This window comes from Antechinus flavipes, chromosome 2 (genome assembly GCF_016432865.1).
Source record: "Antechinus flavipes isolate AdamAnt ecotype Samford, QLD, Australia chromosome 2, AdamAnt_v2, whole genome shotgun sequence".
Lineage (NCBI taxonomy): Eukaryota > Metazoa > Chordata > Mammalia > Dasyuromorphia > Dasyuridae > Antechinus > Antechinus flavipes.
In genome coordinates this window covers 494441303-494585481 of record NC_067399.1, presented here as the reverse complement: position 1 = coordinate 494585481, position 144179 = coordinate 494441303, and the positions used below count along the sequence as shown (strand labels likewise).

The 144179-nt window shown below is 38.4% G+C and overlaps 2 protein-coding genes and 3 non-coding genes across 8 annotated transcripts; 2 read left to right on the top strand and 3 right to left on the bottom strand.

Moving 5' to 3' along the window:
- Nucleotides 1–48934: 48934 nt before the first annotated feature.
- TRNAL-CAG (transfer RNA leucine (anticodon CAG)) lies at nucleotides 48935–49017 on the top strand. Its single transcript has one exon. It is a non-coding gene; the product is annotated as a tRNA-Leu (tRNA).
- A 224-nt stretch (nucleotides 49018–49241) lies between these two features.
- TRNAL-CAG (transfer RNA leucine (anticodon CAG)) lies at nucleotides 49242–49324 on the bottom strand. Its single transcript has one exon. It is a non-coding gene; the product is annotated as a tRNA-Leu (tRNA).
- Nucleotides 49325–80021: 30697 nt separating this feature from the next.
- PLLP (plasmolipin) lies at nucleotides 80022–115994 on the top strand. The gene is made up of 4 exons (XM_051979899.1): nucleotides 80022–80340; nucleotides 110234–110407; nucleotides 113750–113872; nucleotides 114823–115994. The coding sequence occupies exons 1-4, from the start codon at nucleotides 80194–80196 to the stop codon at nucleotides 114937–114939; spliced, it is 561 nt and encodes a 186-aa protein (XP_051835859.1). The 5' UTR covers nucleotides 80022–80193; the 3' UTR covers nucleotides 114940–115994.
- A 1142-nt stretch (nucleotides 115995–117136) lies between these two features.
- Nucleotides 117137–131864, bottom strand: ARL2BP (ADP ribosylation factor like GTPase 2 binding protein). 4 transcript variants are annotated; one of them, XR_007950940.1, is made up of 8 exons: nucleotides 131756–131864; nucleotides 131231–131322; nucleotides 129167–129228; nucleotides 124140–124246; nucleotides 122882–122967; nucleotides 122539–122635; nucleotides 119913–120069; nucleotides 117137–117233 (listed from the first exon to the last, which is right to left on the bottom strand). XR_007950940.1 is itself a non-coding variant. In XM_051979900.1 (7 exons), the coding sequence occupies exons 1-7, from the start codon at nucleotides 131756–131758 to the stop codon at nucleotides 119968–119970; spliced, it is 549 nt and encodes a 182-aa protein (XP_051835860.1). In that variant the 5' UTR covers nucleotides 131759–131864; the 3' UTR covers nucleotides 118261–119967. The 4 variants fall into 4 exon arrangements, 3 of the variants coding, with proteins under 3 accessions (XP_051835860.1, XP_051835862.1, XP_051835861.1); XM_051979900.1 differs by lacking the exon at nucleotides 117137–117233 and having other exon boundaries at nucleotides 118261–120069; XM_051979902.1 differs by lacking the exons at nucleotides 117137–117233; nucleotides 131756–131864 and having other exon boundaries at nucleotides 118261–120069; nucleotides 131231–131494.
- Nucleotides 131865–139969: 8105 nt separating this feature from the next.
- TRNAM-CAU (transfer RNA methionine (anticodon CAU)) lies at nucleotides 139970–140042 on the bottom strand. Its single transcript has one exon. It is a non-coding gene; the product is annotated as a tRNA-Met (tRNA).
- Between the last annotated feature and the right edge of the window lie 4137 nt (nucleotides 140043–144179).

Here is a 144179-nt window from a genome sequence, read left to right as displayed (position 1 = left end):
GGTCAAGGGACCAAGGAATTACTCAGAATTGACCATGTCATCCCCAAAGACAAAATTCTTTCACCAGTGGCCAGAAACCATTCCTAAAATCTAGAACCAGGAATGCTCCATGGAATGGTTCCCAAAGAACTGTCACTTATCCTTTGCCCTCATTTTCCCAGGGTTGTAAAGATCAAATGAGATAACAACATGTAAAGTTTTTAGTGCAGTGTCTGGCACATAGTTAATGCTATATAAATGCTTATTCCCTTGCCTTCCCCATCACATGATTGATCATCCCTCCCCTCCCCTCTCCTGTGAAGTTTCAGTTTACTAATAAATCCCGACTTTTTTTCAGATGAATTGCTATTTAACCATATTTCCTCCATCTGCCTCCAACTTAAGATGTTGATTTTTTGAACCAAAGTAAAATGCCTATTTTAATATCTAACTATAGATAATTTATCTATATGCTTATTATATCTTTGCCTATTAAATTGTTGCCTTAATTAGATTGCGTCTAGCCCCCTAACCTGTCAAAATTTTTCTGCACCCTGACACTATCATCAGTAATTGATACAGTTTGGTTTAGTACTGGAAAGGGAGACAGGAAAGTTGGGATAGATCACTGGTTTGTCTACGAGCTTGTTATGTGACCTAGGGAAATCACTTGGCCTCAATTTTTTCATCTATTAAATAGGGAGATTAAACCATGATCTTGCCTTTTTCTTTATGAAAATCAAAGAAATGTGATGAATGAAAAAAATGTTTTTAAAATTTTTTTAAATGTTTTTTTAAAAAAAAGCACTGTTCACCTGAGAAAAACAGATATTAATATTACTTTGAATCACTAATTAACTTTAATTTTACTTAGCACTATACTTTTTTCTCCAGTGGCCAGTACATGGTGAGTTCCTGTTACTTATTAATTGATTGACTGATGATATTTAAATTTCTTGGCTATTCCAATAGTTTATGAGAATCTAGGGTCAAATGTCGTTTGCTATAATCCAGGGCAATGAATGTGAGAGTTCAGTATGAATGGAGGTACTGAAATTGTCTCAGATCTAGAAATATAAACCATTCAGATCTGTTCTTCATTTAGTAAATGTCTGTTAATATATTTAGAGGGATTGAACACATTTAACCTATCTCAAAGTCCTTTCTGTCTTGGGGGAAGAAGAGAAGGGAGGAAAAAAAATTGGAACACAAAATCTTATAGAAATGAATGTTAAAAACTCTTTTTGCATATATTTGGGAAAAATAAAATATTATTGAGAAACAAATTTTAAAATAGTAAATATTATGATGACTAGGGAGGGGCTTTCCAGCTGGGGCCCAGGTGACTCCAAAGATCCCAGCATAGTTTCCACCTTGTCAAAGTCCAGAATCTAATTATTCTCTTGGCTAAATTGAACTTCTGGCTTAGATGGGGAAAGAAGTAGGAGTTTAAAAGGTAGGACATAGAGAGCTTACTTAGACATGAAAGGCATTTCCTTTGTGGACCAGCCATCCCTCTAGACACAGTTTCTTCCTATCATGGACATCCCTGGAGAAAAGGCCCTGCTCTTAGAACATAGACACTTTTGAGGCAAAAGCTCCCAAAGGGCAATTCTAGGAACCATCTGACCCAGCACCTACACCCAGAGCAGGTTCAGATAAGGGCCAATCTCTTATTTACAGCTCTGGGTGTGGTCTCCATTCTAGGAACCCTGGCGGTCTCCTGCTCTCCTCTGCCAGATGGCAAAGTCCTCCAGAGGTGAAGATGGCCAAGCCCTCTTAGGCTGGTATGCTCCGGGGGGTGGGGCAGGGCGGGGCACTCAGACCGAGAGGATATCTGCAGGCAACCACTTCTCCTTTGTGGTCTTGCCTGCCTTTCCATAGACTCCGGAGATCTCTTGGGTCAGACCCTCCCCCTCCCACCTTTGCCCAGAAAGTCTGAGGCCCACGGGGGATTCCAGAGACTCCCTGAGTCCGCAGCTCCTCGTGGTTCTGCTTTTGTCCTTTGCCACCCACTGCCAGAACTCCTGCCGCCGCCTGGCCCACACAGCTGGGTCATTATAAGATAGCTCCTTTGAGGGAAAGAACTCACAAGAAGATCTCACAAAAGCCATCTGTGTCTGAGGATGCCAGCAAAGACAAGACAGCTCCTACCCTCATGGAGCTTATGAGCTTCAGAGTCATGACTGGGCAAACTATGGCAGCCAAGTTTTTGTATAGCCAGCCAGTGCAAAGTATTTGAAAATATGGAAGTTAGCTTGCCAACTATACAAAAATAGGGGCCGGGCCTGGATTTGGTTGGATAGGAGTTTGCTGACCCCCGCTATAGAAGGAGACAACATGTGCACAATAAGTTTAAAGTGTATATTTGTATAAATGTGTGTACAACAAATTTATATTTATATTCTTTGATGGGACAGCTGAGTAGTGCAGTGGATAGAGCCCTGATGTCTCTGGAGGACCTGAGTCAAAATCTGGCCTCAGACCTTGACACTTACTGTGTTACTCTGGGCAAATCACTTAACCTCAATTGCCTGACTTCCCCTCCCCGAAAAAAGAGTATACTTTGTCGTTATCATTCAGCTGGGCCCAACTTTTGTGATCATATATGAGGTTTTCTTTTTTTAATTAAAGCTTTTTATTTTCAAAACATATGCATGAGAGACTGGAAACTGAGGATGCCCATCAGTTGGAGACTGTCTGAATAAGTTATGGTATATGAATGTTATGGAATATTATTGTTCTGTAAGAAACTATCAGCAGAATGATTTTAGAAAGGCCTGGAGAGACTACATGAACTGATGCTGAGTGAAATGAGCAGGGCCAGGAGATCATTATACACTTCAACAGCAACACTATACAATGATCAATTCTGATGGAGGTGGCCCTTCAACAATGAGATGAACCAAATCAGTTCTAAATGTTCAGTGATGAAGAGACATCTACTCCCAGAGAGAGGACTGTGGGAACTGAGTGTGGACCACAACATAGCATTCTCACTCTCGCTGTTGTTCTTTGCTTGCATTTTGTTTTGCTTCTCTTTTGTGTGTGTGTGTATGTGTGTGTGTGTGTGTGTGTGTGACAATAGTTGTATAAATTTGTGTGCATATGTTGGATTTAACATATATTTCTACCATGTTTAACATACATTGGACTACTTGCCTTCTAGGGGAGGGCATAGAGGAAGGGGAAATTGGAACACAAGATTTTGCAAGGGCTAATGTTGAAGAATTGTCCACCCGTATGTTTTGAAAAATAAAAAGCTGTAATAAAAACAAAAACAAAAAAAGTATCTACATGTGCTCAGAGAGATTATGACATAAAGAGAAATTAAATAAATTGTTAATACACACAAAAAACCCAAAACATATGCATGGATAATTTTTCAACATTAACCCTTGCAAAGCCTTGTGTTCCAATTTTCCATTCCCTCCTCTAACCTCCTCCTCTAGGTGGCAAGGAATCCAATACCATATGAGGTTTTCTTGGCAAAGATACTAGAGTAGCTTGCTATTTCTTTTTACAAATGAGCAAACTGAGGCACGCAAGGCTGGCTTTGACTCCAACACTCTGTCCACTGCCCCTGAGATGCCCTGAGATGCATATCACTTTGGCAGCCCTGAGGGGAGAGAGGCCTGTTGGAAATGAGTTAGGAAGCTATTGCAATAATCTAAGCAGGGTGTAATGAGGGCCTGAGCTAGGATGGTGCTTATGAGATTGGGGTGAAGATGAGAGATGCTCTGAAGGTCGGGGATGATACCTAAGTGATTGGGAGGGTGTGTGAAGGTCATTAATGGAAGGTCACATTAACAGGGCTAATCCAATCTCTTCATTTTACAGAAGGGAAAATGGACTCAGAGAAAGCAGCCAAGTTACATGTGAGTGAGTGACAGAGATAAAACCAGAATCTAGTCTTCTGACTCGGAGACCAATTTTAGTGCTCTTCCCACTCCAACCACAAATGCTTCTTCATTCATGGAACTTAGCCCACATCGCTGGTACTTAGCCCAGAGTTCACTAAACTGGGCATGAATGCTATTTGTAAGTGCTTTCACTGAAGCATGTGAGAGTTCATAAGAAATTATGCCCCTACTTTTAAAATTCCCAAATGAGTTCATGGCACCAGCTCTATAGGCCATCTCTCAACACTACATTGGCTGAATTTCAGGTTCCATATGCTCCCATGCATAGGAAGGAAGAGGAAGGGGCCATCTCCCCCATGAATGACAGCAAAGAGATCCACTCCAGGCTGGGAAAACAATGTAGACCAAAGAGGAAGCCCCACTTCTAGCCTCTATCCAGTTAAGACTGCCATAAGCAGTCCTCTGGCATTTGGGAAGCTGGCAATATTCCCCCTTGCTCCTATTCCAGCTACTCTTATAGGCAAGGTTCTGTCTCTATCCAGAGTTTAGTGCTGAAAGGAATGAAATGAAGAAAAAAGAAAAGGAAGAGAAGGTAGAAAGAAAATAAAGAGCAACTCTCAGCCTTCTCATCCCTCCTCAATCTTCTCATGGCTCCTTTTCACTCCATCTTTTAAGCTAAGAATTTTATTTCATATTTAATTTTTAAAATTGAAGTCATTCAAGAGAACATTGTACACAGCAACAACAAGATTATGTGATGACCAACTGTGATGGATGTGGCTCTTTTCAACAATGAGGTGATTCAATCCAATTCCAATAGACTTGTGCTGGAGAGAGCCATCTGCGTCCAGAGAGAGGGCTGTGGGAACTGAATGTGGATCACAACTAGTATTTTCACCTTTTTGTTATTGTTGTTGTTTGCTTGATTGTCTTTTTTTCTTTCTCATTTTTGATCTGATTTTTCTTGAGCAGCATAATAAATGTGAAAATATGTTTAGAAGAAGTGCACATTTTTAACTTATTGAATTACTTGCTGTCTAGGGAGGGGAAGAGATAAGAGAGGAGGAGGGAGAAAAATTTGGAACACAAGGTTTTGCAAGGGTGAATACTTAAAACTATCTTTGCATGTATTTTGAAAAATAAAAAGCTATTATTATTTTTTTAAAATTGAGGTCATTCACAAAGAGCTCCCTCTTCTTTTCTTGTCATATCACTTGACTGTCTTCTACCACTCTCCTCCTTTACTCCTCTCTTAGATGATAAGAACCTTCTCCTTCTCAAGGAAAACTTCCCTATATGCACATGAGATCTCACATTATTCCATCATCTCTGATAGATTATCCCTTTTATTCTCCCTTCTCTTTCACTTACTTTCAATCTCTCTGTCTACTGGCTCTTCCCTACCAGCTACAAACATGCTTACTTCTCATTCTCAAGAGCCCTTTATTTTACTAATCCATTTTCTAGCTATTACCACATATTTCTCCTCTTTTTTTTTTAAATTAACATGCTGGAAAAGGACATTATATATGGAGAAGGTACCTCCATTTCCTTTCCTCTCACTCTCTTCTTAAGTCTCTTCAGAACACTTTGTCCTCATAATTCGATTCCAACTGCCCTTTCCAAAAGTAGGAATGATCTCCTAATTGACAGATCTAATGGTCTTGTCTGATTCCTCATCCTTGATCACTGTTAATCTTCCTTAATCCTCTCTTAACAGTAGGTTTTGTGACACTACTCTTTCTTCCTATCTGTCTGAGTATTCCTTCTCATTATCCTTTGCTGGATCTTCATCCAGGCTGTGCTTGCTAATCATGAGTATTCCGTAAGTTTCTGTCCTGGGCTTTCTTCTATATTATTTCACTTAGTGCCTCACTCAGCTTCTGTGGATTCTATTATCATCTCTATGTAGATGATTCCGAGATCTACTTGTCCAATCTTTCTTCCGACCTCCAGTCCTGAGCTTTGTTTTGGACAATTTGATCTGCACATTTTTAGATGTCTCAAACTCCATATATCCAAAATTGAAATCATTTTCTATCCCAAACTCTCTCCTGTTCTGAGCTTCCCTATTACTGTTAGATGTACTACCATCCACCCTCCAGGCTCACAACCCACGTTCCAAAGATGGAGGAAATAAAGCTTTTAGAAAAGACCCAGTTCATTGCTGACTTTCTACGTCTGCCTTGGAAACTGACAAATTCCTCTAGTGTCTTAGGTTGGCTAAAAAGTAGGTGACCTCATTCTTCAGCTAAAAGTTCCTTGAGGAAAAGGTTGGGAGACAAAGTGGGCAAGGAGCCAGTGGGTGGGGAGCAGCAGTCAGGAAACAGAGGAGGGCTAACTTGACTTGTTCTGACCTTCAGTTACTACGCTCTTTCTGTAGTTCCTGAGCCTAACTCCTTCTCAAGGGACCAGCACTTCCTCCCTATTTACTTGCTTAGCACCTTATCTACAATTCAGCAGAAGGGTAACTCCTTAATGGGTCAAGATACAGAGATCACCAGCTTAGCACAATCAGGGAAATGGGGCAATTAATCTAAAAGAGAAAGGCAGATGGGCCAGTGACCCTGGCAACCAGCCCTTCTTTCTTGTTGAGAAGAAACCAACTTCAGAAGGTGAAGCTAGCCCAGGTCAGTGTCTCTCTGGTAATGGATACCCCTTCAATCACTGGTGTTTATAAACAACCCAGCATCAATTAGTTCATATCAGAGGAAAAAAAAAACTTCCAGAGGATAAATCGGCATTCAATGTTAATGACAGAAACGGAACTTCCCATTCAAAACAACTAGGAAATGTATAAAATATTTTGATTTGGGTTACCAAAGCATAGAATATCTGTATAATTACTCTCACAAAAAAGGTCGAGTCAACAAGCATTTATTAAGTCTTAATATGGGCCAGGAACTGTGCTATAAAGGAAGGCAAAACAGTCCCTTACCTTCCAGGGATGTGGTACATTCAAATGGGGGGAAGGGGAGAACAACATACACACACATCCATGTTCATACAGAGGAGGTGGAAAATAATCATTTGCATAGTATGGAGGATGGAGTCCCAGGGTTGGGAAAGGCCTCTTGTAGAAGGTTAGTGTTGAATGAATCCCAAGGGAAGTTAGGGAAGCTAAGAATCAAAGGTAAGGCATGGGGGGCAGCCAGTGAAAAGGCACAAAGTGGGGTCAAGTACTAGCAAAATGGATAAATTGGTAAGTCATAGAGTGTGTGGAAAGGCATAACGTAGAAAGAAAACTGGAAAGGTAAAAAGGACCAAGTTACAAAAGAATCTCAATGACAGAGTAGTTTATATTTGATCCTGAAGAAATATATAGGGTAGAATTGGATACAAGTGTAGGGGGAAATCTACTGGAGAAGATGGAAAGGAAGAGTACACATGCAAGAGGGTAGCCATGATAAAGAGAGGATCCACTTTTTCAGACCAAAATGAAGAAGGAAATGGTGGGAAATATTTCCGAATGATATAAGCTGGGGAGAAGGGAAGAAGGGTGAGCTTAAGTTAAATTTCCTTAGTTTGAAGGAAAAAAGGTACTGTGGGAGCTTGAGGAGAGACAAGAAGATAGGGAACAGTTTCTGTGGAGAGTGGGATACCAATTATTAAGAAGGAGTAGAATGATCATCTTGCTTCAATGAAAAACCAACTAAATAACATAAATCTGTGGTGGAGGGGCAGATAGGTAGTGCAGTAGATAGAGCACTGGCCCTGAAGTCAGGAAGATCTGAGTTCAAATCTGGTCTCAGACACTTAAAACTTCCTGGCTGTGTGATCCTGGGCAAATCACAACCCCAATTGCCTCAAGGGGAAAATATCTGTGATGGACTGTAATAACACTGTATTATAATTTCCTCCAACTCCATTTGCATCACATTAATAGTAGTGAAAGAGACAGATTATGGGAGTGATCCAGGCAAGGGGTTTGGGAAGGTATAATTAAGGGGCAAAAGATTCTAATACAGAGAATAATGTAGAGTGGTTTACCAAGGAGTTGAGATACAGAAGGAAGAAGAACATAACCAGTGAAAAAGTGCAGACATCAGAAAAAAATAAGAGATGGAGGGAATGGAGATTCCAGTGAGAAAGAATAATAAGGTTAGAGGCCATAAGCCATAGGGAAAGATGGAATGATAAAAAAAAAAAAATTGTGATCAAATAAGAAGTTTCAGAGTTCATGAGCATGAAAGTAGAATGTTTGTGGGTGATAGCAAGATGAAGCATATGATCTTTCTGGGTATAGTTGAGGAGGAGTGGAGGAGTAGGTCAGGGGAACTGAGGAGACTGAGGAACTGAAAAGTTGAAATATTTGAGATAGCATCACTATGCATTAAGTCCTTAATATTAAGGCAAGATTTGGGGAGGAGAGACTATGAGTCAGACAATGAACTCAGAAATGATTAAGAAAGATGGGATTGATAGATTATAGCCATGAACATCCAGATTGGATGATAAATTTAGATAATGCGAATCTTAAATTCATGGCTGGGCCATAACAACATAATACTACAGAAGTTAATTTTAGTAGTGTACTAATCAAACTATCAAAAGCATACTTCATAGAACTAGACAAAATTATAACATAAAAAGGAATAATTCTGCCAGGCCTCAAACTATATTATAAAGTCATAGTCATAAAAACCATTTCGTATTCGTTTTTAAATAGAAAAGTAGGTCAATAGATTCCTACTAGTCAAGGAGGAATCAGAAATAATTGACTTTAATAGTCTAGAATTTGAAAAATCCCAAAATATAAATTATTCAAGAAAGAATTCCCTTTTTGTAAGAACTTCTGGGAAAATTAAAAAGAAATCTGGCAGAAATTAGTTTTAGACCAAAAATCTTACAACATATACCACAATAAATTTAAATTGGATACATGTGCTAAATAGTAAAGACTTTTAAAAAACCAGAATTGAAACATTATTTATGTCTATCATTTAGATTAGTTATGCCTTTCAAAGGAGTGAAATCTCATTAAAAAGCTTTTGCATAAACAAAAATAACATAACTAAGATAATAAAGGAAATATTTGACTAGAAAATCACCTTTGTTTATGACATCTCAGGAAAGGATTTAATATCCAAGATATATAGACAACTAACAGAAATATATAAGATTAAAAGCCATTCACCATTAGATAAGTGGCAAAGGATATGGATAGTTTTCAAAAGAAGAATTTCAAACTATTAACAACCATATGAAAGAATGCTCCGAGTCATTAATAATAATAGAAATGCATATTCAAAATAACCCTTAATTTATTTTACCTCATATCCAAGAAATTGGTAAAGATGACAAAAAATGAAAATAGTTAATGTTAGAGAGGCTGTAAAGAGATGGGCAACTTTTGCAGTATTAGTGGAGTTGTGAGTTGTTTTTGTAGCTTGTTGGTTCTGGTTCTCTTTTCTAGAGCCAGGCTAACTACGTGTCCACCCATCAGAGCTCCAGGAACTGATCCTGAGGGGTTAGAATGAATTTTCTCTAGTGTCATTGGCTTATTTCCACTATTACTGGGGGCTAATTACAGTGTTCTAGTTTGAAGGAAGGAAGGATGCTGTGGGAATTTGAGGAGAGACAAGAAAATGGGAACAGTTTCTATGGAGAGTGGGATACCAATTATTAGGAAGGAGTAGAATGATTGTCTTACTTCAGTGAAAAAACAACTGAGATTAAATAACATAAATCTGTGGTGGACTGTGATAACACTGTATTATTTAATCATTTAACATTAATTAGATTTTACAAAGGATTATTTATTTCAAAGATAGCAAGAACAAATATAAAAGCATTTCCCCCATACATCTGAGGTATATACTCCCCTACACCACCATGGGTCTCTGAAGGAATCGAGTCAAATTTAGCTCTGTTCCTACATAATATTGATCCCACCAAGTTTATATGCATATGGGGCGTGCCTTCCAGGTAAGCTTTTCCACTAGGCCAGAGTGCTCGAAGTCACTGCCAAAGACCATCCCTTGTTCTGCAGAGCATTAGCGTGGCACTGGTTCTAGAACCCAGACTCTGGAGTGCAAGGATCTTAGATTAACTTTTAGATTCACTATATCTTGTGATATATAAGCAAAGCAAAATAGCCAAACAAGCAAAAAGGCCAAAGACCAAGGCCTGTTTTTTGGAATCAGAAGGAAGAAAACTCTTAAGATCTTTCTCCTTCCACATGGTCTCTCATCCGATACTTGAGCAAGTCACCAAGCTCCCCTAGACTTGAATGAGCAAAGAAAGAGTCACAGGCTCTGATTTGAGCTTTTGTGCAGGTGCTGACAGTTCTGCTTATGCAGCCTTATGTGACTGGCCAACTGGTATAGCCAACAAAGGATGTCGATGTGGACTGCCCAGTCTCTCCAAGGCACTGCTCTCACACATTTATTATGATAATGGTAATAATAATAACAGCTAGCCTTTATTTAGTGTTTTAGAGTTTAGAGCTTTATCAATATTATCTCATTTGAGCCTCACAGCAACCTTGGAGGCAGATGCTACCATTATCCCTATTTTATAGATGAGGAAACGAAAACAAGCAGAAGTTATGTGATTTTGTTCATTGCTATCAAGTATCTATGGCCAGATTTGAATTTAAGTCTTCTTGGCTCCAGATGCTGAGCTCTGTCTAATGTGCAACTTGTAGCATCATTACCATGATTCTCCCATCAGTCACTTCCTGCATTCGTCCATATGGCGCATCAGCTGATCGCACCTATGCATGTATCAGATTCCTTCTATAGATTCTTAATCAGTTGGGAAAGCAATTTGGAATTTTGCAAATCAAGTCAGATTCCATTGCTAAGTGTATGTGCCCAAGGAGATCAATGACAAAATGAAAAGCCCCCTATATTTAAAATATTTATAGTTGGTGTTTATTAACTGGGCTATGACTAAATTGTTTTACAGGAATGCAACTGATTACTGTCAATCACAATGCAATGATGAGTACAGAGAAGTATGCAAAGACTTGGGTAATGGGGAGATGCCATCTTCTCCCTGGCATCCTCCATGTGAGATATCTCACTCATATGTCCTCGAGTATTTGTGGCATCTCTCTTTGTGGTGGTAAAGAACTGGAAATTACAGGGATGTCACGCAATTGGGGAATGGCTGATCAAATTGTGGTATGTGACTGGGATGGAATACCACTGTGCTATGAGAAATGATGAGCTCAGTGATTTTAGAAAAACATGGCAAGACTTGTACCAATTAATAAAGAGTGAAATGAGTAGAACCAAGAGAACATAGTATATTCTAATAGTAATATTGATCTTTTAAAAATTTACTTATTTGTTTTTGACATTTACTTTTATAAGATTTTTATTTCCATTTTTTCTCCCTCCCTCTGCTTGAAGAGCAGTTTTTTCCCCAAGACAGCAATGAATTTGATATAGATTATACATGTAGGAATATTGTTCTAAGAACAACATTACATGAATAAGTCATTTTGACTTTTTATAAATATACAAATTAACTATAAAGGATATATGAAAAAAGATGCTATTTTCCTACAGAGAAAGAACTGAATAGAAATTTGAATAAAAAATTACATATATATATATATATACACACACATATACATATTTGTGTCTAATAATAGCCCTCTCTAGAATGGAGGGAAGAAAGGGAAAAAAAAAAGAAATTTATATGATAACTTTATAAGAAATGCTAAAAAGTTGGGTTTCCACGGTGTTGCAAGCTTTGAGGTAATAAGGAATAGTGGGTATCACTGACCAAGAGATTTTCAGAATGTGAGAGGTTAAGGAAGGTTAAGATTCCACAAAACAATTAAGTGATCAATAGAAGCCTTGAGCAAACAAGGAACTGGCAGATTCAGCCAATCAGAAAACCATAAACTTAGATAATAGCTGATCCAGTTCAAACCAGTGACTTGAACAAATCACTATTGTGTCTGCTTAATAGGCTAATTGAAGATTAAACAACACATTCCATAAGAGGAGTTTTCCACCATTTTTGAACATGGAATATATGAGAAGGAAGGGGGAACATGATTATACATATTTAGGGGAAACATATAAAGGGCATATCAAAAAAATTGTAATCCAAAAGGAAATGGACAAATCTGTTCTCAAAGGGGAGGGGCTGACAAGTTAACAGTTATAAAGCTTCTCTCATTCCTGTGCTCAGTGCTCCCTCATCCAGAAGAGGAGCACAGCCAAAGAGGATTTCTTAAGCTTCTTCTTTAATAAAATTTCCTTGATATCTGATTTTCAGTGTCAAGAGTGTATTTCTAACAACTTTATTTTATGTTTTTTTTTTTTTAATTAGCAAGTTATACATAATAGTTTGTCAGTTTCATGTACAATCATATCTTTTATTATGCTATATCATGGAAATGTTTATTTTATTCTATAAGTTAAACATAAAATAAATAAATGTGAAAAAATATTTTAGGTGTAGATAGGCATCTAAAAAAGAAAAGAAAAAGTGTCCACAAATTTTTGTTTGACAGAATTCCTTCCTCAAGCAGTTATTTACTAAAGTGAGCATCACCAACAAAGCTCCAAACTTTATTCATTTGCATTCAATTGCTTGAGTGCTTTGGAAAGACAACATCTTTCATTTTCCTCTTATTCAATTTTATTTTGTCATTTTCTCTTGAACATTCTGGTTAATTGAAACCCATTTTTTGTAATATTAACCTCACCTAACTAAAGACAAAACAAAACATAACCCAGACTCTTGGGATAATGGTATTAAAATAAATCTTTTTACATTCCTGACAGAAGAAATCAAATGAAAGGAAGAGGGGAATATGGAATCTTTAAAAGCTTTCCAAAACTTTTATTTGTGGAAAAACCTTAGACAGAGCCAAGATAGCAGATTAGAGGCAGCCACTCCAGCATTCTCCTTCAAATAATTTTTAAATAATACTGATGGGGGTGAAACCTGAGACTGTCCAAACTCTCCTCTGAAAGAGGCCTCACCTTTCAGAGCAGTTAAGTGGTCTCATTCAGTGGTGGTGGAACCCTCTATTGAGTTGAAAATTAGTCAGAAACCACTCTCAGTAGCTCCAACTCTCAAGATAATAGATCTCTTTTCAATTGGAGATCTAGGCCCCAGGCACTGTTAACCATTGAGGGAATCTCATTCAATTTTGAATGGAAGTTCAAGCCTCAGAAGACTAATATAAGACAACTCTGAACCCTGAATCTTTGCAGAAGTCCTAAACAGGGTTATGCTTGCCAAGGAAGCTGCCCTGCCCGGACTTTTGCCCCCTGTGAAGATATTCTCTTCTCAATGTGTTAACCTTTGCTGTCTTCCTAATAGGATCTTGACACTAAGAAGTCTGTCTTTCTAACAAAGCTGGCTTCTCAGTGCCAATAAATCCCTTTTTGCCTCACAGATTTTGGGTTTGCGAATTCTTTTGCATAGAACCTGTTCTGAGCAGAGGTGATTTCCCACCCCAATCCTCGCACCTTATCACAACTACCACTAACCTCATCATTTGCACCTCATCAATACTTCAAATCAAACTTTAGAGGAGCAGAGCCAACAAAAAGTCAGGGTAACATATTTTTCCAGCCTAAAAAATTGTAAGAGGTTGGTAGAAGAAGGCTGTAATGCTAAAGTGGAGGTTTGGTGGAAATCTATCTAAAACTGACATGAGCAGAACCCAACTTTATTATAAAGTTCAAAGTCAAAAAATGGATTAGAAAAATGAATAAATAACAAATAATTTGACCATAAAAATCTACTTTGGTGTCAGTGAAGACCATAAACTCAGAAGAAGACAACAATGTGAAAACAGCCACCAAAAAGTCATAAAGAAAAATACTAACTGGATCTCACTTCTCCATTCCCTCCCCCAACTTCCCACCAAATACTTGGAAGAGTTAAAGAAAGAAGAAAAAAATGCTTTCTCTATTTGTTTTTTTAAAAACAAAATAGAAAAAAGACAGAAAAGGAAAACAAAACAAGACAGAACATTGTCGTGTGCTCAGCAGAACATCAGGGAGGATTCAAAATAAATAACAATAAATTTCCAGTTCAAGAAAGGGTATATATCATATTGGATTTAACATATATTTTAACATGTTTAACATATATTGAATTGCTTGCCATCTAGGGGAGGCAGTGGAGGGAAGGAGGAGAAAATGTGAAACACAAGGCTATGCATTGTCAAATTATCCGTGCTTATGTTTTGAAAATAAAAGCTTTATTTAAAAAGAAAAAAGAAAAGGTATATAATACTAGAAGAAATTATATTCATGAGTGTCCATCTTTTCTTTGCTTCCTAGTAAATTGTTCTCTGTTGTGCACTTTTTTGCTTTATTCTTTTTTCCCCCTTTCATCCTCCCCACCTCCCCTCAGCAGAATATAGTTAAGCAGAGATATATTTAATAGATACGATGTGGTTAGAGACCAAAATAATGTAGGTAATGTAGACACTAGATGATGGCAGGCACCAAAGCTGGGGTTCGGTCATGTGAAGAATCACAATGGCCATTCTCTTTGGCTAAAGGCGGACTTATTTAAGGAACAGGTTATAGACAAAATGAGGTCACTGGGAATGGTAGATATGAAACAGAGTGGGAGACCATATGAAAGACAAGCTTCCCAGTGAAACTCGCAATTACTCGGTAGAAAAGGAGCACTCCATAAGGCTGGGAGATGTCCATAGCTGGCAGGAAAAGAATTGGTTAGCTAGAAGGAGAAGTGGGGCTGAGAAGCATGGTGGAGTTAGGGGAGACCTCGGGCATGGGGAGAGACTCTACAGGGCAGAGTACTGTGGCAGACTGACCCAAGGCGAGCAGCAGCCATGGGATGGTCCACAGCTAGATTTTACAGGGAAAATTTAACCTCAGGGACATGACTGAGATGTCTACAGAGTGTGGAGAGGTGAGACTGCCTGAGAGCTCTATAGAGAGTGGGTGGGTCTCAAGGTTTGACATAACTTGGATTTCAGACTGGAGGACCTCCCCAGAGGTGGGACCCCGAAACTAACCTGAGCTCTGTCAGTGTCCTCTTCCTGCTTGCCTCAGGGATCAGTTCTTTAGTTTCTCTTGGCCCAAAACATCGTTCCGGCCCTCATCACACACATCTCACACCCATCCACAGATCCACACAGTACCCACTTACTTATATTCACTCCTGCTCCTTGTAGAGAATATGTATTGCTTCTTTCTTATCCCTGCTAACTCCTTTACTTTAATTCTGCTACTTAACTTGCCTTGCTATTACTTAACCTCCCCCCATCCATGGATCCCTTCCTTGTCTTCTTCCCCCATCCTCGGCTTCCCCCTCCAACTCCCTTCTTCTCTTTTATTTCTTTATAGATTTTGGAGGGAACTATACCCTTCCTGGATTATATGTAGTATTGCCTATTTAACTCATTCCTGATGTGGGTAGGTTTTCAGAACTATGAGCTCTCTTCTTCCTTCTAATGCCTCTATGTCTATTCTTCCTCTGCTTTTCATTTGTACAACATAATTACTATTTTTACTTTAACTATCCTCCAATCTTTTTTTTTTTGAGCTACTCAATTACTAATGTCAATATTAAACATATGGTATACATTCCTATGTTAAAAAATATAAACAATTTTTCTTATTAAGTTCTTGAAATTAATCTTGGATATTGGCTCTTATGTGTTAAATTTTCTATTGAGTTCAGGTTTGATTGAAAAAAGTCCTAAAAATCTGCAAGTCTTTGAATGTCCATTTAAAAAATTCAATCTTATGGATAATTTTGCTGGAAATTATATTTTTGTTCAAAGGTCTAGTTCTTCTGATTGTGGTATATATGATTCCAGGATTTGTGGATTTTTTTATTGTGACTGCTGATAAATACTGCCCAATTCTAATTGTAGCTCCAGCATATTTGATTTTTTTTTTTTCTTGTTTCTTGCAAAATTTTCTCTCTAACCTGGGGTTTTTGAAATTTGGCAATAATATTTTAATGTGTTTTTCACAAAGGATCTTCTTAAAATGGTGATCAGTGTATTTTTTTCTATTTCTATTTTCCCTTCATGCTCTATCACTCCAGAATGGTTTTCTTGGATTGTTTCTTCCGTTATTGGGTCAAGGTTCTTTTTTTGGTCACAGCTTTTAAGTAATCTAATTCTTATATTTTTTTTCTTTTCTTGATCTGTTCTCCATATCTATTGTTTTTCTTCTAAGGTGTTTCACATTCTGTTCTGTTTTTTCATTCTTTACATCCTTTTTTGTTATTTCTTGGTCTCTTATAACTTCACTGGGTTCCCCTTGCCCAATTCTAATTTTCAAAAAGTTATTTCATCTCTAAGATTCTGCTTCTTTTTTCTAGTTGGAAAACTTTTTTTTCCTATAACCTTATTTTTCTTGGATGGTTTTTATCTTCTTTTTTAGTTTTTCCTCAATGTCTCTCCTGTGATTTTTACATTCTTTTTTTGAGTTCTTCTATAAATTCTCTCTGGGCAAGGAGCCATTTAATGTTACTCTTTGGGGAAGAAGAAGCAGCTTTTTTTACATCAGTATCCTCCTCTGAAAATGAATCCTGCTCTTCCCTATTCCCCTAGCAAGTTTCTATGATTGGGTTCTTTCATCTTTGCTGATTCATTTTTTTTTTTAAATGAGAAATATTTGTGTAAGCTCCTCTAATCATGGGGTGAGGGAATGGTATCTCTAGCTTCACTTTAGTTCTCCCCTCTGACCTGGAACCCCAATCCAAAAGCTGCACCCTCCTGCAAGTGCCCGCAGCCAGCAGTGTCTTTGCCCCACTACCTCTGCATCCACCTTGATGCGCTCCAGGCTGTATCTTTGCCGCACAACTGGGTTTGGCATTCCTGATCAGTGGAAGGTCCCTCAGTCTTTCCAGATGCAGTTTGTATGAAATCCAGGAGGTAAAAGTTCCTGCTGAGGCTCCAGTTCAACCCCACTTAGCTCCAGGGGTCCCCATTAGTTGTTTGTGCAGAGGTAACCTGAAGGTGTTTGCATTTCACATGGGTTAATCTACAATCTAGGATCTTTCTTCAGATCTTCTTGGGAAGAACCCCTGTTCTGCCCCATGTTTTCTTCATTTTTCACCAGTCTGTGTTTGACCTAAGACGAAAATCTATTCTATTTTGTATAGGAAATCTGGAGAACTTGAAATTTACTGACCTGCCTTGTCATTTTTCCAGAATTCTCCCATAGTAGAGGGAAAAATGAGAGTGATGCAAAAAAAATTATGAAAAGAAAATTAATAGCTTGGTTAATAGAGGCATAGACAAAACGAATTAGACATTAATAGAGGCATAGACAAATACTAAAGAAAATGGCCTGATGGCAAAAGAGGCACATAATTAACTGAAGAAAAGAACTCCTTAAAAAACAGAATTGGCCAAATGAAAAAAGAATTGCAAAATCTCATTGAAGGAAATCCTTAAAAATCAGAATTGGGCAAATAGAAATTAATTACTTCATGAGACATCAAGAGACAATAAAGTTAAAAGAATAGAAAAAAAAAACAGAAGAAAATGTGAAATATCTTATCAGAAAAACAACTGAACTAGAAAATATATTGAAGAGAGATAACTTAAGAATTACTGAACTACCTGAAAACTAGAATCAAAGAAAGAGCCTACACATCACATTTTTTAAAAATTCACTTAATAGGATTTTATTTTTTCCTTTTACATGTAAAGATAGTTTTCAACAATCATTTTTGTAAGATTTTGAATTTCAGGTTTTTTTCTCCTTCCCTAATTTACCTCTTCCCACTCCCAAGAAAGCAAACAATTTGATGTAGGTTATGCAGATACAAACATTTTAAACATATTTTCATATTAGTCATACTACGAAATAAAAATCAGAACAAAAGGGAAAAATCATGAGAAAAAAAAGTGAAACTAGTATGCTTCAATTTGCATTCAGTCTCCATAGTTCTTTTTCTGGATACTGATAGCATTTCCTATTCCAAATCTATTGGGGTTATCTTGGATCACTATATTACTATATTACTGAGAAGAGCTAAGTCTATCATAGTTGATCATCACTGTCTTGCTGTTACTGTATGCAATGTTCTCCTGATTCTGTTTACTTCACTCAGGATCAGTTCATGTAAATCTTTCCAGGCTCTTCTTAAATCAGCCTACTCTTCACTTCTTAAAGAATAACAGTATTCCATTCATTCATAAACCACAATTTATTCAGACATTTCCCAATCAATGAACTTCTTCTCAATTTCTAATTCTTTGCCACCACAAAAAGAGCTGCTATAAATATTTTTGCACATGTGGGTCCTTATCCTTTTTTTATGATCTCTTAGTGTAGAATTGAGTCAAATTTATAAAAATAAGAACCATTCTCCAATTGATGAATGATATAAATAGGCAGTTTTCAGAAAAAAAAATAAAGTTATCTATAGCCATATATATATATATGTATACACATATATACATATATATATGTTACCTATAGTCATATTTCAAAAGCATTAAAGTGCTATTAATTAGAGAAATGCAAATTAAAACAACTCTGGAATACTGCCTCACATCTATCAGAAATGACAAATTCTGGGATGAGGGAAAAATAGATACACTAATTAATTGCTGGTAGATTTGAGAACTGGTCCAAACATTCTGGAAAATAATTTGAAACTATATCTAGAAAGTATAAGACTGCAACAGTGCCAATAAATTCCCAGAATAGAGAATAAACATACTACAAAGAAAAATCCAAGGAAAATAAAGAAACCTGAATCCTTGAAGGTCTAAAAGAGCATAAAGATGTCAGACCCTGAGTTTAGGTATCAAAAACAGATTAGTGAGAAATAGCAACACATACACAATAGATGAAAACCAGTAATGGGCAAGAGTTTGATGGGGAGGAAATAAGAGGGAAATACTAGAAATGGAGGAGTGAATTTACCATTTTTTATCATGAGTCCTTTGGAATTGTCTCAGATTGTTGTATTATTCACAATAGCCAAGTTGATCATCATTACAACATTGCTGTTACTTTGCACAATGGTATCCTGGTTCTTCTCACTTCATTTTGCATTAGTTCATATAGCTCTTGCTGTGTTTTTTTTTTTAAATCAACCCCCTACCACTTGTAATTTCTTATTGTACTCCAACACAATCACATGCCACAACTTGTTTAGCCAATTGTTGGGCATCCCCTCGATTTCCAATTTTTGCCACCACAAAAAAAGCTACCCTAACTCAAATTTTTTCCCTTATATCTCTTTGAGATACAGACTTAGTGATGGTATTGCTACATCCAAAAGTATAAATTTGGCTATAATATTCCTGGGAGTTTTCATTTGGGGATTTCTTCCAGGAGGTGATCAATATATTCTTTCAATTTCTATTTTATCCTCTGATTCTAGTATATCAGGGCAGTTTTCCTTGATAATTTCTTGAAAGATGATGTCTGGAATTTGTGACCAAAGTAGAACTAGAGATCATTATTGATCACAAAATAGATAATTTTGATTATATTGTTTAAAAGTTTTTGTATAAACAAAACTAATGCAGACAAGATTAGAAAGGAAGCAATATATTGGGGAAACATCTTTACAGATAAAGATTCTGATAAAGGCCTTATTCTAAAATATATAGAGAATTAACTCCAATTTATAAGAATTCAAGCCATTCTCCAATTGATAAATGGTCAAAGGATATGAACAGACAATTCTCAGACAAAGAAATTGAAATTATTTCTAGCCATATGAAAAGATGCTCCAAGTCATTATTAATCAGAGAAATGCAAAATTAAGATAACTCTGAGATATCACTACATACCTGTCAGATTGACTAGAATGACAGAGAAAGATAATGATGAATGTTGGAGGGGATGTGGGGAAACTGGGACACTGATACATTGTTGGTGGAGTTGTGAATACATCTAGCCATTCTGGAGAGCAGTTTGGAATTATGCCCAAAAAGTTATCAAACTGTGCATACCCTTTGATCCAATAGTGTCTCTACTGGGCTTATATCCCAAAGAGATATTAAAGGAGGGAAAGGGACCCATGTGTGCAAAAATGTTTGTGGCAGCTCTTTTTGTAGTGATTAGAAACTGGAAACTGAGTGGATGCCCATCAATTGGAGAATGGCTGAATAAATTATGGTATGTGAATGTTAAGGAATATTATTGTTCTGTAAGAAATGACCAGCAGGATGATTTCAGAAAGGCTTGGAGAGACTTACATTAACTGATGCTTAATGAATTAAGCAGAACCATGAGATCATTATATATTTCAACAATAATACTATATGATGATCAATTCTTATGGATGTGGCTCTCTTCAACAATGAGAGGATTCAAACCAGTTCCAATTGTTTAGTAATGAAGAGAGTCATCTATACCCAGAGAGAGGACTATGGAAACTGAGTGTAGACCACAACATAGTATTTTCGTGCTTTTTGTTGTTTGCTTCTATTTTATTTTCTTTTTCATTTTTCCCTTTTTGATTTGATTTTTTTGTGCAACAAGATAACTGTATAAATATGTACACATACATTAGATTTAACAAATATTTCTACCATGTTTAGCATATGTTGGACTACTTGCCATCTAAGAGAGGACATGAAGGAAGGGAGAGAAAATTAGAACACAAACTTTTGCAAGAGCTAATGTTGAAGAATTCTCCATGCATATGTTTTGAAAAATAAAAAAGTTTTAATTAAAAAAAGAATAAAGAATAATAAAAACAAAACAAAACAACAAAACAAAAGATGATGCCTGGACTTTTTTTTAAATCATATCTTTCAAGAACTCCAATAATTTAAAAATTCTCATCTCTCTCCTGTATCTTCTTCTTTCATGTGTGTGTGAGGAGAAGAGAGGAAATGAGAAGAGAAGAGAGGAAAAGAAAGGAGAGGAGTGGAGAGGAGATGAGAGAAGAGGAAAGGAGAGAAGAGGAGAGGAGAGGAGAGGAGAGGAGAGGAGAGGAGAGGAGAGGAGAGACAGACAGAGTTAAGACAGAGACAGAGAACATAAAAGCTGGTAAGATGAAGACTATCTATAATCCCATTAAAGTTATTGAGGTTTTATATTACCTTTCTTAACTCATACCTCTCCTTAACACATAAAATCTCTGGAATAGAATCAAAGATGTCAGGATCTTAGAGATCACCAAGTCCAATTCAGTTAGTTAACAAGTATTAATTAAGTACTTACTGCATGGTAGACACTTTGCTAAATCCTGGAAATACAAATAAAAGGGGGAAAATAGTCAGTCCCTGCCCTCAAGGAGCAAAGATCCTAACGAGGAAGACAAGACATAAAAAGAAAGCTAAAAGGAAGAGTGGAGGAAAGAAACTGCCTGGCCCAGGAGCATAACAAGATGTGCAGAGGAGTGCAGCTTGTTGGGAAATGAAAAGATGGCGGGTCCCGAGACCCTCCTAAAATGGAAGTTTGGGAAGAGCCTTCCTTCTTATTAAAGATTTCGGATAGCGTGGTAATGTTCACATCTTTCCTATATTTCATCCATTTCAAGAAACAACGCGGTTTTCAAGATTAACTACCCTTTGGTTTCCAAACCTAGTGGTTTCCAAACTGGGAGCCACTGCCTCCCAAGGGCCATGTGACCACACAGTCGGAGGGTCAGAAGACCATTCTTCTCAGGACAGCCGGTCACGAAGCTTGTCTGCAGTTTCCCTGCCTTTCACCGTGTTCAGCCCGCCCAAGCCAGTTCCGAGCTGTGGGCGGTGACCCGGGCATCTTCCCTCCTCACTGTGCCTTCCTCCCCACTGTAGTCTGGGGAAGAACAGGGGTACTTACACAGGACGGGGAGACACAGACGGGATGCTGTTTCCATGGTAGATCTCATCCTGGCACCTTTCCCCGCCACCCCGCCTCTAGCTAAACTTGCCCATCCCCGACGAGAGGGCATCATTATTCTCCCACTCACCTAGATTCGTAATCTCCGTGTTACCCTTATCTCCTCATTTTCACTTAACAAGACATCCAAGCGTGTATCCTCAACAAGGTTCTCCAATCACCCATCGTCCCCTCATGTGCCCCCTTTCCCCCACTGAATCACCCACTAACTACGCTGCTCACCTCTTGCCCGGACTATTTCAATAACCTGATTTCTTCCCTCAAATCTGTGTTGCAGCCAGGCTTCTTGACTAGGTGACACAACTACCCCTCCTCCCTCAATTCAATAAATTTTGATGATTTATCACTGGTTTATTAAAAGATAAATTTTTGGCATTTAAAACCCTTCACAATCTCATTCTAAGCTTCTTAAATGTGGGTGATAACCCTATATGGCATCATGTTCCTGAATGTGGGGGTTGTGAAAATTTGGGCAACAGTAAAAGGTATCAGATATGCTGCCAAGATTTAATTCTTTATATAAAAATAAACAAGCACATCCATTTCATTAGTATGCAAATTTGCTTTCTTTTTTAATAAATGTTAAAATTATATAGATATATCAAAGAATTGTTTTAATATAAATGTCTTTATGATTTATAATCAGTAAATATTTGGTTTGTATACTTTTTATATACCTATGTACCTGGGTGGTATAAAAATTTCTCAGGCAAAGAGGGGTTACAAATGGAAAAAGTTTAAGAAAGCCTGATCTAATCTAACTTTCAGCTTTATGGTACATTATATCCCTTCCAATGATCCAGTCAAATTGGCATCCTTACTCTTCCTCCCACTCAGACAGAAACACAGTTAAAAGAACCAGATAGGAATAGAAAATTAAGATATGATACCATCCCTTAGTCACACCAAGAGATAGGGATTCATACTCAAAACTTTGACAGAGTCAAAATCAGAAACATTTCAACTTTTCATGTTGTTTATGTATTGTGTCTGGAGAATAACTTCACAGGAAGAAACATGACTCCAGATGAAAAGCTGTTATATGCTATTATGTTTTATTTTTGCACTATATATCTTTACTTTAAAATGGTTTGCTATTTTTATTTTTTCAATTAACATTTATTTTCTTAATCTGTCCAACTACTGTACTCATCCATTAAGTAAATAAAACTCAATAAATAAAACTGCAATAACTTTATTTAATTATACTTTATTTTGAATAAATACATAGTTACATATTATAGCAAAACAAATTCCCATGTTAGCCATGTCCAAAAACTATGTTCCTGCATTAAAGTTCATTATCATGGTATATGAAGGTAATGGAATATTATTGTTCTATAAGATGATAAGCAGGCTGATTTTAGAAAAACCTGGAAAGACTTACATGAACTAATGCTGAATGAAGTGAACAGAATCAAGAGAATAACTTGTTCAAAATAACAAGATTACATGATGATCAACTATGATGGACTTGACTCTTCACAATGAGGTGATTGAAGGCAATTCCAATAGTCTTTTAATGGAAAATGCCATCCACATCCAGAAAGAAGACTATAGAGACTGAATATGGATGGAAACATAGTATTTTCACCTTTTTGTTTGATCTTCCTCATGTTTTTTTCCCCTTTTGGTCTGATTTTTCTTGTACAATATGACAGATATAGAAAATGTTTAAAAGGATAGAAGAGGGAATGGCTGAATAAGTTATGGTATGTAAGAGTAATGGAACATTATTGTTCTACAAAAACTGATGAACAAGCTGATTTTAGAAAGGCCTGGAAAGATTTATACGAACTAATGCTGAGTAAGACAAGCAGAAACAGTAATACACATTGAGCAAAATAATTTCTCAGTGATTCAGTGATCCAAGGCAACTCCAGTAAACTTTTGATAGAAAATGCCATCTGCATCTAGAGAGAGAACTATGGAGAAAATTAACACATGCCATGTTTACTTTTTTTTCTTTTTCTTCTGTTTTTTTTTCCTTTTTTCCTTTTTTCCCCTTTGTTCTGATTTTTCTATCCCAACATGATTCATAAAAAAATAAAAATAATTAATGTACGTGTATAAACCAGAAAAACAAAAATAAAAATAATTAAAAGGATAGCATATATTTAACCTCTATCAGATTGCTTGCTGTCTTGGGGAAGGAGAGGTGTGAGAGAGAGGGAGAAAAATTTGGAACACAAAATTTTACAAAAATGAATATTGAAAACTTTCTTTACATGTATTTGGAAAAATAAAATACTATTGAGAAAAATAAATAAATAAAGTTCATCTACCACAGTCCCTCAGGAGCTGAGTGACAAATTCCATCTTCATTCTTTTAGACTTATGGTTTTTCATTGAAATGATCAATATTCTAAAGTCTTTCAAAATTGATTTTTTTCTACAATATTTTATCATTATATTATTCTGTTTTTGTTCATTTTTTCTGCTTTATTTCACAAAGATCTTCCTAGTTTTCTCTGAAATTATCCATTCCATAGCTTTTTTTTTTTTAAGCAATTGGGAGTGATTTGCCTAGGGTCATAGAGCTAGTAAGTATTTGAGATTGGATTTGAATCTATGTTCTCTTGACTGAAGGACTATGCTCTATCCAACCTACCACCTAAATGCCACTCCATCACTTCTTATGACATAATAATATTACATTGCAAGGATACAGGTTTCAAAACATATTGGGATTACTGAATGGACTTCCCCTGCTTCCTGTGACAAGGAAAAAGGGAATATCCAGTGTAGTATTTCCTTCACTGAATAAAAATCCAAATACCCTTTTTAAAAATTTGTATTTATTTATTTTAAACATTCTTTTCTTTTTATCAAATGCTTTTTGAAGTCTAAGTCCCTAACCTTGACAAGAGAAAGAGAACAGAATGGATTTAGATCCTGAGAGAGGAGGAGAATTAATCTAGGCTATTAGAAAACCTACCAATCAGTAAATAGAAATAACAAATAATAATAAAGAACTTAATGTGAGTGTGATCTAATGTGAATGAAAGGAAGAGAAATAGAAAGGGAAAGGATGAATATTTTAAATAGAAATTTGAATCTCAGGTAACTTAGAAATCTAGTTTTATTGGGGCCTTTTGGAACCCAAATGTCCTGCCTCCAACTCTTAACTCCTTTCTTATGTAGAACTGAAAGTAACTCTTAGAAAACACTTTTCCCTTTTATGGATGTTCTCCCTGAGTTCTTAAATGCCTCAGTAACCTCTTCTTCCCCTATCGTATGCCTCAATTTGGGCTTCAGAGGATGCTAGGGAACTGAAGAATAAGGTCAGAGAGAAAAAGAAACTGGGAAACTTTTAATAATAAGAATCCTTGCGTAATACAAGTGCAAGTAAGTCCCATCCCCTTCATTCCTGGGGAACACATGACCAAGAACAGATCTGCTTCTTTATACAAGGAGTACCTCTCTCCAGGTTCACTTACTTAACTCACAATTACTAACATATTGGATCCCCAGAAGAGAAATTCCTTAGTCCCAGAGTTCTAGGAGTGTGTAATCCTGTGGGCCTGTCCCATAGTGGAGCACTTACTCCTATTAACAGGTAACTAGTAGACATCTATCTACTCACTTAAAAGTAATTTCCTTTGGTTAAAAAAAAAAAAAAAACTTGATTAAATCAAGCAATCAAAACCCAGTAAATATAGATATATTTCCTTGAATAAATCACATCCATTGTGTAAGAGACTTGGTCATACACCAAGAAATTAGTTTTTTAAAAAAAAGAATTTGTGTCTGATAAATTTAAAAGTAAAGAAAAAAACTGATAAATATAAGTATGTATAGAATAATTTTACATATGTATACCTATTTGTGTTGGATGGTAGCCATCTGTAGAGAGGGGGGAAGGGAAGAAAACAGGGGGAGAATTAACATGGTAACTTTATTATATATTTTAAAGGAATACCAAGTTGTACATAATAGATTTGCAGTTTCATGTGCAATTGTCTCTTTTTTTTTGTTATACTATATTTTGGAAATTCTTGTTTTATTCCATAAATTAAAAATAAAATAATATATTACTGTTATTATAACTTTTTATGGACAGAACATATGCATGAGTAATTATTTACAACATTATCCATTTCACTCACTTCTGTTCCGACTTTTCCCTTCCCTCCCTCCCTCCCCTCCCCTAATTGGCAGGTAGTCTTATACATGTTAAATATGCTCTAGTATAGCCTAGATACAATATATATGTGCAGAATCGTACAGTTCTCTTGTTGCACAGGAAGAATTGGGATTTGGAAGGTAAAAATAACCTGGGAAGAAAAACAAAAATGCAACAGTTCACACTCATTTCCCAGTGTTCCTTCTCTGTGATGATTCTGTCTATCATTGAAGAGATCTCTTTGTCGAAGATATCCACTTCCATCAGAATACATCCTCATACAGTTCGTTAAAGTATATAATGATCTCCTGGTTCTGCTCATTTCACTTAGCATCAGTTCATCTAAGTCTCTCCAAGCCTCTCTGTATTCATCCTGCTGGTCATTTCTTACAGAACAATAATATTCCATAACATTCATATACCACAATTTACCCAGCCATTCTTCAATTGATGGGCATCCATTCAGTTTCCAGTTTCTAGCCACTACAAAAAGAGCTGTCACAAACATTTTGGCACATACAGGTCCCTTTCCCTTCTTTAAAATCTCTTTGGGATATAAGCCCAGTAGTAATACTGCTGGATCAAAGGGTATGCACAGTTTGATAACTTTTTGAACCTCATTCCAGATTGCTCTCCAGAATGGTTAGATCACTTCACAACTCCACCAACAATGTATTGGTGTCCCAGTTTTCCCACATCCCCTCCAACATTCATCATTATCTTTTCCTGTCATCTTAGCCAATCTGACAAGTGTGTAGTGGTATTTCAGTTGTCTTAATTTGCATTTCTCTGATCAATAATGATTTGGAACACCCTTTCATCTGAGTAGAAATAGCTTCCATTTCATCATCTGAAAATTGTCTGTTCATATCCTTTGACCATAAAATAATTTTTAAAAAAAAGAATGTTTCAAAGACAGAGATTCTAAAGATCTATATTCAAGATATTGGAACTAGCATGACCTATCCTGTCTCTGAAGAGCAAAGCTAGAAAGCCTAAGATGGAGGAAAGAAAGGAGAGATTAAGGAGGATCATCTGCTCTACTGACATGATTAAAAGAATGATTTGAGGAGATTTTGTGAAAAGGCTGGCTCTTTCCCCAGCTTCCCCTTCTGGTGCTTATCTACAGACACTAATAGAGAGTCTGCTGCTTCATTACCCAAACATTTTTTGAAAACTTGAATTTTGATTCGATCAGAAAGAGATCAAAGTTTAATTAGAGATAAAAATAAAAATAAAGTTAGGCACAGAGCCCAACTCGGCCCAAATTTTACAAATTTTCCTAACATAGGGCAGTTGTGGCTGAACTCAGAATATTTTGTGTAAGATGATTTGATTATAGCTGAAGAGGAGGGAACCATATGAATCTCAGGGATCATTATAATATCCCCTAGGCTTGAAACAAATTAAATATTATTATAGGATATTATAAATTGAAGGCTCATCTAGGGTAACTTTTTTCATTCTCTCTGTTTGGGAGCTTAAATATTGTGCAATTTTAAAAAATATTCATTTTAGATTCCTTTTAAACAGGATTTCCTGCATTGTTATTCAAGTATTATTTTTAAGCATTTTTATTACAAAACTCTTAGTTTAGATCTACCAATACCAGCTGCCTTATAATTCTCTTATTAGTGAGTATTACTGTTTTTAATTTCTTGGAATTAATAAAATTACTTGGTGACTGTCCCTTATACCAATATATACATACATATATACACATCTATTTGTATAAGCAATTGTCTTTTATGAATATCGAAATCTATAAACTAATATTTTTCAATTGCCATTCTCAAATTTCATAGTTTTCCCACAATGCTAAGATTTACCCAGCCATCATCAAGTGATACCACAATTAATCAAATGATTTAATTTCATATGTGTGTATTGATAGGTTGGAGAGAGAGAAGAGAGACCCAGAGATAGAGACAGGGAGGGGGTAAGAGAAAGAAGGAGGGAGGGAGGGAAGTAGAGATAGAAAAAGAGATGTGGGAAAGGAGAAAGAAAGAAAAGAAAAAAAAAGAGAAGAGGCAGAGAGAGAGAGAGAGAATTTGTGTTTTATAAAGGAGATTCCAGGGACTTCATAATGATCAGAATCTGAGAAATGGGGGACTGTAGAAAAGAATATATGGGAACAAAGTATGGAACATCCAGAACCAAAAATATGCTCTGTAAATCGTTTGAATATACAAAAATAAAATAAAATTATTTTAAATAGATTACAGTATCTGGAAATGGTCCTCTATAAGGGGTTGGAGTCATGTAATATACTTTAAACACTAATGAATGGAAATGATGAATTAGCATAGCAATTGAGTTTTGGGTTTGAAAATAGGTCAGGGGTTTCATCCATACAAAATGTTACAGAATACTGAAGTGGTTACAAGTTAGTATGACCTGATTTCAAATTCAGCCTGAAATGCTTACTACACGTATAACCCCGAGCAAGTCGCTTAAATTCGGACTGCTTCAGTTTCCAAATGTAAAATGACAATAAAAATAGCACCCATCTTGCAGGATTCTTGTGAGGATCAGACGCGATAACACTTACAAATTGCTTAGCGCAGTGCTGTGCACATGGTAAGTTCTTAATAAAGAGGCATTTATTCATTTCTCTCCTCTTACAAAAGGACCCTCCCCGGCAGCATCTACCCTTGATACCAAGAATCCATAGCACCATAGTCCGAGTAAGGTGACTTCTCCAGCTCCGACAGCAGCTGACTGAAAATAACAAAGACAAGTCCATCTTGCGACAGAGCCATCTCATCAGGTGAGGTTCGTGGCTTTTATTACCGTTTCCAGTTCATAGTGTTAAAATTAATCAAATTATTTAGTCAATTGTGAGGTCGATTGGTGGTGGTTAGAGAGCCTGGTGCTCCCGGAGTGACTCAACGATGCTTCCCCCGGAGACAGACAGCAAACAATCCAGAGAGAGCAGACAACCCAAATCTAGGAACATGGCAGGGGGAGATGTCTGCCCCTCCTCCCAACTCCGGCCCCAATCTGGAAGACTGGGCTTGATAAGCAACGGAATAGTTAGAGACTGATGAGCCTTTGCTTGAGGAGAAGCCTCAAAGATCCTGCTTTGAGCAGTCGCAGAAGAGCAAAGAAGCAACTCATACTTAGAATAAATTTGTTGTTCAGTCATTTTCACTCATGTCTAACTCTTTGGGACCCCATTTAAAGTTTTCTAGACACCAGAGAAGTTCACCACTTTATTCTCTGGCTCATTTTACAGATGAGGAAACTGAGGCAAACATAAGGAAACAGAAGTGTGTAAAACCATGTTTGAACTCAGGAAGATGGTTCCAGGACTGGCACTCTACCCACTGTGCTAACTACAGTCCTCCTAATATTAGGAGAACTCTGAGCTCTTCCATTGAAAAAAAAACAGAACAGTATTATCCAGCTACCTCAAGCCTCATCTTTTTCAGAGATGGTTCCATGTGTGCTCACATTAACACACAAATATTAATGCAAACAGCAATGCACACTATGAAAGCCAAGTGGGTTAGTACACTATGCTTAAGCAATACAGTGGAATTGCAAGATATGAATTCAAATATGAAATAGCATCAATGACTTTTTAGTGTATCAACATAGATAAATTAATTATGTACATAGTAGCAATTAAACTTTTAAATTACAATGATATCATTAAATTCTGTAATTGGATAACAATGTTTCCATGCTAACACTGGCTGAGAATAAAACTAAACTAGTTTGGATAAGCTTATTATATCTCCAGTTAAATACAATTAAGAGTTAATTTTTTAAAAAAAATTCCAGGATATAACCAGGAAGAACAAAATTATTTATACCTCAAAAGAAAATCTGCTCACCATAAAAAAAAATGGGAGAAAAATGCAAATAAGATGTGTTTTCCAGAATGGGAAGCTAAAATCTGATAAACAGACTGAGAAAAATTTTCCTTAGAGAGGGGGTACCTGATTAGGATATCTATCTTCACTCCACACATACCCAAATATTGCTAGTATTGAAGAAAAGATTTTGTTCTTAGATTCAAGATGCTTCCTGGTACATATATTTTTAAAGGAGAAAGAATGGATTATAAATGGATTTATTTGTTATTTACAAGTAGTGAATAACTTTGTGTAACTAACATGCTTATATCCTAAGTCTTGATCTCTTCTCACCAAATGTTACATACACAAAAGAATATCACAAATAGTGAATAATAAATCAAACCATTCATTCAATCAGATAGCAAAAAAAAAATGGTATGCAGATTAGAATATACCAGTTATAATACAAAGAGTGAATGACTTCTCCCACTGGGAGTGTGATGGGGGAGCCAGAGACAGATGCAGACATAAAAAGAAACACAAAATACCCCTGATCTCACTCAAAAGGAAATACCCTAAAGCCTCAAGGGAGACAAACTAGAAATCACAGGTGTCTCTGGGTGCTGGCTTTCCCCTACATCCTTCCAAAATCTTTTCTTTTTCTATACCTATTTATTCCAGAAGACAGTTTGAAACCACATATGTCCTTTCTTAAAGTAGGAAGCATATCCCAACATTCATGCCAATTCCACCCATCATTCAGGCAGACATCCTCTCTATTACTACAGAAGGTCTTCTGCAAATAATTTAACATTCCAAGTTACACAGAGCAGCATAAAAAAACTTACATGTATAAGTACAAAGTTAATAAGCAGAATCAAGAAGATGATACACATAGCGACTACAACAATGCAAATGGAAAGAACCACAGAAAATTTACTTAAGTATTTCAAAATAACAAAAAAGACATGACCCTCCCTTTAAAAAAAGCTATTAGAAGACATCTCCTCCGATTCCTTCATAGAAATAGAAGGTCCACAGCTGTAAAATATTACCCATATTTTCAGATTTTTTTCAACATACGATTGGTTTTGCTGATTTTTTTTTCTTCTTCCTCTGCTTTTTCCTTTAAAAAGATTCTGGAATGGCTGTCAGAAGGACACAAGAAGAAATTTAAGTCACAAAAAAACAAAAGATAACAAAACTTTTTTTTTTTAAGGAAACAAAGCTAGGTCACTATTTTCAAGCCGCTAAATGACCTCACCCAGAAATATATGATTTTGCAGGTATGGAAGCAGAAAAACAAGAAACACAAAATTTTCTTAAAATCAACAAACCTTTCATATAACTGTGGATAGAAAAATATGAACAAGTTTTCATAAATTTGGTCAGCTGCTTTACATATTCATTAGTGTTGTCCTTGTGTGCTGCCCCAAACAAAGGGCCTATATACAGATGCTAGTTTGAAGGGCTCATAAGCATCTCTCTACCAATAGAATAATATGAAATTCGTTGTATTTCTCAACAGAAGACTGAATGACAAGCTGAAGTTCCTCCAATTTAAGTGGGCAATCACTGAGAAATTCAAAGACTATGTGTATGAAACGAAGTCAAACATTTGAATTGACAATAATCCACTGATATATTCTGGCCAATGCCAGATTTGAAAGTATTTGCCAGAGATGGATGACAGTATTAACTACTAGTTCATCATCCTTTATTGTTTATGGAAGCTTGGGACATATTTCCTGTACAGAATACCATATAATGCTTGGAGCAGAGACAATACTTAAGGAAAGAGTGAAAACAAGAGTGTATTGAATTTTTTGGTGTGAGCTTTATACTTCCTTAATCAGCAAATGCTATAAAACAGGACTAAATTTGTTTTGTTGAACATCTAAAGTACACAAATGATGAACAAATAATTATTCATAATGCAAATTAAATGTATTTTAAATTAAATTGTTAATTGTTCTCAATTACAAAAAAATTTTTAGCATTTGTTTTTCAAAATTTAGAGTTCCAAATTCTCTCCCTCTTTTTCCCCTTCACCATCTTTGAGAAGGCAAGCAACTTGATAGAGATTATATATTTGTAAGTCATGTGAAACATTTTCATATTAACCATGATGTAAAACACAGACCAAAAAACCAAGAATAACAAAGTGTTTTTTTAAAAGCTTACTTCAGTCATGCAGATTAAATTTAAAAGTGTCTCATACATGTCAAGGAGCTGGTTGTTAACACATTTACCAGGATACTCTTGAATTATAAATAGATATAACACTTAAGGAACTGGAATACAAACAAATAGCAAAACTCCTGAAAGCCTGGTGTCTTGATCAGATATCAGACTAATAGCATATGGCTTCATTTAGTCAACTTTTCCAACTAAAGTTGTATGAGGAGATAGTCAACAAAAGGCTACATGAAGTAACTAACACAAGTTTTGTTCAGTCATGTCCACTTTTCATGATTCCATTTGGGGTTTTCTAGGCAGATATATTAAATTCATTTTATATATGAGAAAACTGAGGCAAAAAGGATTGATTAATTTGTCTAGTGTCTGAGGCCATATTTGAAGTCAGGTCTCCCCAACTCCAAGCCTGGCACTCTATCCACTACAAGCTAAAATTGTGATAATGTCAAAGGATCCAAATATGAATGCCATGAAAGTATCTTATCATTGTGCCTTCAAGTGCCAGAAGTTGGAGTAGTGCCATGAAGTATGCTAAGCTGTCCCTGATCCCAAACCAAAATGGAGTTGGGTCACAGCATCCTTTGGGCATGAAAAACTAACTGGTAACATTGTATATATGAGTTAAGAAAGGACCTCACAAGGGACAGCTGGATGGCTGGACCTGGAACCACAAGGACCTGCATTCAAATTAGGCCTCAGACACTTAATACTTAATACAGTATTGCTGGCTGTGTGACACTGAAGAGGTCACTTAATCCCAACTGCTTCACAGAAAAAGAAAAATCAATCAATAAGAAACAAATTTTTATTGACTGAAGATGGTCCCACATATCCCTAAGAAGTATGAAACTTGTACCTCGTAGATGCAAAATCAATCGCCCAATAAACATTTGTTAAGCACCTACTATGTGCCAGGCACCACACTAAGCACAGTACAAAGAAAGTAAAAGACAGCCTTTATTCTCAGAAAATTCAGTGTAATGGAGAAACAGCATACAAAAACTATGACAAATAAGTCATAAACTGGGATAAACTGGAAATAATCAACACAAGCATCAGAACTAAGGAAGAGTAAAGCTCCTGTAGAAGGTAGGATTTTCGCTGGAATTTGAACTTGAAGGAAGCCAAGAAAACCAAGAGGCAGAGAAAAGGAGACAAAGGAAATGGTCAGTGAAAATGCATGGACTCTAGAGATGGCTTGTCTTATGTTAAGGGCTGCAAAGCGGCCAATGTCACTAATCACAGAAAAATTGTAGGGTGTAAGGTGTAGGAAGACTAGAAAAAATGAGCATTTTATCAGGGGCTTTGAACACCAAACAGAGGATTTTATATTTGATCCTGGAGGTGATGGGAGTCACTGAAATTTATGAGGGTATGTATGTGAAAGAGAAAGAGAGAGAGAGAGAGAGAGAGAGAGAGAGAGAGAGAGAGAGAGAGAGAGACAGAGAGAGAGAGAGAGAGAGACAGAGAGAGAAAGAGACAGAGACAGAGACAGAGACAGAGAGACAGAAAGAAAGAGAGAAAGAGAGAGACAGACAGACACAGATAGAGACAGACAGACAGAGACAGAGACAGAGAGACAGAGACAGACAGAGAGACAGACAGGGAGAGACAGAGAGAGACAGAGGAGGGGAGAGGGAAAGGGAAGGAGGGGGAAAGGGAGGGAACGGTGGAGAGAGGGAGAGAGACAGAGAAAAACAGATAGCTTGAGAGAGAGGAGGGAGGGAGTGAGAGAGTCATACAGAGAGAGACAGAGACAGAGAAAGACAGAGATAGATATTCAGAGAAAAAGGAAGAGACCCAGAAAGAGAGGGAGAGAGACAAACACACACATAGAAACAAAGACAGAAAGAGAGATACACGGAGAGAGATAGAGCAGACCTACAAGCACATTTATTTTGACAGATCAGAAACAATAGGCTAGAGAGGGAGAGCCTGGTTGACCAGCCAGCAGGCAATATATTACAGGAGCTCAGGTGGGAGGGGACAAGGTCTATTCCAGGGTGGTTGGGATGCTATCAGAGGAGATAAGGCAGCCTATTCGAGAGATGTTATGAAGGTAGAATCAGAAAGCCTAGATAACAGATTGGCTAAAGAAGGTGAAGAAGAGTCAGGAGTTGAGGATGGCCCTTGAGTTGAAAAGAAATAAGGAAATTAGGAAGAGCATGAGTTTAGTTCAGTGTTGTCTGTTTTGAACTTAAGATGTCTACACCTTAGTTTAAGATATTTAATAGGCAGTTGAAGATGTGAGATGTCAGTAGAGAAGTTAGGACTTGCTAAATAGATTTGAAAATCATCATAGAGCATCACAGAGATGATAATTGAATTTATGAGAGCTGATAAGATCAAGTGAATTATTTTAAAATACTTTATAATAAAAACATATAGTAAGTAAATTATATATATGATATAAAAAATAAAAATAATTATAAAATACTATTTAAAACAGGAAACAGAAAAACCTAGGACAGAGTCAGATGAGACACCTGTGCTCAGTGTGTACAGACTAGATGATCCTGAAAAGAGACAGAGAAGTGTTATGATAAGCATGGGAAAGATTCTCCTTACTTAATAGGAGAGAGACTGGGCAACTTGACAAAGTTTAGTCCCAGACTAAATTTACAAAATAGTCCCAGAAACTGAGGTGAGAGTGGGAATTGACTCCTCTCTGGACTTGCCTCCTTCTTTCTTGAGACAGGGATTAGTTTCCCAAAAAGCAGTCAAAATTCTGGATTATTTGATTTCCTGCTTCCCTGATGCAGCACCCTGGTCATTTAAGAGTGTAAAAAATCCCATACATATGCAATCACAGTCCCAGACTTGGATTTTTGAACACTACCTAAGTCGCCATGTCCTTCACTATATCCTGTGCTGATGACTAGACACATTTCCATATGGGAGAAGCTAAGTGCCATTGTGTCCTCGGTTAGGGCAAAGCAATCTCCTTTTTTGTTAATTATTCAAAGATTTGTAATTAACTATGATAGCTCTTCTCAGCCATATAGTGATCTAAAACAATTCCAAAAGACTTGTGATGCAGAATGCTATCCACATTCAGAGGAAAAAATTATGGAGTCTGAATGCAGATCGAAGTATATTATTTTTACTTTTTTTTCTTTTTTGTGATTTTCCCCTTTTGTTCTGATTCTTCTTTCACAAGATGACTAATATGGAAATATGTTTAACTTGATTGTACATGTATAGTCTATATTGGATTGCTTCCTGTCTGAGGGAGGAGTGAAAGGAAAGGAGAAAAATTTGGAATTCAAAACTTACAAAAATGAATATTGAAAGCTATTTTTACATGTAATTGGAAAAAATATTATTAAGTGAAAAAAATTAAAAATCAAATTCTTGCAATTCCTCATTTCATCCCCAAATGGAACATGACCAAAGAGAGCGTGCAGGTGTTATAGCAATTTCCAACATTTGATATTATTATGATGGACTTAGACAAGACAAAATGGCTTCATGGTTTATGTCATGGCTGACTTGGAGGAAAAATTGTGCAAATATAGAGGCTAATGTGATTGAATAGTGGGCTATTACATAGCTCCAAGGTACAAGAACCCTCCTGATCATATATAGGAAAATCTTTATTGGACAGGAAGTACTGCTCAGTGGATACTGGAAAAAGTTGCTTAGGAGAGGAAAGGAAGTACCAAGCCCAGCATTCCCTGATTTTTGTTCACTATTCTGCCCAAGTTGGACTACCAGGATAAAATTGAAAGTAAACAGGGATATCACATTTATCAGCTGGAAACAGAGTTCTTGACTTTAGGGACTTTGCAGTGAAAGCCGAGGAGCAGCCCGAAGGGATTGTTGGATTAGGGATATCTCCTAATGGGGGTGGGGAAAACTATTCCATGGTCTCCAACCCAGAAATTCCAGTTCTTGTTCCGACTGGAGCAATGAGACAAGAGAAGAATAACTTTGGGAATTCCCACCAAAGGTAAGAATGCTCTAGGCTAGACTATCACTGTTCCCTGGAAGAGGAAGAAAGTCAGTGTTAAGCAAAAATTCTCCACTAAAGAGCTGGGATGGTTGCAGAAGTTCAAACCCAAACAGATACTGAACAATGGCTTCTGAGGACATGATCTAATAATGAAGGCAGCGCTGAGCTGTTCTCTGCAGCTGACTTCCATAGACCTGGAGAGCTCTCAACTCTTTTATAGCACTTTTATAGAGTCAACCAAATTTATCCGCACCTCCAGACTGGGAATGTCTTTTATTTCTTTTTAGGTGGGTGAGATGGAGAATTATTCATGCCTAGTCTTGTTAAGATGAATTCCTATTGTAATAAAGTTCCGTTTAGAGATCTTCAAGATACAGAGTGAACTTCATAAAGGAAATGGGTTTGATAAATTGGATTTACATGACCCCCCTTCCCAGATGGAACTTCCTCATCAGTCCAACTGGCCTCTGCCACTTAAAACCTGACAAGAAGCACCCCCTAAATGATTTCAGATTTTAGCTACTGGGGTCTCCCCTGCCAAACAAACAAATGGATGTGAGCTGAGTAATTAATCTTATTTGAGCAAGAGATTGGGAGAGTTCTGGCTTAAGCAAATGTTGCTATAAATAGGCATTCTAAAAATGGGTGGAGGCGGCACAGAGCCTGATTCGATAAACTGAGGGCAAAGACACCCTCTGTTAGAGGGAATTTCGGGTGTGGTCCCTGAAACACAGGGTTGATTAAAAAAAAAAAAAAAGTAACTGATAGCCAATCTAGAGGTCTGCTAGTAAAATGTACAAAAAACTTTTGTGCCAAGCTAGGAGAGGCCCTTCAGCCCCACCCAAGCCAGAGGTATTCTACATTTAAATCATCCAGGGGAAGGTTACCAAGGGCAAAGCTTGGAGGGAAGAGATATTATGGGATTAGAATCAGCAACCTTTGTCCAAGATCCTTCCGAAGTCCTGCTTGGGCTCCACTCTGAGCTTTCATACTGGGCTCCCTAGCCTGGGAAAGCCAGAATCTCCTCCCAGTATAATAAAGTGATGTGATCTTGTGGAAGTCATGGAAATTTAGATTAGAGCAAAAATGGGCATTGAAAGCCATTCTAGGACTTATACAAGGTGTATCACCCATGAACCTCCACTCAGGGAACTGGCCCCTGACCCTTAGCAGCCAGGTAGTACAATGAACAGAGTGCTGGCCTTAGCACAAGCAGGTCCGGAAAAGCAACTTAAGGACACTCTCAGGGTCTCTAGAAAACTTTAGAATTGATTGTATGACATGACACTGGCACAGGATGCCCAGCATGGCGTGCTCTCATCAGAGAAGGTCCTGTGCTGTAAGAGCAAAGCAAAATTGAATTGGCTCAGAAGAGATTGGAGATGTGCAAAGTTAGGGAAACCACCCCAAATGTTCATAGGGACTCTTTGTAGTCTGACCTATGGCAGAGCATTCTGAGCTCCTATTGGTCTGATCAGCCACAGTCAGACACACTATAACTCGACCCTAATAGTGATATCATTTTGGTCTTCTTCAAGAACAAAGGGCAGCAACTGATTTAAGATCTAGATTCAAATCCAATCTCAAACACTTATAAGCTGTGTGACTATGGACAAATTACTCTAAATTTTGTCTGCCTCAGTTTCCTCAAATGTAAAATAGGAATGTTAAGTATCTACCTCCCAGGGTTGTTGTGAGAATCAAATGAGATAATATTTGTAAATCACTGAGCGCAGTGCCTGGCACATAGTAGGTGCTCTGGTCTTTTCCTTCCTTCCTTCCTTCCTTCTTCCCTCCCTCCCTCTCTCCCACCCTTCTTCCCTCCCTCCCTTTCTTCTTTCCTTCCTCCTTCACTCCCTGCCTCCTTCTCTCCTTTCCTTCCCTCCCTCCCTCACTTCTTCCCTCCCTTCCTTCCTTCCTTCCTTCCTGCTACAAGTGGAAGGAGATGTCCCAGGGGAGGTCAGGCATTGCAAAAGCCCTTAATGGACTTTTCTTGGGGGTGCTGTCCACTTTCCCTTGCCTCTTAGTACTGCCCCTCCTCTCCCTCTATCTCCATTCCCTTCCCTCCTCCCCTCTTCCTTCTCCTCCTCCTCCCCGTTTTCTCCCCTTCCTTTCCCCTCCCCCACACCACTTCACAGTGCCCCTCCTCCCCTCCCCTGCCACCCACACACCCAACTTGACTCAACTTAAAAAGCACCCAGCACCTGCCTACAGCAAACACCCCCGACTTTCCCCTCGAAGCTGATTCCCATGGAAACCAAAGGAAAGGAAAGATAATTTCCTTCAAAGCTCCGCTCAAATGCCACCTCCTACTGGAGGCCTTTCGTGATCCGCCCTCCCCCAGCTGCTAGCGCCTGCCTCGTCCACCCCCATCAATTCTCCGGCATTTATTTGAGGTTGCTTTGACGTCCTTATCTTCAGGGACAGGTCGTTTCCCTTTCCAGGGTGGGTCCCCAGCACCTGGCCGGACAAGCTGCAGGAGCTGAGCTTCTGCCTTTCCTGACTCAGCCGAGGGTGACACAGTCCCGGGCACTCCGTTAACTGCACAGCGATGACTTGATAACTGCTCCTTAAGGGCCAGATGACTGACTGTTGGAACCTCGCCGCTCTCCGCCTCTCACTATGCGGGCTGCGCTCGGTCCTCCTGGGGCGGGGGCTTATCCTCAGGCCATTTGTTCCCCGAGACTCAGGCTGTGACTGTGAGCCTGAGTAGGAAAGCCCGGACCATGTCCCCGTGAGCACTGAGGACCAGAGCCGGAGAGCTCCTTGGCCTGAACGGCCCTGTAGGCTGGCTCTCGGGTCTCCCAAGGACAAGGCTGGCTCTCTTCTCTGGGCCCCATTCTCAGGAAGCTCCCACAGGAGCAGCGGGGGCAGGGGCTCAGGCCAGCCTGTGCAATGGGTGTTGAATTTGGAACGGGAAGACCTGAGTCCGAATCCTGGACCAGCCATTTATTACTTGTGTGATCTTAACTTTTGGGGGCCTCAGATTTCTCATCTGTAAAATGGACGACTTGACTAGACCAGGAATTCTTAGTCTCATTTATGTTATGTACCTTAGAGTGATGTTTTAAAATGCACAAAATAAAATATGTTTGATTACAAAGAAAACCAGTTATATTGGAATGCAGTCACCTTTTTTTTTTTTTTTTATGACAAGTTCTGTCCAAGGCAATCCCAATAAACTTTAGGTGGAAAAACCATCTGCATCCAGAGAGAGAACTATGAAGACTGAACGTAGATTAACACAAACCATTTTCACCTTTTTTTCTTGTGGTTTTTCCTTTTTGTTCTGATTTTTCTCTCCCAACATAATATGTACTGAAATATGGGGAAAATGAATATACCTTTATAACAAAAAAAGTTTTTATGTGTAACTGGGGAAAATAAAAATAATAAATAAAATAAATAAAAGTTATGATTACTATGAAAAAATAAAATAAAAAGTCAAGTTCTGGAAATTCATATGAAGAGGACCTGGACTTGTATGATCTGTACATTTCCTTCTAGCTCTAAGTCTGTGGGGATTATCTCCCACAATTGGGGAGCCTCCTACCCCCTAATGCCAGACCTCCAGTTTCAGAAGTCTACCCTTCACATTGCACCTTTTCTTGTATTCTTTTCCTCTTTTTTTCCCCTTGAGGCAATTGGGGTTAAGTGACTTGCCCAGGATCACAAGCTAGGAAGTGTTAGGTGTCTGAGATCAGATTTGAACTCAGGTCCTCCTGATTTCAGGGCTCTATCCACTGGGCTCCCTAGCTGTCCCCTTCTCCCACCCACTTTCTTAAAACCGAAGATATCAAACTCCCTATAGAAGCCTGGCCACTGTCCCCAGTACCACCTGTGCCTTCTCTCACATCCAAGCACATGGAGTCTGAAGGCCCTTTCTCCTAACTGCTACTTCCAGACCCACATCACTCATTCAACAACTCTCTCCTCCTTTGCCGCCCCTTCCATATAGATCACAGGACATTCCTAGATTATTTGGAGGATTTAGAGCCAACAAGGATCTTAGGAATCATGGAGTCCAAGCCTAATTATTTTATAGATGAAGAAGCTGAAACTCAAAGGAGAAGGAATTTTCAATGAGCAGCCAAGCTAAACCTGAAATCACATCTTCCAACTCTAAATCCAAGGCTCTTTGCTTTATAAATGGGTGTCTCTTTAAGCCACAGGATAGGCTGAAAGCAAGACCTTTGACTCCTCTGCTCTAGGGAGCAAGGATGTCATAGGGCTAATATCTTTGATCAAAAAGCACAATGGAGTCATGAACCTCATTTCCCTGGATGTGTTATTATAGTCCAGTCAGCTCCTTCCTTTGCCTTTTCCCTCTGTAGTTAAAGACTTTTAGAAATATAAAAGGCCCGTCCCCGGGGTTTTCCCAGATTTGCTCATGGAATATTGTAGGTTGTGGTGAGGGGGATTTTTCTTAGTGACCTCAATAAACTTCCTAAGCTTTGATTTGGACCTGGCACTGGCTCCTGACCATATTATCCCAGACTCTGTGAATTCAGTAGTACATTTCTCCAGGAAACAAGAAATATACTTTCACTTTGACTCTCAATTTAATCTCATTCTGAGCTCAGTTCTTTTCTAGTCTTGGCTCCTTCAACACTTTTTTCCATACATGGAATCCCTTCAGTGATCTTAAAAAAGTAGGAAAGACAGCCCTCTCGTGCCTCTGAAAAATCTCATCTATTGGGAAGAAAAAAAGGAGACAGAGTCTGTGACCCATCTATTGAGAGGTCACAGAATCTGTCTCCTTTTTTTCTTCCCAAATGATTTTTTCCCAAAGGGGTCAAAAGAGGGGCTGGGTCATCTAAAGCAAAGCCATCCCCCAAAATTGGGCATTTGGTTTAATATGTCGTGCTTCCCCTTAACCTGCCTTTTCATTCTCTATCCATCAACTCTGGCCCCATGCCCAGTGGCCTCCCACTGCCCCAGACTCCTGTATTCTAGAGGAAAGCATCTGATTGTGACAGTATGATTTTTTTTTCTGGAGGTAAGGGAGAAGATATAGGGAGAGTGGGGCATTTTTAAAAGGAGACATAGAGGTAATGTACTTAACCCAAAGCATTAATGGATCAGGAATAGTGGAATTTTATTTTTTTTTTCCTTTTTTAATTAAAGCTTTTTATTTTCAAAACATATGCTTGGACAATTCTTCAACATTAACCCCTGCAAAACCTTGTGTTCCAATTTTTCCTTCCCTTCCTCCACTCCCTCCCCTAGATGACAAGTAGACTAATATATGTTAAACATGGTAGAAATATATGTTAAATCCAATATATGCATACATTTTTATACAATTATCTTGCTACACAAGAAAAATTAAATCATACTGGAAAAACAATGAGAAAGAAAATAAAATGCAAGCAAACAATAACAAAAAGAGTGAGAATGCTATGTTGTGCTCCACACTCACTTCCCAGTGCCCTTTCTCTGGGTGTATATGGCTCTCTTCATCACTGAACAATTGGAACTGGTTTGAATCATCTCATTGTTGAAGAGAGCCATGTGCATCAGAATTGATCATCATATAACTTTGTTGCTGTGTACAATGGTCTCCTGGTTCTGCTCATTTCACTCAACATCAGTTCATGTAAGTCTCTCCAGGTCTCTCTGACATCATCCTGTTGATCATTTCTTACAGAACAATAATATTCCATATCGTTCATATACCACAATTTATTCAGCCATTCTCCAACTGATGGGCATCCTTTCATTTTCCAGTTTCTGGCCACTACAGAGAGGGCTGCCACAAACATTCTTGCACGTGTGGGGCCCTTTGATGGAATTTTAGATACTGGATAAGGAAGGCACTTTCCCCCCCCAATCAAGTGCTTTGACAACCCACATGAGCTACTGCTAAGAGAAGTTTTTCAGAACTAAAGGTGAGCTGAATGATACAGCCATTGAGACAGAGAGTCCAGAAATACTGAAGACCTGTGTGGAAAGGGGACAGAGGTGCAGATGGTAGGTGGACCGGGGAACTAAGAACAAGTGGAGGACATTCCTACTCCAGACTTACTGTAAATAGGAGACTTGCCTTGCTCACTGTTCTTTGTAGGAAGTGATCTGATTGAATTAAACTTGCCCAGCTGTGCCTGCCTAGGGCACCGCTTACTACCTGGCAAACTTTATCTACTCCCAAGTGTTTTTCTCGCCCTGCTTCATCACCCACTGCCTGGCAAACTGGCACGCTCGCTTTTGGGAGTTTCCCACTGGGCATGGGGCCAGGGTTGATGGATAGAGAATGAAAAGGCAGATTAAGTGTTGTTTCCTTGTTATTTGTACTTTGATAAAGAATTTTGTCTTAGATAAAGTTAATTTTATCTCTTTTTGAGTGAGTGTTATTTAAGTGGGGTGGGTAAGAGGGAAATATGCAGTGACTAGCTGGAATTTTACAGTATACTTAGAGGGCAGACAAGCCAATTTCTGCTCAGTGATTAGAGAAAAAAATCTTTTCTAGCATTCTAAGTTCTAGCATTCTAGACTTCTAAGTTTGATTATCTTTCATGAATAACCAGAACTAATAATGTCCCTGAAATAGCAGGAACCCAGAGGTACTTTGCTCTAGATTAAGGAAAAAAATGAGTTTATGCTGAGGTCTCTAGCGACTCCTAGGGGCTTCAAATGGGAACCTCATTCTGGAGGGAAAAAATCAGGATCTCTGATCTTCCCATCTCTGATGGGGAGTGCATATATACTTTAATTTTTATTTTTGTGTTTTTTCCAAACTTTACCTCCAAATTAGCTTTGAACAAATTTTCCTACTCCACTACTTCCCTTCATGTGGCTATTGATACTTGTAAAATGATGATGCTAAAGCAAAAATATTAATTGCTTCATATGATGTAACTATATTTGCATGTTGTTTGAATGAATTGAATTGTTTGGTTGATTTATGAACTAATCTTTGGCTAAATACTGGAATTAGAGATTGAAATCATGAATTTCTGAGCATGATTCTTAGAACAAACTATCACTTTGTTAATGTTAATATTCATAAGAGACAAAGGAGTAGGCCCCAAGTATAAGATTTTTTAAATAAACAATTAAAAAAAATTTTAATATATGTTCAATCAGTAAAAATTCATTTTCCTATGCTCTCCTCATTTTCCACTCCCCAAAATTTGAGAACTACAAAAAAACAAAGGAAGAGAAAGAAAAACACAGACAGATGACCAAAACAGATTGTCCATTACTAAAAATATAGGTCTCATCTTGTATTCTGAGTTCTTCACCTCTCTATCAGGAGGTACAGAGAATATTTCATCATTATTCATCTGGAGTAAAGATTATCAATATTTAAGTACAGTACAAAAGAGAAGAGGGCATTAGGATTATCCATGTAAAAAGATGTTTTATATATTACCAGACCCAGCTGAATATTCAAACATAGCAGAAAAATTCAAATAGATGATTGTGTCTGGCTATTAGCCTACAATCCGCCCTTTGAGGTGGAGAAAAAATAGATCAGATATAGCCTAGACTATTCACACGCAAATGATACCAAATCTGTATGTTTTTTGTCATTGGTGAAAGCCTTACTTCTGTTTCACAAAATGGTGGCTACCTTCCCTAAGTCAGCGGAACAGCACTGTGGCGACAGGAACGAGGTGCAAAGCTAGTTCTCTTTGTTAGAGAGAGAATTTAACAAGACTTCAAAATGGGGGCTTGAGATGGACCTCTGAACCTGCCCAAGTCCAGATACTGGGGTAGAGATGGCAAAAAGATGCCCAACATAAAAACTTTCTCAGAAATTGACTTGAGGCCTCTAGTAGAGAACAGGACCAAGGAAGCAAGAGAAGAGCTAAAAGGCTGGTGAGACTCAGATTTATATTGCATTAACTGTTTGATGGAAATTTCCAAAGACCCCGCATCTGAGCATCTGAGCTGCTCATGGATCTAGAATGTTTAAATTATTTTTGCATATTTTATAGTTCCTAGATAAACCAGTGAAGATGGTACTTTGAGAGACTAAGAGTATCATCCAATAAAGGCTCACCATCCCAGTTTGGGGGACTGGTGGACACAGACTTAGTGAATGGAAAAGAATAGAGTGGGAAAGGATAATTTCTCACAATATAGAAAATATTAACAGGTTAAACCAAGTGGCCAAAGGACTGATAGGTTGAAGGTAGCACTAAACAGAGAAATTGCAAATGAGTGACATTGATCACTGATGATGAACTAATGGAAAAGACCAAAGAAAAAGCTTTTACCTCAAGAACATTTGTTTCTCCATGGGCTAAAAAAACTAAGCAGGGGAATAGCTAGCACATATAGGGTCAACTAACGAAACTTATAAAAAAAAATCTGGTGAGAAGTAGACCTACCTAGTAGCAAACCCATTCTATAGTTATCTCTTCCACGATTCTGATACAGGGAAGGCTGAAATAAGAAATTAAGTGAAAATTTTGGGGGAGTTTTGTAGAATTCAGGTGACATAGAAAAAGTCTAGAAACTCAGAAATGCATAAAATATATGTATGGTATTGTGTAATATCAACATATTTTATCTTTTAATACCCAATAATTGACTTCTCTGGTATGAAAGGAGGACCAAAATTTTTTACATGGATTTTTCAGATTACAGGGGCACTGTGTCCCTAACCCTCATGATGTGGAAGGGATAATTTTAATAGGAAAAGTAATGAAACATGGAGGTGAAGAGTAAACCAGACTGACATGGAAACATCATCATTAAAAGAAAGTCAAAATGGCAGAACTGGTATAGTTATGCAGAAGATGGACATATTTACTTAGACTAGGAGCTCTTAAGAAAAGAATATAACTTTGGTGGTGAAGAAATGGAGAGTTTAAGAACAGCTTTGGGAAAAGGAGGTGGGGCCAGGACAAGAAGTCATAGGTCCCCATACATGACAAGTATGACCTTATCTACAATTCTTACTGAGCCTTTTCTATCTGATAGCATAGAAACTGAAAGGCAGGAAGTATAAAGTTATAAAGCAACAAAGCTGATGGACAGATAGATGTAAACAAATCTTGCCTCATACACATCACTTATAGTGGACTATGCAGATCCAAACAAATCTATTGTTCTGTATACAGAAACAGGGATTAGAAGTCCTAGACTAAGAAAGTGATGATCACATGAAACCACTGGCATTTGCCACATGCTTGGATGACAGCAAGACTCTTTATCCCATCTATGACCGATAGATCCTGGCTTTGATGTGGGATATAACTGAAAAATTCAGAAATCAAACAGTGTATGATCCATATCATGTAAGGCTAGAGATGTGGCACCCCTACAATCTGGAAAATACATGTAAAAGTTTTTGGTTGTCCCTTTTGATGGAATCTTAGCTGTTGCCCCCACTGCAAATCCTGACTCTACAAAAGGACCTTTTACTTTGCATATTCAGCGGCTATTTCCTGACTCTCATTCTAGGAAGAACTTTTCCCCTGCTACTTTATCTCTCCTAATTGAAATATATCGAATCACAAGGATTTTTTCCCTGTCCATCCTTATCTGATTGTCCAATTTCCCTTCTTTACCCACGTCTGTTCTTTGTTTCTCTCCTTTCTCTATATAAACTTTGTTCTGGTGGGCTGCTACCTCCTTCAAGGAGCCTACCCTGCTGAGGACATAAATCTCAAAAAGCCTTTACTTGATTTAGAGACAGCCTCGGACTTAATTCTTTAAAGATAATACGTGCTGTGGTACCCCAACATTTTGTACCAGAAGAAGTCTGAAATTTTTTTCTTTTTCTTTTATGGGGTGTTTTGAATACCTTACTATAAAATTTGAGTTGATATTATACAACAGTAAACAACATATATTTTATCCATTTTTGAGTTTCCAAACTTTTTCTATGTTATCTGCTGGCTTTCACATGTCATCTGCAGCTTCTGTAAAACTCCCCCAAAATTCCCATTAATTTCTTTTTCTAACCTGCAATATATTGAAGCTGTGATGGGGAAAGTTGCAGTGTGAAAGGGCTAACTGCATATGAAGTTAACTTCCAAGTATGGACAGAAAACAACTCTCTGACATATTCTGACTAAGTTAGATTCTGTTTGTCAGAGATGGTGACAGACTAATCACCTATTAATTCAGCACTCACTACCAACCAGGGAAGACCTAGGTCGATGCACATGGCCTGTTCAGAAGACCATAGGACATCAAAGATATGGTGACACTTGAAGAGTGAAGATTATACATGGTAGTGATGGGGTGCAAGGGCTGAACTCCAAAATATTGGGGTTCCCAGCTGGTGTCACAAGGTATCTCAAAATAATTTGTAGGCTAAGACTATCTCCAAATCAAGAGACAACGTTGTTATTATGCCATTGACTGGAACTTATGCCTAAATTCCAAAAAGGAATTAGCATAGCCATTACCAAGGAGAGAGGGGAATAACCTGACACCATTAGGTGGACAAAGTTCCTAAGGAATCAGCAATTAATGAGAGGAGGAGAGGGCCTTACATAGTAAAGGAATAACTTAAGAGGTTGACACCTATAGCTTGGCCCCCAGACCAAATACAGTAACTGTGAGGTCAAGATAACCCTGTCAGTGTCAGGAATTCAACCAGGGCCCACTGCAACAAAGGTCCACTTAAGGCTCACTTAAATTCAACAAAGCTCCTCACCTGACAATGTTCCTCCCTATGGCCTAGGTACTGGGCCTGGTTCTTCTACCAAGGGTCCTATTCAGCCTATCACCACGACAGAACTGGGTTACAAAGCACAGGGAACAGTGTTGAAGATCATGGATGACCACCAGACAGTAGCTTTCATTGAGCCAAGCTGCTTCTTTTTAATCTTTGGATGAACAAGCAGATGGCTGTTGTGTGGAAAGGTGAAGAACTTACAGATTTAAGCACATATCGAACAGAGACTGTTAACTAAAGTAGATCAGGCCTATGGGCCCAGTCACATGATTTTAGATGAAACTGGACTGCATTCCATTGTCCAAAGAAGGAATTAAGTGGCGAAGCTGTATATCATTCTGATATCCTAGTACTTGCTGTGTGGCACTCCAGGTATAGCTCACTTCCCCAGATTAAAGGCCTCAGTTTGCTATATTGGATTTTTTTTTTTATCTTGAATTCAAGCTGATTGCTATGAACCAAGACTGCCCATCAATTTGTGTTTTTGAAGAGATCATGGATATCCGCCATCATCATCTTTCAGCTGAGAAACATTTACCACCTAATTGTATCAGCATAAAATAATCAAAAAAGAACTAACTCGATGCAATGCCCATGTTCATTTTCAAGACTTTCAGCAAGGTGAAAGTTCTGCTGAAAAACCTATTAATGTTACTAGGAGATAGAAGTTAGCAGAACAAATGAAAGCTCCTCCATATCTTGTGGAAAGGCTGGGAAAGCTCCTTCTTTACCAGTTAGTCCCAGTAATTGGATAGGGGAAAGAATGAGCTGAGTTATGGAAAGACAATTCACTACAATCATTTGTCAGCTGGTGACTTTAATTAGACTACCCAATTGAGGCTGATGGTACTCACTAGTGAAAGACTTCAAAGTCAATGCTGTTTCCTCTCTTCATGTTGATAATCAAGGAGAGACCCCTCGAGGCAGAGCGGTATGGGGAGACTGCCCCAAAGTGGGGGCAGTGAGTATGGCGTGTCCATAAGTTGATTTTACGGGGAAAATTTAACCTCGGAGACCTGACTGGGATTTCTAACAGGACATGGGGGGGCTTCAGAGGTTTGACATTGATTTCTGACTTGAGGACCTCCCCAGAGGGTGGGATCATAAAACTAAACTGAAGTCTCAGGTGCCTTCTTGCTGCCTGTCTCAGGGGTCAATTCTTCAGTTTCTCTGCCCCACACCATTTAGGATCTCATTATTTACATATAAAATAATATGAGATGGTATGGAGAGACTCTACATAGAGGCTGCCTTGCTTAGAAAAGGAAGAGTCGATCTCAGCTATTTGGATCTGGGGTCAGCACTGGCCTCTGATATAAAGTAAGCCGTTTAAGTTTTGGATCCTCACAAAACTTCTTGTGCTCGGTGGATAGAATTCAGGAAGTCTGTAACTTAGATGGGGGAAAAATATCTATTTTTCAATAGAACAGTTTTTTTTTTTTTTTTGTAATCCTATGTATTTTATTAACTTAAAAACACTATTCTTTGGTCTTTAATATTTACTAACCTGCCAAAGGAGGTCATGAATTAAAGAAGGTGAAGAACTCCTTTTGTAGAAGATATTATGAAAAAGTTTTCCGCTGGAAATTTCTAAATGGCAGGGAGGGGAAGGTAGGTATTCAAGGATAAACTGGAACCAGCCCTTTAAGCAGAAAGTTAAATTGTTAAACTTTCTCAAGTATTAACACTTGGGAAATCGGCAAACACTGCAAACCAGGACTTGAATTATTGTTTTGTTGTCTGATTACAGTTAGAGAGAAAAAGGAAATGTTAATGATGCAGATTAAACTTTAAGTGTGTCATGATTTCATTTCCCACTCCTCTCCATCTCCTTTTCCCTTCCCCTGTTTCTCCCCGCGGGCGCCCCACCTCGTGATTGTTTAAATGTTTACTTATACTGGCAATGGTATTCGATAAGGAAGTCAGTCAAAAGACATTCAGAGCACTGCCTAAATCCGTAGGTTATTTCTTATTTATTCATAAAATGTGATTCAAATCTTCTCACTCCTGGTTATTTCTTCTTTCTCTTACTCTCGTTTTTTCTTTTGTTTGTGAATTCTTTTGGTTATTCTTTGGGGTTTTAAAAACAAATGTCTTTTCTTGTTTTCTTCTGCTATTGACTAGGCCTCTGTTTCTCCCTGTGTAAAAAAGATGTGTGGCGGAGTGGGGGGCCGGGGGGAGTAGCCAAAGGGGACCGAGAACCTGACAAATCAGACCGTCTGATTTTTACCAATGCAGAAACTCCCCGTCCCCGCCGGGATGCAGGAGGTGCACAATATATAACTGACACAATATAACTTTGCACAAGTTGCAATATTTGCATTAAAAATATCTCCAGGAAACGCATCCGTCTCTCTCCCATTAGTTTCACCCTCTACCCCGGTAAATTCTTGGCACTAGGTGCAGCACGCCAGGTTCCCAGTGGTCCGAGGCCCTATTCCTATCCCAACTTCCCCTTCCGGGTCCTTTGCACAGTTTGCAAAGCTCGGCTCCGCAGCCCTCTGCAGAACGTGTAAATTGTATTGTCCGCAGAAGCATCGGCCATAGCTTCCCAAGGCTTTTGGCAAAGTGAACTTTCGCGGCAGTCAGGATGGCCGAGCGGTCTAAGGCGCTGCGTTCAGGTCGCAGTCTCCCCTGGAGGCGTGGGTTCGAATCCCACTTCTGACAGCAAACGTGGCTTTTGCTTTTTGTCTGGGTTACGATCACGTCGTTAAACATTCACTTCGGTTACAAATAGTTGCCGACGCCGTTACCCGCATTCCGCTTAGAACGAGAACTGCAAGTACCTAATTCCACACCCTGCAAAAGTACGTATACAACCGAAGCCCATCACAGCAAGTCCCGCCCCTCAAAAGTTTCTAAAATGGAGCCAGAAGAAAAAATTATGGAGTTGTCAGAAGTGGGATTCGAACCCACGCCTCCAGGGGAGACTGCGACCTGAACGCAGCGCCTTAGACCGCTCGGCCATCCTGACTTCCTGTGAAGCACCTCTACTGCCTTCTCTGTTGTAGAGAGCGTAGTGGGATGTGCGGCTTTAAGCGTTAGTGTCCCCTGCTGGAATCCCATGGTACACACAAGAGTCCTGATGCTGCAAACCCAGACGAGGTTCCGCCTCCCGGGCCCTTCCCTTCCTCCGCTGTTTCTCTCGACGCCAGCCAGTCTCGCTCTCCCGCTGGGATCCGTGGCGGGAGGTGCACGAAGACGCCTTCTCTCCGCAGTGAACTGGACAATGCATGGATAGAGACCTTACTCCAGCCTCGTATGCGCCCCTGTATAATTTCCTTCTGCAGAAATCCCAGCCCTTCCAAAAGCATGGATTTTTTTTGATGCAATCGATACTTAAGTGCCTGCTGTGTGCAGAGCTCTGTGCTAGACTACGGAGAAAATGCAAAAATGGACAGGAATTGAAAGCTGACTCTGTGCCAGACTCCACAATAGATGTTGCGGAGATGCCAGTCTAGACACCTGCTCCCCAAGCAAGTGTGACTCTTTCCCCCTCGTCTCTAAAGCCCCACATCACTTTGCAAATGAAGGGATTGGACTAATTGTTTCTAAGATCCCTACTCGGTCAACAAATATTAATGAAGCACCATGCATGAGGCATGGAAAGAAAGAAAAAAAAGAAAGTGCCTGCCTTTAAAGAATTTGTGATGGGGGTGAGATGCAAATGCGGGTAATGGTGGGTACAAGAGATGCAGATAGACATAAAGACCACGTAATTTGGCTGGGAACCGAGAGACAAAAGCAGATCTAACACAGGAGGGGGCCACTGAGCTCACCCTGGAAGGAAGATGATGTTCTAGATAAGATTGGAGCGTGGCGTAGTGGAAAGAGCTCTGACTTTGGTTCTGGAAACTCTGGGTGTTCAAATCCCATCTCTGCAGCTCTCTAAAGCGAAGCATATGCAGACAGGCGGCTCGATTTAGCGTTCACCTCTAATCTATGACATCAGCAACCAATTAAGCTAATAAATTGCTAGGGATGCACAAAGGAGCCCGCGGTTGGGGGAGGGGAGCGGTAGACCATTTAAATGTGGGTCCGTGTTATATTTAAAGATCAGGGAAACATCAGGGAGCCACAGAAAACGTTTGAGCAGAATATGGACAGTTTCTTTCGGAAACAGTTTTGGCAGCAGTTAGGGATAGATTCCAGAAACTAGGAGATCAATTAGAAGATTCCTGAAAATGGTCCAGGTGAGAGATGATGCCCACCTGCCCTAGAGTAGCGGTTACGGGAGCGCAGAGAGGGGAGAAATGTTGCTCAGGGAGACTTGACAAGACCTGGCAAGTAAGAGGATAGAAAGAAACAGAGATGGAAGAAAATGTCAACAACTCTTAAACTATGTGCCTGCGTGGCTGGCAAGAGAAGGGGTGCCCTCAACATAAATAGAAAAAAATGAAAGAAAAAGCAAAGACTTAGGGGAGATGAAAGTGAGTTCTCTTTTGGACTTTTGAGTTTGAAATGTCTTTAGCAACGAAGGACCGGAGCTCTGAAGAGAGATTACATGGATAGACTGTGGAATCAAACACACACATAGATCTATGTCTATATATACACACATGTTATTTATATATATATATATCTATAGATATAGATATAGATATAGATATAGATATATATAGAAAGAGAGAGAACTCTTATAAGACTATAAGGAAGAATGTGAAGAAAGGAAACTTCGAATCGAATACTGTATTGAGTGGTCATGATGAGAAGAAAGAGGAGGGGAGAGAAAGAGGAGGGAGGAAAGGAAGGAAAGAAGAAAAGGAGAGATGGAGGGAAGAAGATTCTCACAGGAAAATTAACAGGGAAAAAAAGAAGAAATGAATAATCAAAAAAATTATCCATATAATGAATAAGTACCAAGGAGTAAAAGCTGGGAGAAATCTCTAGAAAATATGACTGCAAAGTACCAAAAAAACAAATAACCCCCCTCCCTACAAAAAACAAAAAAAGCCCTAGAAGAGAGGAAAAGACATACCAGTAGAACTTCCAAAGTTGTTTAGAATCATGAGAACCATGGAAGGAATTTAGATATTTGTGAGATATTTATATTTATAAAATCACACAAAGAAAAATCCAAACAATACCCAAAGAGCTATCAAACTGTGCATATCTTTTGATCCAGCTCACTACTGGGTTTTATATCCCAAAGAGATATTAAAGAAGGGAAAGGGACCCACATGTGCAAAAATGTTTGTGGCAGCCCTTTTTGTAGTGGCTACAAATAGGAAACTGAGTGGATGCCCATCAATTGGGGAATAGCTGAATAAGTTATGGTATATGAATGCTATAGAATATTACTGTTCTATAAGAAACGATCAGGAGGATGATTTTTAGAGAGGCGGGAAGAGACATGAACTGATGCTGAGTGAAGTGAATAAAATCAGGCGAACACCATACACAGCAACCACAGTTATGTGATGATAACTGAGATGAGCTTGGCTCTTTTAAACAATGTGGTGATTCAAGGCAATTACAATAGATTTGGGATGGAAAATGCCATCCCCATCCAAGGAGACAGAACTATGGAAACTGAATGTGGATTGAAGCATAGTATTTTGACCTTTGTTTATTTTTTTTTCTTTCTCCTGATTTTTTTTCCCTTTTGGTCTAATTTTTCTTGCACGAGACAAAGATGCAAATAAGTTTAAAAGGATTGCACATAATTAAACCTATATCAGATTGCTTGCTATCTTGGGGAGGGGGGAAATGAGAACATTTTGAAACACAAAGTGTTACAAAAATTGAAGTGCCCAGACAAGAGAAAATACAGGACAGCCAAAATAATGTAAATTTAAGAGCGTTTATTGCTAGCTAGCGACTGAACCCCGTCAGAACAGGGGAGTCAGTATCAAGCGATTTCAGAGACACATATTTATAGAAAAAAACAGAAAAGTTCCTTTAAAAATTCCTTAGCTTATACCCCAAAGAGATACTAAAGAAGGGAAAGGGACCTGTATGTGCCAAAATGTTTGTGGCAGCCCTCTTTGTAGTGGCTAGAAACTGGAAAATGAATGGATGCCCATCAATTGGAGAATGGCTGAATAAATTGTGGTATATGAATGTTATGGAATATTATTGTTCTGTAAGAAATGACCAGCAGGATGAATACAGAGAGGACTGGAGAGACTTACATGAACTGATGCTAAGTGAAATGAGCAGAACCATTATATATATCTCAACAATGATACTGTATGAGGATGTATTCTGATGGAAGTGGATTTCTTTGACAAAGAGACCTAACTCAGTTTCAATTGCTAAATGATGGACAGAAGCAGCTACACCCAAAGAAGGAACACTGGGAAACAAATGTGAACTATTTGTATTTTTGTTTTTCTTCCCGGGTTATTTTTACCTTCTAAATCCAATTCTCCCTGTGCAACAAGAGAACTGTTCGGTTCTGCAAACATATATTGTATCTAGGATATACTGCAACATATCTAACATATATAGGACTGCTTGCCATCTAGGGGAGGGGATGGAGGGAGGGAGGGGAAAAATCGGAACAGAAACGAGTGCAAGGGATAATGTTGTAAAAAAATTACCCTGGCATGGATTCTGTCAATATAAAGTTATTATTAAATAAAATAAAATTTAAAAAAAATGCCTTAATACATTTGTCATACTAAAGGAATTTCATCCTAGACAAGAGACAAAGAGTATCACACTAAGGGTTGCCATTCCCAGACAGATAATAAGACAGCTCTTCTTTATGTTTATCAAGTTGTCAAAGTCTTAGGTTTTTTAGGGCAGGACATCTAGGGGTGTAAAAATACCATTCACATTAGGATGTGAAGAGCTAGTAACAAACTTGTAACTACAGAGTTTTAAGGTTATGTTTCTCATGGTCCTGAGGGATATCCTTCCATTTCAAAATGAATGTTGAAAACTGTCTATATACGTATTTGGAAAAATAAAACACTATTAAGGGAAAAAAATCAATATTTTTAGTTTGAAGAAAAAAAGAAAGAAAGAAAAATCCAAGGTAAACCTGAGCATTTCTAGCATAGAAAAGACAATAGAAATAACATAGAAAAAGCATAGGAAAAATGATCAAAACAGGAGGACTTGGGTACCTTGTGAAAAAACAGAGTTGAAAGGCCAAATGATAAAATAAGATTTTATTTTTAAAAGCAAAATTAGAAGAAATCTTCCAAGTTCCATAAATCCAGAGACAGCGAAATATCCTAGGTAGCTGGCTAGTCTCAAAGGTAGCGTCCTGCCTCTGACACATCTTGCCTTGAGGGGTCGTTGGGGAAGTCATTACTTCTGAATGTCCCTAAACAATTTTCTTAAACTGTAAGTTTCAGGACAATTGATGGCCTATATTAGTGAAGAGACTTTCCTTACCAGAGATCTTTGTAGTCCAATGAAATCACAGATTCAGATTTTTTTTACCCATTAAAAAAATATCAACTAGATACTGCTGCATGAAAGCATTATATTCAAGTTCTTGAGATATAAAGCTTAAGGTGGTCCTTTCATTAATGAAACAATGAGAAGATAGTCTGAACCTGAAAAGCAAATTCCTCTTAAGGGGTATCAGTGTATGACTCAAGAAAAACAGAATTGATAATTTCCTGATAACAGGGTTTCTAAAATAAATGATAAAGTACATACCAGTTCACTCCTCAACCCCACCTCTAATAAAATTCAATATTGAGGTGCATACCAGACCACTCCTCAGTTCTACCTTTAAACCATAAAATCAGCATATCAGTGACATGAAGAAACAGATTTCTCTGTCTTTTCCTATAAATTTATCTTCTTTCTCTTGGTTCTTTGCTAAATCCTTGCGGAACTTAGCTACTTCAATTGGGATTACAATTATAATAAACTTTGCTCCTTGACTTGGAGATGGGTTCAAGCCTGCAAATTCTTTTGAGATACCTCGCGACACCAGTCTGTAACCCCAACCTTTTGGGCTCTCCTTTGTGTAGAGGGCCAGGAGGTAAGAATCTATTCCAGCTCTTAAATCTTATTGTAACTTGGCTCACCAACATCTCTTTTCTTAATAGCAGAAACATGCTTGATAATATTATAAATTGGGATTCTAGTGAATGAAACAAAATGCAAACACTACTCAACAGACTAAAGATAAACTTTGAACTTAGGACAGGAAAGAATCTCCACAAGAAGACTAAAAAGCATTTGGGAGAAGGGTACCTGAGATAATGGTATAATAAATTTTATACTGATGTGTATCTCAAGTATTTACTTTTCTAAATAATCAAGATTCAGGGCTTAAGGAGTTTAATCATTTACATCATAGTAAATTTAATAGAGTATACTTTGTATCAAATCTATAAGCATTTAAGGTATATATATTTGTGGTCCTGATCAATAAAATTGAAGAGTTCTAACTGAATTCTTATGCCTGGCCTCCTGATTATCACACTCTTCATCTCACTCCAGGAGCTGGACTCCTACACTTTGAACCTCAACAAATTTTTTTCCACATTGATACCTATTTATCATTTAGTGTTTAGCTTCTGTTTCTATTTGAATTTGACATTGCTGGTTCAGAGCATTCTCTCATATGAGTAGTAATAGTTTGCTTCCTCAGAAAACTGCCTATTCATATCTTTTTCTATTGAGGGATCTATCTTATTCTTATATATTTGAATCAGATCCCTATCTAGCTCAGAAATTAGATCTTTTTCAAATTAACAGCTGCAAAGACTTTTTCTTCATTTACCTATTTGTCTTCTAATTTTAGTTGCATTGGTTTTGTGATTGCTTCCAGACCATTCCTTTGCTCCTCAGCCTCCTAAATCCCACTCTCTTCCTCCTTCTCAACTGAAGTCCTCACTTTGGTGTGATTAAAAAAAAAAAAATTAGTTATGTGATGGAGAGAGCCATCTGCATTCAAAAAGAGGACTTTGGGGAATGAATGTGGAGCACAACATCGTATTTTCATTTTTTTTGTTGTTGTTGGCTTGCTTTTTTTTTTTTTTTCTTTCTCCCTGTTTTCCTTTTTGATTTAATTTTTCTTGTGTAGCATGATAAATGTGGAAAAATGTTCAGAAGAACTGGGCATATTTAACCTATATTGGATTACTTGGGAGATGTGGGGGAAGGGAGGAAGAAAAATTTATAACACAAGGTTTTCTAAGAGTAAATGTTGAAAACTATCTTTACATATATTTTGAAAAATAAAAGGCTATTATTAAAATATTTTTAAAAATTTAATTAACTAAAAAAAATAGTTAACTGGGAGTCAATCCTGAGTTAGAATCCTAATTCTGCTATTAAATGTGTAGCTTTGAACAACATACTAAGTCTGGCCCTCAGTTTCTCCAGTTGTTAAACATAGTGATACAATACGGATGATCTCCAAGATTCCTTCTTACTCTGTATCCATGATTCTGATCTTTTGCTTTATTGAGAAATTAGAGGGAATTCACCATGATAGCCTTTCTCTACCTTAATCTATCTATACCTCAGAACCTTTCTAGATTATTTGAAGGTCAGTCTGTCCACTTATTTCTTTGATCTCAGTCCTTCCCACTTTCTTTGGGAGCTTGCTCCTTTAATTCTGTCCTTTCTCTTTCATCTTCAATGTTTCCTTAGATGTTGGCTCTTTCCTGCTATCTACAAATATATAGAGAGGTTTCCCCCATTCTTAAAAAACTGTCATGATCCTGCTTTCAACTCAGCTATCCTCCTCCATCTCTCCTCCTTTCACAGACAAACTCGTAGGAAAAACTCATGTATTAAAAAAAAAAAAAAATTACCCATTGTCTTCACTATCTCACCAATCTATTTACATCTCTAAACTTTACAATCTGCTTCCAATTTCACCATTTGAATAAAAAGGCTTTTTGTAAAGTTACAAAGAATTTTTGTACTACTAAATTTGATAGACTTTCCTCAGTCGTCATCCTTCTTGACTTTTCTATAACTTTTATTTATTTTTTATTTATTTTTTTTAAATTTTTATTTAATAATTACTTTATATTGACACTCGTTTCTGTTCCAATTTTTTTTCTCTCCCTCCCTCCACCCCCTCCCCTAGATGGCAAGCAGTCCTTTATATGTTGGATATGTTGCAGTATATCCTAGATACAATATATGTTTGCAGAACCGAACAGTTCTCTTGTTGCATAGGGAGAATTGGATTCAGAAGGTATAAATAACCGGGAAGAAAAACAAAAATGCAGATAGTTCACATTCGTTTCCCAGTGTTCTTTCTTTGGATGTAGCTGCTTTTGTCCGTCATTTATCAATTGAAATTCAGATCTCTTTGTCAAAGAAATCCCCTTCCATCAAAATATGTCCTCATACAATATCGTTGTCGAAGTGTATAATGATCTCCTGGTTCTGCTCATTTCACTTAGCATCAGTTCATGTAAGTCTCGCCAGTCCTCTCTGTATTCATCCTGCTGGTCATTTCTTACAGAACAATAATATTCCATAACATTCATATACCATAATTTATCCAGACATTCTCCAATTGATGGGCATCCATTCATTTTCCAGTTTCTAGCCACTACAAACAGGGCTGCTACAAACATTTTGGCACATACAGGTCCCTTTCCCTTCTTTAGTATTTCTTTGGGATATAAGCCCAATAGAAACACTGCTGGATCAAAGGGTATGCACAATTTGATAATTTTTTGGGCATAATTCCAGATTGCTCTCCAGAATGGTTGGATTCGTTCACAACTCCACCAACAATGCAATAGTGTCCCAGTTTTCCCGCATCCCCTCCAACATTCATCATTATTTTTTCCTGTCATCTTAGCCAATCTGACAGGTGTGTAGTGGTATCTCAGAGTTGTCTTAATTTGCATTTCTCTGATCAATAATGATTTGGAACACTCTTTCATATGAGTGGTAATAGTTTCAATTTCATCCTCTGAAAATTGTCTATTCATATCCTTTGACCATTTATCAATTGGAGAATGGCTTGATTTCTTATAAATTTGAGTCAGTTCTCTATATATTTTGGAAATGAGGCCTTTATCAGAACCTTTAACTGTGAAAATGTTTTCCCAGTTTGTTGCTTCCCTTCTAATCTTGTTTGCATTAGTTTTATTTGTACAAAGGCTTTTTAATTTGATGTAATCGAAATTTTCTATTTTGTGACAGTAATGGTCTCTAGTTCATCTTTGGTCACAAATTTCTTTCTCCTCCACAAGTCTGAGAGATAAACTATTCTATGTTCCTCTAATTTATTTATAATCTCGTTCTTTATGCCTAGGTCATAGACCCATTTTGATCTTATCTTGGTATATGGTGTTAAGTGTGGGTCCATGCCTAATTTCTGCCATACTAATTTCCAATTATCCCAGCAGTTTTTATCAAATAATGAATTCTTTTCCCAGAAGTTAGGGGCTTTGGGTTTGTCAAACACTAGATTGCTATAATTGACTATTCTGTCTTGTGAACCTAGCCTTTTCCACTGATCCACTAATCTATTTCTTAGCCAATACCAAATGGTTTTGGTGACTGCTGCTTTATAATATAATTTTAGATCAGGTACAGCTAGGCTATAACTTTTAACACTATTAACCGTCCACCACTTCCTCTTGAATATTTTCTTCCCTCAACTTTTGTCAGGATTTTCTTTTAGTTTTCCTTCTACCTATCTGACTAATGCTTCTTCAATCTCCCTTCTTGGATCATCTACGTTCTGTCTTTTAATTGCATGTTCCCCAAGACTCTCTTTTCAGTCCTGTTCTTTTTTCTCTCTTGTTATGTTTTCTCATGCCTAGAATGAACTCCCTTCTCAACTCCATCTCTTAGAATCCCCAGCATCCTTCAACACTCAGCTGAAGTCCCACCTCCACATAAAGCATTTCCAGATCCTCATTTTTATTTCCTTCCCCATCCCCACTATTTATACATCCTTTCCTGAACAAAAAATTACCTTGCATTTGCTTCGTGAATATTTTGCATCATTCATTTTTTTTCCTGTTTTTTTCCCTTCTATTGTGGTCTTTCCCTTTTGTTCTGATTTTTCTCTCCCAACATGATTCACAAAGAAATGTGTATTTAAAAAATTAAAAGAACGGTTAAAATAATCAATATTTTACAAACTTCACAGAATCACAGAAATTAAGAGTTGGAACATCAGTGGTAACTAGTTTAATCCACACAAAGAAAGGAATCTCCGATATTACATAGCTGATAAATGGTAATCCAGCCTTTGCTTGAAAACTTTTAAGGTAGGAAGAATTTATCACCTCTGAAAGAATCCCATCCTACATTCGGAATGTTTTGGTTGTTATGAAAATTTTTACTTAAGTCAGGAATTTTATTCTTTGGAACTTTCACCCACTATTCCTGATCCAACCACTCCAGAAAACAATTTATAATTGTGCACAGAAAATGATTAAAATGTCTACACCCATTTACCAAATAATCCCACTGCTAGGCATATGTCCCCAAGAGATAAAAGACAGAAAGAAAAGTTCTTTATACACCAAAATACTCATGGCACCACTTTTTTGTGTGTGTTTGTTTCTAAAAACAAAGTATATGACAATATATTACGAATGGCTAAAAACAGTAGGTTGCATGAATATAATGGAATACCATTGCACTTTAAGAATAATTAATATAAAGATTCAAGAACTTATAGCAAGATATGTACAAACTGCTTCAGAATGAAATGAAACAAAAAAATGATATAGATAATGACTACAAAAATGAAAATGGAAAGAATAGAAATAGAAAATGAAATGCTGAGTAATGATAATGACCAAGCTTGTCTCTGAAAAAAAAAAGATGGGAAATTATACCTCTCTCCTTTCTTTCGTAGGGATTTTTCATTTAAAGGGGTGACTTTGGGTAGAGGAGGAAGGAGGATATATTTGGAAATGTTAATGATGAAAAAAACAAATATGTCAACATAAATTTGTAGAAAATGAAAAAATTGATGCCAATTTAAAAATTTACAAAATCAAAATCCTACAGTGTAATTATAATGATCAAGTTTGATCCTAGAAAAGTGCTGTGAAACTGTACCTTCCAGGTTTTATTGGAGAGGTGAGGAAATTAAAACTTTTTTATTAGTTGATTGATCAATTGATTCATACACTGACAGATGTGGTTGGTGTCTTCATTTTGCTGAACTTTTAAAAACATTTTAATTTCAAGTAAAGATTCAATGGGGAAAGGGAGAGATCTATTTAGAATGAATGGATGAATGAAAAAAAATGTATTAAACAATGATGGTAATGCTTCTTATTTAATGTTATTTCCCCCTGATAAAATCATATAAATTTTTGGTGTTGAACCATTTCACAATGCCAAGGACTTTCTGCAGGAGTTATAGCTGTCACATTTGCAGGAGTTGGGGGAGGGGCGGGTATCTCCACAGGAAGTAGTTCCCAGAATGATGGATAGGGGCACCCTGCTGGAAGAATGCCTTCCCAAAAGCCCCTAAATTCAGGGCCTGGAGCTGTATCTGTCAGAGGGAAATTGTTCAGAGGGAAATGTTTGTGCAGAGTGGGAGCTAAAGTCTCGGAAGTCTGGGAGGGAAGCGTGCAAGATCTGGGAACATGGGAAGGACAGAGATGACCATTAGGCTTTAATCTGACCCATAGAGTCCTCTCTTAGTCCTCATCTTCTCTGGTAATATTCAGATCACTCTTCAAATGTTTATTACATATAGAACTGCTTTGGGACGATGGTGTCCAACAAAAATAGAAATGGAGGCCACTAAAACACACATCAGGATTTGTTCGGGCTGCAAAGCCCGAAAGCAACATGTTATTATTTGTTTCATTACATTTTTACTTATTTTGCTAAATATTTCCCAATTTCAATCTGATTCTGGTGCTGTAGGGCATGCTGTGAGCCAGCAACACTTGATACTTCTTACATACATTTAGGCTCTTTAGTTAAGACACTATTGGCTACTTCTAGGTTTGTCACTCAATAATGAATCATCAAATCCAGTCTATAGCTCATAAATCCCCATTTCCACTTAATCTCCCCAGAATAAACCAGAATAAATCTTATGGCATTAGGGTAAAGCCAAAGGGATTTATTTATAGAGGAATATAAGGGAAGTAATAAGCAATTAATTCAAGCAACATTCCCCACACCCACTCCTTTGGCAAAGCTCCCACCTCCCCACACACGTTTCCCTTGGACCTCTGGTCTTATCTGCTATTTTAACCCTTTGGGCTGGTCTTGTTGCCTCCACAACGCAGCAGAAGTAACCTCTTCTGAGAGACATCGAAGCTGAGGAGCTTCTGAGAATCCTGCTCCTGGGCACATCAGCAACAATAGAAAGCTGTGGTTGTAATTTTTTCTCTCTCTCATATCACTCAAGACTTTTCCAAACTTTTCTTCATCCCGGCACAAGACTTCTTCCTTTCAGACTGGTAACAATGAAAGCCCAATAAGCTCTACCCCTGCTTCTGAGAGTTCCCCAAAAGATTGCTGAACAGATAAGTTCTTACATCTAGGTGAAGCATGGTCCCTCCCTGATAGAGCTTACAGTCTAGTAAGAGGATAAGTATAGCCTACTGTATGTAGTCAGCCCCAGACCAGATCATGCTTTGCTTCCCAACCAGCCACCTTCCAGGCCATTTTGTACCTTCTCTGCTACCTCACCACTGTTTCTTCTCAACAGGACCACTACTCTTCACACCAGATCCCAATATTCCGCAACTCCAGTCCCTGGGTTATTTATTCATCTTTGAAATCTCTCTCATAATCAGATCTAAACAACTGGAAAATATCATTTGCTCACGGGTAGGCAGAACTAATATAGGAAAAATGACATTTCTATCTAAATCAATTTTCTTATTCAGTGCCATACCAATCAAACTACCCAAAAAATCACTTTATAGAGCTAGAAAAATAATAATGAGATTTTTACCATAGTAAAGAATCCTCAGGGCCTTAATTTCCTTATCTATAAAACAAGGACAAATAACATCAATGACCCGTTTGATTGATAGGGATTGTGAATATAAGCAGAGGAGTAATGTTGGTGCTGGTATGAATTCGGAACAAAACCTGCCGATTACAGTTTTGCTTAGTTAAAGCTGTGGTATTTTGGTTCTGAGATCCTAAGCTAAGCATATTATGAGAGTCAAAAAGAATTTTCTCACCAAGAGCCAAATAGGGAGTTCTGGGGGAGCAGTTACTGAGACAGAGGCAAAGCCCATCAAGAAATTAGATTTGACCCAAAGGTTTTCTTCTTTCTAGCTGACGGAGGTGGTGACTTAGACTCACAGAAGAGCCCCAATTGCCTTTGGCCTATTTAACCAAAAAAAAAAAAAAAAAAAGTTGCAATCACTCTCTAAAGAGGCTGCATCATGGCTGCAAATTAGCAGAGAACCAGAAGATGGCAGAAGCTCAGTAGAGAATTAATCATGAAGAGCCAACAAATGGAACTAGGGTAGACAAAAAAAACCCAACAGAGGGCAGCTGCAGCTTACAAGTTGGCAAGGAAAGCAGTCCACTAGTTGCCTTCACCACGCTGGTAATTGATATCACTAATTATAGCCCGTAAGACAGAGGATGGCTCAGAAGAGGAATTATAGAAGAATGTGTTTCTTATGCTATGAATGATCTCTACACGCTTCCTTTCTCCCACGGATGTCCTGTTATTACACACATTTCTTATGAATCTTCCCTTTTCCAGTAGAAATGGGGGAATCCGTGAGAAAGTAATCACCTGCATGTATGGGGTGATTTTTCTTATTATTTACTTTGCTATTCTGTTTAATTACATGTGTTTTGTTTTGTTCTAATAGATCAATTCAATGATTATTCAAGTTAATTTAACAAGTACTTATTGAATACCTTCTATGCTTCAGACACAAAGGAAAGAAAGCAGTCCTGTGCTGGAATGAACCAAAGTTTGGACAATCATTGAGTAGGATGAGAGAAAGGAGAAAAGAATCATATGTGCTCGATGCTTGGGGAATACAAGGACAAAAACAAAATAATCCTTGTGCTCAGGGAGCATTTATCCTACCTGGGGGATACAAGACATATTTACCAATTTATTTTTAATCAAATTTTACTTTTCCAATGATCAAGCATTTGTTTTTTTCCCGCCCCCCAAAATAAAAACAAATGTTACAAATGTTATGGGGGGTCTCTGGCACACCTGCAGACCCCATCACCTTTCTAAGATGGCAGGTCCAGATGTAGTAAGATAGGGAGCTACTTCTGAGAGAATTGTGAGGAATGGAACATGCACGCTCTTTTTATAACATTCTGATCCAGCTACTGTGTGGGTGGAAGAAGACTTTTTCCATCCACTCTGTAGCTGCATTTTTTTTTCTGACCTTCAAAAAGGCCTAAGTCAGCACCAGCCATGGCTTTTGCTGCTTTTGCATCCGAAGTAGCAAATGATCCTTCAACTCACAGCTTCTGGTAAAAACCATGCTGAAAGGGGAGGGCCACCCCGCCTTCACCCATGAGACCACATGGACCCCAGAACTGGTCCTGAGGTCATGACCTTCAGTTCCATTTCAGGTGTAAGGAGTCTCCTATCTGAACCAGGAGGTTGAGCCAGGAGCCTGGACCCAGAGCCCAGGAATCTAGCACATTGTAGTTAGCCCAGTATTAATATCCTGAAGAGCATCAGTATAGGGTTCCAGCTCAGCAAAAGTTTTAAGGAATATTACCTTTGAACATGAATTTAGTGGGACTGATCTTATATAGGAATTAAGTTACATTGTGAATCTAATCCCCCTCCATGCCATTTTACCCTCCCAGACTGACATGGTATAGGGAGGATTATGCCCCCAAAGTGTCTCTAGAATATGTTTATATGCTTATTCTTTCTATATCTATAAATTCCTTGTCAAATATTCCTTTTTTAAAAATCCAGTTGATGCTAAATGGTTAAATGAAACTAACTACCTAAAAGTAAAGGGAATACAAACAACGGGGTCCCATCTCACTGGTAGAGAAAAAAGGCACCTCAATTATTTTAAGATATCTGAGAACTCTAGGGATGGGGCAATGAGAAGAGGAGTGGATCCAGTCCTCAGACAATAGGGCTGGGGTTAACCACGTTACAAAAATATTCTGTCAAACAAATCAAATTCCCATACTAGCCATGTCCAAAAATGTGTATCTCATTCTGAATATTAGTCCATCCACTCTCGTTCACAAGGAGGCTAGCATTCATCATCAGTCTCTGGCATTATAGTTGTTCATTATGTTATCAAAGTTCTTAAATTTTTAATATCAGAGTTAATTATTTTTCATTTTTAAAAATAATTTCGCTATAGTATACAGTTATCCTTTCCACATCATGGGGGTTAGGAGCATAGTCTCTCATAATCTGGAAACTCTGTGTAAAATTTTTTTGTACCAGAGAAGAAATCTGAATTATTATGGTATTAAAATATAAAATATGTTGATATTATGCAATACCATACATATATTTTAGGCCTGTATGAATTTCTAAATTGTTTTTGCATCATCAGCTGACCTTTGCATATTATTTGTGACATCTGCAAAACTCCTAAAAATTGCAATTATTTATTTATTTGTTTGTTTATTTATTGTTTTTCCCCCCCACTTAATTCCTTATGCCAATGTTCGCTATGTGAAACTTCAGTGGGATAAATCATGATGTGGAAGGGATAACTGTAAAATATTCTCCTAGTTCTTCTCACTTCACTCTGCATCAATTTATACAAGTCTTCCCAAGTTTCTCTGAAACTATCACTTCCATCATTTCTTATAACAGTATTTTAGTATTTTAATTCATTTATGTGACAATATGTTATAATTTGTATCACTGTTGATGGGAACTTAGTTTCTATTTATAAGGAAGAAGCCAAGGACTATTTCCCAAAAAAACCATTATACATAGAAATGAATATTTGCCATATTCACAGCAAAGCATAGCATACATACGAAGTATAAAAAAAGTGATACAAATCATATCAAAGAGAAAGCATAAACAACTCAATGGATCAGGGAACAATTCTTAGAGAAAGTGGTATGTTTTGAAGGCAAGTAGAAATTCTATGAGGTAGATATGAATAAATTACAAATATGGAAGACTAACTATGCCATGGAATAGAAGTGGAAGATGGAATATCATGTAAACAGAATAGCTAGCAAGCCAGTTTAATTAAAATAAAAAGTGTATAAAGCAGAATAATATGAAACAAGATAGGAAAGAAACGTGAAGATCTGATATGGTGGATCTTAAATACCATGTTAAGGATTTTGTGTTTTATCCTAAAAGGAGTGGAAACCATTGAAGTTTTTTGAGTAGAAGGGTACTATGGTCATATCTGTGTTTTAGTATATCAATTTGGTAGTTATATGAAGCGTGAATTTAAAAAGGGAAGAGACTAGAAGTAGATATACTAAGAGCTTTTTGAAATAAACCATGAAAGAGGTAATGAGAATCTGAAGTAGGATAGCAATCGTGAAAGGAGAAAAAAGAGGAAGGAAGAGAAATGGAAGCAAGAAGATTTGGCAATTGATTGGAAATAGGAGAAGCAAAGGAAAAGAGAGGAAAGAATCAAGTTTGTGAACCATAAATTGACAAATACAAGGTTGGAGGATGAATGAGTATTGAGAAAAATATAATGTTTTGTTTTGGACATGTTGAGTTTGTATGCTGATGAAACATTTAAAAGATGGATATGTCTAGCAAGCAAAAGGTAACAAGGATTGAAGTTCAGGATAGAGTTTTGGGGATTATCTATTTAGAGATTATCATTGGGAATTAATGAGTCACAAGAGAAGAAGGAAGAAAAAAAAGAGAAGAGGGCAAAAGGCAGAATTTGAGAGGATGCCCATACTTATCAGAGTGAAGAAGGAGGAAGATCCTGCAATAGGAGCTATATAAGAGTTTTAGGGAAAACTGGGGAAAAGTAGTGGCACAGAATCCAAAGAAAGAATAAGGTCAAAACAGGCTGAAAAGCCAAATGGAATGAGATCTGAAAAAAGGTCACTGAATTTAGCAGTTAAGAGAGATTATGGGCAACCAGAGAGAGATCCCAAATAGTTTAAGTAGAGTATTTAGGCCTGAAGTCAGATAGCAGAATTGAGAAGTTTGTAGGAAGTGAGGAAATGGAGCCAATAAATGTAGACACATCTTTCTAGACATTTGACTATAAAGGGAGATGAAATATAATAATAGCTTGCAGGAGTGTTAGGATCAAGTGAAGATTTTTTGAAGACAGGGCAGGTTTGTAAGTAGCAAGGAAGTAACCAATACTTCTGAAAATCAAGCGGGAATTAGTGGGAATTATTGAGGAACAACAATGCAAGGGGAAATGAGAAGAAATGAAATCCAGAGCACAGGTAGCAGGGTTGGCCTTAGCAAGAAGGGATCCTTCTTCATCCAAAATCAAAGCAAAGGAGGAAAGAATGGGTGAAGATAAAAAATGGCTTTGAAGTGTGGATTAGGGCAGGATTGGGAGTCCTGGGATTTGGAAAAAGAGAAAAAAGAAATATGGATGGAGGCTCCTGAGTTACTATGATTTTGCTACTTAAATCTAAGATACCTTCTAGGTCTCTACCATTAAGAGAGTCCTAGGTAAACAGAAAGAAATATTAAATAATTGGATACATATTATTAGTATTCAGAAGTAAAGTATAGTAAAACGAATTGGGGTAAACAAAAGCGCAGGGAAGAGAAGAATCTTGCCCTTTCTCTCACATAAAAGATTCTGGATGAATTTTGCCAAACTTCTGAGGATCTGAAGAACTATAGCATCAGGATCTACAACAGGAGTTCTTAAGTTTTTGTGTGTCTTTTTTGTCAATCTAGTTAAGCCTATTGTGAAATATAAAAAGCTCATGAGATATAATTTCTGGGTAATTAATCATTTTTATATGACTATATATGTGCAGTCTTACAAAAATGTTTTCATAATAGTCATGTTTTGAAAGGAAACGCATATTGAAAAACAAAACAAAAACAAGAAAAATAAAGAAAATATTTTTAAAATTCTGCTTCAATCTAATTCAGACTCCATCAGTTCTTTCTCTGGAAGTGGATAACATTTTTCATTTTAAATCCTTTAGAATTGTCTTGGATTATTGTATTGCTAAAAATGGTTAAGTCATTCACAGTTGATCATTGAACAATATTTCTGTTACAGTGTATAATGTTCTCCTAGCTCTGCTCACTTTGCATGAATTCATGTCTTTCCAGGTTTTTTCTGAAACCTTTCTGATCATCATTTCTTATAGTACAATTCAAATATAGCACAGATTTCATCACAATCATATATTACAACTTGTTCATTCATTCCCCATTTGATGGGCATCCCCTCAATTTCCAATTCTTTGCTACTAATTTTCAATGTCATTTCCAACAAACACAGAAATGTGAATTTCATACCAGCTTGTGAATTTTTCCCAAGAGGATTACACGCAGGAATTTGGTACTAATAGGACCCCAGATAGTTATGGACTACATAAAAATGTAAAGGAGAATCATGGGAATGATCAACTGGATTCCAGATGGGTCCTGGGCCATGCCCCCAAGTATCTTGGGAGTGTTTGCAATTCTGCCTGAAAGGGATCAAAAGTAGACAGTATATTAGATACTCTCTCTGAGAAAATGGACCTTATGTTCCATAAAACTTGCCCTGTGAGTACTTCGGATAATCTGAACCGCAAATACACTAGAGAAACTCTGCCTAATGGCTGGCTTTCTGGAGATTGGCCTTGCTGGATTAGAGGATGGTCAAAGATTGATAAAAACCTGAGGAGGATCTCTGTGTCTTTGTGGATTCAGTCAGCTAGGGATCCATGGAACTGGGGGAAATTCCATCAAACGTGAGGGATGTGGTGACCTGGAAAAAAATCCAGTCAGGCTGCTGAAGAAGATTTGCACTCCAATTGCCACTTGGGATCCTCCACTGAGGAATGATTAAATGATTAAACTGGGAGGTTGACCTTTGTCCACCCACAGGAGAAATTAGTAACCAAAGGAACTGGGGCAGAAATAACTGTACACCCTGAGAAATAGATCCCACAATCCCTTTGCTCTCCAGTCTGACAGAAAAAAAAACAAATGTCATGAAGGGAACAGCTTCCAGACCAAATCCTGATCTGTCTCCTTAGGCAGATCTTTTAGTTATTCACTCTTAACATATATCCCCAGAGTTAGGTGGTCCATTAAGAGTAGATAATTGGCAAAAGAATTCCAGAGAATATGGAGCTTGGGAGAGATTCCTTTGCCAGCTTTTGCCTAGAATTCCAGGACTTAAAACCAACCCCTGAGATGGATTCCCTGGCTCTAGTAATTGTCTCTTAAGACAGCATGACCATTTAAAACTTTTTCAAAGCCCTTTTACATATTGCATCCTATTTGATCCTCTGACTCACCTACTTTACAGTGTTATATTAGGCAAAGTGTTTTGTAAGTTTGAAGATGTTACATTAATATGAGCTTTTCTTATTACTGTCCAAGCTGACTTTGATGCTATAAACAATAATTATAGGAGTCAGAAGACCTGGGTTTTAGTCCCACCTTTACCATTAAGTAGCTTTGTGATTTTAGACAAATTACTTCTGCTCTCAGTTTCCCCATTTGTAAAAATGGGAGAATGGGACTAGATAATCTTATAGTTCCCTTTTAAGTACAGAATCTGCTATCAATATTTAAGTATTAAACACTAAAGAGGTATAGTATTTTCCCCCTTCCTCCTCTCTGCCCTCCCCCCCACCATAGTTCAGTTTTTCTCTTTCCATCTCCACACCTAAAAGAAAAGCTGGGTCTTAGGGTGGGGCATGCTAACTACCACTTCCTTTCCCCTTAATCAGTTGATATTTTTCATAAACTGAGATGTAAAGGAACTGATTTGGAGTCAGAAGCTTTGGCGCCCATATACACCCACATCCACCCCCCACATCCAAGTTATTTCAGCTGGAAAAACTGTAGGGAAAGAAGCTCAGTGAACAAAGGCCACTCAACATCCCTGGCTACTCCCTTCCCTGCCCAACCATCCCCAACATTTTTGAAATAGCATCACAATTAATTAACCTTCTCTGGATTTGGCTTCCTGTGAGAAGTGCCCAATTTGGCTTTAAAAAACAAAACAAAACAATTTTTTCTTTCTTGTGTTGTTTTTTCCCCCCTTTTGATATGATTTTTCTTGCACAGTATCATGAATATGCAAATATGTTTAGAAGAATTGCACAAGTTTAACCCATATCAGATTGTTTGCTGTCCAGGGGAGGGGGGAAAGGGAAGAGAGGGAGAAAAATTTGCAACACAAGATTTTGCAAAAGTGAACGTTGAAAACTATCTTTTCATGTGTTTGAAAATGCTATTTAAAATTTTAAAAAGAAACATAATAAAATGTAAAAAAAAAGAAGTCCAGATCATATGAACAAAGTAATAACTGACATTTTTATAGTACTTTGAGGTTTGCAAAGCTCTTTGCATTTTTTCATTTGATGAGCAAAACTTTGGGGGTAGATATCCCATTGTATAGGAAATAGATTTCTGCAGGTTAAACAAATAAGAATTGGATGTGATTGAAACCTAAATGTCTCCTAACTGCAAGCCCAGCACTTTCTACTACCCCATTCTGCCCAGTATATAAAATATACCATCTCCTTATCTTTTCTCTTCTGAGTCCTTTTGTGTAATAACTCATCCCATACAATGAGCTCTTTCTTACAAGATTGCCTTGCTCTCCAGTTGCCCATACTGTACAATTTAGCACTTCATTCTGTACTGTCTTATTTTCTTATTGTTCGCTGTGTGTCTTGTATCTAATGACTATACATTTCTTGAAACAGAAATGAAATTGAAAAAAGGATGCAGGGAAAATAAGATATATATTATTTTAAAATATATAGTTTACTGATATCTTCTGTTTTTATATCATCCACATTTTAACCTGCAAATTGCCTACTCTTTTTCCGAAAAAGCCATCTCTTAACAACAGACCTTTTTCTAATATATTTTTTAAAAGAGAAAAAACCCAGCCAAACTGATCAAAACATTAAAAATAAAATCTCATTACTTTCCTCCCCAAATCTTCTCTGCTTCATAAAAGCAGCTGGTGAAACAGTAGTGTACTGGGCTTGCAATCAGGAACGATGGAGTTCAAATGTGACCTCAGACATGTTCTAGCTGTGTGACCCTGGATAAGTCACCTAGCTATTTTCTATCTCAGTTTTGTCAACTGTAAAATGGAGATAATAAAAGCACTAACCTCTCAGAGGTGACATGAAGATGAAATGAATATTATAAAAAGTACACTTCTCCTCTTCTTATATTCCCTATAATTGTTCAGGGAACATCTTCCCAGTCACCCAGGCTCACAACATAAATATCATCTTTAACTCCTCACTCTCCAATCTTTGCCAAGTTCTGTTTATTTTACCTTCCTAAAATCGCTTGTCTACTCTTCCTTTTCTTCCCTGACATATCACTATCCTGGCCCAGGACTTCAGCACCCCGACTGTTATATAGCTTCCTGGTTGATCTCACTGCCTTCAATCCCTCAACATTTCAACCCATTCTCTACTCAACCATAGAATTGATTTTCTTAAAGTGGAGCCTGACCATAGCATAGCTCCCCCTCCCCATCCCATTCAATAACCTCCAATGGCCCCTCATTACCTTTAGTATGAAATGGCAATCATCATCTAGCCCCTTCCTCCCTGTTCTTTCATCTTCCTTCCCTGCATGCACCCTGGAATCCAGGGATCCGCCTTCTTACTGTCTCTCCATCACGACACTCTAAATCCCAACTCTGTATTCATTGGCTGTCTCCCATACCTGTTGGTTCCTCATTTTCACCTGGCTTCCCTGGGTCCCTTCAGGGGTCCAATAAAGCCCTACTTACTCCATCTGAAGCCTTTCTCAGTTCTCCTTAATCCTAGCTCTGTGGTCCCCTCCAATTTATCCTGCATAGAGTTTGTCTGGACATTGGTGTTTGTATATTGTCGTCCTCATTAGAACTGTGAGCTCCTTGAGAGAACTTGAGAATCCCTGAGAGTCTCTTTTTTGCCTTTCTTGACAGTATCCGGCACATAGTGGGTGCTTAATAAACCTATGCAGATGATTTTGTGTTATTAGTGAAAATATCCAAGTCTCTGGAACAGAGAGAAGCAGCAAGTGGTTGTGGGGGAAAAGCTGAGCCGGCATGAAGGTGAAGGACATCCCATCAGATGAGCCTCCCTGTATATGGGCTCAGAAGGTACCAAACACCCCAGCTCAGTGTCCGAAGCAGAAACCAGATAAGCACACCTTTTAGGAGACGTGACTTCTAGCTGGCTGCTATGTAGCTCAGGTTTACTGCCATGGTACAGAAAACAATTCATTCAGCAAGCTGTACATAAAAAGGCTTCCCAGTTCTGTGTACAATCCTCTTTTACTACTCTATTTTGTAGATAGTATTGCTCATTTTATTTGTTGGTCATATAGAGTAAAAATAAAATAAAATTTGGGAAGCCCTTTTGTTGTCTCACCTACTGTGCTCTTCTTCTCCATCTCTTTTCTTCCATAGCTCTTCTATAGAGAATTTACTTCTAATTATCTCAATATTTAGTGATACCAGGGCAGTAGCTGGATGTCCATCTGTTACCCTCAATACACAGTCAATGCATCTCCTTAGCTGTTCACACATGTCCTTGATTGTCTTTGCTATCACTTCTTACCAGCAAATCCTACAAGTAGGTTAATTAAAAAAAAAACATTGATTTGCTAGACAGTATATCATAGCCCAAAGGGAAAAACTGTCCCACTTGTCAGAAATTGGGAAACAAGATTCCCCTCTGCCCCACCCCACTGCCAGGATTAGAGATGGCGCAATTCAGGGCACAAACAACCCTTTAATTTTTTTTTCAGTGTACTGGATTTGGAACAATAAGTTTTTAAAAATGAAGTTGAACCTATCTTTTTTCTTTTTTTTACTTCAACTAAAGTTTATGTTGTGATATTCTTTTAAATTATCATCAAAAAATTTAAAAGCATATTTTCTAATTCAAAATCTATTACTGCAAATTTAAAAAAATCATTAACTTGGTTTAAAAAAAAATTGGGGAGGGATAAGGCAATTGAGGTTAAGTAACTTGCTCAGGGTCACACAGCTAATAAGTGTTAAGAATGTGATTTGAACTCTGCTTTTCCTGACTTCAGGACAGGGTAAGGTGGGGATCCATCCATTGCACCATCTAGCTGTCCCTATTAACTTGTTTTTCAGCTCCTGAAATGTTTTGTTTTGTTTGTCTTCTGTGATAGGTTTTTCAACTCTGAATCAAACTCTTCTTTATACTTAAGCAGGTTCTATTGACTAATTCCCAAATTGACCAATTTCTATAGTAGAGCTTCATAAATCACCACCTGTTCCCCAGCCAACAAGCATTTCTTGAGCACTTCTGTGTGCAGAACTGAATATGCAAAGGAATATGAGACATACAAAGGCAGTATGGTTTAGTGGCTAGAGAGCCAGTCTTGTAGTCAGGGAGGACTTTGATATACACACTAGTGTGTGACATTAAACAGATGACATACTTCTCAGGGCAGTGAGGTGGTGCAGTGGATGGAGTCTCAGGTCCGGAGTTCAAATCTGACCCCAGACACTTACTAGTTGTATAACACTATGCAAGTCACTTGACCTCTATTTAACTCACTTTCCTTAATTGTAAATGGGGGTAATAACTGTACTTACCTTGTCTGGTTAGTGTGAGGATCAAATGAGATAATTTTTTAAAAAGTTGTATAAAAACATTTAGCATGTCTAGCATATAATAGACACTGTACCTTTCCCCTCCCCAATGTCCAGACAACTAAGACTCAGAGATGCAAAACAGTTATCAATTTGCATTGGTATATCTTCTGAATCCAATTCTCCCTGTGCAACAAGAGAACTGTTCGGTTCTGCACACATATATTGTATCTAGGATATACTGTAACCTATTTAACATGTAAAGGACTGCTTGCCATCTGGGGGAGGGGGTGGAGGGAGGGAGGGGAAAAATCGGAACAGAAGTGAGTGCAAGGGATAATGTTGTAAAAAATTACCCTGGCATGAGTTCTGTCAATAAAAAGTTACTTAAAAATTTAAAAAAAAAAGAAAAGAAAAGCATTGGCTCTAGAATAAAGAGATGTAGGTTCAAAAAAAAATTTGCATTGGTAGAGCTTGCTCATAAAAAGCTTTTTACATCAGTGAAACGAGAGGGCGGGTGGCAGGATAGAGAGAGACAGAGAGAGAGAGAGAGAGAGAGAGAGAGAGAGAGAGAGAGAAAGAAGAGCAGAGGAGAGGAGAGAAGAGGAGAGGAGAAGAGAGGAGAGGAGAGGAGAGGAGAGGAGAGGAGAGGAGAGGAGAGGAGAGGAGAGGAGAGAGACAGAGAGACAGAGACAGAGACACAGAGAAACAAAGACAGAGAGAGATGGTTCATTCCTTTGAGAGCCATACAATCTAATTGGTGAGATAGGACAAGTACAGTAAGAGTCATCAATGAAGATGAATATTGTAACATTTTTCATATAGCTAGTGACTGACTCACATGCAGGCCTTAAACTGAGGTTGTTATATGAAGGAACTGAGAGGCCTCAGGAAAAAGATAGATTCTGTGTAGTTACCTTGTGTGACTTGGGAAAGCTAAAAGTGAGGAGAGCAAATTTTTTTTCTTACTGCTGAGCATTTTTATGTGATTAAAAAAATTATCTTTGAACTTTTTGCTTAGAAGTAGGAGGCAAAATAGACTTTAAATTAGTTATAGCCTTTGGACCAAAGGTTTTAGAGTTTTAATTAAGGAAATTCAAACACAGAGTCAAGCAGTTTTCTAATTCCTCTCACAATGACTGGAGATGTCCTTGGATGAAGTGGGAGTCCTTGGTCTTTTTAGGTTAAGATCTTTTACAGTCTCGGCCTGATTGAAGCAACACTCAATGAGTAATTAAGGATAGATAAGAAAGGAAGCAGAGAATGATCTCTTTAACTTAGTCAAAAAATATACTGTGTATATTATATCTATAGTTTCTGGCCAAAACAGAATCAGCTGCTATTTACTTTCACTCTGAGCCTCAGTGTCCAAACAGTGACCAAGTGGTTTTGTCCAGGAACTTATTGTTGATCAAAGATAGCTCCTATCTCTATTCACGGACCTTTAACCAAATATAATGACCATTTTTTCAGTATTTCTTCTTGTTCTCTTCTCTGCAGGCCCTGTAGAAGGTCACTCACCTTCACCTCTTAATATTTTCCCTTCTCTGGGTTTTTGTGACACAGCTTTCTGTTGTTTCCCTTTTATCTCTGCGATCACTATCCATTCTCTTTTGCTGAATCCTAGGTAGAAGCCTCAAGGATCTTCTCTTCCCGGATGGATTTTTTTTTTTTTAATAGAGATGATTCCCTGTCTCATTTCTCATCTAGCCATAATCACTGATTGGGCTTTGCCTCAATCAAACTGAAACCTATTAAAGACCTTTGCTTAAAAAGGCCAGGGCCATCTCCAGTTGTCCTGTATTTTATATATACCTATATCTCTGGCCACTGGACCCAGAGGGCTCTGGAGGGGAAAGGAAGGTAGGTGACCTTGCACAGCCTCCCTCACTGAAATCCAATTCACTTGTGTATCATGGCCTCATCTCCCTGATGTCATGGTCCACTAAGAGAATGAAGGACAAGCAACCACCTCTGTGAGTGGAGTAGGAGTTGTCCCACTGGGGATCCACCTGATACTGGCCAGTTGGGCAGCAGAGATCCTTTTCTTTTTCTCTTTCCCTTCCCTTCCTTCTATCCACATAGGATTTCATATCCTTATCTGCAGGTTCTCTACTCAAAGGAATATAACTTTTCATTATTAAAACCTCCTAAGATATCTTAGGGTTTGGGCTAGGACCATGTCTTAAACTCAAATCATTCTGACTCTCTTTGACCAACAATAGGTCCCAGAAATATGTTTATCAGACTTCTTGCCATTTTTTGGATGGGAAAAGGGAAGTAGTGGGAGAAAAATTTGGAATATATGGTTTTGCAAAGGTGAATGTTGAAAACTATCTTTGCACATATTTGAAAAAATAAAATACTATTTAAAAGTTAAAAAAAAAAAAAGTACCAGACCAAGCTTTGTTGCACCATTGTTTGGACTCTGATTGACTCAAAGTGAATGTAAATAGCAATCCTGTGCAGTAAACAGAGCCATATTGACTACAATGTAAATGAAAAGAACAATAATACACCATAATATCAAAAGTAATCAAATTATAAATATCAAGCAGATCTTAAATTAAGAAATATGAGAAGCCACCCCTAACTCTCTTCTTTATGGAGGTCAAGGGTTCACAGGTGTTAAATATTGAACAGTCAGTTTTTTGGACTTTTTCAGTGTGTTGCTAAGATGATTTTCCCCCTTTTCTTCAATGCTATTTGTTATATGGGATGATTCTTTGAGAGGAGGAAAGTGAAGGATACTTAGAATAATTATGATGAAGTTAGAAACAAAAAATATCAAATAAAAATTTATTTTTAAATAAGAAACTGAAAAGTTTTTTTAAGCTAATAATCAACCAACAAATTATTAGTAGTTGAATGCCTTTTGTACAATGCACTCTATTAGTATTATCTGGCTTCACACACACACACACACACACACACACACACACACAAATAAATATTGCAAAAGGGGATGACTATAATTCATTCATTAATTCATTCAAAAGCTACTTATTAAAAACTTACTGTGCACAGTTCTGTTATTCCCTAAAGTAGATCAGATCCAAAAATTAAATAAGACAATGTCTGTAACGTTTTAGATTTTGTACATTAACAAGAAAAAACACATATATGTGTATGTATATAACAAATATGCTCTGACTCATTCTTTCAGGTTTACCCAGCAATTTCCCCCAGGATTTTAGGATACACTGACATAGTAGGCTGCATTTCTTTTCTCTGCCATTAGTTTGAATCCCCTTCTGTTTTGCTCTTTCTGTTTGTTAGGAGCCTGTGATTAGCACTCCAAGTCCATTGGATCAATTAATATCAATAAACCTTTTAAAAGAGATATTTTTATTATAGACATAGCAAGAATAAACAAATATTTCTCTCAATAATTGTAGGACATACTCTCCTCCAAACCACCTTATTCTTTGGGCGTCTCATAATTTAGCTCAGTACACACATAATACTGGTCATCACCACCAAATTCACATCCCAAAGGCAGCTTTGCTGCTGGATGAATCTGAGGATTAGCTTTTGTTACCTGGGTGCTGTCAACTTTCCCCCGGCCAGAGTTCTGTCCAAGAAAGAAAAAACAGGTTGTATCTATGGGTTTATTCATCCTAAGTACATAGACACATGTATAAGAGAGCAAAGTTAAAATTGAGCTCACAGCAGGCAGGGGCAGCAGGGTATAAAGACAAAATCACAGTTCAGGGTGGGCAGGGATTACATAGTGGTCTTATCAGGCCGTCTCTGGGCTGGTTGTTTTTCAGACCTGGGAGTTGACATGAATCTGTCTGAGTTGGTTATCTGACATAGTACGGGAAGTTCAGCATGCCAGTACTGCAAGGAACTTCCAATGCTTGAATACTGTAAGAAACTTCTGATAAGCCCCACGAGAGCTGTTTTATCTGATTCCCAGGTAGTTACCATCTTCTAGATGGCAAGGGAGCTCTAGAAAATCAAGGTGATTATGAAGTCATTAATCATTCCAGGTTTATAATCCAGAAGGTTTCTCTCAAAGATTACTATCAGCTCCTGGGGTATCAATTTCAGGACTATAATAAAACCTGTCTTGGATTTCAGGGACCAGATTCCTCTGGCTTCACCCCTCCAATGGTCCTATATCTAGAATGGGGATGAATAAACCTCAAGAAGTTTCCATTTCTTGGGGATCACATGGCCTCAGAGGAAGACATGGTCTTTCACTGGATGCTGTCATAAAAGTAAAGTACAGTTGAAGACAAGGTGACAAAGAGGTAGCAGAAGTTGGCTAAAGCCTTTTTGAAGACAATGACAGTTTCAGCTATGCAACCAAAGATGCTCTTGTCAAACATTTAGTTAGCCAGCCAAAGTCATTTCTAAGATGTTGCTGCGTGCTCCAGTCTTTCCAATATACTTTTCTCACACATTATCATGATTCTCTCCGATGCAACTCTTTAGCGCTGAGCAGAGAAATTCCATCTGCTTCTTAGTGTCCTCTTCTTTCAGGTACCATTATCCTCTGAAGCACTCTGCATTTGCACTAGATCTTTATGATACACAAAACTATTCATAGGACCTTGATCTGAAAGGTAACTTAGAACTGCCCTGCTAGTCCAATACCCCAATTTTTCAGATGAGAATACTGAAATCTTAAGAGTTCAAATGACAAAGAACTGGAAACTAAATAGATGCCCATCAGTTAGGAATGGCTGAATAGGTTATGGCATATAAATGTAATGGAATATTATTGTTCTATAAGAAATGATGAGTGGGCTGATTTCAGAAAAGCCTAGAAAGATTTACATGAACTGATGCTGAGTAAAGTGGGCGGAACCAAAAGAACATTGTTCATAGTAATAACAAAATTATATGATGACCAACTGTGATGGATTTAGCTCTTTTCAACAATAAGGTGATTCAAGGCACTTCCAATGAACTTGGGATGGGAAGTGCCATCCTCATCCAGATAGAGAACTATGGAAACTGAAGGTAGATCAAAGAATAATATTTTCACCAATTTTTGTTGTTGTCATATGTTTGCTTATTTTTTTTTCTCTTATGGTTTTTTTCCCTTTTGATCTGGTTTTTTTGTATAGCATGATGAATATGAAAATATGTTTAGAAAAATTGCACATTTAACCTATATCAACTACTTGTCTGGAGGATGGAAAAGGAAGGGAAAGAGAAAAAATTGGAACACAAAACTTTGCAAAGGTGAATGTTGAAAACTATCTTTGCGTGTATTTGGAAAAATAAAGGAAGTTTAAAATTGCTATGTATACTCTCAAGAAGGAAAGATTTTTATCACTTGGTATGGGATATGTTGTGATATGAGGAGGTATTTTGGGGAGGAGCAGTGATTACCAGGGAAGGCTCCCTGGAAAAGGAGATATTTTAAGTTAGGACTTAGAAGGCAGATAGAATTTCAAAAGGCAGGCATAACATTGTAGATTGGAGTTGGGAAAGTATTTCAAGTACAGAGAACAGATTTAAACCAAGATGTGGAGGTAGAAAAGCACTGAATGTCTATGACCAAGTGCTAACTAACAGTGTAGTTTGAATAATATTCAGTAAAAAGAAAGAAAGGGGAAAAAAAGGAAAGAAAGAGGAAAAAGAAAAAAAGAACCCTTTGGTGTGTAATTTCATTAGAGTGGGTAATTCTGAATATGAAAACTGTCTCTGCCAATGCAGATGGGCAAATCACCTGATACTTATGTAATCTAGTTCCCATCATGGTGGGCTTGAGGAAGGACAGCCTTGAAATACTTTTGCAAAGGAAGATGTGATTCCTGATTGTCATAGAAAATACAGAGCATGACATTATGAATCTGTATAAGAGACAATAAATTTGAGACAGACTTCAGAGATACATGGGGGAAGAGAACTCTACATGTGGTAGAGAAAGATTCTGGAATGTTGGACATGTGTGAGAAACCATCCCTTTTATGCCCCTGGACTTGCTTCATGTTCTAGAAACTGTTGAGAAGTGAAATCATTGTCTTCCTCCTGGGTTGAAATGAAACCCTACCTCCTACCCAGCTAAAAAAACTCCGTCACTTTTTAGTTGTCTTTAGCTTTGGGCAACTAGGCTATGGTGGGAAGGGGTAAAAATGGTGAGTATTAGCCAATGGCTACTTTCTCACTTAAGAGAGTATGGAAGGAGATGTGGGAAAACTGTAACACTAACACAGTATTGGAGGAGTTGTGAAGTGATCCAACCATTCTTGTGCCAAAAGGCTATAAAACTGTGCATACCCCTTGATACAGCAGTGGGAAAATACTCACTTGTGCAAAAATGTTTGTAGCAGCTCTTTTTGCAGTGGCAACACATTGGAAAATGAGTGGATGCTCACCAATTAGGGAATGGCTGAATAAGTTATGGTATGTGAATGCAATGGAATATTATTGTTCTATAGTAAACGATGAACAGGATGATTTTAGAAAAGCCTGGAAACATTTACACGAAGTGATGCTGAGTGAAGCAAGCAGAATGAAGAAAGCATTATACACAAACAACAACTAAAATGTGTGATGATCAACTATGACAGATTTGGTTCTCAGCAATTCAGTGATCCAGGGCAAGCCCAATAAACTTGGATGGAAAATGTCATCTGCATCCAAAGAGAGACCTATGGAGACTGAACTTGTATCAATGCACCCTATTTTCACCTTTTTTCCCTCTTTCTTATGTTCTGATTTTTTTTCCTCTCACCCTGACTCCTATGGAAATATGTAAAAAATGAATGTACATATAGAACTTTAAAAAAAGAAAAGATAGAGAAAACCACAACAAAAGAGTGAGAGTATCAAATTAAAAAAATTTAGCCCGATAACTCTTCTTGGAGACTAGAGGAGAAATTGTCCAGCTTTGGCTATCCCAGATCAGTCCCTCCATGTAAAATGTTGCCCACCTTTAAAATGTTGTATGTGATTTGTCTAAATATATATAGATGTAGCTTCAAGGTAGCATAGTTTTGATCTACATCCGTCCGACCCTTCGGAGAATTGGAGAAAAGTCATCACACTAGCTGGGGAATGAAGAGCAGATAAGATTTAGATGAGCCCAAAGTGGGCAATATCTCCTTAAAGAGTATGCAGCTACTATCATATCTGTCTGCCAGATGATTTGCCCATGTGCCTTGGTGGAGGCAGTTTTCCCGTTCAGAACTCTCCATTCTGATGAAATTACAAACCAAAAACATTTTTTAAATGGGCATTACCCCAACTTTACTGTTAGCACTTGGTCACATATATCCAGTATTTGAAGGGAAAGCCTTTGCAGTTTAGAAACAGAAAATAGGCCTGTGTTCTGAAATTGGCCCTTCAAATTATTAGTATTAGACATACGTACTCTAGGACTGCTCTCAAATACACATTGAGTAATTGAGACTGCAGAGGCTTGAGACACAAAGCAAAGTCTGGGGGTCATTTGCAGGCTCAGCAGATTTCATACTGTGAAATTCTCGTCCTTATCGTCCAAGTAATTCGTCTCATGGAATCTAGAATCTCCCCAACCTGCCCACAGCCTTTCACCAAGTCTCCAAATTTTGGCTCTCTGCTACAAGACTTGTTCTCTTAGTGATCCTGCGTGAATGGGGACTTTTAGGTGAAATGCGGCTGAGCAGTACACGGAGGACACCCCCACATTCACGTCCGCCTTTATTAACTTCCTACCACGCGGAAAGCACTTTGCTAGGTATAAAGGATACTAAATGATGGATAAGATGCCGCGGGGACCTGCGGGAAAGAAGTTTGCGTGCTCAACGAATGTACCGTCCGTCACCCGCCTTCTCTTTCTCGGGGAGCCCGGGTAATGCCCCGTCCTCCGCCGACGACCTCCCCGTCGGATTTTTCCCTCATCCGGAGTTCCCACCAAGAAATCCTGCCCCAGAGGCTCCCCACCGGGGATCTCCAAGCGCAGAGAACCAGGGAAGAGTTAAAAAAGGAAGGCGGTGCCGGGCGTTCCGAGCATCTGCAAGCACCTGTACCTCTCCCCTGCTGCCCTCCCCTCCCCGACTCCCTCCTGCTCTGGCGCCTCCCAGAAGCGCGAGTAGGAGCGTAGGGCGGTGCAGTCTGTGCTCGGTGCGCCCGAGAGGAACCAGTGTCGGGCCGGACCAGTCCCTCCGGGAAAGCCGAGCGCAACCGCCTCCGCCTCCCCCGCCGCTGCCTGCAGCAGGGACGCGGACCCCGAAGCCCAGGAAGGCATCGGTCCCCGCCGTCTTCAACCCCCAAAGTTGGGGGTTGGAGGGCAGCCGGACCCATGGCTGACTTCCCATCCAAAGTCAGCACCCAGACCAGCACCCCGGTGCAGGGCGGCGCCCGTTCCTCGCTGCCGGGACTCGGGGCTCTTCGGCCAGACATCGGCTTCCTCCGCTCCGTCCTGGGCGCTCTGATGATCGTGGAGATCGTGAGTTCGCGGAGTGGGGCAGAAAAGCCTGGAGGGAGGGGAGAGGGGCGCGTGGCGTCCTGTGGTCCGGAGGAATACGGGGTTGGGATTTGTGTCTGGAGACGACTGCAGTCTCAGGGAGGGAGCTAACGTGGGGCCCTCGCTGTTCACCAGGTTACCTGCTCTCAGACACACACACACACACACACACACACACACATACATACACACACACACACACACACACACACACACACACACACACTCCCCTTACCACCCTGCTAGGATTGCATTCCGAACTAGACCGTTATTCGAGCCGTTTCAGGAACTTGGGTGGGATTTGTATTGAGCAAATTCTACATTTGACATCACCTGCTCACCCTTTCCCCTAATACAAGCCCGCTCCTCTTGCTTCCCGCTTAGTTATACTTTGATACAGCTTAGTCTTGCCCTCTTCCAAAAAAAAAGGGGAGAGTACGTTCTATTTCCTCCAGCCTCACCTCAGACTGTACCCTGCCCTGGAGCTGTTTTTGCCTGAGGGAGAGGCGTCTCTTTGGGGCCACCAGGGTGACTTTTTCTTCCCTGTCACGCTCTGGAGCTGCGTGTACCCGGTTCTTGCTGGGTGAGAAGCTAGGTTTGGCCGGTCCCTGCCGCTCCGGCTTAGGTGAGATCCGCAGCTTCAACAGAGGACCTGAAGTTGCCCCTCAGCCCGACTTGTTTGCACTTTGAGGACTTTTGTATCTTTTAGAGAGATGGTCCATGTTATAGACTGTGGAGTGCATATAGTAATCTTAATGCATACTGACTCTCAAACCTTTTCCACACATTTCCAGATTATTTTGTAAGCTAGACGACTGCCCTCAAAGGATCTGGTAGAGAGGATGTCTGCATTGGGTGGGATGTTGGACTAGATGACCTGGAAATTCCTCAAAGGCCCTTTCCAGTTCTAGGATTTTATGTGTGGTCCTACACTGAAGCACAAAAAGATCAGCTCTTGGAAATTAGTAGCTTTCAGATGTCGACTTTATCTCTTGTCCTTTACAAACCCATGGACACTAGAGGTTCTTATTGAGGAAATGAAGTCTGACAGAACAATTTAGGAATTTGCCCCAAATATAATCCACCCCACCCTCTCTGCAAACTAGCTTTTGATGATGAATTGAAGGTGTGTTATTGTGGACCAGAGAGCCGCCTAAGAGCCAAGAAGACCTGGAGTTCAAGTTCTCTCTCCCTGTAACTGTTTACTAGGACTCTTCTCAGAGCTCTAGGCAATTCTCAGACTTATCACAGAGAAGGCACCTGCATTGTTGGAAGTAGTTTCCTCAGCTGCAAGTTCCCTAAACCAGTAAAATCTGGGGTCCACTTCCTAGCCATAGTGTAAGAGACTGAATTGTTAACAACAGGATTTATTGCTTCTCTGTGGTGATAGGAAAAAGCACAGACCCAGTCTCTCTCCTTGTCATTGACTTGACAGTAAAGGTAACTGCTCTATTGGCCCTGTGTAATATTTCTGAGCATTCTGATTACAAGGAAACAAGCCATGGAGGAGGCAAAGAATGTGTTCTAACTTCTGTTATTGCACTAGATTGATATTCTTAGGTATGTTCTAAAGTTCTCATTCTCTGGAGCTATGAATAAAGCTAGGGCTCTTCAGAAAAAGTGGTTAGCATGAGCTTTGCTCATTACCTTCTTGGTTAGCATGAGCTTTGTTCATTACCTTATTTGTTACCAGCCAGGGAGACACAGTTTTGCTATATATATAGTTTTAAGAAAACTCTGACCAAGTTGTCAAGAAGATGTGGTACAGCTTTGGAGAGGATGGAGAGAATGGAGAGGTAATAGGCAACAATATCTTGTACTTGTGTAGTGTTTTAATACTTTCCAAAGTATATTAGGGGAGCCTTCTAGCAGTTTTGTGAAATAGAATAAGGCAGAGACCAGTTTCCCCATTTTCCAGAAGAGAAAGTAGTCAGTTGAACTGACTTGTTCATTCAAGAACCTATGGCTGATTGGTTGCAGAGGTAGAAAGATTGGATTTAGAACTAGAAGATCTGGATTCCTGTTTTCCTGTTTACTGCCTGTGTGATCATAGGGAAGCCTTGGCAATCAGTAGTCTTCTCCACAAAATTGGGGTGGTCCCAGTAATCTCTCAATTCTATGATTTTATCTCAGATTTTAGTCTGGAGAAGAAAGAAACTTGATGGAGGACATTTTCACTTTTTTCCAGTGTTTGTAAGACTATCAGAAAAAAAGATTAGACCCTGCTCTGGCCAGCTGAGTAGGAGCAATAAAGGGAGGTTCAGCTCCATGAAAAAGAAAGATTTCTTAACAATTAGAGCTGAATAAAACAAATGGATGTCTTGGGTGGGGTGGGTGGAGTGGCTGAGTCCCCTTCCCTCAGAGTTGTTTAATTAGAGGTCTGGATTCCACTTGATTGGGATTCTCCTTCAGGTATGATTTGGAGCAGGTAATCCCTGAAATCCCTTTGAATTCCAAAATTTTATAATTTTATCTCCTGCTTGTCTATCCAGGCTCTTTTTACTGGGATACATTGTTGCCCATTCTTGCATAGCTGGGGCTTCTTGATCTCTAACTCACTTGTGGGCAGTAGGGTAGGTGTGAGGAATTCTGTCTCTGATCCTTCTCTCTGAGGGAAGTAGGAGAAGGGAGGAGAGGGCTAGAGATGGATAGAACCAGTTTCCTAGGTAGGCTCATCATGTGAGGGGTAGGCAGGAGCTGGCACGTGGAGTTGGCTAGTGCCTGAAATAATGATGAGGGGCTCATTAATCTGTCCTGTTGTTTCCAATAGGGTCAAACATAACAGATTTAATCTAGTTGATGCTTCAAATTCCAGAGAAGGTAAAACTGCATGAGCATGAGCATTGTAAATGGGACCACTTGTCTCTCAAGCCTTTTCTTTTTCATGTTATTTCCGAAGCTGGTGGCAGTATAACCGTACTAATTGTACTAGTGAAAAAAATTAGTGTCAAAACTCTTATTGACATCCAAGAATACCCTACTCCACTGTTGGATGCCTCCAGTCCTCTTTGTCATCTCTTCAGTGGGGGGGAAGAAAATTGGCATTTCTTAGATAGATCTGAGGGGTCAGGAAGAAATTGTCTTTGGAATTCTGGGCTTTTCTCTATCCTCTCTATCTCAAGACCTGAGGGCTAGGAGTAGGGGTGGTCAGAGCCAGAAACTTAAGCTTCATTCTAAGAGGGGTCTAAGTACTTAAATTTCATTTCAAAAGCTAAATTTTAATAGTCTTGGGCCAATACAGAGTTTTGAATAATTAGTGCTTCCATTCTATTTAAATGATCAAGTAGTTGTCCAAATTCCTCAATTAGTTTTAGAGGTTTTTCACAATATGGGTCAAATCTACTTCCCCAGCCTTCTTTCCTGCTAAATGAACTCTCTACTAGTTAAGTAGGACTGCTTATTGTCCACCACATATTCATTGTGCTTTTTTGTCTCTGTCCACCATTTCTTACTAACCCAAATCCTAACTTTTAAGTTGCCCCTTATAGATCCAATTCCTCTTTAAAGCTTATCTTGATTACCACAGCTCAGACTGATTTTCCAACCTCCTTTAATCTTCCGTCCTACTTCTTTGTCTCCTTCTTTTGGCACAGTGATCACATACTGTCTGTGTTGTCATTGCCCTGTATGTGCACATATGTCTCTTCAATTTGTGGGGTATAACCATAGAGCAGTGGCACTGGTTTTGTTTTTTTAAGCAACAAGCCAGAGCTTAATATTCCCTTAAGCTTTTTTTTTTTTTTAACTTTTCAATATTTTATTTTTCCAAATACATGTAAAGCTATTTTTTCAATATTCTTTTTTAAATAACTTTTTATCGATAGAACCCATGCCAGGGTAATTTTTTACAACATTATCCCTTGCCCTCTCTTCTGTTCCGATTTTTCCCTTCCCTCCCTCTACCCCCTCCCCCAAATGACAAGCAGTCCTATACATTCAACATTCATTTTTAAATAGCATTTTATTTTTCTAAATACAGGCAAAGACAGTTTTCAACATTCACCTTTCCAAAACCTTATGTTCCAAATTTTTTTCTCTCCTCTCTCACTCCTCCCCAAGAGAGCAGGCAATCTGAGGTTAAACATATGCAGTTCTTCTAAACATATTTCCATATTCATCATGCTGCACAAGAAAAACAGATCAAAAGGGGGAAAAAAAGGATGAAAATATTATGCTTTGATTCATCTTCAGTGTTCGTAGTTCTCTCTCCAGATGTGGATGGCACTTTCCATCAAAACATTGTTGGAATTGCCTTGAATCATCTCATTTTCCGACATTCAATTTTGTAAGATTTTGAATTCCAGATTTTTTTCCTCTATTCTTCCCTTCCCTTCCCTCCTCCCCAAGCAGGCAAGCAGATATAGATTAAATGTATACAATCCTTTAAAATATAGTTCTACATTTGTTTCTTATACATCATGTGCAAAGAAAAAAAATCAGATTAAAAGGGGGAAAAACATGAAAAAGCAAAAAAAAAAAAAAAAAAAAAAAAGATGAAAATAGTATACTTCCATCCGAATTCAATCTCCATAAGTCTCTCTGGATGCAGAGGACATTTTCCATTCCAAGTCTTTTGGAATTATCTTGAATCACTCTTGTTGAAAAGAGCTAAGTCTATCATAGTTGATCATCACACAATTTTCTTGTTATTGTGTACAGTGTTCTCCTGATTCTGCTCACTTCACTCAGTATTCAGTTCAGGTTTTTCTGAAATCAGCCTGCTCATTATTTCTTATAGAATAATAATATTCTACTATATTCATATACCGGAACTTACCCAGCCATTCCCCAACTAATGGGCATCCACTCAGTCTTCAGTTCCTTGCACTATAAAAAGGGCTGCCACAAACATTATTGCATATGTGAATTCTTTTCCCTCTTTTATGATCCCTTTGGGATACAGACCCAATAGTGACCCTGCTGGATTAAAAGATATGAAGAGTTTTGTGTGGGACAGGGTGGGTGCAGGACCCCCTTCCCAATTAACTAATTGGAGACATCAGGTACAAAGAAAAAGCATTTTTTCATATGACTTGATTATAAATGGCTTTAATTTCTTCATCTGAAAATTGTCTGTTCATTGTCTGCTTCAATTGTTTAACCATTTATCTATTGGGGAATGACTTGTATTCTTATAAATTTGACTCAGTTCCCTCTACTTAATACTCCTTTGGATGGATTTCACCTTGGGAACTACCTGTACAATAATTCAGGAGAGGCGTTGAACCCCAGACCAGGAGTCAAGGAACCTAGATCCTAGTCATGTTTTGCTATTTATTAACCATAGGTCCCTGGACAAATTACTTTAGTTCTGCAGCCTATTTCCTCTTTTATCAGGCACTGTAGGAATAATAATCTCTGCCCTGGTTGTGTTGGTGCTTATATGAGGTAATGCATGGGAAAGTGCTTAACTCCACGTTCACGTGAAAGAGGAAACTTCCATTTCTGGGACTCTTCTTTGGGAATTGACTAAGCACATAATTTTAACCTTAGAGGGAGTTGGAAGAGTGATGTGTGTGGAAAGGACACAAGTCTTCAGCTTTTGGGGTAGATTTTTGGAAATAGCCAAAAGTTATGGAGATCTAAATGGTTGAATTAGGTATCTCAATTGGGTACTAGTTGGGTCAAAAAAATGAGGTGACTAAAGAAATGAGATGGATTCTCCTGTTAAGCTTCCAAAATATCCCTAAAGGCTTTTTCCAAAGAGAAGTTAGTTTTGAAAGTCCTTTGGACCATGGGAGCAGCTTAGAAATAAATATGTAGCCTCCCAAGGTGACTGGCTGCCTAAAAGGATATCTTATTCACTTGAATGTAAGAATTTCTGGTCTGTTGACTGTAACCTCAGTCTTATGACTTTATTGAGATAAGCTAGGGTGGGTCTTTCTCGCTGTAATCTGGGCAAGAAATTTGTCCCAGGCCCCAGGCAAGATTTGAATATTTGTGACCTTCTACCGGAAGCTTTGCATATTCCAGGTCATATTTTACTTGATTTGTCACAAAATAAATTTCCACATGCCATAAAGAGTGAGATTATCTGGAATTCAAAAATATAAAAAGTCACATATATTAAGTTATGCATAAAAATTACATTAAAAATGCTCCCCCCTCCCTGTGCCTTATACTGTGGGCAGCTACCTGTGTCCCTTATACCCAGCCTTTGGATCCATGTTGCCTTATGGAGGCCAGTGCCGCCTTCTGGAAGGTCTTGCTGGCTGGGTAGGCTAAGTGCAGCCCGCAGCCTGGGGATGGGCCGTACATCACTGGGCCCCGCTGTGGGAATCTGTGATTCAGGCATCGTGTCTAAATTCCACCCAGCCCAGGTACGGCAGGGAAGGCTGGCCAGCATTCATTCCATTTCAAGTCAGGAGTTCAAGTTTTCTTTTGGACCTGCCTCCTCTTTGGAAAGGCTGAGGGAGAACTTCCTCTTGTTACGTGGACTATGTGAGCCTATGTGAGCTCATATTCCTTCTGGGTGAGGAATCTCATCATCAGAGTAGCGCCCTGCTCTGTGGCCTGACAAAACAAGCCTGGGTTCAAAGAAGTCCCATTTTCACTAGCCCAGGCAGGGGGGCATCGTAACTAAGAGGTACCAAATGTGAGTTCGTTGTCACTAATTTTTACAAGACTAGAGAGGAGATAGAGTAGAGTCTCGCAAGCATCCTGAGGCTGGTACAGTGGGAGGAATGTTACAGGAGGGGTCAGAAACTGCCTGAGGCTCAACTGCCACTTACTGCTTGTGTGACTTTGGGGCAGATGGTTTTTTTCTCTTAACCTCAGTTTCCTTCCCTGTAGAAGGTGGATGAGGTCTTTTCTATTTCTGGCATTTGGGAATTTGTCTGAAGGAGCCCAAATCAGTGTCCCTGTACCTACTGGGCAGTTTTCCCCTAGAAAGGGCATCTGGTATGTCCCCCGAAGGAGAATTGGTAGAGATTTCCCTGGAGGTTGTTGGGGCCAGGAGGCAGTTCAGCATTTCTTGTTAAGAGAAAGGCTAGAGCTAGGTTTCTGAGAAAGAGAGAGAGAGAGAGAGAGAGAGAGAGAGAGAGAGAGAGAGAGAGAGAGAGAGAGAGAGAGAGAGAGAGAGAGAGAGAGAGAGAGAGAGAGTGTGTGTGTGTGTGTGTGTGTGTGTGTTCCATACACATCACACATTTTCCCAGGGTCTCAGACACCCCGCCCCACTGCCAACTCCAGCGGTAAGGAGTCCAAGACATTCAAACTTAAGGACTAGTAACACAAGACTTGTACTGATCTATGTCAGTTCTAAGAAATGAGTTACTGGGGGCTGATTCTCAAGAACAAAAGACTGATTGAGTTGAATTGGACTGAGGGCCAGTCCTGATGGTCAGGAAGACCTCAGTTCAAATCCTGTCTCTGACATTAGTGCCTAAGATTAAGGGATTAATCCAGTTGGTATTTCAGGTAACTTCAGTGTAGTGTGTCAGGAGGAGTGCTGGATTTTAAGAGCGCATCTGAACTTGAACGCTCAATTCATTTCCCTAGGACCTATTTCTTCATCTTTAAAATGAGGGAGTTGGATTATAGGGAACTGATCCCTTCCTGCTCTATGTCTATGACCCTGTGGACTATAGAAATTACAGGATTTGCTAGACTCTTATCTGTCAAAAGATTTTCCATATCCAGAGTGTGCCAGGAGGGAACATCAGGTTGTAAATGAAAAAAATCATTTTTTTCCTAACATTCTAGCATTTTCTGCCCTCTTTTCCTATACTTTGTCTTGATTACTTGGGGAAGCAGAAGGGGGTATTTGGGAAGGAGGACTATTTTATATTTTCATGGCCAAAGAGCTACTGGGGATCCTTTTATCTTAGCTGAGGCAGCTCTCAGACAGCAGGTCTGTTCTAGAAGCCTTTCAGGCTTGATCAAGCCCACCTGAGCTTTGCTTTCCCATGAATGCTTCCATCAATAGACCAAGGATCTCTCCAGGCCATGATGAGCTACAGGAGGATTTGACAGCTTCATGGTCACAAAAGAACACAAAGTGTTGGACACAAAGTGGTCAGACAAGCGGAATTTATGGGCAAATGGTTGGCCTGAGAAGGTCTCACGGGGAGTTTGTGACGGAACCAGGAAGAAGATCCACTTCTCTAGATTCTCAGACCAACCGAGTAGGACCCAACCTGGTTCTGCTAGCTCCGGCCCTTGGCTTGGAAGGCAATGAGGCTGCATTCCATAGTTCTGTTTTCCTTGGCCACGCTCCAGCCCAGCCAAGCCCTGAGGAGTTATTAGATCTGTTCACCAGAACCAATATAGAATACCAAGGAGGGCCAAAAGCCAAAAGCACACTCTTTTTTGTGTTTGTTTTTTGAAAGGGGACCAGTGAAGTCCAGGAATGGGGAAGTCAGGTCTCTCCCATCCCTGAGCCTTGTCACCTGTTTGCAGGTGCCCGTCCCCATGGTCAGGGACAAGGCCCCTAGAGCACTGTGGAGCTAGTTCAGGGTGTGGGACAGGGTGGGAGAGCATGTTGCAGGTTGATAGAAGGCAAGGGGGCACCTTCAATCTAGAATGGCTCCCACTCTGCGCAGAGCTCTGCTCTTGGGGGGCAGCAGGGATTAGGAGGAGCCCCAACTTCCCTGACTTTAGGGGAAATTCCATACAGTGCAGACAATAGAAGATGTTTATGAAGCTACAAATGATCACATGGCACATTTGTGCCTCATTTGATGATGATAATCAGGGCTTATAACCCCAAATGGTTTGCAAAGCCCTTTCCAGACAAGTACCTTGCATGTATGAAATTTAGAGATTATCTTGCCCCAAACTTTCATTTTACAGAGGGGTTTGTAAGTTGAAGCTGCCAGGGAAAGGGAGCAGTGTATTAATCTTCATTTTACAGGTGAAGGAGCCAGCTCAGACACATCAAATGACTTGTCTGGAGACCCAGAATGAAATATGAAATCCAAACCAGGACTTTCTGACTCCGGGTCTAACCTCTTCTCTGATATGGCAGCAGGCTCCCGTCCAGTCCCTGGCAGGAGTGAGGGTAAATCAGATTTGACACTGGAGGAAACTGAGCCCAGAAAGATGAAGTCATTTGTTGAAAGCCAGGCTGGCAGTGAAGCTGGGACTGGAACTCTGGTCTCTCCCCAGAGGCCACCTGACACTCGGCCCCCTCTTGCTTTTTTACCAGATGAACTCCTTACCACCGTGATCACCCGCCTGGACCCTGCCCCAAGTTCTGCCTGAGTCTTGACCACCACTCCCGGGTCTCTTCCTCTCTAAACTTGACTTGCCAATAAAAAGGGGCTGTTGTTTTTCTAAGGCCGAGGCCGTTCAAGACCGCCTCTGTGTCCCCAGCCCCTTTGTAATCTTCAAACAATGCCTTTTCTTTTCCATAAAGGCTCTTTCACCACCCCCAGAAGGGAAAGGCTGAGCTGGAGGCTGGGCCTGGCAAGGCCACATTCTGGCGTTGCCACAGACAAATGCTGAGGGCACAGCTGTGGGCCCTGGGCCCCAGTGTGCCCCGCGTTCCTCCGTCTAGGGGGAGAGAAGATGAGAAGAGGGTTGGATTTGATCTGTTGGAACAAAGGAAGGGGAGGAGGAGGGAACTGGTCATCTCTTTGGGCTTTGGTTCCTCACATATGAAAGGGAGAGGCGAGTACTGGAATCCTAGAGCCAGCCTGGGAGTCTGGGGTGGAGATGAGAGATTATCGGGCCCAGCACCCCAAGTCTAGGTAACCCTCTCTGAAGAACTCGAGACCCAAAGATTACCCCAGCAAGGCACTCTATTGGGCATCAGTTTTCACATATGTAAAATGAAGGGAATTAAAGAGTTCAAGGCCTTTGGAGATTCTTATGATCTGTCAGTGGTTCAACTCTGAAAAGAATTTAACAGTAACTCGTAATGTAAGGGACCTAATTTTTATCCAAGCCTACCTTAGTAACCTTATCTCATACCACTCCCTTTCACATAATACTATGTGATCCAAAGGCATGCTCCCATTCCCTGGTGTCTTACTGATATATAGGCTTCTTGGCTTGGCTGTCTCATGCTGTTGCCTCAACTGGACCTCCCTACCAACCAACATCTGCTGACATTTTTAATCTCCTTCAAGACTGGAGTTAGGTGCCATTTCTTCCTGCAGCTAGCTAAATGATTTTTTTTTTTTTTAAACTAGTCACTGTGTAAATATAGCAAGTAAGTTTTTCCCCAGAGAAAAGAAAGGAGAAAATGCACTTATCTGATCTCTTTGCAGATGTGTGAGATTGTAGGTAAGAAATATTTCCTATATTTTCAGACTTGATTGGAAAGTTGGCTAGATTTGCTGAATGGATATTCCCCTCTTCTCTTTCTTTTTAAATTTTTGTTACAAAGAATGACCCTATTGGGATAGGGAGGAGAAGACATTTGGAAATGAAGATAATACAAAAAACAAAAGAGATCAACTAAAATTTTCCTTTTTTGAAGAAAGTAATCTTTTTTTTTTTCTGTCCCCAAGTTTCGCCTAGCCAGCCTTTATCTGGATACCTTTTCACTTATTTTACTCAGTCACATAAATCTTAATAATAATATTATTATAATATAATATGAACATAAATTATCATATTATTAATATAATAAAATATAGAAATGGTTATAATATAAAATTATATATTAAATAAATATAAATAATATATAGATAAAAATAAAAATAATTAATAATAACAATAAAAATGATAATAGTTAAAATTTATATAACAGTTACTAATGTTCCAGGCACTATGATAAGTACTTTACAATTATTACTTCATTTGCCACAAATCGAAGTAGGTGCTATTATCTCCATTTTGCAGATAAGGAAATTGAGAAAGACAGAGATCACATGACTGGCCCAGCTCAAAAGTTCCTGAGTTTGGACTTGGAACTGAGGTTTTTCTGACCAGTGCTCTATTTACTGCACCACCTATACATACATCTCTATATGTCTTGTGCCCAATAGATTGTAAATTCCGTGAAAACAATGTCTGTTTTAGTTTACCTCCGTGTTTAGGCCTTCTGCAGTGCTTAAAAAATGTTTATAAGTGGAAGACAATAACTGATCTGCCGCTGGATGTGGTAGGGATGGTGCCCAATTGGCAGACAAGTGGGGAGCTGCAGAACAGGCTGACGACTCAGCCAGCATGATGTGGCCAGCTTCGAGAGAGACACCGTCCTGCATGTGGTGGAAAGGTCCCAAGGAAAAGGGAGGAAGCACTGCTTCTGGAGCAGACCTCTCCCCATCCCCCTCCCGCTGATTCCCGGGCCTCCGGAGGTCCTTTCTGTGTGAGTTTCAGAGTTCTCCTCCACAAAATGAAGTCGACTGCATGGATGCTAAAATTCCATGAATCCTCCTGGCCCTGGTCCCATACTTGGCTGCCTGATTACTTATCTCTACTAATGTACAAGGAAGATAAGGATTTGATTGCAGAGCTCCCGGGGCCCCTCCCATGGGCAAGCTTCTCACCAATGGCCCTCAGGACGGAGAGAAGGCAGAGCTGCTCAGCCTGGCCCTGGAGGGTGACTATCTGAAAGGGACAAAATGACTAATAAAGTGTTTGAAACCAAATATAAAGAGAAATAGGAAGTGAATAGGTTGATACCCTTAACGAGTTTAAATCATTTGATCCTGATGAATTAGGGACCTGAAAAACAAGTGGTTATAATTACTAAGCTACTGCCAATGACCTGGAAAGATTGGAGAACTTGAGGAGTGCTGTACAATTAGAGAAAAGCAATAGGCCCCTCCTCTCCAAAAAAACAAAACAAAACAAAACAAAACAAAACAAAAAAAAGTGGCAAGAAAGGAATCTATAAAAAAGGAAATACAGTGAATTTGGTTCCAGGAAAAAATTCTAGGACTTATATTAAAAAGGTAGTTAGTGAATATCTAGAAAAGAAAGCAGTGGTTGTAGAGAGCCAAGGTTTCATCAAGAATAAGTTACACTGGGCAGCTAGGTGGCACAGGGGATAGAGCACCAGCCCTAAAGTCAGGAGGACCTGAGTTCAAATCTGGTCTCAGACACTTAACACTTCCTGGCTGTGTGACTCTGGGCAAGTCACTTAATCCCAGTTGTCTCAGCAAAAAAAAAAAAAAAAAGTTAAATACAAAATAGAAAAGAAAGACAGAAAAAGAAAAAAAGATCTTGTCATGTGCACAGTAGAACATCCATGAGGATTCTAAATAAATAACACTAAACTTCCATTTCAAGAAAACATATGTAATAGAAGACATTGTATATAGATTTCTCTCTTGATTCTTTTTAAACTTCGACTCTGAGATTAATCATTACTACCCCTACTTTTTTTTCTAATAAATTCTACCCCTGATCATCATTATTGTCTTTATTTCTCATTTCTTAACCCTTCTAACTCTTCTGCTTTATATTACTTATGACCATTTACTTGCCCTTACTTATTGCTTATCTCCTTCTCCCCCACCTGGACACCCTATCTTTCCCCTCCTCTTTATCTGGCTCTCCCTTCTATACCCTAACTTATCTTCTTCCCCTCCCCCTTTCATTTATTTCTAGGTTTTGGAGGGTGTTATATATACATTTACATATATATATATATATATATATATAAATTCCCTCTTTAACTCATTCCCAACCTTGTTAGGATTTCAGAACTATCAGTCCTCCTCACCCATCTAATTCCTGTGTCAGTTCTTATACCTCATTCATTTATCATAATTACTGTTTTTACCTTTTCCTACACAGTTTTGCTTCTTAGAGTCACATCATACTCAGTTCTGTCCCAATCTTTCTTTTAAACTACCCAGTTACTCATAATAATCTTTAACATATGGTTTACATTTTTTACATATAAAACAAATAGTTTGTTCTTATTGAGTCTCTTGAAATTAGCCTCTATATTGGCTCTATATATGTCAAATTTTCTTTGGGACAAAATGTTTCATCTTTCTTTTAAAATTTTGTTACAAAGAATGATTTGCTGGTTAAGGAAGGGAGACAGGATTTAATTGGAGATATGATGCAAAAATAACACATCAATTAAAAATAAATTGGATTTTTTCAAAGTTCATAAATTTCCTTTTCTTTTTTGACAAGCTTATGTAGATAAAGGGAATGCTATAATTACATTTCACTTGGATTTTGGTAAAGTATCTGATAAAGCCCATCACATTATTTGAGGTGATAAAATAGCTAGATAGATTCAAGATAGTTTGACTGGATCAAAGCGCTTTCTAGTGGAGTGTCTCAGGGATTTCTGCTTGAACTTCTGCTAGCTCAATATTTTTATTAATGTCGTGAATAAAGATATAGGTGGCAGAAATGCAAGTGACCGAAAATTGAACCAAAATCAAGAGGCAAAAAAATCTTGACAGACTTTGCAGAGGTGGGTTTGGTCTTTAAGAAAAGCATATTGGAGTGGTGAGATTTTTAGCATATGATAAAGAAATATCATTTCATAGGACTTTGGTTCCCACATTTTGCAATTATTTTGTTTCATAAGATGAAAGAGATATAGAAATTATATTGGAACTTGAAAACAAAACAAAAAAACAATTTGATAGGACCTTCCAAATTAAAATTAAAACTTCAGTACAAAGGTGAGCATAGACAAATAAAATAAATATATATATATATATATATATATATATATATATATATATATATTGTTCAGGAGGAAGAACTGAGAGAAACTGAAGAATTATGTAATTCATGGAAGCTTCTCGGTATACATAATGATTACTTTCTTCAAAAAAAAAATTGCAAAGTGCTAGATTTAGGGAGTACTGAATAATATTACAAAAAATGTAATTATATTTTGATGGACAGGAAATAGAAATAACTTGTTATTGATAAAGCTGCCATATCTGAATCAGTTGTCTAAATCTAGGTAAAACAAAGATTTAAATTAATACAGGATGACTTGTGTGCAGATACCTTTGGGGCCACAAGAGGCTTCTGGGAAACTCTCTAGGGTGGATCTGAGCATTTGGGCAAGCTCTTAACATCCTTGGGGACATTTGTAGCAGGAGTGAGTCAACCTCAGATACTTTTTTGCTTTCCAGAAGATGGAAAATAATGTCTGGTAAAACCTGAAGAAGAAGATGAAACCATTGAATCAGAAACCAGCAGAGCAAATGATGAAACTTCAACCCTGTGTAAAAGAAATTCTGGTCTTGTGGGGGGGGGGGGGGAAAGAGAGGAAAAGAGATGACTTTTAAAAGGATTCTTGGAAGGGGGGGAAAAAGATCAGAAATGTAAGGAGCAGGTAACTATAATTTATAGCAAGATTGCTGAGCTTGATGAAAAGTTAAAATTGTATGAGGAAATACCTGAAATCATTATACTGAGTATTTCTAAGTATGAAGCATTTATTTGAGTACTCTGAGGAAGAAAGAGCAACTCTAAAAGAAGTGGGATCTGTAGGAAAATCAGATTTTTCCAGCTTCTTCCATTTCAATGCATTTGATTACTACTAGAAAACTCTAAACTCTGGAGTGAGAGAACAGCCTGAGGAAAATACCAGCTCCTAGAAGACTATATTATGAGAGAATTGCTAGAGGAAGACACTGATTAGTTGAGAACTGATTAAAATAAAAGCTGCTCTTGGAGTGAGTGACTCTTCCACAATAAATTGGATCGCTTTTCCAGGATCTTTTCATATGAAAGAGAATGATAATTAAAACTGTAGTTGTTCCTAACCAGCATTAACATTTGCTCAATAATATTAATATCACATTAATGTAGCTATGTCTTCTCTGAAAAGTTTTTGCTGCCTATTCAGAAGACTGAGACTCTAAAAATGAGGAGTACAATCTTAAAACATTAGCTAGACAAAAATGGAAAGAAAGGATAGAGAGATAAGATTTACTACTTGTAGAAAGTGAGGGGGAAATATATTATTAAATTTGTTTCGATGGATATTAATTTTACATGAAAATATAAAACTAATCGAAGAATAAAAATTATATTGCATAAATAAAAACTCCAACATAATCTATTTAAACAAGTTATTAATGCCCTCCAAAATAGGAAACTAATAGAGGAAAGGACATTGGCAATAATTGTAATAATTTTGTAATGAAGTTTAACCGTGATAAATCACGTGATAACGTGATAAAGTCACTCACTCCAAGAGCAGCTTTTATTTTAATCAGTTCTCAACTAATCAGTGTCTTCCTCTAGCAATTCTCTCATAATATAGTCTTCTAGGAGCTGGTATTTTCCTCAGGCTGTTCTCTCACTCCAGAGTTTAGAGTTTTCTAGTAGTAATCAAATGCATTGAAATGGAAGAAAACTGATAAATCAGTTACCAAAACACGGAGACCAAAAGAATTACAAGCCACCTCATCATCAGACTTTCAATCAGTTTGCTAAGCAGAAAGAAAAGATAGTCAAGGTCAACACTGGTTTAGAAAATAAACTTCTTTGTAAATTTTGTGGAAAAAAGATGGTGGAAGAGCATAAGCAATATCACCTCATTAAAAAGAGAAGGGAAAAGGGGAAAGAAGTTTAAAGAGATGCAAGTGATCAAAGCCATCCCATGGACTTGAATAAAAGATGAGACTAGAAGGGAAACAACAAACAGATGGAAAAGATAGGTGAGAATTTTCTGTCAGATAACGAGTTCCTTTCACCATCAAAGGCAGTGGAGCCACCACATTTGGACTCTAGCTTTATAGTCTCAGAGAAGTGGAAATGATGTTGAAGAAAACAAATAGTGTTTGACTTTATTGTAGGTGTAGAATGAGATGCAGTGAAAAGTTCAAGTCAAAGAGAGATTCCCTAAAAATGCTTAGTTCTTTCTATAGTCATTTTCACTTGTAGATGATGTTATGCTGATTGCATCAAACCTGGAATTATCTTAATTTGTCACTTAAAAGGGTTTGGCCTATCAAAAACACCACTACCACCAAAACCACACGGGTGAAACTTGCCTATCGTTTAGAATAGACTATGAAATGTAATTGAATGGACAGTTTACAAAGTATATATATATATGTATATTTTGGACAGAATATGCAAATGTATGATGAATTGAATATAGAACTGAACAGAAATTGGATTACTCTTGAGAAATTGTAAAGTTCTTTTTTTTTTTTTAAATAACCTGTTTTCTTCCTAAAACAAAGATATTCTATTTTAACATAAATATTCTTCCACTGAATTATGATGAAGTAAACATCACTGCAAGGACAATGTTGGTGTGCTTAGAAGGCATGAGTAAGCTGTATTGTGTCACAAATGAGCAATTATATGAGAGAAGCAGTGTTAGAATTGTGATCAAAGAAATATATGATTAAAAAAAAAGTGTAGCTGATCACATAGTGATAGTGACAAATATAACCAATGGTCAGCCCAGGTGCATCACTACCATCCTCATGATTTCAAAAGATGCAGAGTAGACCCATAGCACGCTGAGTGGAATCTTTATATATGGGAGGACAGGAACAAGAATTTCTCAAGGTGGGAAGGCATGGTGGGTTTTGGTCCCACCATAGAACAGGTATATACATTGATGAGATCATAACTCCATTACGACACTGGAATAAGGAAAATTTCTCCAATAAGAGCTGTCTAAAAGTTGCATTAAAATGAGTGGGTTTCCCTCTCCCTAGACACTAGGGGCTTTGGTCAGAGGCAATTTGTCAGCTTCATTAATTTCCCAGTCACCTTGACTGGGAGACATTTGGGGCACCTCCTGCCCACTGACACCTTGCTCTGAGGACACACTCCTGATGATTGCTGATTGGAAGATAAACTCTTATCAAGATGGCTTCTCTGTGCTCTGTACAATTAATAAAACAGATTAATTTTCTCTTTCCTGAATTTCCACACCAGCAGGTAATAGAGTAGAACTTTGTTCTGGAGCTGTGAGGAAAACTAGAAAGTGACTGAGACTTAAGTTTTTAAGAATTGATTTTCTCAGACTAAGAGATGGTAGAGAATAAGACGTTTGTTACAAAAATAGACACAAATATATGTGCTTGCAGTGTCTAAAGTGGAAAATTCCTGATTTTAGTAGTGAGCAATTAGTTAGACACTTAGTTAGTAGTATTACACTGGACAAGTCATTTAACACCATCTCAGTTTCCTCATCTGTCAACTGAGCTGGAGAAGGAAAGGATAAAACATTCCAGTATTTTTGCTAAGAAAATCCTCAGTGGGGTCACAAAAAATGGAATGTGACTAAAAATGATTGAACATCAGTAACAATTTTAGTAGTTCAGGGATTAACTCTTCTTGAGAGAGGAGGGCACTTTTCTGACGTAGTATTTTCCTTGAAGAAAGAAAGTGATGATCCACAAAGTTCCTGAACATCATCCTACTTGGAAAGTATGTAGTTGACTCTTAACTGCAGGTTCCAGAGGAAGGGTGTTGTTTGTTCAGCAATTTCTAGAGGAAGTCCAAGCCACAGGGTGGAATTATGAGTCTTGGAAATAGGGGGGAAGGGAAGTGTAAGACTCAGTGTATGAACTCCGATAGTCTTTTCTATCTCTGCATTGTCCTTGGAATGAAATAAGTTAGTTATTTCCTATGCTACTTGCATGTGTTACTTGGAGTGTTTATGTAAGTGCTGGGGACTTTTTTTATTCAGTCTAAATACAAACCATAACACAAGTGTATAGCATTTTCCTGCAGTAACTGCAGGTGGAGGGAATGATTTTTAGCTGAAAGTGACCTTCACAGATACCTCTCAGTTCATGTAAATCCAGTATACTGGGGGCCCTTGGGTCATAGGTGAATGATCACTTGTTTATAAAGTTAGTCATTTATCAAGTCATACATGCCTAGTATGTGTTTTGTTTGTATTTTGAGGCAATTGGGGTTAAGTGACTTGCCCAGAGTTACACAGATAGGATGAGTTAAGTGTCTGAGGCTGACTTTGAACTCAGATCCTGTGCCCTATCTACTGAACCATCTAGCTGCCCCCATGCCTAGTTATGTACCAGGCATTGTGCTAAGCACTGGGGTTATACAAAGAATCAAAAGACAGTCCCTATTCTCAAGAAGATCACAATTTAATAGGAGAGAATAAACAAACAAATATGTATGAATAAACTATATAGTTTATATAGTAAACTATAGTTTATATATAGGAAAAATAGTAAATAATTTTTAAAAGAGACAGCATTAGAATAAAGAAGGTCTGAAAGGCTTCCTGTAAAAGATGGAATTTTTTAAAAATATAAAACAATGTAGTAAAATAAATGACGTACATAAAGACTACAAATTAACTTCCATAAATTTAAAAAACTTTAAGCGAAGAGTGATTCTGAATTAAGCCAACTAAGTAACGATAAGATATTAGCTATTTGTCTTCTCTAGGCAGAAGCAGAGGGGAAAAAAGATGGCATTTTAGCTGGAAATTGAAAGAAGTCAGGAGACTGAGATGAGGAAGGAGAGTATTCTAGGCTTGGAGAAAGCCAGAAAAAATGCTCAGAGCCAAGATAGAGTATCTTATTCATGGAACACCAAGGAGGTTAGCATCCTAGTATGGAAGAATATACAGTGAGTGAGGAGTAAGGTGTGGGAAGACTGGAAAAACAGGAATGGGGGAGAGCTGAGTTGTGAAGGGTTTTGAAAACCAAATAGAGGATTCTGAATTGATCCTTGAGCCATTGGAATTTATTGAATGGGAGAGGAGGGGAGGGAAAGGGAAAGAGACAAAGTCAGACCTACATTTTAGGAAAATCACTTTGGTGTCTGAATGGAAATTGGATTGGAGAGGGGAAAGGCTCGAGGGAGGGAGATTAATCACAGTCTATTGCAATACTTCAAATAGGTAAAGTAATGAGGGCCTATATTAGATTATTGGCAATACTAGGAGAGAAGAAAATATATATGAGAGATGTTGGACAGTCTTGCCAACTGGTTTGGATGAGGAAGGTCAAAGGGAGTGAAGAGTGAAGGATAACATTTGGCTGTAAACCTGAGAGATTGATAAGATGATGGTGCTGTGGCAGGTGAAAGCTGAAATGACTGAGGAAGCGAAAGTTCAAGCTTCTAAACATATTGATTTATCATGCAATGTGTGTCAGTTGCTCAATAAACTGGGACCAGGCCTCTTCAGCTTGGCATTGGACCTTGAATAGAAGGGAAACAGATAATGCATTAAAAACAATCAAATAAGACCAATTAATTAAAAGAAAACCATTAATTAGTTTTCTTAATTCAAGGAAAGATTTGGGATTTTCCAAGTCGGGAGGGAGAAAGAGAACAGATGCAATTCCCTGAAATCAAAAGAAAGGGTGTCCCATTCCCCAAGTCATCTGTATTTAATCAAAGGGACATGGAAACAGTAACTGATCGATCAGTTTTCTAATAAGACATAGGAGTTGCTTGACATGTACAATTGTGAGAAGACTCCTTGTATCAGTCTTTGGATCTGACTGGGTTTCTGGTCAGCATAATCTAGGTCCTTAATTAAGGTCTCCAAGCAGCAAATAGAGGTGGTCCAGTTCCCCAACCACACAGGTTCAAACAGTGAAATGAGGTTTCCTTAGCATTCCCATAATTGAATGATGTGCTTTTCTCACAAGACAGAAATTGGGCTCCACCACAGTTGAATAGCAAAGCAACCAAGCTAGATCCATAGCCGAGTTATAAGATCATGTTAGTGTAGTTCACTCAGTTCCCACTTTCATTTATTATTCTAATCCCTTCAGTGTCCTGGATAGTAATAAGGAAGTTATTAGGAATAATATAATAAGGAAGGCGGCAAGGCTTAGGGGGAATGAATTCTGTTTTGGATGTTAAGTTTAAGATGCCTACTGAACATCCAGTATGAAGTACAATGTATTGGAAACTCCTGTGAGGTATGAGTTGGACTAAATGATCTGAGGTTCTGAACACATATTCTGTCTCTCCACACACACACATACATATGTATATTGTGTTGGCTAGAAAGCTAGACCAGAAGATGAGAATTCCCAACTCTTGCCTTCACTCCCTGTGTAAACTTGGACAAGAATGTCTCCTTCTGTGCCTGTTTCTTTCCATAAAATTCTTCACTTCTGCCATTCTAGGATTATGCTTCCCACTCTACAGGGGAATGGTTTGCCCCTTGCTGTCCCCGGGATAGCCTTATGGCCCTGGCTTTTCCCCCTGGCCCTGGCTCACGAAGGAGGACTCGGGAAGGCGGCCCTTGGATGAAGTCTGAGCCCCTTGTAGGATGTATGGCCCTAGCTGTCGCCCAGAAGCTGGGGACTCTTGTCTGCCTTTTTGCTGGTGGTCATGGCTTTCACCTCTGGATCTCTGGCTGCACATTAACAGTTTCTGCAGTGATGTGAAGCCTCTGAGTAAATGGCTGTAGAGAAGTGGGAGGGAGAGAACACTGGGCAGGAAGGGGGAGAGCAGACCAAACTACAATGCTGTTTCTGCCCCAACTCAGGCTGGGAACTGGGATTCCATGCACTGAATCCAGAGGTGGAAGGGACCTTGGAGCACAGTATCGGCTCAAAAAGGGTCCTAGAACGTTCAAATGTTAAACCTTGTCGGAGCAGGTGGGAACTCTGGCCATCATCTCATCCAGCCTCATTTTGCAGAGGGGGGTGGAGAACCAAGTCCCACAGCTGATAAGCCTGGCACGGACACGGGCCCGGGCTCGCCTGGGCATTTTCAGAGCGGGTCCTTTGGCTGCATCTCCAGGCCTGGAGTCTAACTTAACAGCCATTCAGAGCTCAGAGGAGAAAAATATATGAATTCCCGCTTCCTGCCACTGGCAATCAGTTACAGAGCAGGAAAATCACTCTGGCGGCTGAATGGAAGTTGGGGTGGGGAGAGTTTGAGGAAGGGAGACTAATCAGCAGACTGTGCAATCTTCCAAACAGGTAAAGTAAGGAGGGCCTGCATTAGAGTACTGGCAGAAGCACAAGGGAGCTGAGGAGGTCGTTCAGTTTAGTGTCCCCCTGAGTACAGAAGTCAATTAATTTTTTGATGCCTGGACAGAGGCTAGTGGAAATCAGTCAAGCCTAGTAAGCTGCTGACATTAGGTGGGTCCTTTGGGATCCACGACTTTCCTGGGTCAAGTACTCAATTCTCCCCCATCCCTGAGATCTGGCCCACCCCTAAACAAAGACTGTTATAGGAATCTTCCAGCTGAGTGACAGAAGATTCCTGCACCTATATGCAGGCCATTTTGGTAACTATAAAATTTAAATGTGGCCTATAATTAGTCTTATTCTTTGTATATATTTGAGGGTTCGTTTTTTTTTTTTTTTAATGTTTCAGAGATTTTATCACGGAGAAAAAGAAAAATCCTGTTAATACAAAATTGTTTATAGTAGCACTTTTTGGTAGAGACAAAAAACTGGAAGGAAAATGGGTGCCATTCTATTGAGGATTGGCTAAAAACATGATGGTATGTGAATATACTGGAATATTATTGCATCATAAGAAATTATAAAATCATAGAAACCTGGGAAGATTTGTATGAACCGATAGCAAAGTAAATAAAATGAGAACATTTATATGGTGTTACTGTACCATGTATTCATGGGTAATTTTTCAGCATTGACCTTTCCAAAACCTTCTGTTCCAATTTTCTCCCTCCTTCTCTCCATCCCTTCCCATAGATGGCAGGTAGACCAATACATGTTAAAGATGTTAAAGTATATGTTAAACACAATATAGCTATACATATCCATACAGTTTTTTTGCTGCACAAGAAAAATCGGACTTAGAAATAAAGTAAAATTAATCTGAGAAGGAAATGAAAAATTCTAGCAGACAAAAACAGGAGTGGAAATGCTATGTTGTAGTTCACACAGATTTCCCAGAGTTCTTTCACTGGGTGTAGCTGGTTCTCTTCATTACTTAACAATTGAAACTGGTTTGGTTCATCTCATTGCTGGAGAGGGCCACATTCATCAGAATTGATCATCATATAGTATTGTTGAAGTATATAATGATCTCCTGGTTCTATTTGTTTCACTCAGCATCAGTTCATGTAAGTCTCTCCAGGCCTTTCTGAAATCATCCTGTTGGTCATTTCTTACAGAACTATAATATTCCATAACATTCATGTGCCACAATTTACCCAGCCATTCTCCAATTGATTGGCATCCCCTCAGTTTCCAGTTTCTAGTCACTACAAAGAGGGTGCCACAAACATTCTTGCACATACAGGTCCCTTTCCCTTCTTTAGTATCTCTTTGGGATATAAGCCCAGTAGTGACACTGCTGGATCAAAGGGTATGCACAGTTTGATAACTTATTGAGCATAGTTCCAAATTGCTCTCCAGAATGGCTGGATTCGTTCATAGTTCCACCAATAATGTATCAGTGTCCCTGTTTTCCCACATCCCCTCCAACATTCATCATTATCTTTCCCTGTCATTTTAGTCAATCTGACAGGTGTGTAGTGATATCTCAGAGTTGTCTTAATTTTGCATTTCTCTGATTAATAATGACTTGGAGCATCTTTTCTTATGGCTAGAAATAGTTTCAATTTCTTCATTTGAGAATTGTCTGTTCATATCCTTTGACCATTTATCAATTGGAGAATGGAAAAGAAAAAAACTTACTTTAACATAAAGCTTATATTTGGAATTGTTACCCTAACATTTATTGTGATGCCCATTATAATCCTCCCCCTGCCAAATATCTATACATAAACATACATAAATATATATCTATATCTATTATCTATCTATACATACTGCTGGACAAGGAGAAAAGACAAAGGTGTAAACAATTTTATTTTATTAATAGAGCTGGACAGGGCTTTTATTTTTTATTTTTATTTACAGTTTCAAATTCTCTCTTTGCCTCCACTCATCCCCTACCCATTAAGAAGATAAGAAATATAATATCCATTCTATTTATAGGCAGTCACTTGTAGGTACTTCAGTGGATAGAACATTAGACTTGGAGTCAGGAAGACCCAAGTTCAAATCCAGCCTCACACTTACTCGCTGAAGTGTAAGTCAATGAACCCTGTTGGCCTATATTCTTCATCTGGACAATGGGCTGGAGAAGGAAATGGCAAACTCCTCCAGTATATTTGCCAAGAAAACCCTAAATGGAGTCATGTGGATTCAGACGCCACTGAAACAACAACATATTTATGAAATCAAGAAAAACATTTTCATATTAGTTGTATTGCATTTTTTCTTAAACAAGAAAAATAAAGTGAAAAAAAAAGTTTCAGTCTGTACTCAGAATTTAGTAGTTTTCTCTCTGGAAGTAGATAGCATTTTCCATCTTGAGATTTTGGAACTATCATGGATTTTGAGCAGAGATTCTCACAAATGATCATCATTAGAGTATTGCTGTTACTGGGTCCAATGATTTGGTTCTGCTCACTTGATTTTATGTAAGTCCTAGGTTTTTCTGAAAGCATTCCCTTCATCATTTCTTACAGCATAAAAGTAATCTATCACAGTCATATATCATAATAAACAAATATATTTTAAAGAATCTAATATTTATTGTAAACAATGAAAAGATAAAAAAAGTATTTCATCGTTCCTTTAAAAAAAACTGCTCTAAAGAAAATAAGTTTGTTTGTTTGTTTTAAGAAATCTGTGCCTCTGCTTTTAAAAAAGTTCCCCAGCCCAGGAGCTGACCCCAAGCTTCACTGGAGCCATAGTGGTGACCTCACCAGCCGAGCCCTCTGGGTGTGGTCTCAGAATGGCCAGGGAGGGGATAAGGAAGGACGGGAACTTGTTGCTTATATCTCCAGTTCCTGCAGTCTAGAGGCCTGGGGGTTGGTTGGTGGCCACACCATTAACTTTGTCAGTGACAGTGGGCAAGTTTTGTGAGCTGTCATACTCATTTTCCTCGTCTAAAAAATGGAGATAATAATAAAGGTCTCGCCTGTTTTACCACACTATAGGAGCAAAGCTTTGTAAGCCATAAAGTGCCATGCAGAAGTGGATTGTTTTTTTTCCTCCAAGGCCTTATCTGTTTCATTATCAAAAGTTCTACTTCTCCCCTGGCTTCTACCCAGTGCAGTCAGCAGGACTGCACTGCTTGTTTACCCTCATTGTTTGGGACTGTAATGATCTGATTCCAGGGATTTTAACATGGCAAGATTTTAAAAAATCATTTGAGGAGTGGAGGCCCTCACTATTTGTTGTGGAGTCCAGCTCTTCCAGACTTCATTTGGGGGTTTTCTTAGGAAGGTACTGGATTGGTTGGCCACATCCTCTGGCTCATTTGACTGAGGAGGAAACTGAAGCAAAAAACGGATTAGGTGATTTGCCTAGGGTCACACAGCTATAGAATGTCTGAGGCTGGATTTGAACTTGGGGAGATGAGTCCTCCTGGCTTCAGGCCCAGTATTCTCTCCACTACAGCTGCCCAGCACTCAATATAGGGATCCCTTATCCTAAATGTTTTCAGAATTCAGAATTTCAAGTTAAACAAGAAAAACATTTGGGAAGGGTTGTTTTTCTTTTTTCCAACCTTTTCTCTTCTGCCCTCCTACTCATGGGTTCCTAGGGTCAAATTGGGAAAGCTTTAGGAGCTTAGATTTTAGGGGTATTGGGAGAAGAGTGTTCCAGTGATCCCAGCTGGGCCCAAAGCCATCAGTTTTGGAGGAAGGCCCAGAGAGAGGGTGAATTCTTCTCCCACTTTTCCCATGAAGCTGAAGGCCTGTGGGAAGGGCATCATAGGAACATAGACCTAGAGCTTGCTGGAAAGGATTCCAAGGGTCACTTAGTCCATTCTCATTTTATAGATAAGGAAAATGAGGCATAAGAAGATTAAATTACTTTGCCCATAAGTGACCTGAGTCAGGATTTGAACTCGGGTTCTCTGATCCACTTCCCGTGTCATGTCCGCAGTGACCCTCCCTTTCAGAAACCAGAGCAGCTAGGAGGAGCTGGCCCGCATCCAGCTTCCCTGGAGTGAAGCCTTCCTTATGTTTACCCCAGCAGGGCCAGTGTGATCTGACAGCTAAGTCTAGTCAAGGAATCTGGTCCCAGAGTGGTACTCCAAGGGGCTGGTCTGTATATTAAGGGGAGTGGATGCTTGGGGGAGAGAGATCTGGGTGAAAGTGTCTGAGGGGTATTTAGGGATCCATGAATTCTGGGGTAGGGGGTAGGCAGGAAAACCGGTTTGCCGGGTTAAATCATTAAAAGAAACCTGCCTTGAGGCAGAAATCTCACCTGGGTCAGGTATTAGGAAAGCTGGAGTGGAAAGAGTGATTTGTGCCAAAGGGGTATCACTGCCAGCCCTGCCCATGTGCAGCTTTGAAGGCCTGGAGCCTACGGCACACATAGCCTATCTCAAGATATCTCTCTCTAATCCCACATGTGGGAATGTTTCCCACATTCCAGCCACAGCCTTGAACTTCACATTTGTCTTCCTCCTGTTTCCTGAAGCATTATTTCTCTCGGTCCCAGTTTTCTCACCTCTAAAATGGGGATGATACTCCAGTGATGATATTAACTCATGCTAATTTAGTGTCTTACTGTTAGAAAGGGCAGCTAGATGTTGAAATGGACTGAGCATGAGACCTGGGGTCAGGAAGAATTGAATTCAAATCCCAGGCTTGGACACTTATTAATGATGTGATCCTGGACAAATCACTTAACCCTGTTTACCTCAGTTTTCTCATCTGTTAAATGGGCTAGGGAAAAGGATGGCAAACCACTCCAGTATATTTTTGCCAAGAAAATCCCAAATTGGATCATGAAGAATTAGATATGACTGAAATGACTATTCACAGCCATTGATGTCTTATGATACTCTTAATGAACAAAAGCTAGACAGAGGCTATTATTTCTCTTTTATAGGTGAAGTCAATGAGTTATTAAGCATTTATTATGGGCCTACTATGTCCTAGGCACTGTGTTAAGTGCTTGAGTGACAAAGAAAGGCAAAGGAAATTCCCTGCTCTTGGAGAAAGAAGATGGACTGTGATAGAATTGACCTGAGATTTTGAGAAATGACAGTATAAACAAACACAGAGAAGTGTATTTGTAGTGCTTCTGCTATGAAATGTCACTGACTGGGTACCCCATCCTCAGTCACTCAGGCTCAAACCTAGATCTCAATCTCAACTCCTCTCTCTCCTCCACTCCCATGTCCCCTTCTTGCTAAGGTCTATCGATTTTACTCTGCTAATATCTGTCACGCTCTCCCCTCTTTTCCTCTAATAGCCTGATCCTGGCCTTCATCATCTCCTACCTGGACGGTTTCAGTAGGCTCCCTCAGGTCTCACCACTCCATGCCATCCTCCATTCAGCTGTCAAATAGATCTTCCTAAAGTACAGTTTGGACCACTTCACCCATATCTCCTCCCCCTGCTACTAAGCTCCAGTGGCTCTCCATCCCTGCTGAGAGCAATACGAAATCCTCCATTTGTATCTGAAGCCTTCATAGCCTGGCCTCCTACCTTTCCAATCTTTCACCAGGCTTCTCCTGTTTCCGAATTCTGCCATTCCATGACACTGGACTCCCAGCTGTCCCTCAAACAAGGCACTCCGCCTCTACACTGGGCATTTGCACCATCTCCCCTAGCTAGAATGCTCTTCTTCCTCCTCTGTACCTCCTGGATTTCTGCAAAGTCCAGCTAAAGTCCTCCTCCTCCAAGAAGCCTTCTCTGATCCCTTTTCATGCCAGCGCCTTCCCTCCTTTGATTTCTTATCTTGTGGATATTTTGTATGTAGTTTTCCTGTTGTCTTCCACACTAGACTGAGTACCTTGGGAGTAGGGACTGTTTCTTGCCTTAGAGTGATTTGCCATTTCCTTCTCCAGGCCTGGCACCAGAGTAGGTGTTTAATAAGTGTTTATTGACTGATACAGCTTTCTCTTGCCATATGTTCCCAAAGGGAGAAGGTTATCATCCTCACACAATTCCACAAAACAGGTCTGGAAATAGATTGTCAATCCTCAACTGTCTGTGACTTTCAGTCTGCCTTCTCCATTCTTGTTTCTGAGGCCTTGAATTCTCCTACTATAAATCTATCATAATTCCATGCTCTCTAGTCTCCAATGAGTCTTTGATTCTGTACCACAATCCTTTTGTCCTCTGAATTATTCTTTATCTTGCTCTCTGGAAACTTGCTTTCCTTCCCTTTTTTTCTGAACAAGAATTTCCTCTACTACATATTTTACTGACAAGTGATCATCCAGTCTTTATTCAGCAATCTTTGATCAGGGAGAACTTATCTCCTTAGCCCATTCCATTTGGGAGTAGTTCTAATTGTTACAAGGTTCTTCCTTAAATTAGGCCCAACTTCTGCAACTTCTACCCATTGGTGCAAATTTTTCTCTTCAGAGACTGGCAAAATCTAATCCTTCTCCCACATACTGGCCCTTTAAATTTTTGAAGGTAATTATATTTAAGTCTTCTCTTCTCCAGACTGAACACCCCCAATCCCTCATATGGCATGATCTGGAGGATCTTCCAATCCTCATTATTTTCTCTGAGTGATCTTCAGGTTATCATTGTTCTCCCTAAAGTGAAAGATGTGGGCCTTGAAAAGGGTAAAGTTTAGGTATGGGCTAGCAACTGAGAGCCTCTAAAGTTCCTTCCAACTCAGAACTTTGGAGAACCAATAAGAGCAGGAAGAGTGGGGATGGTAGCAGGCTTCTTTGCACCTGTCCCTATAGATGATCCATATTAAGGACTGGATTTCCCTTTAACTGGCAGCTGTTAAAAACAACAGTTCTCAAACTTTTTGGTCTTGGGAACTGCTTTATACTTTAAAAAATGGAGTGTTCCTCCTCTTCCTTCCCCCCCCAAAGATTTGTGTGGGTTATATGTATATTTATTGCATGAGAAACTTTTTCAAAATTCCAGAAAAATACTAGTATCATTTTGAAAAGTTAAGCTCCCTCAATACTGCTATGTTAAAGCATTATGCAGGGGTCCTCACGGGCCAGATGCAGCAGCTGAGGACGTTTATCCCCCTCACCCAGGGTTATGAAGTTTCTTTATTTAAAGGCCCACAAAACAAAGTTTTTGTTTTTACTATAGTCCAGCCCTCCAACAGTCTGAGGAACAGTGAACTGGCCCCCTATTTTAAAAGTTTGAAGACCCCTGCTTAAGGGCCTGTGAGGAAGAGAGTTTGGGCTCTACTTCAACAGATTTTTCAGTTCTTCCCCTCCCCCCCCCAAAGACTATTGAACCCAACTTTTTTTCAGACAGTTTCCTTATAATTAGAAGCTTGAGCTGAAGAGATCCTAAAATCTTGCTGGTGGCTTTGCTTCTTTTTAATAGTACATAAGAAACCTTATGGCATAGTGGAGAGAACTGGCCGTGGAGTAAGGAAAACTAAGGTTGAAACCCTGACTTTGGTCCACTAAGCCTAGTGTTTTTAACCTCATTAAGATTGAATTGCATTTTTTTGTTATCACTACAGATGTTAAAAAACCAACCCATACCAACCCACAAACCTCCCTCCAAAGCATATTCCATCCTACCCCCCAATCATTAACTCAATTGTGAAAAGGATGTATCCTTTTTAACAGTATGGCACCAACATTGACTACTATATTTGGCCAATTTTGCTGCTTCTGCTAGCTTTATTTACAGTGTAGCCGTTGTGTACAACTCCGTTATCACTGTCTTCTTCCCTCTGTATTGCTTCATACAAGTTTTCCCAAGTTCCTTTGAAATCTCCACAATCATTTCTGTGTTCCTAGACATTCTTATGCCATAATTTGTTTGCCAGTCAGTGGGCTTCTATGCGGCATCCCACTATTGGTATGGATTTCTTTTAGCTTTAGAAAGTTAAAAACTTAACTTCAAGCTTTTGCTTTTTGTTAGAGCTCAAACACAACTGGTTTATCTGGGCTCCCAAGACCTCAGATGCTGTTATCTGCCCAGCTCATTGTGGTTCATTTTACCAGAAGCAACCAGCACTGACAGGATCATGCTATGTGGGGCTGCTTGTCTCTGTCACTTAGTCACAAATTCACTCAAGTTGAACATACAATGTCAGAGCTGAAAGAGAGCATAAAGGTAACCTGGTACAACCTCTCCTACCTCCCAATTGTATGAGGAAACTGAGGCTTCAAGGAGGCCATTTTGCCATAATTCACATGAACCCAGCAGGATAAGGCTAGAGAGTATTATGTCCAAGGAGGGCCTTGTTACTGTGAAATCAGTTCCTTTGGGTTTTTTAGTACCTAACATGCTGGTGTTCCTAAATCTAGCCAGATCTCTGGCAGGGAAGCCAGGTTTCCAGGTGATATTGTAATGGAGAAACTGAGGCAAGATAGAGATTAGAGAGTATTTAATAATTTATTTAATGGGAGAGATTTACTGGGACCAAATGGATCCATGGTTTGGTCCCAGGGCTGAATGAGACTATCGTCTCCAAGAATCCAGCAAACAATGTGAGTTCTCAATGACCTATAGACACATGGCTCAGACTCAGGGAGTAGACCGAGGCAGGAGCGGAGTCAGGGTGCTGAGAGGGGAACGGGACTGTGACAATCTGGTTCTGACAGGGCACAGGGGATGGGATGACCAACCGGTAGTTGGGGAGAGGCATCTTTATAAGATGGTATCTGACATTCTGGTAGCTTGCGATGGGGAAAGGCATTCTGATATTCTAAAACATAAGATCTTTTATCCTTATCAAGTATTCTGATAAAGAGGAAGGGGAAGTTTTGCAGGACTGAGCTTTGAGCTGGTTTTTATAAACTGAAGCAGAGAAACTAACTTAGGACTGGGTCAAGATAATTAGGGAGACTTGAGTCAGGACAGTAAGAGAGAACTGTGCCATAACGGTAGGTCCCTTCTAAGGTGTGACCATGAATGCTCTAGATCTTTGGCTCTCTGTTCATAAAATGATACTACTGCTAGATCCTTCCTACTGCCCAATGAGTCTGAGAGAATAAAGGATAGTAACTGGCACAGAGGCTTAAACATCTATACCACTTCCCACCTCCCAGTCCTGGCCATGTTCCATCTGGAGGGAAATCTGACTCCTGATTCTGTGTTTTTGTTCTTTCCTTCCAGGTGGTGGGTTTGCTGGCTTGGGCCCTGATTGCAGACACCCCATATCACTACTACTCAATCTATGGCTGGGTGATGTTTGTAGCAGTCTTCCTCTGGCTGGTGACAATCATCTTCTTTGTCATTTACGTGTGGCAACTCCATTTGAAACTCTACATGGTACCCTGGCCTTTGGTGGTAAGTACTGGGAGTGGCCTGTGACGTCCCTTTGAGGGCAGCTTTGCTGGAAACTAGCTATTACATTTAGGCTTTTCAGTCTCTTGGGTTATTGACAAGAGGCTTGAAAGTTATCCACCAAAACAAAGTTGGAGCCTTGAATTCATTAAATTTGGGCAACCAGCACTGGGTTAATGCTGAAGGTGGCATTGTTTAACCTAAGACAGTATCTCTCCCCTTGTCTGATACCAGTCTGATAGGGGATTGGCTGAAAGCATTATAGATTTTTAGACCATAAGGTCACAGGTCTCTAAGCACCTAAAAAGCCATCCAGCCCAGTCCTTTCACAGATGAAAATGCCTGGAGATATTAAGTGACTACACCTGTAGAGTAAGCATCAGGGGTGAAAATGGAATTTTAAAAGAACCCACTCTGTAGTAGCTTTGGTGTTGGTCCCCAGGAGCAGCACAGGGCCTCGAGTCAGTTAGTCCAGAGTTCCAATCTGGCCTCGAACTCTTGTAACTGTGTGACCCTTAATAAGTCACCTACCCTGTTTGCCTCATCTTCCTCAATAGTAAAATGGGATAATAGCACTTACCTTATAGGGTTTTTCCTTATGAGATAGTAGCTGTGTACTTACATGTACATATTTTACTGTGTATTTAGCACAGAACCTATAATATAGTAGATGCTGTGCTTATAAAAAATATTTTGAATGTTTAAAAAGATTGTCACTGGCTTGAGAAGGAGTCCAAAAATTTGAATTACATTCCAAGTAAAACTTGAAATGAGGTGATCCTTGATACTTTGCAATTAAAAGGCAATTTTAAATTGCAAGGGAGTATGTGGCTTTTGCCTTCAGATCTGCCTAAGTCAAGTTTATGCCATTGCTGGGCCTTTGGTGTTTAAGATCACAGTAAAAGTTTAAATGTGTGTCAAGAGAAAGTTCTGGCATCTGTGGGGCTTTGACATCCAGATTTCATTTGTAGTGGAGAAATGAACCTGCTGTGGAGGTTTGTAGTGGAGCAAAAGGGCTGGTAGCATTCCTGATTATAACTGGCAATATCCTCATCAGTTCATACTTTTCTACCCCAGAGACCATAAGGAAAACATCAAAGGCAGAGCTTTCCATTTGAGACTTCTGCCCAGAAGGGTTTACCCATGATTCTGTGACACAAATGTAACAGGATTCAGTAACCCTCTGTATCCTAATTCAGCTCCGAAAAATGTGAACTCATTATTGTGCTTCCCCCACGGCCTCCTTATTTGTATTTGTGATCCAAAGAATCTCTGCAGCTGGGATCTGGAGCTTTCAAAGGGTAAGAGGCACATGATCTTAAGATAAGCAAAGCTTGGACTAGGCAGCATTGTTCTAAATTCAATGACTTTTTAAAATCAGGAAATGTGAGTCATCCCCAGAGACAGAACTGTTTTGTTAGATCTTTACATCACTGATTAGAAGCCTGTCTTCCTTCTACTGTCAGAACTGGACTGGAAGGAAAATCCTAGAACTACGAAAAGAGGACTTAACTGAGTCATAGATTCCCAGGACTTATTGTCCATTCCCTGTACAGGAAAGTCTGCAACTAAAAACAAAACAAAAAAAACTCTTCAGGAAGTTTCTACGGTCCCATTTAATTACCCATTTTAGCAACTTAGAATTTCTCTAGTATCTGGCAGTTTTTTAGTTATTGCCTTCAGACATTCTTCTCATCTAAGCTAGAGATTGCCAATTTTTTCAGTCCTTTTAAAGTCTTAGCTTTCAGTAAACCTTCCTATTCAATATGAAAGGACATATTCAATATTCATTATGAAAGGATGTAAATATTACTCATGAGGAATAATAGACTAATATTCTCTATACCTCGACAAGTTTTAAAAAAAAAAAAACCCTCCTCCCCCATTGTTTAGATTGCGAACCCCCTACTCTAAAATAGCATTACCTTCAACTGGGGACAGTAAAGTATACTTAGCTCAGAGAGAAGGCTTGCTACCAGCAGTGGAGGGATAAAATTTTACAGCCTCAAATTCTCTGGGTTTTTTGCCTGATATGCAGCAATGCTTGAACATATGTGCTTACCTAGCTGCACAGCATAATGGGAGCAGATGGGTAGAAGATGCATTTTTGAATGGACTAATAGTCATTTGTTAACAAATCATGTAAATGGCTTTTTATTACTTCCACTTTCCCCTCCTCTAGGCTCAGATGTCTCACCAGTTGTCATTTCTCTGCCTCCCAAAAGCAGAATCTATTGTCTCTAGCTCTTCTCACAATTGTAGGTTCCGCCCTAGATTGGCTGTGAAATTCTTCACCATCCATGGCCATTCAGCCTGTGGCCTAAATAACACACCTGGTGGAGCCCAAAGGAGGCTTCATTTTCTTCCTGGTACTGTGGCTTCTACTTGAGAACACTGCCAGATTTTCCTGGAATCTTCCTGGAAAAACAGCTTGTTGGGGAAGTCACTTATTAAGCTCACTTTGAAGCCAGAGGAAAGACAGGGCATGTGTGACTCAGAGTGGGCTTTTATCTACCCTCTGGTGAAATACAAATTGAGAAGTGTTGATACTGAGAAAATTTGCCAGGGAAAAGGGTTTTTTTTTAAGCCAGTTCAGTTCCCACAAGTATGATACTGGATTACAACTGTGCTTTAGTTTACCAAGCACTTTTACATACCTCATTTTTATATCTAGTCCCAAAAAAGCTGATAGAACAAGTTTTGTCGTTTCCATTTTAGATGAGAAAATTTAAGGCTTACAGACCCGAGACTTATCCCAGATATTCTTAGCTTGCTGTATAATACAATCATTTTGTGATGACAGCTTGTTTTGTGTATGGTCTCCATATCCAAATATACTGTCATGCTAGATCTATTAAAGCTTTCAGTTGAGTGGCTTAAGTGTGACAAAGACCTGATCTATCATTCTTTTGGCTTCTTATACCTCAACTGCATATTCTGGGTTGTAAAAAGGGAGATCAATCCTACCCTATTCATCCTCCAGCTTCCCCACTCAGCTGTGGGTTAAATCTTGTGAAAATTTTGTCTAACAGAAAAAACTTTTAGGCTTTAGATGATAAAAGCACAGATAATTGCATTCCTCAAATAGTGAAAATTAAATGCTCAAAATAAAGCTAGGATACAATACTTCAAGATTTGTGAAGCATTGTACACATTTGAGTTTTCAGAGTTGTATTAAGAGGGAGGTAGTACAGAAATCCTCATTTTACAGATGAAAATGAACAGATCTATCATTGTTCAAATGTAGCTTGTAGCTAGCTGGTATCAGAGGTGGGATGTGCTTCTTTTTGGATTGCTAAAACTGGCATGTCTTGCTTTAAGCTTTTCTCATCTCTTTTCCCCTAGCTAATGATCTTTAACGTAAGTGCTACAGTTCTCTACATTACTGGTTTCATCACCGCTGCTGTTGCAGTTCAACGAACATCAATAGCTGGTTCCTATATATACGACAAGAGGGCTGCTGCTTCTGTAAGTGCCTGGTCACCCTTTGGTTTTGTCCTCTACAGTTATGGAGAGTGAGGTCTGGGTGGGTAAAGGTTGGACAAGGCTATATATACACAACTCAAATCACAAATCTGGTCAAGGAAAAGGTGCAATGGCAGGGACTATTTTCCCTTCCAGTCAAACCCATTTTATTTTGTAGTTAATTCCTTTTTCTTAAAAATGCAAAGAGGACTGAGCTATGATTTCCCACTTACATTTTAAAAAGATGTTTACAATGAAACCTCAACCAGAATACTAAAGAATGGGTGGCTCCAATTTTTTTTTTTTTTTTTAAGGCAAATTGGGGTTAAGTGACTTGCCCAGAGTCACTCAGCTAAGACGTGTCTGAGATCCCATTTGAACTCAGATCCTCCTGACTTCAGGGCTGGTGCTCTATTACACCAACTAGCTGCCCCAACTAAATAAATCTTAATGTTTTGGTTGAAAATGTTTCTAGAGCCTACTTTCCTAATGTAAGAAACTATTTAGAATTTAAAAAACAAATTTCACAAACTATAGACATTAGAACATTAATTTTTCTTTCAGAGATGCAGAGGTTGAGTTAAATCTGGATTGATCCCAGGATATCTCTCTGGAAACTTTATTACCCCTTTTTGACTAAATATATAGTTCACAAGGACCTCAGGGATTAGTCAGTCTAATTCTCTTATTTTACGCAGGAGAAAAAGTTAGGGGCAAAACCAGGACAGCATCGAGGTGGTCTGATTGTCACTTTACCAGCTCTCTGACTTTAGTTTTATCTGGCTGTCATTTGATACTTTAAAATTCTGATAAATGGCCTGCTCCAAATTCACCAAAATTTTACTTCATTTGCTAGTCAAATCAAGCAGGTTGTTGTCTCCTTTTCCTTATTATATCCACAAAACCAATTCATTCATCATCAGTCCATTCATATAGTCCTTTTCTCTTCTCAGTTCTTTACATGTGTTGTGATGATCGCCTATGGGGTGAGTGCTTTCTTCAGCTTCCGAGCCTGGAAAGGAATGGGCAGCAATGCAGCTACCAGTCAGATGGCTGGTGGCTATTCCTAAAAAGCCCACGGACCACCTTGGTACTGAAGTCTGCATGCTGTCGTGTGGGGACCTGGATACCACTGATCATCAGGAGGCCATAACCAGCAGAAAATCAGCCCAGCTGTGACCAAATTTGCTGTCCTCTGCTGATGGAATTTGTGCTCTCACTCCACTTCTAATGGAACACAATCCACCACTCTGGATTGGCATAAATAGGCATTTGTGAGCAAGGGCAGGGAAAAGTCTAAAAAATGAAAGGGTCAAGGATGTTAAATGACTTCCCCGTCCCTTCAGTCAGGGAAGGCCACTTGTCAGGAAGTGGTGTTGTGGCCATCCTGCTTTGTACTTGTAAGGCTTCAGGTTCCAGGGTCAGGAATTCAACCCCTTTTACCAGCATTAAATCTGCTAACAAATAACACCTCAAACATTGTGATCCTATCATGTATATACTGTAAAAGTAACTGTGGCAATAGATAGTACGCTCATAATTTTATGAAAAGACAAGGTAGCTATTGGAATTTCTGAAATCTGCCCCCAAAAGTTGGTTTCACATCATACAAAGAGCCAAGGTTTGAGTTATACAGAGAGTGGCTAGCAATGTAAACTCTTCTCTCCTATTTCAGCGAGGAAAGGAACAACTCTTTTTCACAATATCCAATAAAGAACAAAGGCAAGGAAAGGCAGATAATAAAAATAAATCCCATTAATCGGCTACTAAAATAAAATAGTGCTTAGGTACTAGTTTAGGGCTTCACTAATATATAGGTTGTGGGAATCTACATGAGAATTTTCACATTTAGAAGCTTGTATTTAATGGAAACCCTAGTTTTTTTACCTGCTTCTCAAAGACACTTGTTGTCCAGTTCTTTCCTTATATTTCAAAATATCATTTTTGCCTATACATCCTTTTTGAAAAAGCTAAATACCAAGACTGACTTTCTTCCTGCTACCACAGGCTGAACTCAAAGGCAATGGATTTGGGGGTGGGTGACTCACAAGCTTGCCTGGCTGTTGGATAGTAATGATTTTGTTCTTTGTATATAAATAAAGACCAAGGAAACATTTGTTTGGAAGAGATGTGGATGGAAATTTCTGTAAATGGCTCTATGATACTGCTGCTTTTTAAATAATTTTATTCCAATTTCTGGGGACTGGGTGGTTCTTCTGGTCTTACTATCTAATCCCTGTCACTAGCAGGCTTGAGAAAGTGTTATTTTCTCACTTTGAATATTAATTCTCATTATGATTCCCAGTGTAACTTCACAGGACACCCCATTCTCTTTGCACTTATATACTTGAAGTGTAGTCTAGTATCTCCTTTTAGAGTTCTAAGACTCTAGTGCAAATGAAGGTCATTGCTTGGATGTTTTCTTTTTCATCCATGAGGCCAGGATAAAGGATTAAGCAACAATCTATTATTTTATTGCTTATACTGCTGACCTACTTAAAAAGATCCTCTAAAAACTCAAGTAAGGGTATGTTTATGAAGTAGCCACTTCTCAGTTGAGCTCCACTGGTGGAATAAAACAGACCAGAGGGACAAAGAATTAAGAAGGCATGTGATCTTGGCCTAAAGCTTTGATGAATTAATCAATCTAAACTAAATTTCCAAACCAAAGAGTAATGGCTCTCTAGTACTTCAGATTAATATGACATAATTTGCTGAACTAAAAACAAGATCTAGTTCAAATCTGTATTCTTAGGGGCAATCTCATGCTAAATAAAATTATACAGCTACATGAGTTAGAAAGGTCCAAATAAAAGGAAGACAAAGTCTTCTAAGTAAGTGGCACATATTCTGGAAGAGACGACAGTTCAGTTTGACCACTCTGGGACCTAGTCACATACTGTGCTCATAAATGATTATAATTTCTTCATATATATTATAGATTTGGTACAAAGGCACTGACTAAATGTAAACTCCCTGGCATCACCTTTAAGTGTGTAGTTACCCACTTAGATAACTCTTTCAAAAGGCTATTAATAGGGAAGGCTATAAACTAGGAGTAACTGTGACCCTTACTTAGGATACCAGTCCTTTATTACACATATCCCAAGTTTTGAAGAATGGCCAAGGCTAAAATTTGAAAGCACATCCTAAAAATTCTTTAAATAAAATTTCCCCCGTTTTCCTTTGTCCTTACCCCTCTCAAATGTTAAAAATATGATCATACCCAAATACATGTGGTCTGAATAAATGCATGACACACATGACTAAGTTGAAGATGTATTGTTTCATTACTAACAGAAGAAGTGAGATGAAAAGTCTTGCTGAAATGTTCACCAAGCAGTACATAAGCTTCTTTTCAGGGCTGAAAAAAACCATCAATAGTAAAATGATTTAACACTCCTGAATCTCTATGTTTACTGCTTTAGCAGCCAGGACACTACTAGGCAAAAATGTGATCATCACTCAAGCCATTCAGTCATTTTTTTAGTCAATATCCTACCTAATACCTTAAATCTACTTATAAAAGAGATCATTTGCTTAAGGGTCCCCCCCCCTTTTTTTTTTGCTGAGGAGGCAATTGGGGTTAAGTGATTTGCCCAGGGTCACACAGCTAGGTATTAAGTGTCTGAGGCCAGAGTTGAACATGGGGTTCTTCTGACTTCAGGGCTGGTGCTCTCTCCACTGTGCCACCTAGCTGCCCTGTTCCTTGTTTTTTAATTTTTTTTTTATACAAAATGGGGACAAAATATGTTTTTTCACCATTTTCTTGTCCTCAACAATGAACCTCAAATGAAGGTGTTTGCTTTTACATGTCCCCATAGATAAGCAAGTACCTGTTGGAGTGTCCTTCTTCCCTAAAAACTGACAAAAATTAAAAGAGCAATTAGTCTTTTTTATTATTGTATCTTGGAGAAATTTTATTTTTGCCTTTGTATCCCTGGTGCCTAGCACAATGCCAGGCACATCAGAACTTAAATACTTATTGGCTGATTTATATCCAAGTCAGCACTAGACTGGTCCAGCTAAGATTTCTAAATCTGATAAAAAATTTTTTTTTAAAAAGGCAAGTACTAGGGAGAAGCTAGGTGGCACAATAGATAGAGCACCAGCCCTGAAGTCAGGAGGACCTGAATTCAAATTTGACCTCAGACACTTAACACTTCTTAGCTGTGTGATCCTGGGAAAGTCACTTAACTCCAATTGCCTCAGAGGAAAAAAAAAAAAGCAAGTACTTTTTGAAGACTCAGGCATTAGGTATCCCTACTGGTAATGAAGATTATTCTGACAAGGTTAAGGGGAAAGATGCCTCCTGGACAAATTAATAACTTTCAAAATTGTATTATTCAATTTACCTCTAAACCCCCAAAAGCAGTCACCTAAGGACAGAGTTAAAGAAAGAATGATCTTTAATATTTGAGTATCTGATGTTCTGGTGAAGTGAGTCAGATTACACTTATCGTAAAAAAAAAACAAAACAAGATAAAACAAAAAAACCCAACCAATCCATGTTTCTCAACACATGACATGTGTATATGTATATTTGTACATATATATACATATATATTTAAAAAGATACAATCTTCTGTCCATGCCTGGAATAGTCAAATTAAAATTCAATAATCTTATTTTCAATTTAAAGAAAGTCAGATAGCCATCTATTTTCTCCAAAGTGTTATGACATATACATTTTTTTATAAGTACCTTGACTTATTAGAGACACTGAACATTTTCCCAAACTAAAAAAAAAAAAAAAATAGAAATGATAATTCAAAAGCTCTTGCTTTTTAGAGAAATTGAACATTTTCCTACACTGAAAAAAGCAAAGATAATTCAAGCTTTTGCCCACTTCCTCCTCTTACTCATGTGGACTGGTAGAACACCATCTTGGGAGGAGAAGTTGTAAGAGGAGAGAGAATATAAACAAATTTATGACATACTCTTTTTTTTTTGTAGGAAAAATTGATCAAATTTACATTAACCATAGGAGTATTATGAAAAAAGCACATGTTTTAATCCTCTTTTCCAATATAAATTACACTTCTGTATATAACTTGTAGGGTTTCTGACAAAATGAAATAATGTAAGATAATTTTTCACCCAAGAATACTTTAAACCTAAAAAGCTTTATAATACTTAGCCTTCTTCCTAACTGGACGTTCATGGAAATGCCCAAACCAAATTCATAAAATTTTAGAATTTGCTGCTAAAATATACACCGTCAGCAGATTCTCAAAGAGTGTTTTGGCTAGACATGATGAGACTGCTGCTATGTGACTCAGCACATGCTGAAGTCACGAGATTTTTACAAGTCTAAAACTATAAATTAGTTTTTACATTTTACTTCTAGGAAAACAACATTTTAGTTTGGGGGAAAGTTTCCAGCCAAATCCTGTGCTCCCTAATGTTCCTAATACAGTGGAGAGAAAGTTAAAACATCAACTTCATAAATCTTTATGAAAATGAGCTGGGTTTGATTAATTGTCTCTAGATGAATACACACTGTCTAAAAAGACACCATAAAACATGGGATTGAAATGTGTACCAGGGAAAAGACTTGTATCACAAATCCTTGTATTACATAAAGATGTGTGTGAAAAATCTGTCCATGTTTGGGATAAAAAACAGAAGTTATAATATTTTGATTTAAGAGAAACACGTGCAGCTAACACATCTATCCTGGGTTCCTCCCCCTCCTTCCAACTCTATACAACATATATAGAAAAGGAGCAATAACTGAAATGGCCGATATAATTTCATCCCAAAATGTATGTATACACACATAGAGAGACACAAGACACAGACACAAACACAGAGAAAATCCTCTTTTCCCTACCCTGTCAGAAGCACCAGGGAGTTGAGGCCACTTTGGCCAGTGTACCAGGGCTAATGGGGATATTTTGTGAGAAGCCAGTATTCCAGCAGAGTTCTTTATGATCACTCTACACTTAACATTAATTAAAAGCACCAGAACAAGATCAGTCTTTTCCAGCTGTATTCCCCAATCACTGAGCAAGTTGTCCATCACGCTGTGATCACTCACCATCTTTCACGTTTGGAATGTCCAAGATGATAAACTCTTATCCAGAAAATGTGAACTAATGTCGTAAATTGTTCTGAGAAGCAGGTATGGAAGATGACTTGCATAATGATGTCACCACTAAACCACTGCTTAAGTCCAGACTTCGGCCTTCTTTTTCCTTTAGGAGAAAAAAAAATGCTTTAAAGTGACAAAAGATTCAAAACTCTTAAAAAAAAACCCCAACAACAGGGAAGTTCTTTCTAATTCTAGATTCTAAATTCCTTGGGAAAGTAAGCTATCTCTCCTCTTAACAGCTTAAAGTAAATGAGACCAATGGATGTTGCCTTTGTCAAGAGGAAAAGTGGCTAGGCATCTGCACTCTTAGGAATATATGCTGACAATTCTCCCTGTGCAACAAGAAAACTGTACGGTTCTGCACACATATATTGTATCTAGGATATACTGTAACCCATTCAACATGTAAAGGACTGCTTGCCATCTGGGGGAAGGGGTGGAGGGAGGGAGGGGAAAAATTGGAACAGAAGTGAATGCAAGGGATAATGCTGTAAAAAATTACCCTGGCATGCATTCTATCAATAAAAAGTTATTTAAAAAAAAAAAAAAAAGGAATATATGCTGAAAATCCCAAAAGAAAAGGAAAACTTTTCATATTACAATTTTGCTCAAGATTAGTCCTGGTAAGATTTCTCAAAAATAAAAAATTTTTTCCCCTAAAAAACATAAAGCATATATGTTTTAAATTTTTGTCAGCTCTGCTAGTCATATGCTATGAGTTTTGTTTTGTGAAGTTTTGTCCAAAATTATCTGGCTACCCCCACCATGTTCTGAATTTTTAGTAAGTGAAATTTCTTCATTTTTAAATTTAATTTTAAATTGCTTCTATCATTTAAAGAGATAGCCTATGTTTCAAAGGTTCTACTGTTTAACAATGTAAAGCACTTGTAAGAGGTATTTATTATATATTTTTATTTTTGATCAACTGCAAGTTCTCTAAAAGTGATTAACAATTATTTAGTGTATATCCATTGTTTAACCAATATGATTTATAGCTTTCTCAAAATGCCTAAAGCAAGATTTTAACTTGATAGTATTGATTGTTTTGCTAGCAAAACCTCTAATTTTCCTGCAGCTAGTTTTCACTGTGTCCCGCAGATCATTCACCTTCTGCATAGCACTGGAGAAATGACATCCCTTCTCTTCAAATTCATCTGCACGTGAAAAGGAAGCATGGTATGAGAATACCTGCCCTATTATATCTCATCTTCAATGTCAGCCCTGCAAAGTTTAGGTTATGCACAATGATTTGTAAGGCTTTTTTCTTTTCTTTTCTTTTTTTTTTTTTTTTTTAAAGATATAAAGCCTCTGATTTGAGATTTGGCTATTTGAAAGAAAATTTCTTGGGACTACAACTAATGTTATTTCCATACTATCCAAGTATATAAGTGAAAAAAACTCACCATCACAGAGAAATGTCACAAAACTTCTCAAAAGGTGCAGGTGAGGGTGTTTGCACTTGGGAAAAAAGTTTGAAGCATGGCTTTTGAATTGTACTCGAGGTTAAATCCTTCTAACTTGATTTCCCAATTGCACTCCTTTCTATAGGAATGATCTCCACCTTTTCTGGAGTCTGGCAATAGAGTGGAATTGTTATAACCTATGTTATCTTTCTTTGTGATTCATACCTGAAGTCAAACAGAGCTAAAGATGCTTTCTGTCATAATTATGTTCCTACTTTTTCCTCTTATAGTGAACATCTATATTCAGAGCAAGTGGTCAGCTTAAAAGCCATGAACAAAATTCAAGTATGTAATATCTCACTGTTTTCAATCTGAAAATGTATAGTCATTAGGTAAATAAGTATTTGGCCTAGCCATCCATCTGGTATTAGATGCATATGCCTGTATGAAAGAAGGTTCTTAATTGTTTTAAAACGATGTAAGAACAATTGATACAAGTGTTTGTGGGACCCAGCTGTTATTTTATTGATTATTGAAACTAAAGTTGAAACATCTTCAGTATAGATTGAAGAAGAGAATTTTAGTGTAATTCGTTTTCTTAAAGAGGTATAACTTATGGAATATTTTGTGTTACATTAAGGGAAAATTAAGTGTTATTTAAGTTTACCAAAAAACAAAAAAACATAAAGCATATCCTCAGATATGAACACCCAGGAAAATCCAGCGCCAAGTGGGAAACTGGTGGGGTTATTTTTTAGGTTTGCACTCATATGCATTATCACTGAAAAAAATAAGCAATCTAGTGACAGACAGATCTGGTGGATCACTGACTGCAAAATAACACCATTAACTGCACACAGTAGCCATACTAGATCAGCATACAGGACGGGAAGCCCAGTGCTTCTACATGACAGGTCCACAGTGAGGACCTTATTTAGGGTTTGTTGTGTGTGCTTTTCATTTCCTCTTCAAACTATCTTGCTTTCACTTAGTTTAAGTATTGTATTCCCAAGCACAAGGCTAGCTTCCTAAGGGTAGGGATAATTTTTCATCTTTATTATCTCCAGAGCCCGGCAAAGTATTTTACATACAGTAGGTGCTTAATGTGTTAAAGTCAACCATATTCCTACAGGTGCAGAAGAGCTACTTAGAAGATAAAAGCTACTTACAGCTCTGTAGTCCAAAAACATTTCTTTGAAGGCCAGGAAATCCGTAAATGTGAGCAGCATGTCAAATATATCACCTGCTACTTCATCCTTATGCTGTCTATTAATGAAAGGTTATCAATTTTAGAACTGGAAATGAAACAGATATTAAATTTTAAAGTCTTCCTCAGACTACTTTTCAGCATCCTAAAAGGTACCTTTACCCTCCTCCCCTTCCTCTCCTCTCCCCCCCCCCCCCCACCCCCCCACAAAGATATTCTCCAGTACTCTAGTTCTTTCAGCCCTAAGGCATGTAAAGTAGAAGAGGAAAGAAGAGAAGAGAGGACTACATTTCAGCTCCACTTACTGTAATGTTGTAGTGAAAGTGGCCATGTTAAACCCAGGAATCCTTTCAAGCAGCTGTTCTTCAATATATTTTTCGACCAAAGAGATCTAAAAGATTTAAAAGTCTCCTGGTTAATTATAAAGATAAGAAATGTTTATTAAGGCCTCAGACACTTAACACTTCCTAGCTGTGTGACCCTGGACAAGTCGCTTAACTCCAATTGCCTCAGCAAAAAAAAAAGAAAAAGAAAAAGAAAAAAGAAATGTTCATTCAGAAAGAACATTTCTTTGTTCATTAACAACTGATAAAGGAAAGGATGTCTTTGTAATTATGTATCTTGGGTATGTATCATAGGATAAGAGTTATACAAATATCTTGATAAAGCCTTCCAAATTGTTTATTTAATAAGCTATTTCGTTTCTAGCTTCTGTATTAAGAAAATTAAGTCCCTGAGACTAAAACCTATTCTAAATTAAACTAACTAATCTTACTGAAATCATGGGAAGCATTAGAATCAGCAAAATGAGCCTTGGAGTAGAAGTTAAGAGACTTGGAACAGAGTTCCCCACCCTACCACCAACTTTCTGAGTGACATTAGGCAAAGTTTAAAAATGTTTATTATGTCTTAGTTTTAAAATTGATAAAAAGGAACTATACTAACTATCCATATTTAAAGAATTATTATATAATTAAAATAATTTATTGCAATTTTAGTAAAATGAAAGCAGTGAAAGAATTTGGAAAAATAAAAGGTGCTATTATTATTCTCACTTGGACCTGTGTACATTGTGTTTTAAAATAAGAAACTGATGAACTTGACCAGACATTTTGATGAAAGGCTTTTGGAAAGAAGAAAATGGGAGTAAGAAGAATGATTAATAGGAGATGAGAGAGAAACTCAGCTGGGGCTGGAACACTTATTACTTGCCTGCTTATCAAAGTACAGTTATATTTTAAAAGACACGGGGTACATATACTGCTCCTCTACAGAAATAGAAGATTCATGAATTTGAGGTACTGAATGAAAGAACAGCTTTTTTCAATATGGTGTTTAATTTTGCATAATTTTTTTTCTTTCTTAATATTTTATTATAAAGAATGATTCTCTGGAAGAATGTAAAGGGAGAAATACAATGGGACTAGATAATGTAAAAACAAAGGACCAATAAAACTTATTTTTAAAAAGCCATGAAATACTGTTGACATCATTTGGTTCTAGATCTAAATTCAAAGAACCCTTAATCTCTTGAAGAACGGGAATAAAGGGAAACAAACTTACATATTCATTAAAAATAGGAGTATAGATGAGTTTGTTTTCTTCTGTGTCTTCAAACTCTTGGTAGTACTTTTCCATGAAGTTTCTCTGTAATAATTGGAACTCGCCATCTGAAGTGAAGCCATGAAGGTCATTGTAAAAGGATAAAATGAAGCCAGTTAAAGGCTAGCAACTGTCAATTACTTGAACAATTTTACCAATTATAACTTAATCTAAAATTTAAGTTTGCTTTAAACTCTATAAAGAGTGAATTCACCCAGGGAATAAAAAAAAAAGATTAATAGACATTAAAAGTAATTTTGATACAAAGCTAGGTTAGCATATGTAAAATTAGAAAAAAACAAAAGAAAAATTCTACAGGTTAAACACTAACTGGTGGTTTTCTGTGTTTACAAACTACTTCCTTGATGGCAAATCCCAAGAGAAAAGAAAACTGGCAGCTGTTTGAAATGGGCAATATGATTAAGTTTAATAGCATATATTAGTATCTTAATGGGCAAATACAATACAGCTTAAATATGTACAAAGTTACAGGAAGGCCTAGGAAATCCTCTTAAGTCTTCCTTTCTCTTTGAGGGAATTAATTGGCACACATTCTAGTTTTGTCATTCATCCCACAGTCTAAATATAAGATCTTTGTTAGAAAACTCTTCAAGAGGAAATTTAAAATTTTATCAATTAATCATATTCCACTTCTAAAAATAAAAGGGCTATCAAACTGTGCATACCTTTTGATCCAACAGTATTTCTATTAGAGCCATATCAAAAGACTGTAAAAAAGGGGAAAGGACCCACATGTATAAAAATGATTGTAGCAGCCTTTTTTTTTTTTTTTTTTTAATGCCAAAGAACTGGAAATTGAGCATCCGCCCATAAGTTGGAGAATGGCTGAATAAGTTATGCTATATGACTTTAACATATTTAACATGTATTGAACTGACTACCTGCCATCTAGGGGAGGGGATGGGGGAAGAAAGGGAAAAGTTGTAACATAAGGTTTTGCAAGGGTCAGTGCTAAAAAATTATCCACATATGTCTTGTAAATAAAAAACAATAATAAAAAAAGTTATGGTATATGAATGTTATGGAATATTATTGTTCTATAAGAAACTATCAGTGGGATGATATCAAAGAGGCCTGGAGAGATTTACATGAATTGATGCTAAGTGAAGTGAGTAGAACCAGGAGAACACTGTACACAGCAATAAGATTGTGTGATGATCAACTCTGATGGATTTGGTAATTTTCAACAATGAGGTGATTCAAGGCAATTCCTATAGACTCAGAGAGAGCCATCTGCACCCAGAAAGAAGCCTATGGGGACTGAGTATGGATCACAACATGGTATTTTCATCATTTTTGTTGCTTTTCTTTTTTTCCCTTTTCGATCTGATTTTTTTTGTGCAGCATGATAAATGTAGAGATATGTTTGGAAGAATTGCACCTATTTAACTTATGCTGGATTACTTGCTGTCTGGGGGATGGGAGAAAAGGAGAAAATTTTGGAACACAAGATTTTGCAAGGGGGGAATGTTGAAAGCTAAATTTTTTATTTTGAAAATGAAAAGCTATTATTAAAAATTAAAAAATAAAAGACAAGCTACACAGTTGATATCTCATAAGCACAGCTATAGGAAAAGAAGCCAAAAAATTTACAGTAAACTCAGCAGAGTAAAACTCTGCTAATAATTAATACCACTTCCATGGCACACTAATTATAGATGTTTTTTAAGAGAAAAAAAAATCTATTAATATGCAAGAGTACCAATTGTGCTAATTTCATCTGAGAAAAAAAATTATTGAAATCTGAAGCTTAGATTTGAGCCCTCTCTGTTTTTAATAGTAAATAAAATGTTCTGAAAAGAACTCCATCCAAAAAAGAAAAATCCACCAAGGCACTTGAATACCCAGTGCCACAGGATTATGGATTTACTGCTAGAAGGTACCTTAGTGGCCATCAAATCCAACTCTTTTATTTTGGGGGGGAGATAGAAATATCCTAGCTGAATTTATTTTTCCCCTTTTTTTAATTAAAATTTTTTATTTCCAAAACACATGCATAGATAATTTTCAACATTTACCCTTGCAAAACCTTTTGTTCCCAAATTTTTTCTTTCACCCCCATCCTTTTCCCTAGATGGCAAGTAATCCAATATATGTTAAAATATGCAATTCCTCTATACATATTTCTTCAATTATCATGCTTCACAAGAAAAATCAAATCAAAAAGGAAAAAAAATGAGAAAAAAATGGCAAGCAAATAATAAAAAAAGTGAAATTACAATGTTATGATTCACACCTCAGTCCACTCTGTAGGTTAGATGGCTTTCTCCATCACAAGTCTTTTAGAATTGGCCTGAATCACCTCACTGTTGAAAAAAGCCACATCCATCACAGTTGATTATCATATAATCTGGTTGCCGTGTACAATACTTTCTTGGTTCTGCTCACTTCACTCATCATCAGTTCATATAAGTCTCTCCAGGTCTCTCTGAAATCATCCTGCTGATCATTTCTTATAGAATAATACTATCCCATAACATTCATATACCACAACTTATTCAGCCATTCCCCAACTGATGGACATCCACTTAGTTTCCAGTTCCTTGCTGTTACAAACATTTTTGCACATGTGGGTCCTTTCCCCTTTTTTAATTATCTCTTTGGGACACAGACCCAGTGGAAAAACTGCTGAATTAAAGGATACGCAGAGTTTGATAGGCCTTTGGGCATAGTTCCAAATTGCTCTTCAGAATGGTTGGATTATTTCACAACTCCACCAACAATGTATCAGTGTACAATTTTCTGGCATCCCTTTCAAGATTTATCATTGTTTTTTCCTGTCATCTTAGCCAGTCTGAGAGTTGTGTAGTGATACCTCTGAGTTATCTTAATTTGCATTTCTCTGATCAATAATGATTTAGAGCATTTTTTCATATGACTATAAATGGTTTTAATTTCTTCATCTGAAAATTTTCTATTTATATCCTTTGACCATTTATGAATTGGAGAATGGTTTGAAATGAGGAAACTGAGATACAGAAAAACCAAGTGATTTGACCCAGGTTATAAAGGTAAAATGAGTGTCAGAGGTAACATTCAGAGTCAGGTCTTTTTGACTCTTTTTCTATTTTTAACTACTATGCCACTTGGCTATTTCCAATGAAATGTTTGATTGCAGATCATTTTGCAGATGATTGCAGAAGATTTTCCACTTTTACTTAAATTTTGACCTATCCTGATTTTATCTAGGTCTAATCCGATTTCTCTCAAAGTTAAGGTCATTAAATTCATGAAAATCTGAATGAATGATACAAGTTAGGGCATTTATACTGTTCAAGATAAAAATGGAGACCTAGAACAATTACCACTGATAATTTAAATCATCGGGGATTGTGACTGGAATTATTCAGGTAATCAGTGCAGTTCTGCACTAAACTTTATATGACTGAATGTTGCCACCTTGTGAAAAGAAGTTATTTAAGTAAACATCAACTACGGTGAAAATTTCAGTCTGAGTAAACAAGTGTACAATCATAGAATCATTAAATTTGCCTCAAGATCAGATATAGTTCTCACACTAAAAATGAATGACTTTGCAGTCTTAATTTATCAGGAGAATGGTGGCGAGGTATAATCATTCAAAAGAAAAAGAACATTATGAAAGGATAATCCTCATATGCAAGAAAGTTATTTCCAAGAATAGACATTCTCAAACCTGAGCATTGAAGCACAGGAAAAGCATTTAAGTGAAAACAAAATCGAATACTGTAGGAATAAACTGCAAATATCAAGATAGTTTCAGTATAATTTCAATAATACTCAGATTTATATAATACTCTTAAGATTTACAAAGCGTTTCCCTCACAACAACCCTGTGAAGACTCAGAGTATCATTTTTGATACAAGTATTTTTCCTTTTTTACAAATGAGGAAAGCCAAGCCTCAGAAATCTGAAGTCACTTGCCCACAATGCGCTGGCTAGGAAGCCAAAGAGTCAGATTTTGAAACTATGTTTATGATTTCAAGTACAGTGTTTCTTCTGCTATGCACCATCTCAAGGTAAAGAGAGGTTTACAAAATTGTTGCATAGACAAGCAAAGATGGGGGATTTTAACTGCCCGGAGTTCCAATCTGCTAATAGTTCAGCTTGTGATATGTTCTTGATTTATCTTCTTAATTCCAATTGCTAATCTATTCCCCTGGGGGGGACTTCAGGGAGTCTGTGAATGTGGAACTTTTAATAACATGATATCTGTACATGATATAATTGATTTTCTTTGAAGTCCCATGTATTTTTAATATATTTAAAATATTACTCTGAAGAGAGCTCCACAGACTTCACCAGAAGGCTAGAGGAGAAAAAGAGTTAAGAATCCCTTTTCTAGATCTTATCTTGACTAACAAGGGACTGCTTTGGGAAGCAAAAGCAGTAAGAACAATGGGCAAAAATTATGTCAACTTAGAGGTCATGGGATCTAAGGAAGGCAATGCTAAAAACATGGTTATATTCCAAAACTCTAATTAAAATAGAATCTTAAAGTTTTAATATACCTTAGCAATCATCAAATCCAGTCTCCCTCTTTTTACAGAAAGGAAATAAGACACACAGAATAAATATCTTGGTCAAAGTGGCAAAGCTAGGATAAAATGTCAATCTTATTACTCTCCTCAGCCCAAAGCTTATTTCATTATGCTACTGTGATGTCAAATTTCCAAAATGATGAGAAAAAATAGATTTGGAAGCATTCAGTCTTGAGAGGTAATGACTTTTCTGTTATTAGAAATGTCCATGCAGAGAAGAGAGTGTTATCTATCCTCATGTATTCAGCAGAGTGTGTGAATGTGGGTTAAAATCTCTTTCAATTCTGGAATTCCAATTCTATTGGCAATGTATTGCATTAGAATAAAAATCTCTATGCCAGAATTTATTATCATTTTTTTTAACAATGGGAGTTTATATTTTTGATGCACAAAGTTTCACTTGTTTTAGCTGAGGTATCTATTTTTCTTTTTTAAATGAAACTTACCCATGATAATATCCTCTATACATCCAACTACAGCATCAAATTCTGCATCAGAAGCGGAAGAACTGAAAATTAATATCAGGATTATAGGTCAGACCATTTATCAAATAACTGGTTTACTTCTAATAATCAAGAGATATATGAGAAATCATATTCACAAGATTTTTAAAAATTAAATTATATTAATTTAAATTAAATCATAGGTGCATCCTACCTTTATGAGAACAAATTGTTTTATAGATACAATGTTGTATACTGAAAACTGTAAGGAGTCACTACAGAGTTCTTTAAATATAGATTTGAGCCAAACAAGTTTTTGGTAACATAACTATTTAATTAAGCAAGGAATCTCAGCTCTCTGCTCTACTTACCGCATCTCTGAAGCTGACCCCAAAACTAGTACAAAACTATCTGCTTATGGTCACCACAATCTGAAGCATTAAAACCTGTGTACCACAGCTGAAGTTGGCCACCTGTTTAGGAGTATAATTCAAAGAGTTGACTTGGAACTTCCCAAACTCTGTATGATTTTGGTTACCTTAGGGGACTCGTTCTTCCTATGTTGCTATCAAGGCAACTGTAATTGGTTAAATTAATGCCAGGTTTGAATATCACTGGCTTGATAGGCTGGTTCCCATTGTGATGGTGGCATATATAATTCCGTGACAACATACTCTTCTGTACTGCACAAATCACTGGTTGGCTGAAGATAAGGCATTCAGTCTTCAAGCACAGAATAGGCAGGAGGAAACCTATTGAGTTCCAATATAGTATTGAAATCTACTCTATTCTTTGGATACCTTCTTCTAAGAGAGCTTTCTTTTAAAGTTCATTTACCCAATTTAATATGATGATCCAAATTATAGGAACAGAAGCTTGAAAGAAACTCTGAAGATTATCTAGTCCAGGGGTCAGTAAACTATGGCTGCTGCCTGGTAGCTACACAAGACATATTTTTTTTAAAAAAAAGTTTTATTGAAATAAAAAATATAAAAATTACTCTTAGCTCCCAGTTGTACAAAAACAGGCCATGTGTTCAACTCTCCTTCACTTTAAAAGATAAATAAACTGAGGCTCAAAAAGGAAAGAAGTGACTTGCTGAAGATCAGATAGAAGATAAGGAGCAGAATCAGGATTTAAACCTAGGTCCTTTGATTCAAGAAGCAGTGATGTACAATGAATGGAAAGAGCAGATTCTTGAATTAGAGGGCTAAAGTTCAAATCCCATTTTGGAGGTTCATTGACCACCCTGTGGTGCTGGGCAAGCCCCTTAGCCTCATTTTCTCATCTGTAAAATGAGATGATTTAGGACCAGATGGTCCCTGAAGTCCCTTTCAGATCCAGATACATGGTCCTATGACTCCAGATCTATCTTCTACAACACAAGTTCTTGACCAAAGGTCTGTAGAAAGATTCAAGGGGACCCTTGACCTTGGATGGGGAAAAAAGGAAATTACATCTTTATTTTTTACCAACCATAAATCTAAATTTAGTACTTCCTTCAATCATTTAAAAAGATTTTTTTCTGAGAAGAGCCCTACAGGTTTCACCAGATCTTTTATGACACAAAAGGGTCAAGTCAACAACCATCTATTAAGTGCCTACTTAGGTGGCTGGCACTTGGGCTAAAAAGAAAGGATACTCTCCCCCCCCCCCCCCCGCAAAAGCCAAAACCCAAATCCCACTAAACCCAGGTCCCCAACGAGGCTCACAGACTCAAAAAAGATTACAACTCTGAGATCACACTCAGCTTCCTCCCTCCTTACCCTCATTTTATGGATGAGAAATCTGCTTCGGAAAGCAGTTTTAGTGGTCACCCAGGCAACATACTAAGGCAGCACTCGAACCCAGATCCAAATTCATTACTCTTTCCTGTCCAGCACCTTGCAGTCTCTCCGTGCGTAACTAAAACCACGCAGGCCCCCTGGTGCATTGCAACTTTTGACAACCCTTGAGAAAATCTTGCACACCTCTGGTAGCTGCCTAAGAATCAACTTCCCCTCCCCCACCCTCAGCTCCTCCAAAAAGTTGGGACTTTGGGGCGACGCTGTTGCCAGGGATACTCACATAGCCAGTGCGAAGTTTTCTTCTTCTAAAGTGTCCATCATAGTTGACCGTGAAGCTCCCAGTACTTCTGGGGCCTCCTTCCTCACCTCTACCTGGTCGGGGATGCGGCCTGAGCTCGGGATGGAGACTCCCGGCGCTTCGGGCTCCTCCTCCCCGATTCCACCCACCCCTTTCCTCCCTGTCCCAGGTGGGCCAGGTCTCGCGGACCAGCCTGCGCCTGCGCCCTGCAAGGGGCCACTTGGCACCCTGTGGGGTGCTCCAAGTGTCCCGAGACTCTAAAAGATTGCCCCCAAATCACGGCACCGGCCTCAGCCCTGCGGAAGTCACGGGATTAGAAATCCGGCTTCCACCCCAACTGAGGCGACCGTGAGCTCCAACACCGGATTCGATGCCCCATTTAATCCGTTACGGCTCTGGTTCCCCCCCCCAACCCCGCCCCTCTTCACCCCCCCCGCCCCCAGCGTCGCCCGAACGTGGTATTCATCCCTTCTCTCTTCCCTACCCCCCAACCGCGCCTCCTGTTACCATGACGACAGCCTTTTCCGCTCGTCGTTCCTATCCTATCTCGACGCTCTTGCTGACGGAGGGAGAAAGGGCAAGGTTGGTGAACCTATCACAGCAGACGCCGTCTTCGTCTGCCCGCCCTACGTGAGGGAACGTGAGGCTAAGAGAGGGAGAGGAAAAGGGCGGGGCAAGAGAAATAAATAAATAAATGAACGAATGAGGAGAGGATTGTTTCCTTTTTTGTTGCATCATTTCGGTCGTGTCCGACTCCTCACGACCATTTTACAGATGAGGAAAGTATGGCAAACAGGGTTAACTGACTTACCCAGAGTCTCACAACTAGTAAGTATCTGAACCGTGATTTGAATCTACGAAGATGTCATCCTCATTCTAGGCCCGACTCTCTATCCACTTAAGCACAAATGAAGAAGCAGGTGCTACAAAGTTACTATCATTTGCCTAAATTAGGAGTTCTTGAGCTGGGAAACATGAGTTTAAAAACAATTTTTTAAATCGCAAGTTCAGTATAGCTTCCTTGTAACCCTATGTATTTTATTTCATACATTAAAAGCAGGGCGGACACAAAAGAAATTAAGAACCCAACTGTTCAAGACCCTTTGCTAGAACTCCTCCTCAGCCCCCACTCCCCCCACTAAAGCCAGGCCTAAGAGAGAGGGAAGAGAAGTAAAAGAGTTTATTTAAGAAAAATTTTAAGTGAAAGGGATGGAGAGTAAGAGGAGATAAACCCCATCTGAAGTTTAATACTCTAGTTGGTGGTTAAGTGTAATACTCAGTAACTGCAAAACAATTGCTGTATTGACAGCTCCCCCTGGAATCTAGTCTCAGACACTAGCTGGGTGACTCTGGCCAAATCACTTAACCCCACTTGCCTCAGTTTCCTTCCCTGTAAAATGAGTTGGAGAAGGAAATGGTGAATTACTCTAGTTTCTCTGCCAAGAAAACTCCCAAATGGGGTCATCCGAAGTTCGGCTTTCTGAAGAAAATGCTATTATTTGAGTTTTTAAGTGATGAACAAAAATTCAGCAGAAAAGGAGGAATGAAAGCATCCCATGCATAGACAAGGAGAGGGGCATAAAACTTTTGATCGAGGAGAACAGAGGGAAGTTGAAGAAAAAAATGGATAGAAATAAAGGGATGTCAACATTTTTAGGGTATTTAATGTGGTAGTAAGGAATAAGAATTTTAGTAGGTTATAAAGAGCCCCTAAGTTTTTGTTTCTGTTTTATTTTTTTAACGGAAATGACCCTCTATCTGGATATTTCAAAGTGGCAGATTTCAGTCTATTCTTTTTTTCCCCCTCTCTTCCCTTTTTCTTTTTTCTCTCCTCCTCTTTTCTCCCCTTCTCTCTCCTTTCCTTTCCTTTTCTCTCCTTCTTTCCCTCTCTCCCCTCTCTCTGTCTCTGTCTCTCTCTTTTTCTCTGGGTCTCTCTGGGTCTCTGTCTCTCTCTCCTACTCTTCCCTCTTAATGTTGGTACCTTCCCTATATTGATTTGTTTTCAGTTTATCTTGTATGTATTGTTTTTCCATACTTATTTTCTTGTTATCTCACCCATTAGATTGAGCTCCTTGAAAGGAGGGACTGTCCTTTGTCTTTTTTTTTTTTTTTTTTTTTAATAACGCCAGGGTTTAGTATGGTGCCTTGGTACCTGGCACATAGTAGATGCTTAATAAATGCTTACTGAGTGTCGGTCTGACTGATTTCCCTTCTCCAAGTTTCAATTTCTTATAAAATTAGGCAATTAGTGATTCTTTTCAGCTCTATATGCTTTAATGGTATGGAAAAAGAAACATAACCAGACATTCTGAATAGACTTAAGCTAAGAAAGATTCTGGCAATGATATGAAAGATAGAGTGGAGGGGGGCAGAAAATGAAGTGATAATCCAAGTGTTTTTAGTATTTTTTTTTTTTTACAACAGCTGAGGGGATAGCTAAAACAAGTGCTAAATTCACTTTTTATAAATGGAGTATCAGAGAGGTTAAAAGTTGCTTGATTAATTTAAAGTCATGCACTATTGAAAGTAGGATGCAAATCTAGATCTTTCCTAATCCCAGGGCTCTCGTGTTTGCATAAGAATAAGAGCAAGATTGAAGTGGAGAGATTAGAGGGCAGAGAAAGGAGGTAAAGAAGCTTTCCTTTTAAAACTTTTGCAAAATTTGAAAAGGCATTTATAAGAACAGAGTTTGGCCATTCTCCAATTGATAAATGGTCAAAGGATATGAACAGAAAATTTTCAGAAGATGAAATTAAAGCCAATTCTTGTCACATGAAAAAATGTTCTAAATCATTATCAGAAAAATGCAAATTAAAACAACTTTCAAGTATCATTTTATACCTTTCAGATTGACTAAAATGGCAGGAAAAGATAATAACAAATCTTGAAGGGAATGTCAAAAAACTGGGACACATTCATTTTTAGTGATGTTCTGAAATGATCCAATAATTCTGGAGAGCAATTTGGATCTATGCCCAAAAAGCTCTCAAACTATTCAAACCCTTTGATCTAGCAGTGTTTCTACTGGGCCTGTGTCCCAAAGAGATCATAAAGAAGGAAAAAGACCCATGTGTGCAAAAATGTTTGTGGCAGTTCTTTTTGTAGTGGCAAGGAACTAGAAAAAAAAAATCAGTTGGGAATGATAATCAGCTCATCAGCTGAGGAATGGCTGAATAAGTTGTGGAATATGAATGTAATGGAATATTATTATTCTATAAGAAACAATCAATAGGATAATTTAAGAGAGGCCTGGAGAGATTAACATGAACTGATGCTAAGTGGAGTAGAACCAGTAACCAGATTGTATACAGCAACTAGATTATATGATTATCAACTGTGATGGACATGGCTATTTTCAACAATGAGGTGATTCAAACCAATTCCAATACACTTGTGATGGAGAGAGCCATCTGCACCCAGAGAGATTGTAGAGACTGAGTATGGATCACAAAATATTTTCTTTTTTTCTTGTTTGCTTGTTTTTTTTTTTTTTCCTTATTTTTTTTTCTCTTTTTGATCTGATTTTTCTTGTGCAGCATGACAAATGTGGAAATATATTTAGAAAAATGGCATGTTTAACCTATATTGGATTGCTTGCTGTCTAGGGGAGAGAGAAGGGGAAGAGAGGGAGAAAAATTTGGAATCCAAAGTTTTGCAGGGGTGAATGTTAAAAAGTATTTTTACATGTATTTTGAAAAATAAAAAGCTATTATAAAAAAAGAGGAGAAGAATAGGGCTTGGACCAATGTATAGTGAGGACATAATAAATGCTTTTTCTACCTAGCAGCTAGTAACAAAATTAACCAATAATCTTTATTAGACATTTTGTAGCCTTATATTTGTTTCAGTTTGTTGTGCATGTTAAAGGTGGAGAGGGAAAGATGCCAGAAGGAAAAAAAAAAAGATTCCAAGGAAAAAGGAGAAATGTAGGATTCAACAAAGTGACTAAAACCAGAAGAGTCCCTTCACTCTCCAGCAAGATGATCAGGGATATGTGGCAACACCCAAACCTCCCTTCAGTTTAAAATAACATTTGTTATGGACTTGGGTACAGTTTATTTTTGATCCATAGAACCTAATTGGTGAACAAAGGATGTATCAAGGTGGACAACATGGATATTAAAAAAGAGGTGAGTGGCTTTGAGCCATCTCATGAGTGATTTGAAAGACAATTTCTCCCTCTTCTGGATGAAGAGACACACTGCAAGGAGACTAGATTAAAAAATTATAGGAATCCAAATTTAAGTCAAGTATTAAATGTCTACAATATATGGACTGGAAATATGAAAAGACAAATTTTAAGGCCTATAAAATTTTTGAAAAGATATAGCAAATGATTTGAAGTGGAAAATCAATAATTATCGGTTACTGTACCCAGAACTGTTAGGTATTATTAAAAAATCTAAATTAAATAGGCCCTTTCTTTAAGGGATTATCATTTAATCAGAAACACAATGTGTACATATATTTATATATATTACAAGTATGTGTATATAATATATAATGATATACACACATATATTGTGTTTATATAATATATACAAAATAACATAATAATGGGATGGGAAGAGGCATTAGAAGCTGAGAGAATCAGAAAAGAGCTCGTTGTTGAAGGTTGTTGCTTGGGCTGAGCTTTAAAGGAATGTAGGATATTTTAAGAGGCATTGAAGAGGGATTGCATTTTAGTCATGGGGTTATCCAATGCATGTTATTGAAAAAGAAATGCAGTTCTTATGAGTGATACAGTGATGATCATGTTGGATCTGCAATTGGGAAGAATTGAGTTAAAATCTAGCTTCAGATTCTTTACTAGCTATTTGGTACAGAACAAGTCACTTAGCCTCTGCCTCAGTTTCTCATTTGTAAAGAAGTAGTTCAGTTATTTTTCAATTGTGTCTGACCATGATGCCATTTGAGATTTTCTTGGCAAAGATGCCGCAGTTGTTTGCCATTTCCTTCTCCAGCTCATTTTCTACATGAGGAGCCAAGGCAAACAGGATTAAATGGCTTTCCCAGGATCCCACAGTTATAGCGATCATATATGAATTCAGAAAAAGGAATCTTCCTGGGCAATCTATCCATTGTGACACTTAGCTGCCTTCTCATCTATAAAATGATGGTAATCACGATACATACTTTTTAATGGTACTTTGTTAAATACATTCATTTGTGAGTCTATTTTTATCAGGTACTGTATTTTTCTTTGATTTGTAACAAACCAATTTTTTAGACTTTGGCAAAAAAAATTTTTTTGAGCATGCTACTCTGTGTATTGGGTTTTCTTTTTTTATTATATTATAGCTTTTTATTTACAAGATACATGCATGGATAATTTTTCAACACTGACAATTGCAAAACCTTTTGTTTCAACTTTTCCCCTCCTTTCTCCCCACCCCCTCCCCCTAGATGGCAAGTTGACTAATACATGTTAAATTTGTTGAAGTATAAGTTAAATACAATATATGTATACATATCCAAACAGTCATTTTGCTGTACAAAAAGAATCGGACTTTGAAATAGTGTACAATTAGCCTGTGACGGAAATCAAAAGTTCAGTCGGACAAAAATAGAGGGATTGGGAATTCTATGTGGTGGTTCATAATTATCTCCCAGAGTTCTTTCGCTGGATGTAGTTGGTTGAATTCATTATTGCTCTATTGGAACTGATTTGGTTCATCTCATTGCTGAAGATGGCCAGGTCCATCAGAATTGATCATCATACAGTATTGTTGTTGAAGTATATAATGATCTCCTGGTCCTGCTCATTTCACTCAGCATCAGTTCGTGTAAGTCTCTCTAGGCCTTTCTGAAATCATCCTGTTGGTCATTTCTTACAGAACAATAATATTCTATAATATTCACATACCGCAATTTATTCAGCCATTGTCCAACTGATGGGCATCCACTCAGTTTCCAGTTTCTGGCCACTACAAAGAGGGCTGTTTGGCAAAATTCTTTATCTGCCCAACACTGGTCTCATGTGTCCAAAAAACCCCAACTATTTCATATGTTTCAGCATATCCATATTTGAACTTTGAATGGCTTTCCAGTTTCCAATTGTATTTCAGTCAGTAAACATTTATTAATCACTTACTATGCTCCAGGCACTGGTTAAGTATTGGGGGATAGACATAAGGTCAAAAGAAACTCTGCTCTCCAGGAACTTTCAATCTAATGGGTGAGACAACTAGCAAACAAGTGTATGCAAACTATATACAGAATAAACAGGAAACAATTAAATGATGGAGGACACTACAATTAAGAGGGGTTGAGAAAGTCTTCTTGTAAAAAGCAGGATTTTAGTGGAGACTTAAAAGAAGCCCAAAGGGCCAGGAGAGCAAAATGAGGAAGAACGTTGCAGATATACCATAGAAAATTACTAGAGCTGATGATGTGTCTTGTTTGTAGGACAACCCAGGAAGCTAGTGCTATTGAGTCAAGGAGTACTTTGTGCTTTGGTATTCCAAAAGTGATAGCAAACCACTGGAGTTTATTGAAGGGGGTGGGGCTGAAGAGTCCTGAGCTTTAGGAAAATCACTCTGTTGCCTAAATGAAAATTGGATTGGAAGGGGATAAGACTTGAGGCAGATCGATCCATTCCCAAGCTACTCCTATAGTCTAGTGATAAGGGATAAGGGTGTGTACTAGCGTGATAGCAGATTCCGAGGAGAGAAGGGGAGCATATTCAAGAGAAATTGCTAAGGGGAAATTGACATTTTGACAATAGATTGGATATGAAGGTGGGGGTGAAAGATAATGAGAAGTCAGAGATGACACCTAGACTGCAAACCTGATAGATTAGGAGGTTGGTGATAATCTCAACAGTAATCACTAAGTGAAGTAGTACAAAGGGAAAAGAAAAGAGGGCCAGGACAGACAGAACCTTATGGACATGTAAGTTAGAGGGTGTTATCTGAAGGAAGAGTTAACAAAAAGAAATTCTGAAAAAATGGTCTGATGAGTGGGTACCAGGAGAGAATGGTGTTATCAAAATCTAACTAGGAGAGTATCAAGGAAAATGTCAAAGGCTGCAGAAAGATCAAGAAAAATGAGAATTGAGAAAAGACGCTAGAATTTGCAATTACAAGATCATCAGTAACTTTGGAGAGAGCACTTCCAGTGGAACACATAGGTCATAACCAGATTGCAAAGAATGAAAGAGAATGAGAAGAAAGAATCTTTTCAATGAATTTAACCACAAAGTCAGAAGGAATATTGGATGGTAGTGAGGATAGAAAGTGAGGGTTTTTTGAGGATGGGGGAAACATGGGAGTGTTTGTAAACAGTAGGAGAGTCAGTAGATTGGATATGATAGATAAGTGATAGAGTTGAGATGACAGAGGAAGAAGTCTGTTGGAGGATACCAGATGGAATAGGTTCATGTGTGGTAGGTAGAGAGTTTAGCCTTGTAAAAAATAAAGCCATCTATTCACATAAGCCAGAAATCTAGAAGGAGATACTGGCAGAAGACAGTTCCAAATTTTTCTCCCTCCCTTTACTTTCCTCTCCTAGACAGTAAGCAATCCAATGGATAGGTTAAACATGTACGATTCTTCTAAACATAGTTACATATTCATTATGCTACTCAAGAAAAATCAGGTCAAAAGGGGGAAAAACATGAGAAAGAAAAAATAAATCAAGCAAACTACAAAAAAGTAAATAGTTCTCTCTCTGGATGCAAATGGCTCTTTCCATCACAAGTCTATGACTTTAATATTTTTATGTAGGATATAATACAATGTTCTCACTTGAGAAAATAAGAGAGGGAGTCATGGAAGGTTTAACAAGAATTGAAAGTTTGTAAGAGCCACTACAGAGGATGGGATAGTGAACTAATTCAGGAGGTATAATAGGATTGCCTAGCAATAGCGAGAGCCTAGTTGAGAGTTATGTAAATTTATAGTAGACTAGTCAGAATGGTCACATGATTTTCTCGACATGTTCAACAGTTTTGTTATTTTGTTGCCTTTTTGCTTAGACAGACCAAGATTTCAGTGACAGCTAGACAATCAAAGGAGTGGGAGAGGAATATTTAGGATGAAGGGAAATTTGTTGCTTATTTGTTGCCTATAGAACAAACATCCTAGAGGGCACAGTTGAAGGTGGTGTTGAGGGTTGAAGGAATAAGAAATCGAATGGTAAGGAAATAGGGAATGTGATTTGGTTGATCTTCCTGTGTGTGTGCGTGTGTGTAGACACACACGCACACGCACACGCACACGCACACAGACAGAGAGAGACTTTGTAGGAGTGCATTTGCTTTGGGCAAAGAAAAAAGTGGCTGAGCAGGTGGGGAAAGCCCTTCCCCCCTAAACTGTTTGGTTCAGTTCTGTCCAGTGCTTGGAGAAAGGCTGAGTGAGCCATAGGGGTCAGGCATCTTACCTTGAATAAGATTTTTTTTTTCCTGGAAACCAAAAAAGGTGCAGTGATGAGTAGCAACCTTTCATTTTGTCTTTAAAATTTCCCCTCCATTCCTTCTTTACAATGGTAGAGAGTAAAAGGACTCTCACCCCAGAACTTCTATCTCACCAGTGAGTAGAATAGGGACTATATAACTAGCCTCGGAGATTGACTTTCTCTAGATAGAGCCGTACAGATAGCAATGTGAGACCATTTCATTTTGGATCAGTTCTAACGGTTATGAACTTTCCCCTTAAATCAAATCTATAAATGTGCCTTTCCTCCCTAATTTCGTCAGACTAGAACAAAAACTAATGCGGATGCCCCGTGTGAGGATCGAACTCACGACCTTCAGATTATGAGACTGACGCGCTACCTACTGCGCTAACGAGGCTCCTTGTTTAGCAGTCCCCTAAGCTTCCATAAGTCTTCTTATATCTTGGGATTGTTGCTTTCTTTACTTATGCTTCAGCAGTTTTGAATCTTATCTTTTATTTATTCCCAAATTCTCTCCACCAATCCCACCTACACCCCCATCTTTCGCCGGTAATCAGCGGCACCTGTCCGAACTCCCACTAGTCCCCAGATTCTCTCCTCACTCAACCTCAAATTCTTCTTTCTAAACCACGCAAAGCCCTTTCTTTGCCAGAACCCCTGAGAAAGGTGTCCCTGCCCTCCCCTATTATATGGCATTGTATTCTCCCCTCCCTCGCTCCCTAAACCCTTGTCGCCCCTCAAAAATACCCCATTTCGTCTATCATCTAATCTCATCTCCTCTCTAACTTCCTCATAAACTCCAAACCCCACTTTAGTTCCTTCCCCCTCCCTGGCTTCCTTAAGGCTGTGGTCTGAAGTTTTTCTCCTCAACGCTCCACTCTCCCCCATCCTGGTAGGGACCCGACCTGGTCCAGCCTAGGGGGAAAGGGAGGAGGTTTCCTTCCATCAAATTCAGCCAGGTAAAAGGATAAGACAATGGGCTGGGAGTGAGTGTTTACCCTAGGGAGACTCAGCCTTTTATCCCATTACCTGCTTATTCTACCCCACCCCAAATTCTTTCCCTAAAATAAACAACTACAGGTTGTAGTGGGGCCGCACACTGGACCGATCTGTTTATAAGGCGGGATAGAGCACAATTTAAATACAGCACCCTCCCTCTATTGTATGCAGTTCTAATCATTTAAAAAAAAAAAAAAAAAGACTAAATCCCTAGATCCCCTCCCAATAAACATGATTGGATCCGGGGGGATATTAGCCACTGTCAGCTCACCTCCCCCCACATATATTTTAAATAAAATTTCTTTTTCAAATAAGTTAATGAACTCAATTGTGGTTCAGTCGTTTCAGTCCTACAAGACTCCTTGTGGGGTTTTCTTGGCAGAGATACTGGAGTGGTTTGCCATTTTTTTCTCCAATTCATTTTCCAGATGAGGAAACTGAGGCAAACAGGGTTAAGTGACTTGCCCAGCCCAGGACCTATACATGTCTGAGGCCTGATTTGAGCTCTGGTTTTTCTGACTTTATACTTGGAAGTCTCTTGGCTGGCTGCCCTACTATTATTCAAATTATATTGAATTTATTTAATATAAATGTAGATACTCTACTAATTTTGTGTGACCCTGGGCCACTTAATCAGTAAGTGCTTTTAAGCAATTTTCCTGTACATTGCAATATTATTAGAATATTGCAAGTATATTACAATAAGACTGTATATTGCAGAGAAGGTGCCTAGGATGGGTAGTTGGACAGAATCTCCTCATATCAGAATTCCATGTACACCAAGGAAATCCCAAATCCAGTCCTTATGCTATTAATGTTTCTCCATCTCTTTCTGGAAAAAATGTAAACTCTTTGAGGACAGGGATTTAGTTTAGGGAAGGGATTTTTCATTTATGTCTCACTGGGTCCCAATGTGTCTCCTACTCTGCACATATTTTAAATATTAAAAATTATTTGTTGACTGGTTGATTTGTTTAATTGAATTGGATCTGGATTCTCAATCTGAAAGAAATAATCATTCCCCACACCAATTTTTTTTCTTAAAGGAGAGTTTTGTGTGAGTTGGCCTTTAATGCTAGCTATCCTATTATATCCCTTCCAACTGTCAAATTCTGGAGAAAAAAAATGGAAGTGTTAAATTCTTTGTCTTAAAAGTCAAGAGCACCAGGGTTCAAATCTTAAGTCTGTATCCATTCTTTGCTTTAACTTCTGGAAAGTGAAGGAAGCTAGACTAAATGCTTTCTTAGGCTCCCTTTTTAGAGTTAATCTGTTAAGTATTGAGTTTACTATGAAGTTGAGATACAGAACGGTATACCGTTGAGATTAAATCTTAACTAATTTTTTAATAATCTAATGTCTGAACAGGTGACCTAGGAAATACTCTCACTGCAAGTCACAGTCTTAAATATAATAGATCACATAACTAAGTAATATTAATCACATTTCATGTGAATTTTTGAAAAATACATTCTACTCTGCCAGGGGCACTGGGAATTGCTAAAGATATTTAGCATAATGTGTATGAAAGTGTTTTGAAAAGTGTAATTTCACATTCAAGGTATCACTAGCATCAAATTTAAAATGAACTCTCTTCTAGATTGGGGAAACCAAAATGAAAGAGAAGTCTTTCATGTTTTTGTGGCTGTCTCTGCCTCTGTGTTTGGGGATGGGGGCAGAGAGTAAGCCTGTTTTTGAGGAGAGTAGTTTGTCTTTAACTACCATCCTTCACCCAACCTCTTAATCACTAGGTGTTAAAAGAGGTGTTTAACTAGGGAACAAAAGTGGTCACTGGGTGATACCTTTATGGATTACACACACCTTTCTGGTTGTTCCAAAAAGGAAACAACTATGACTGGATAAGTGAAAAATTAGCCAGACTCCTGTAGGCTTCAAATAACTAAACTCTGGGGACTGGAAAAGTTTAAAATCCTGTAGAAGAGGCCCGAACAAGGACATAAATTGAAGAGAAGAGAGATTTTCCTTTCTCTTCCTTCCAAATTGGCTATGTCATCTACTAGTAAATTGCCCAGAGGGAGGCATCCCGTTTTTTCAATTTGAGAGTCTGTGGGTCCAAGAGAGCTGTAGGTGAAACTGAGGGATCAAAGACACACGCTCCAAATAGACTCAGAAAAAGGAAAGCACTGGAAGGAGGAAGCAGCTTTGAGGAATGAGACCTCTAACACAGAACTGTTTCAGATCCTGGGAATTCTGCAATGAGAAAAAAGATACAGACACCTTATAATGACAGGGATTATGGGTTACCTTGACCACATTTGTTCCTTATATATTTCCTCACAGTGCCTCATAACCATTGTCCCACTGTTTGTGCCCACTGTCCCCACTGATAATGCCTTAAGCATTTGTGGGACAATAGATCCAGGTGTGAATGTTTTGTAGCGGTTGCTCTTCACTATTTTAGTGAATGCTTTTAAGAGCTACTCTGTTGGCTGTTAGGAAATATATTGGTGCGTTCGTTCTCTCTCTCTCATCTTTCTGTCTGTCTGTCTCTTCCTTCCCTCTTTTTCTCTCATTTGGAATGAATGCAAGACTCACAGAGTTACTTCTAGAATCTGAAGTACTAGCTAACTTGAAGAAATTCTACCCTCAGGGGTCTCTTGTTAAAGTCTGAGAAAAAAAAAATTCCTATAATGTATCCTAGAAGTGTCAAACTCATATAAAAACAGGGCCACTAAATTGTACATAAAGATCCTTGTAGATGGCACATTGATTTATATTAACATTATCTATGTTCTATTATATTCTTATCTATTTTGTTAAATATTTCCCAATTTTATTTTGATTCTGGTTGGATTAATGTGAACTACCTTCCCCTGTCAGGAAGAAGCTCCATTAGCTGTTATCAGATATAACCAATTTCTAGACTATTCTGTTTGCATAGAGTGATTGTGTGGATGGAACTCCTTGATTGGCATATTTTTAGATAGGTCTGGGACCTGGTCTGCTAGGTGTTTTCCATCTAGCTCCTAGATTCCCTTACTTTTGAGCTCCCTCTCTCTTTTCCCCTCCCTCTTGAGTTCCCGCCTTTACTTTGACACTCCCAAGGTTGCATTTCCCCCATAAAGGATCTACTTCCGATGAAGAATTTTGCTAAATTTTTTTTCAGGACTAAGCCCACTATGAGGGTATTCTCTCTAATGGCTCTTTTCTCCTTACTTTAGCTAACTCTAGTCTACCTACATACTCTCTATTTCATATTTGCCACTCCTTGTGCCTATTTTATCTCTTATTGTGTCTATAATCTCTTCTCCTAAATAAAGCTTTCTTTTGGCAAAGAGAATGACCATTGTAAATTTGTAAATTTCGAATTAGGTATTGCTATCCTGACCTAATCAGGACCACCCTGAAGAATGTTGCAATGTGGTCTAAAGTATTTGACTCCTCTGATATACTCTACCTGTTTGACTTTAATGAAAAAAAGGCATGGAAGGAAAATCCTGGGATAATAATCAATCAACAAGTAATTGTTAAGCATCTATTACATGCTAGCTTCTGGGAATAGAGACAAAAATGAAAC

Excerpts from the sequence above, each read along its gene's own strand:
- ARL2BP (XM_051979900.1), bottom strand. Across the intron at positions 124,247-129,166 it reads TATAGAGGATATTATCATGG|ATGGCGAGTTCCAATTATTA; the intron begins GTAAGTTTCATT and ends GCTTCACTTCAG. Across the intron at positions 122,968-124,139 it reads CTCCTATTTTTAATGAATAT|ATCTCTTTGGTCGAAAAATA; the intron begins GTAAGTTTGTTT and ends TAAATCTTTTAG.
- PLLP (XM_051979899.1), top strand. The coding sequence starts at position 80,194 with ATGGCTGACTTCCCATCCAAAGTCAGCACCCAGACCAGCACCCCGGTG. Across the intron at positions 80,341-110,233 it reads CTCTGATGATCGTGGAGATC|GTGGTGGGTTTGCTGGCTTG; the intron begins GTGAGTTCGCGG and ends CTTTCCTTCCAG. Across the intron at positions 113,873-114,822 it reads ACAAGAGGGCTGCTGCTTCT|TTCTTTACATGTGTTGTGAT; the intron begins GTAAGTGCCTGG and ends TTCTCTTCTCAG.